General features: G+C 42.7%; 3 protein-coding genes across 10 annotated transcripts in view; 1 reads left to right on the forward strand and 2 right to left on the reverse strand.

The window, feature by feature from the left end:
• The window catches only part of mto1 (mitochondrial tRNA translation optimization 1), a 35326-nt gene extending 18066 nt beyond the window's left edge, over positions 1–17260 (reverse strand). Inside the window, exons 1-4 of one of the 3 annotated variants that reach the window (XM_029713509.1) lie at positions 17241–17260; positions 15985–16198; positions 15657–15856; positions 15178–15295 (exon numbers count right to left, since the gene is read on the reverse strand). In XM_029713509.1, coding sequence (XP_029569369.1) covers positions 15178–15295; positions 15657–15856; positions 15985–16180 — 514 coding nt within the window. In that variant the 5' untranslated portion in view covers positions 16181–16198; positions 17241–17260. Of the gene's footprint in view, positions 1–15177; positions 15296–15656; positions 15857–15984; positions 16199–16701; positions 16887–17157; positions 17176–17240 lie in introns of those variants that run through there. The other 2 variants (XM_029713501.1, XM_029713492.1) reach the window with 2 other exon arrangements.
• Positions 17261–46703: 29443 nt separating this feature from the next.
• On the forward strand, positions 46704–104309 carry LOC115162349 (ataxin-2-like protein). 5 transcript variants are annotated; one of them, XM_029713582.1, is made up of 24 exons: positions 46704–47250; positions 47448–47574; positions 72997–73036; positions 73359–73415; positions 73677–73748; positions 79451–79604; positions 80727–80848; positions 85365–85456; positions 86393–86626; positions 87096–87523; positions 87976–88062; positions 91190–91303; positions 91673–91750; positions 92162–92223; positions 94111–94415; positions 95162–95231; positions 98058–98195; positions 98564–98627; positions 99373–99548; positions 99786–99924; positions 100145–100254; positions 100614–100787; positions 101534–101708; positions 103649–104309. In XM_029713582.1, exons 2-24 carry the CDS (start codon positions 47462–47464, stop codon positions 103696–103698), a joined length of 3054 nt encoding a protein of 1017 aa, XP_029569442.1. In that variant the 5' UTR covers positions 46704–47250; positions 47448–47461; the 3' UTR covers positions 103699–104309. The 5 variants fall into 5 exon arrangements, with proteins under 5 accessions (XP_029569442.1, XP_029569423.1, XP_029569449.1 ...); XM_029713563.1 differs by having other exon boundaries at positions 46704–47066; XM_029713589.1 differs by having other exon boundaries at positions 46704–46982.
• Positions 104310–106490: 2181 nt separating this feature from the next.
• adprh (ADP-ribosylarginine hydrolase) lies at positions 106491–121019 on the reverse strand. 2 transcript variants are annotated; one of them, XM_029713617.1, is made up of 8 exons: positions 120649–121019; positions 116579–116693; positions 116062–116170; positions 115868–115936; positions 113511–113616; positions 112771–113037; positions 112042–112256; positions 106491–107155 (listed from the first exon to the last, which is right to left on the reverse strand). In XM_029713617.1, exons 1-8 carry the CDS (start codon positions 120654–120656, stop codon positions 106983–106985), a joined length of 1062 nt encoding a protein of 353 aa, XP_029569477.1. In that variant the 5' UTR covers positions 120657–121019; the 3' UTR covers positions 106491–106982. The 2 variants fall into 2 exon arrangements, with proteins under 2 accessions (XP_029569477.1, XP_029569469.1); XM_029713609.1 differs by having other exon boundaries at positions 106492–107155; positions 115838–115936.
• Positions 121020–123631: the final 2612 nt, after the last annotated feature.

Here is a 123631-nt window from a genome sequence, read left to right on the forward strand (position 1 = left end):
AGTGACCCCAAACTTTTGAACAGTAGTGTGTATACACACACACACTCTAAAAACATGTAATTAATTAAGTAAATAGGAAAACAAACCCAGTAAAATTCAATATCTGTATAATGTAACCCTCTGTTGAACATCCTAACAAGCCAGAGCCCCCGAAAATTGACTGGCAAACTCTTGGTAATTAATACCCGTCCTGCAGAGCTGCAGTGTTCACTCGGCTATACAACCTGCAAACCCGTGCCATCCGCCACCATGCACCAGGGCGGACCAACCAGTCAAATAGTAAAGAATAATACACATGGTCCTTTGGGAGTATTGATAAAGGAATTTATATGTTCAAAGTAATGACGAAAGGATTCCACCCTGAAATCCTATAATTGTATGAAATGTGTTAGAGTCATAATTCCATAATCTGTGTGACTAGACCATTGTGTTACTATATCGCAATATGAGCTTGTTTGAGTTGAGACATTCAAGGCCAACTGAACTGTCGACTTGTGATAAATCTGAAACCAAATAACAGGAAAGAGGTCTCCCCAACTTAGGTAAGGGGGAGTAACTGTTAGGAATGGCTAGAAGATAATGAGAAATTATGTGTTAGTATCGTGGAAAAATACAGCCCACCTAAAGGGAGGTGGAGTTTCAACTGGTGTGTGTGTGTGTGAGTTATAAAATGACTGTGTTATAATTTTTGACTTCAGAGTACTCTCTGAATAAAGAATGAACCTTTTGTAGAATCTGAGACTTTGCCTAATTATTATTAAACCCAGGGTCTTACAAACCTCGGGGAATTGGTCAAAGCTTAAATGATTGTTTAGTTATCATCATTGGGATTGAAAATTCTCGTGACAAGTATAAACTTGTATGTATTAAACATGCTCACAGTGTGTTAGTAGGGTATCCTATTAAGGCAGGGAAAGAGAGCTCAGTGGCTAGCCTTAGGTAGCGACAAGGCTAATTATTACCGCGCCACCTAGCACCGTGGCTGTACAGCCGCAGCTAGTTGGTAAAAGCTAATTGTGCCATGTACTGTAAATAAAATACTATTCAAACTATATTGTCCTTGTGAGAACATGTCACCCTACACATACCATCCTTGTTCATAACGTTAAGTTACTGGATGAATAATTGTCATTTTTTGGGCAGCAGGGTGGAGGCACGTTTCTAATTAAGATATGAATTCACTACTTGGTCCTTGGTCGCATTAGCACGACTAGTGCAGGGTCACAGTATGAGCCCACAATGGCTAGTTAGTATTATGTCGCCTGTCCTCCTGTGGATGTACAGTGGTTACTCCTTTAAAAGTTGTGTCATACTGTGGCACACCCTGCGTGCTGCTGCAGCATTCTGTTGTACGTCATTTAATTCTCAGCCATTTCTTCTGTTACTGCAAGTTACTGCTAGTTTGACCACCAGAGAGCATCTTTGAGAAGCATTTGATAGTATTCCATATCGGCATTACCAGATAATTTAAAACCTTTTTTGTAATAACATAGTACATGGGATTGATTAAGAAATTTGGCTTAATTAATTTGATTAATAATATTGTGTTTCCATTCAGAGAAAAAAAACTTAGGATGGAATGGAGAATATGGCGCTGTACAACGTGATTGTCGGGAGTAGGCTACGGGATTGGAGGATTCTGCGTTTTTTGCCTTCATTAGACAACTTTGTTCCAATATTTCTGAAAAATCAGTGATATTTATTCCCATAGTAATTTGTTATGGAGCCATAACTAAATCAACATCTGCATTTTGATAGTATTTTTTTTATCATTATTTTGTTAATGATATGTGGTTATTTGTTTATTAGGCTACTGTACTCTGGTACACTCAGACGAGAGTGCTCTGAAATCCATGTAGATAGCAGGCTAGACACATTACATTTTTAACAACGTTCTTTGACTAGTTCATTGTTCAATGTCACAATGCCTGCTTCGCTATTGTTGGCAATGAGACCTGCTCATGTTGTTTTATAGTTAAAATGTAAACAAAAATAATATTGGAACTCCCCATTGTTTTCTATGGGGGAAATATAGGCATGTCTGTCTATTTCGCCAAATATCTCGCAATGTGTATACTTAGATTTTTTTTTTTAAGTCTGACGCCATTTTAATCATGAGACTCTCCTCTTTCTAATTATTTAAGCCTGGGCAGCTAGCTCGTTTGTCATCGATCGCTAGACCAGAAATAGTCAGAAGTTTTGATTTTTTTCCGTACATTTACATTACACAGACATAAGCACAGTTGACACCATCGAGGTGCGGATGTTTACATTCTACACAAGTTTTTTTTCCAATTTCGTCCGACAAACAGATTGTAGTGGTAAAATAAAAAGGGGATACATTTTTTATGGAATTCTATGCATCACTCCAGTCAAAACAGACTCTGTGAACGTTCGAGTCCATTAAATTAGCTATGGGCTCACGCTAGTGTTCCATTTTAGCCAACGTTCTTAAGCCGTATTTCAGCCTTGGGTGAATTTCGACTCGTTCTATTGTCCAGCCTATAGATAGCCAGAGCGAATTTACGACAGCACCCGAATGTCCATTGAGAAAGCATAACGACTATACCATTTAGCTAAGCTAAGAATGAGGAGAATAATCAAGTCAATAAACGTTGGGTAGTTAGATAGCCTATAGTTAATATACTGGCAAGTTTGATGCATAACTACTAACGTTAGGTAGCTAGCTAACATACCGGTACATACTGCTGTAATGATATGCTATGTGGTTCGTAAGGACAGCGTAGCTAACAAATTGTCAGCCAACATAACGTGTAAGATAACTTATTTGAAAAGTCATTACTTTATTACATTGCGTAACAAACTACCCCTTGGTAGTTAGGGCAAATCTGGTCTGTGATGAGGGGTTTTCACACCTAGCTCGGCTATTAAACTATTCTTTAGTAAAGGTTGAATAGTCTATTCTTCAGCTATTAGCCCCCCTCCCCAATTTGCACTCGTCTGCAGGTATGTTTTGATGTGAGAGAGGAAGCCAGTCCCGTCATCGCCACCTCACCCGCTCTTAAGATAATCAAGTTTGGGCCCCCAGTTGGCCCGAAGGTTGGGAGACACCGCAATTGTGATGAACTGAGAGAATATTAGGGTAGCACTGTAATTCATGAATCATATGCTGTCTGCCGCTGTTCTTACCTCTTTACCTTTCTGTCTTCTACACCTCTCTCCCCACCTCGTCTTTCTTCCTCATTTTATAATGCACCATATGTGCATTGAAGTACTGATTGAACTTGTATTTATAATATTACAATCATAATTATAATGCATTTATGTATTTATAACACCACTAACTAGCTAGCCATTTCACACCGGTTACACATAGGCTTCATTAATGCCATTCAGACTTGAAGTTGATACAACAATGATAACTGAGGTTCATACATTGGTATGAATATTAGTTCAGAACCTAAAGTTTTAGGGTCCATACACAGATCAGCTACATACTGTAGCTAGCTACACATCCATAGGCATACAGTTATTTTTATCCTCCACTACACAATAAGTAAGGAAAAAGTTGCTATGTTACTTCAGCTGCATTGCAAGGCAAGCTTACACAATTGTACATTCAATTTGCAGTAAATGCTTTAGCTAGCTAGATTCTTTACATCCACTGTTTCACAAGACGACAGCCCTGTTTGTTTTAGGGACTCCTGAGAACCAGCAAACACGAATTACAAATTCATTCTCCCAACACTAGCTAGCTGGCTAATGTTAGTGTAACCGATGTGAAATGGCTAGTTAGTTAGCGGTGATTCGCGCTAATAGTGTTTCAATCGGTGACGTCACTCGCTCTGAGACCTGAAGTAGGGTTTCCCCTTGCGTTGCAAGGGCCGTGGCTCTTGTGGCGCGATGGGTAACGATGCTTCGGTGGGTGTCAGTTGTTGATGTCTGCAAGGGTCCCTGGTTCGAGCCCGGGTTGGGGCGAAGAGAGGGACGGAACCTGCACTGTTACATTAGCTAGTCAGACAATTGATGAAAATCGCTATTTAGCAAGTTAACTTTATGACAAAAGAAATATGCACAAATGTTTGTCTCTACATTAACTAAAATATTCCCCTCAATTGTACATTTTGTCAGTCATCTTCACCCAGGGACAGGTGGCTTGCTTCAAAATTTCTCATTGGAACCACTTGATATGATTGGTTATATAAAAACCTTGGGACCCAAATGCATAATGAGTGCTCTAACTCCCCCTTGTGGTGGTCTGGAGCAATGAAGCCGTGACGCTGGGTACCTCTAAGTCCCGCGGTGCAAGCTCACAACTTTTAAAGGAGGAACCACTGTTGGTGCGCAACAATGTATTCTTTGGCCTTGGTTGGGTCTAAGAATGTCTTCTACTCGCCGGAGGGAGTAGTGATCTTCAGTACAGCTGGGTAAAGAATGCCAAACTTGGTGTCCAGACAGCGGTGTAGGAGCTCCCTCACCTCATTGAAGGCTGTCCTTTTCTTCATGACTGCCGCCGTGTAGTCCGGGTAAATATGAATATTCTAGCAGTCATGGGTGATGGGAGCCGCTCACGCTGCCTTACGGAAGACATCCTCCTTCTCCTGAAGTTAGTGAAATCGAACTACTATGGGTCTGGGCGGCTCCCCATTCTTTGGTGCGGACTGTATGCCTCTGTGCGCACGGTCAAGGGTTCGGGCGTAATCGAGGCCTAGAAAATGCGACCGTTCCCCCGGCGTTGTCTGTTCTTGAGGTCCTCAACCTTGGAAGTGGGTTTGATGACATCTGATGATAGTCGGGTGACTCGCTCTTCCAGTGTCACCACTTTGTCGGAGTAAATATTTGGGCCGCCTTCCAGGCTATTCAGACGGATGTCATGTCTCGCCAAGTCTTCTTTAACGGAGTTGATCTTTATGTTGACCTCGGTGGCGAGAATAGCTATTTGTGCGGATAGGTCAGTGGATAATGACTCCACCTTAGCCAGCACAGTCTGTTCAGATTGAATGATAGCCACCATTACCATGGCTAGGTTGGGGGGGGGGGGGGGATTAGAGTCTGTGTCAGGTGAGCCCGAGGCTTCAGCAGAGGCCTGCTCCTTTGTGGCCCGCGGCCATTGTCTCGACAATTTACAATTAAAAGGACAACAACAAAAAATCTGAAAAAAAATGCCAGATTAGTATACAGGGTTCGATTCCAAATTAAATATTACAAAATGTACACGGTGGGGGAAGTGTTGGTCAAGTATTAATAGTAAATTGTTCGCCCTGGATCGGAGCACCGAGAAAACACGTCTTCACGTGTTGCTGTTCACCAGCATCCGGACTCTCCATATTTTAACAATGATTGTTTTCAGACTCTCTATTCTGATATAATTCATTATTAGTCAGTTGGCAAAGTTCTGTTAAGTGACATTTTACTGCTGCTCTTTCACTGTATATGTCCATTAATATGTTATTGACATATGTGTCATAAAAATCAAGAACTTCCTCACTACACGCAAATACGAGCGTTTCTGCATCTCACTGGTAGAAAAAGGCCATCTATATCTCCTGGTTGTAACTAAACCACAATATCAACAATTCATTGCGATTTCAGGATGTAGTACGTCCCTGTCGAGGTGCATCCAGTTGAGAATGGGTGTCAACAGATAGCTAATGTTACTCACCGGACCAGCCACTCGTTCATAGAACATCAGCTTGCGAATAAATATTTTATTTTTGTGTTGACAACATCTGTAAAGTTTAGTCATGCTGTGGTGCTCAGTACCTGGATGTACAAACTACACAAATGCACAAGCTGCTGGGTTGCCTGGAAACCAGTCGTTGAATGGCAGTGAATTCTACGTCGGGCAGAAATGTTTGAATCAGGAAAGTTTCCTATCATGACCTTTACAAGCCAGAATTATGAATAAAATGATATTTTAATGCACTTTCCTGGTTGTGCTTCCAGTTGGTCCTTTTGGCTGTAGGAATGTGAGACAGTATAGCCACAGGAAAGAATAATTACACACTTTTCAAAGCACTGGTAGTGCGTTGAGATTATCACCTGAAGCATGCGCAGAACCATGTAAACACGGCAAGTATGCCGAGCCTGTGCACGTGTTTACATGGTACTGCGCATAAAAGTGATAGTGATACACGCATCAGCATACTTCTTTGAAGATACAGTGGCAAGAAAAAGTATGTGAACCCTTTGGAATTACCTGGATTTCTGCATCAAAAGTCACAACAATAGACAAACATAGTGTGCTTAAACGAATAACACACAAATAGTTGTATTCTTGTCTATATTCAATACATCATTTAAACATTCACAGTGTAGGTTGGAAAAAGTATGTGAACCCCAAGGCTAATGACTTCACCAAAAGCTAATTGGAGTCAGGAGTCAGCTAACCTGGAGTCCAATCAATGAGACGAGACTGGAGATGTTGGTTAGAGCTGCCTTGCCCTATAAAAAACACACAATTTGAGTTTGCTATTCACAAGAAGCATTGCCTGATGTGAACCATGCCTCGAACAAAAGAGATCTCCGAAGACCTAAGATTAAGAATTGTTGACTTGCATAAAGCTGGAAAGGGTTACAAAAGTATCTCTAAAAGCCTTGATGTTCATCAGTCCATGGTAAGACAAATTGTCTATAAATGGAGAAAGTTCAGCACTGTTGCTACTCTCCCGAGGAGTGGCCGTCCTGCAAAGATGACTGCAAGAGCACAGCGCAAAATGCTCAATGAGGTTAAGAAGAATCCCAGAGTGTCAGCTAAAGACTTACAGAAATCTCTGGAACATGCTAACATCTCTGTTGACGAGTATACATTACGTAAAACACTAAACAAAAATGGTGTTCATGGGAGGACACCACGGAAGAAGCCACTGCTGTCCAAAAAAAACATTGCTACACGTCTGAAGTTTGCAAAAGTGCACCTGGATATTCTGTGGACAGATGAAACTACAGTTGAGTTGTTTGGAAGGAACACACAACACTATGTGTGGAGAAAAAGTGGCACAGCACACCAACATCAAAAAACCTCATCCCAACAGTAAAGTTTGGTGGAGGGAGCATCATGGTTTGTGGCTGCTTTGCTGTCTCAGGGCCTGGACAGCTTGCTATCAGACTGAAAAATGAATTCCCAAGTTAATCAAGACATTTTGCAGGAGAATGTAAGGCTATCTGTCCTCCAATTGAAGCTCAACAGAAGTTGGGTGATGCAACAGGACAACGACCCAAAACACTGAAGTAAATCAACAACAGAATGGCTTCAACAGAAGAAAATATGCCTTCTGGAGTGGCCCAGTCAGAGTCCTGACCTCAACCCGATTGAGATGCTGTGGCATGACCTCAAGAGAGCAGTTCACACCAGACATCAAGAATATTGCTAAACTGAAACAGTTTTGTAAAGAGGAATGGTCCAAAATTCCTCCTGACCGTTGTGCAGGTCTGATCTGCAACTACAGAAAACATTTGGTTGAGGTTATTGCTGCCAAAGGAGGGTCAACCAGTTATTAAATCCAAGGGTTCACATACTTTTCCCACCCTGCACTGTGAATGTTTACATGGTGTGTTCAATAAAGACGTGAAAACGTATAATTGTTTGTGTTGTATTAGTTTAAGCAGACTGTGTTTGTCTATTGTTGTGACCTAGATGAAGTTCAGATCAAATTTTATGACCAATTTATGCAGAAATCCAGGTATTTCCAAAGGGTTCACATACTTTTTCTTGCCACTGTATAAGTGCTAGATGGAAATAGGAAACTCTGACATGTCTGACTTGCTAACTGGTTTTAGTTATACACGTGCCGCGTTCAATGAATCAGCAAGATGCACATTTGAGTTCCCTAGTTCCAACTAGTATGTGAACACGGCATTAGCTGCTCAGCAATTTCGACGCATGCCTCGGAGCTCCAGTATCAAACGTAACATCACTACTGTTTAGGCCTACTTTGCAAGCTCACCAGCAATGGGGCATCAAGTAACAATTACTCACATAGGCCTACTGGTCTTTTGTCAAAATTGCTTGAAATGTATAATTTACTTACGAAGCTTGCATTTGGAATTTGTTGTTAAAATTATTACTGTGGCGAAGACGCACTTGCGCTCCCCAAACTCCCGCCAGTGGCCAGTTGGGAGCGCTTGTTCTGTTGTTGAAATGTTTGCTGTTGCTTTCACATGTTTAAAATACATATGTGGTAAATCTGTATTCCAACTAATCCTACAATAATTGCTAATGTTAGCGTTTCATCATTCCATCCCCATACCGTTTATTGCAACACTTCAACATTCCTGTTTAATGTTTGATACATTTTTATTCAGCCCATAGCCCATGTCTTACCCTCTGAGTGGGCACAATCTTTATTGTGCACATGAATGTTCACAAGTCTCATGAGGTAGAAGTTCTGTTTATTTAATTCAATGTATGGTTTCCTTTGTTCATATTTCCGGGGTTATGCTGGAGTTCCTTGTGTCTGTGTCCTATGTCTCTGTCATTCTAGTTGTGCATAATAGGAGCGTGCACACTTTGGAGTCAGTACGTTGAATGAGAGAAAATGATTGTTTGTTCCATTTATGTATGGTGATGAATTATCAATAATTCTGATTGTAACAATGGATGTGGAAATAGCCTTTTACATTGCAGAACAGTTTATTGGTTGTAATTGCCAATTAGGTAATTGTTTGGTCCTGGGAGGGGCCAAGTGCTTATATGTACCTGTTTGAGCTCCTGTTAGACATATTCAATTTGGTTTCTCAAGGGGAGGCTGTGCAGTTGGTTGTGTTTATTGTGGTTGCTGGCTGGTTACTAGTCTGTGGTTGGGTTCTGGCTTGTTGCCTATGACTGTGGTGATCCCACAAACTGTGCGATTCAATCTGACAATCACACTATGTGGATTAATTGACTTTTAGCCGATTCCTCGACAACCTATTTTATTTGCAAGGATTTGAACAGAGTTGTTCCAAAATGGCATCTACCACTTTCCGCCATACGGAGAAACAGACTTTTTCCAGATTGGCAGCAACCACCTTCAGAGACTACGGTGAACATTTCATCCCATGTAGGAGCTGCACCTACTTTTCACTGTTCCGGGATAATATTGTCAAGCCAAATTTCCAATGCGGAAACTGTCAGCTTATTGAGGAATATACAGTACCAGTCACACCTACTCATTTAAGGGTTTTTCTTAATGTTTTACTATTTTCCACATTGTAGAATAATAGTGAAGACATCAAAACTATGAAATAACACATATTGAATAATGTAGTAACCAAAAGTGTTAAACAAATCTAAATATATTTTATATCTGAGATTCTTCAAAGTAGCCACCCTTGACAGAATGCCAAGAGTGTGCAAAGCTGTCATCAAGGCAAAGGGTGGCTACTTTGAAGAATCTCAAATATAAAATATATTTTTGTTTAACACTTTTGGTTACTACATTATTCAATATGTGTTATTTCATAGTTTATGTCTTCACTATTATTCTACAATGTACAAAATAGTAAAAATAAAGAAAAACCCTTGAACGAGTAGGTGTGTCCAAACTCGACTGGTACTGTATGTCTGAGCTGGACGTCCAGAGTAAGCAAATTGAGTCATTGCAGCATATCCTGGATAGTTCCCACTCAAAAACCTTTTCCTTTTCCACTCCTCAGCTGGTCGTCGTGCCACTGCCTCGCCTTCACGTTGCCACTCTCTGACTGACTGGCCAGGGCTGCCCTGCAGAGACCCCTCCCGACCTCTCATCCCGGCCCCCCCTCAGAGAATAAAAGAGCAAGGACGCTTTATGAGGAGCTGGTGGATGCCACTGTTATCGGTCCTGCATCCCAGTGGAGGCACGTCACACACTGTAAGCCCAGCGCAAGGCAGCGGTCTTTGGTGAATGGGGCTGAAATGGCTTTGGGGAATCCCATCCTGCTGACCAACAGTTTCGCCCACCTGCTTCTAGAGATTCCTTCATCCTCTACACTGTATCCAGCCCAGGGGGGTCTCTACCACATATACTACAGCCGGCTCTGGTCCATCGGGCCCCACCGCCCTACGGTCCTCAAGGGGTCTTTTAAACCACTCGAGGCGAAAGAACGGCCTGACCTCCCCGGCTGTTTCACAACTTGTCATCATCGGCAGCCCTATGGTGAGAAACATCTCGGTTTAAGTGCAAAAACCCTGTGCTACCCAGGAGCACGAGTACAGGCTGCTTCTGACCATTCTACGACAGATGCCGGGAGCTGACGCTGTCGTAGTCCATGTGGGGGTCAAACGACATCGGGAGGGCTAGCTCGGAACTTCTGAAAATGTATTTTAAAGAACTGATTCTAGCATTGAATGGTTCCAAAAAGCTGTCAATCATTTCAGGTCCGGTACCATCGTTGGGCCACAGGTGTGAAAGATTCAACAGACAACTGGCATTACACATCTGGCTAAAAGATTACTGTAGTGTTGTTGGAATCACTTTTATAAATAACTATGACACCTTCTGGAAACAGAAGATACTCGACAGGAATAACGGAGTCCATCCAAATCATCTTGGCTCCTGGATGCATTTTAAGGCTGCGTTAAGACTTCTCAATGACCCAAGAACAGCTCAGTTAATCCCTACCATTGTGACAATAAGTTGTCATAATGCGGCATCAAATGTACATTATCCCAGGGACGTTGGAAGTCACATTGTAAGTAACTTAATTTGTCCCCCTAACTGCCCTGAATACCTCTGTTGATTCTACAGCTATTGTAAGCAGTAATCATGTGCCTATGAACCAGAGTTACACTTAACACTGAGGCGGTGTGCCCTAGTAGGACGTCCACCGTGTGCAGCTCACCGTGCACCATCAGCTCCAATATAAATAGCATAAGCAAGCTTCCCAGTAAAGCATTCAAAACAATAAAGCAATCCAGAAAAGTGCTAAAAATAGCCCATATTAACATATGTAGTCTAAGAAACAAGGTTCATGAAGTCTAACTTTCTTGAAACATATTACATTCATATACTGACTCTCTCTGAAACGCACTTAGATAATACCTTTGATGATACAGTGTTAGCAATACATGGCTATTACATCTACCAAAAATACAGAAATTCCAACGGGGGTAGTGTTGCGGTCTATATTCAGAACCACATTCCTGTAAAGCTTAGAGAGGATCTCATGTTAAATACTGTTTGGCTACAGGTTCATCTGCCTCACCTAAAGCCCAGTCTTGAGGGAAGCTGCTATAGACCACCAAGACAGTATCTGGATGATACGTGTGAAATGCTTGGTAACGTATGTGATATCAACAAAGAAGTATATTTTCTGGGTGATTTAAATATTGCCTGGCTTTCACCAAGCTGCCCAATCAAGAAAAAATGTCAAACTGTAACCAGTGCCTGCAACCTGGGTCAGGTTGTCAGTCAACCAACCATGGCAGTTACAAATAGCACAGGAATGAAATCATCAATATGTATTGATCACATATTTAATAATGCTGCAGAAATTTGCTTTAAAGTAGTATCTAAATCCATAGGATGTAGTGATCACAATATAGTAGCCATATCTAGGAAAACCAAAGTTCCAAAGCCTGGGCCTAATATAGTGTATAAGAGGTCATACAATAAGTTTTGTAGTGATTATTATGTTGATGATATAAATAATATTTGAAGGTCTGTGGTGTGTAATGAGGAAAACCAGATGCTGCACTTGACACATTTATGAAATTGCTTATTCCAGTTACTAATAAGCACGCACCCACTAAGAAAATTACTGTAAAAATGGTTAAATCCCCTTGGATTGATGAGTAGCTTAAAAAATGGTATGGTTGAGAGGGATGAGGCAAAAGGTATGGCAATAAGTTTGGCAGCCCAATCGAGTGGCAAACGTACTGCAAATTATGAAATCATGTGACTAAATAAAAATAAACTATACTATGAAACAAAAATAAATGATATAAAGAATGATGGTAAAAAGCTTTGGAGCACCTTAAGTGACATTTTGGGAAAAAAGGCTCCAACATTCATTGAATCAAACGGCACATTCATCACAAAACCCTCTGATATTGCCAACTACTTTAATGACTTTTTTTCATTGGCAAGATAACAAAACTTAGGCATGACATGGCAGCAACAAACGCTGACACTACATATCCAAGTATATAAATTGTAGACCTCCACAAGTCTGGTACATCCTTGGGAGCAATTTCCAAACGTCTGAAGGTACCACGTTCATCTGTACAAACAATAGTACGCAAGTATAAACACCATGGGACCACGCAGCCGTCATACCGCTCAAGAAGAAGACGCGTCTCCTAGAGATGAACGTACATTGGTGCAAAAAATGCTAATCAAATCCCAGAACAGCAGCAAAGGACCTTGTGAAGATGCTGGAGGAAACCGGTACAAAAGTATCTATATCCACAGTAAAACATCGACATAACCTGAAAAGCCACTCAGCAAGGAAGAAGCCACTGCTCCAAAACTGCCAGAAAAAAAGGATTAAATGTCAGCAATTGTGAAAAACTGAGTTTAAATGTATTTGGCTGAGGTGTATGTAAACTTCAGACTTCAACTGTATATACACTAGAGGTCGACCGATTAAATCGGAATGGCCGATTAATTAGGGCTGATTTCAAGTTTTCATAACAATCGGTAATCGGTATTTTTGGCCACCGATTTGCCGAGATATATATATATATATATATTTTTTTTTTTTACACCTTTATTTAACTAGGCAAGTCAGATTAAGAACACATTCTTATTTTCAATGACAGCCTAGGAACGGGGGTTAACTGCCTTGTTCAGGGGGATTCGTTTTTGCAACCTTCCGGTTACTAGTCCAACGCTCTAACCACCTGCCTTACATTGCACTCCACTAGGAGCCTGCATGGCAGGCTGACTACCTACATTTTACATTTTAGTCATTTAGCAGACACTCTTATCCAGAGCGACTTACAGTAGTGAATGCATACATTTAATTTCACGTATTTTTTTGTTTTGTTTTTTGTACTGGCCTCCCGTGGGAATCGAACCCACAACCCTGGCGTTGCACACACCATGCTGGCGTTGCAAACACCATGCTCTACCAACTGAGCCACAGGGAAGCCTGTTACGTGAGGGCAGCAGGAAGCCAAGGTAAGTTAACATATCTTAACATAATCACTAGTTAACTACACATGGTTGATGATATTACTAGTTTATCTAACGTGTCCTGCGTTGCATATAATCGATGCAGTGCCTGTTAATTTCTCATCAAATCACAGCCTACTTCGACAAACGGGTGATGATTAAACAAGCGTATTTGCGAAAAAAGCACTGTCGTTGCACCAATGTACCTAACCATAAACATCAATGCCTTTCTTTAAAATCAATACACAAGTATATATTTTTAAACATGCATATTTAGTTAATATTGCCTGCTAACATGAAATTGTGTCACATCTCTAGCGTTCATTGCACGCAGCGTCAGGGTATATGCAACAGTTTGGGCCGCCTGGCTCGTTGCGAACTAATTTGCCAGAATTTTATGTAATTATGACATAACATTGAAGGTTGTGCAATGTAATAGGAATATTTAGACTTAGGGATGCCACCCGTTAGATAAAATACGGACCGGTTCCGAATTTCACTTAAAGAAAAAGTTTTGTTTTCGAGATGATAGTTTCTGGATTCGACCATATTAATGACCTAAGGCTCGTATTTCTGTGTGTTTATTATATTATAATTAAGTCTATGATTTGATAGAGCAGTCTGACTGAGCGGTGGTAGGCACCAGCAGGCTCGTAAGCATTCATTCAAACAGCACTTTCGTGCGTTTTGCCAGCAGCTCTTCATTGCACTGTTTATGACTTCAAGCCTATCAACTCCCAAGATTAGGCTGGTGTAACCGATGTGAAATGGCTAGCTAGTTAGCGGGTGCGCGCTAATAGCGTTTCAAACATCACTCGCTCTGAGACTTGGAGTAGTTGTTCCCCTTGCTCTGCATGGGTAACGCTGCTTCGAGGGTGGCTGTTGTCGATGTGTTCCTGGTTCGAGCCCAGGTAGGAGCGAGGAGAGGGACGGAAGCTATACTGTTACACTGGCAATACTAAAGTGCCTATAAGAACATCCAATAGTCAAAGGTATATGAAATACAAATCGTATAGAGTGAAATAGTCCTATAATTCCTATAATAACTACAACATCTTACCTGGGAATATTGAAGACTCATGTTAAAAGGAACCACCAGCTTTCATATGTTCCAGTGTTCTGAGCAAGGCACTTAAACGTTAGCTTTCTTACATGGCACATATTACACTTTTACTTTCTTCTCCAACACTTTGTTTTTGCATTATTTAAACCAAATTGAACATGTTTCATTATTTATTTGAGGCTAAATTGATTTTATTGATGTATTATATTAAGTTAAAATAAGTGTTCATTCAGTATTGTTGTAATTGTCATTATTACAAATAAAAAATAAATGTAAAAAAGTCTAAATTGGCCGATTAATCGGTATCTTTTTTGAGCCTCCAATAATCGGTATCGGTATTGGCATTGAAAAATCATAATCGGTCGACCTCTAATATACACACTACCACTGTTTGAACCATGTCTGTGTCTTATGCAGCTGTACGACCCAATGGGTGAATAAACTTGGTTTGAGCTTTACTAATTGTCAGTGAGTTTTAATAGGTTCATTAGAACCTAACAGTAAATACAAACTATATTTATCTATTTATTTTCACATTTGTACTTGCACACTATTTGCACATTGTTACAACAATATACATAGCCAGTAATATAACATTTGAAAGATCTCTATTCTTTTGAAACTTTTGTGAGTGTAATATTCTCATGTTCATTTCAGATTGTTTATTATCTATTCCACTTGCTTCCCATGCCAATAAAGCCCTTTGAATTTAATTAAAATCGAGAGAGCGCGAGAGAGGTGTGTTAGAGAGAGAGAGAGAGAAGAGTGTTTGAGAGAGAGGAGTGTGTGTTTAAGAGCGAGAGAGGAGGGTGTGTTAGAGTGTGTGTGTGTGAGAGAGGGAGAAAGAGGCGATGCATACTACTACGGTTCAAATACTTGTACATCATATAAACCTACAATCATCCTACATAAACAGATGACAACATAACGCTATAGGGGAATGGTCAAAGATTCAACAGGAAAACACTAGTACCAGATACTAAGAGAGACATTGCGTAGAGTGTAGTGTGTGAATGTGTAGTGTGTATGTGTGTTTGTGTGAGAGAGTCAGTCTATCAGTCTGTCAGTCTTTCCTACCCAGTCTTATCCCAGTGACTCTGTGGTGTCCAGGCTCCTCTGGGTTGGGTTGTGACACCAGCAACTCATCCACTGAGCCCTCCAACACTGTCAGCCTGGGAGTGGACAGCAATTCTGACTGCAGAGGAGTCAGGAGAGGATTAAAGCATTAATCATTTTCTAGATAGACAGATTTTCTTGAGATAGATGGTCAATTAAAAAGAGTATCACTGCAAAATGGATTTGGAGCCAATATGTGCTCTTTTATCTGCCACATGGTAGAATATTTTATCTAAAGGGACTTACAGTACAGTGAGTGCATACATTTATTTTTATGTGATACATGCAGGAATTAAACCCACAAACTTGGCATTGCTAGAGCCACGCTCTTACCAACTAGGCCGACACAGGACTTTATGTAAACAACTTGTCTGATTCCTGTTTAAACAATTCAATTAAATGAACTTCAACAGATCCTGGCTGTCCTGAGTGGTAGGTACCTGGATGAACTGGCGGTAGCGTTCCCGGTCCAGCTGTGCCCGGGGGCCCCACACAGCGGGCCCTTTGCTGCGGTTTAGGATGGAGAAGTGGACCCCGGCCCAGTCGCCTGCTCGCCCACACAGACCATCCAGAGCATCCACCTCCCTCACCAGCTGGCCCTTCCCCACGCCCCCCAGAGAGGGGTTACAGGAGAGGGCCCCTGAGGTACAACGAGAGGAGAAGGGTGCGAGAGAGGGAGAGTGTGAGCGGGTGGGTGGTTCAGAGAGACACTGCTCTAATCCTACTGATCCCACAAGTAAATAACAGGAGGCTCTTCCTCTCTCTCACCGATAGTCATGATCTTCTGGGTAATGAGGAGGGTTTCTGCTCCCAATCTGGCTGCTGCGGCCGCCGCCTCAGTCCCAGCATGTCCTCCCCCCACCACGATGACATCATACTGGCGCCTGGTGAGGTCACTGCCAGTCCGAGAGGATACAAATGACAGGACGTTGTGTCGGAGCAGGTGCAGTTTCTGTGCCAACATGTCAAAGTTTCATGACAACTATCAAAGTAAGAGAAGGAGAGTTAGGTTGTGCAGATAATCAACATTTGACATGATTTTACTTGTTGAAAATAGATCAGTAAATATGATCAAATGAAACATGTTAGAATCACAATGTGGCACTACCTCCAAGACTATGCTAACAGAATCGACCTCATACCCCTGCACATCGACTTGGTACTGGTACCCCGTGTATATAGCCATGTTATCGTTACTCGTGTAATTATTTCTAAACAAAAAATCCTTTCTACATTGTTGGGAAGGTTCCCGGCCCGCAAGTAAGCGTTTCACTGTTAGTCTAAGCCTGTTGTTTACTAAGCATGTGACGAATAAAATGTGATTTTGATTTGACAAAAAAAACTCAGATGCCTGCGTTTTCGACAAAGCAAGAGCATTTGAATAAGATGTAGTGATCTCAGCGTAGACTTGCTCCATCTCATCCGACCTCAACTACAAAACTCAATTCTGGTTCTGAATAGCTAACGTTAGCCATGTCCACTTACCAACTGCCCTCATATCAGAATTAACAATGTGATCCGTCTTACTGGTCACGAAACAGTTTTTTAATCATACAGGAGTGTTCAATAATGCAGAAGTATCAGAACAATAGGTAAATTGCTGTGAAGAGAGGTATTACAAAACATGAATCTAATCGTTCCCACCGGGGGCCGCCATTGTTTGCTGTCAGTACCCGTAACCGTAATATAGTGTGTATATGCGCACTATGGCACAGTTATGTTTGATGATGATGATGATGTCGGTACTGTAGGCCTAGTTTAGCTCTTGAAAACCCTTCAGCGATGAACCACAACTAGCCATGTGAACTACAATTCTGGTGCTGGTTTTAACGTTTGGAAACGTCAATAAGCATCACTTGCCCAAATGGTTTTCAGAACATATGGCCCTTATCTTTCATATCAACGAATAATAATCTTTCAAATAAAAAAATATACAATTACTGTTGCAAATTTGAACAGATCGATACGTTGTGTATGCCTCCAGTTGACGAACTACACTTTCTCCCTACTTACAGTACGCTTACATGGTGGTGTTCGAAACAATACAATGCCAGATAGCTATCCTGCTATCTGCCAATCACGTGAATGCCTGGAATGTTCTGATGCCGGGCATCCTGGCGATTGGCGGAGTTTCGTGGAGGCGGGTTGGGCAGGGGGATGGAGCATTGGGGAAGTTAAGACCAGGTTTAGCCATTGTTCTTCCTCTTACGTCTGGGCTTCACAAGAGAAGGTCATGGTTGGTTTGTAGGGTATCTTTCATTTTTTTGGCGTGGGTTTACGGCCAAACAGTAGCCTGTGTAAAGTTGGGTTAATAAACCGTCAATTCGTAACCTCAAACCAGTGTCTGGATAATTGTTCCTTTATGATCTAGTCTGGTCATTACAATAATATCTCGTTTAACAACGAAAACTAGTGTCTATTGGACATGAAAGAGAGCGACCCGGCTCTAACAGGCTGACTACGCGACGCGAGCGTTGCTAAATCAATTTAGAAATCCATGTTATTCAATTATTGCATCCACACTGCTCACGAGTGTTTGCGTTGCCAAGGTTTCTGACGCAGATCGTGCTGCAAGTCCTGCCTCTCCCATCTCCTCATTGGTTTATAGAAGCAGGTACCCATGTGCCATCTCCTCATTGGTTATACCCACGTGGGTGATTGAAAGACGAACTGTTTTGCCTGTCGCTGTGGTAATACTATGAAAGTTTAGATGCCAATCACCATATAAATTCAAAGATGAAAAAGCCTGGAAGGAAGGGAGATGACTAGAAACGATTCGGTTGACTGTTGTATGTGTGGATTAACTGGTGGAGTAGAGGACCTTGTGCATTTCAGGTAAAATAACAACTCAATGTTTATATCCCAGGACAAATTAGCTAGCAACAGCAAGCTAGCTAAATAGGACAAATTAGCTAGCAAATGCAAGCTAACTAGCCATAAATGTTTAATGCTTTTCAACCTGTCCCCAAATTAATATAATTGGTTCAGAGTTTGTTTTGATATTTTAACCGTGACCGCGTTTGGTGTGGGGGGACAAAATCAATTTATGCACGATGGCGCATGCGCGCAGCCGGTTTGGGTTCTGTGTAAGTATTTGCTGGCTGTGACCCGATGACACCGCCCGGATTAGAGGGGAGTAAGGCAGTCCAAGAGTTAACACACACACAGGGAACTTTATTCACACACACTGACGAAGATGAACATGGGGATGGAAAGTGGGAAAAGTAGTGGTTCTGTAATGGACAGAAACAGAGGTGTACACACATACTGAGTGAATACCAGGGCGCAAATGCAGAGATACAGAATAAATGACTGTATAGATTGCATATGCAACCTGCAGACTGAGGTGGGACCAAGTCACTACTATTCAACTCACAAGCAAGTCACAAGTTCCGAGTCTCAAGTCAAGTCCCAAGTAGAACGGGTCGAATCTTGAGTCAAGTCCAAGTTGTGCATTATAAGAGCAAGTCCAGTCACAAGTCAAGTAAAAAAAATCTTTACATGCAACGACTTGATCAACTACAAATCTTACAACCAGACAGTCATTTTCATTATTTTGTCTACAACACATTTTGATTATGTAATTGTCGAATAGGGATCTTGTAGCAGTCTTAAGGGCATAAAATCAGCAGAAGGCAAGGCAGGTTGACGTGCTCAGAGTGCAGATTTATTTTGCAGATCTTGGTGATCCAATGGTGAAAGCACAATATCAAAGAAGGCTTAAAGACATGCTCAAGTACATTGGCGACTAGTAAGTCTTTTTTTAAACCTGCTTTGGGCTGGATGTGTCAATGTGTAATTCATACATGTATAATATATGAGCAGAATTACTGTCACCTCAATTAGCCACAAAATCCCTAGTTTGAAAGTATCTGTTTTCTGGAAGCTGTGAATCACCATTTTCCCTACATTTCCCCCCTATTTGGCCGGCCCCTTAGCAATTTCGAGTTCTAGCCAGTGTACTTCAGCCCCTTAACAGTTAGCAAGATGCACACACAGTAGAGCAAGAGAGCAATGACGTGGTGCACATATCTGCACATACAGTATGTGATGTAGTACACAATTTGAAGGGAACACTTTTGGTTTGTGGGTGCTAATTTCAGAACTACTGGCTAAAAAGTAGGCTATACAAAAGTACTGGATAATCCCTTGAACCTGTCCTATCTGAATGGACACAGGTAGAGCGCAAGACTGCACAGCCTCCCCACCAAATCGAATTTGTCTAACAGGAGCTCAAACAGGTACATGCAACCCCCACAGTGCCATACAATTACCCAATTGGCAATTGCAGCCAATAAACTGGTTCTACAATGTAAAAGTCAACCATTGTTACATCTGGCTAAATTAGAATTAATTATATTTCCTCACCATTCATAAATGGATCAAATGAACATTTTCTCTCATTGAATGTACTGACTCCAAAGCATGGTGCGCAGAAACAGAAGTGTCTTAGGGTTGCAATAAATGATACAGAGATGGAATGATGAAACGCTAATGTTAGCAATTATTGTAGGATTAGATGGAATATAGATTTACCACATATGCATTGAAACGTGTGAAAGCAACAGCAAACATTTCAACAACAGAACAAGCACTCTCCACTGGCGGGAGTTTGGAGAGTCTGTCACATCTACTCCCGCTCGATGTTGCCGGTTTACTAACCACTTGTCCTAGCAATCATCATTACGCACACCTAGTACCATCGTTATGCGTACCTGCGCCTCATTATGAGGCACACCTGGACTCCATCACTATACTGATTACCTCCCCGAGATCTGTCACTCCTTTAGTTCCATTCCCCAGGCAGTATTAGTTATGTTTCATGTCCAGATGGTACTTCTGTTTTGTATAGGTCTATGTTTCTTGTATTATTAAACTCACCACCTGCTTCTTGACTCCCAGCGTCTCCGTTACAGAATACTGCCTCGACAAATGGAAGTAGCAGGGAATCAGGACATCTCCCAGATGGTCGACGAACAGGGATACCTACTTCGTCAACACCACGACCAGCTGACGCAACTGGGGACAGCGATGGATGAGGTCCTTCGCGTTCTTCAACATCTCGAAAATACTCGAGAGGCATTGCCTTCAACTAGTGGAGGATACTCTACCGCCAGTCGACCCAGTGAGCGAGCACACCAGTCCATTCAGCAGTCCGCCAAGGTCAGCGATGCCTGTTTGTCCCTCCCGGATAAATATGACGGAACCTCATCTAAATGCTGTGGCTTCCTACTCCAGTGCTCCCTCTATTTTGTGCACAAAATAGCCCCTACCAAATAGTCCCTACCACGAGAGGTCAAAGGTTGCCACGGTTATTTCTCTGCTGACTGGGTGGGAGTTGGAGTGGGCTACGGCCGTCTGGGAGAGAGGAGAGGAGGCGCTGGCTTCATATGAGAGGTTCATGGCTCTGTTCAGAGGTATCTTCGATCATCCACCGGAGGGCAGAGTGGGGGGTGAGCGCCTACTCCCACTACTGCAGGATGACCAGACCGCAGCAGAGTACGCGCTCACCTTCCGGACAGTAGCAGCATCCAGCGGCTGGAATGAGCCAGCGCTCCATACGCTATTCAGAAGAGGACTGCGCGAGGAGGTCCATATGGAACTGGCATGCAGATACGACAACCTCTCCTTGGACGCACTCATCGCGATGGCCATCCATCTGGATAACCTACTTCGGGAGCGTCGGTACCCTCATCGCTTCTCTCGCTTCTCTCCCACTCCAGCAGGGAAACTCCGTCCTGTGCCTCAGCGTCCCTGGTCTCATCTATCCAATGATTTTGTCATTGATCTCCCCTCTGACGTTTTCACCACCATTTTGGTGGCTGTGGATATATTCTCCAAATTCTGTCCCCTCCAGATCGCTGAGGCACTGTTCCAGCATTATGGCCTTCCAGGCTGGTGGTTCCTGGTCCCCTGGCTGACGCTGTCCCCCACAACACACCTCCGCCTACCCTGGATGCCAAGGGAGGTCCTGCCAATGCCGTCAGATGACCTACTGGACAAGCCAACATTGTTGGTGTCGGCTCCAGTACCTGGTGGACTGGGAGGGGTATGGTGTAGAGGAGCGGTGTTGTGTTCCGGTGGAGGACATTCTGGATCCCAACATCATCCGTGATTTCCACCTTCACTGTCCAGACCGGCCCACTCCTCGCTCTCGGGTCCGTCCCCCTGGCCGGCATCCTGCGGCCGAAGCCGCGTGTCGGGGGCTGTCACGTCTACTCCCCCTCTCCGGCGCTTGACATTACTGGTTTACTAGCCACTGGTCTTGGCAATCATCGTTACGCACACCTGGCACCATCGTTACAAGCACCTGCGACAGAGAGGGCACCTGCTTCTCGACTCCCAGTGTCTCCGTTAGAGGCAAGGGCATCTATGGTGCATCTTCGACATAGGAATAATTCAATTGTAACAACAAATTCCAAAATGCTTCATAAATAAATTATAATTTTCAAGCAATTTTGACAAACCAAAAGACCAGTAGGCCTATGCTAGTAATTGTTGCTTGATGCCCCATTGCTGGTGAGCTTGCAAATTAGGCCTAAACAGTAGTGATGTTGAGTTTCATACTGGAGCCCCAAGGCATGTGTCAATCGCTAAGCAGCTAATGCCGCATTCAAATCGTAGTCAGAACTAGGAAATACATTTCCTGCTTCGTTGAATGCGGCACGTGTATAACTACAACCAGTTAGCAATTCAGAAATTTCAGAGTTTCCTAGTTCCGACTAGAACTTGAACGCGGCATATCTTCGAAGCAGTGTCTTCGAAGCTCCATTTGATCATGTGCTTTTTCAAATCATGTGTTGCAAAATGCAAGATCCCACTGATTTCGCCATGGTTCCGGTGCTTTCTTCGATTAAGCTGCTTTCAAACACCGACCTCTACTGGATACCGTACTCATAAATATGAAGAAAAAAAAAAAAATATATATATATATATAGTTAGGATTTTGTACATGTAATTACACCTAGCAGGTAGAGTAGGGAACATTTAGGGACGTGAGGGTGTGATCTCGACTATTGTTGAAGGAACACTATTTTGAAAATAGTTTTACGTGAAACTGCACTGTTCAAATAATTCGTTTTAGAATAGTATACGCTTCTGTCTTAAGCAGCCTAAATAATGCCATAGATTGCTTTTTTGGCAAAAAGGGAAGCATGATGTTAGGTGCGAACTTGCCAATCCAACTGATTGTAGGCTATTAAAGCCAATGATTTACCACTGCGCCATAGGACGGAGTTTTGATGAAATCGGTGGAGAAAAAATTACCTTTATCTGAAAATCCCACGTTGCTATTTATTGCTGACCAGCAGATGTCACTAATGAGCATTGTGATCAGATAATGAAGCTCAGAGTAATTAACTTACTTTCGACACAATTGCCTCGTGTAATGTCTGCTTCCAACTCACACTCTCAAACACGTAGATCCCCTGAAAGCAGCTCACTTTCCAGCCCACTTTCCAGCTTACACTCTTAAACACATAGATCCTCTGAACGCAGCTCACTCTCCAGATCCCAATCACCTGAATTCTGATCACCTGTTCACACACCTGTATGTCATTACCACACACTATTTAGTTCAGTTCTTTCCACCCCATCATTGTGAGGTATTGTTTGTTTTGTTTTCCAAGAGAACTAAACACTTGGACACCTGCCCCAGATCATCATTAGGGAAAAGGGTATAAAGGGCTTTTTCTTGATTCGGAGTTCTGTTTTTCCCGTAATGTAATCCTCCGGTGTATGATAGTTTTGGCCTGCCTCATTAACGGCGCCTTTTGCCTATTCCTTGCCTGTACTTTAGCATATTGGATTTCCTGTTATCAACCTCTAGGATGACATTACTAGCCTTTTCCCTGCCTGTACTGTTGCCTTTTTGGACCCGCTGTGTATGACCTTCTGCCTGCCCCTGGACCCAGCTACCTGCCTCCTCCTGTGGTCCTTTACCCATAAACACTTGCAGCGCCCTGCGCTTGAAAGCAGCTCTGTCTCCCATCATGTTCATTACACCTGGAAAGCCTCAATGCTTCAGGAAGCTAATTTCCTCATCACTACTAAACAATTAACATTGTAGATCACCAAACAATTTTTGGCAATTCTCTCTCCCTACAATTTTGAAGTTTGCGCTGCACCTGAGCCACCCGACCTGTGTTGATTGACAGTTTTCTGTTCCAATCAGAGGGCCGAGTGTGCATTTCGCTCGCCAATATGTTGCATGGATTTTGTTGCAAGGACGATGATGCGGCTACTGTCTCTGGCTGCGTGGAGACTAAGTACGGAGACTATGTGCCACAAAATTTGTGACAAACGTTACAAAACCTGGCCAGGTCATTTCAAATCAAAGTCGAGTCCCAAGTCTTGATGCTCCAAGTCAAGTCTCAAGTTATTTTATTTTCTATCAAGTCGAGTCTCAATTCATCAAATTTGTGACTGAGTCAGACGCAAGTCCAAGTCATGTGACTCGAGTACACAACTCTGCCTGCCATTTTATATTTTAGTCATTTAGCAGACGCTCTTATCCAGAGCGACTTACAGTTAGTGCATTCATCTTAAGATAGCTAGATGGGACAACTACATATCACAGGCATAGAAATTAATGTTTTCCTCAAATGTAGCTATCAGTAGGGTCATAGCTAGAAGGGGGGGTGGGGAGGTCAAGTGCAAGTGCTGATTAAGTGAAGAGGAGGATTGTTTAAGATACTGTTTAAAGATATTTTCAGAAGATGGGCAGGGACTTTGCTGTCCTAGCTGTAAGGTGGCAGACGTAGCAGCTAAGCTTCTAGCTCATAAGCAACTTTGCAGTATTATTTTTTGTGTGTTATTTCTTACATTATTAGCCCAGAAAGTTTTTTTGTGTTATTACATACAGCCGGAAAGATCTTTTGGATATCAGAGTGGTGGTAACTCACTAGCATTACGACCAGAAATACAACTTCCTCAAATTTGATTATTTGTTCGTACTCACCAGGGCAATTTAACTTATCCCAGAGGCTGCTCCAAGACGCCGCCGGCGGAGAAGAGGTATTCGGAGTGGATTTCTAGTCCAACTCGGGATGCGTGCACACCATCCGTGTTTATTACTCGTTAATGTTCAGTCCCTGGACAATAAAGTAGACAAGCTCAGGGCGAGGATCTCCTTCCAGAGAGACATCAGGGACTGTAACATACTCTGTTTCACGGAATCATGGCTCTCTCCGGATATACTGTCCCCATCCATACAGCCATCTAGCCTCTAAGCACATCACGCAGATGGGAATAAAGAACTCTCCGGGAAGAAGAAAGGCGGTGATGTATGTTTCATGATTAACTACTGATGGTGTGATTGTGATAATGTACAGGAACTTAAGTCCTTTTGTTCACCTGACCTAAAATACTTCACAATCAAATGCCGATCGTAATGCCTCCCAAGAGAATTCTCTTCGGTTAAAGTCACAGTTGTGTATATTCCCCCTCAAGCCGATACCACAACGACCCTCAAGGAACTCCACTAGACTTTGTGCAAACTGGAAACCACATATCCTGAGGCTGCATTTATTGTAGCTGGGGTTTTAACAAAACAAATTTGATAGAACTATGGTAGCATTTTCCTCAACACATTGCCTGTAGTACTTGTGCATCCAACACTCTCAACCATTGTTACTCCCCATTCCGGGATGGCTACAAGGTCCTCCCCCTCCCTCCCTTCGGCAAATCAGATCATGACTCCTTCCTGCTCCTCCCTTCCTATAGGCAGAAACTCAAACAGGAAGTACCCGTGCTAAGGTCTATTCAACGTTGGTCTGACCAATCAGAATCCACGCTTCAAGAATGTTTTGTGTTCATGCGGACTGGGATATGTTCCGGCTTGCTTCTGAGAATAACATTGCAGATACATGGAAACTGTGACTGAGTTCATCAGGAAGTGTATAAGGGATGTTGTTCCCACTGTGACAAAAACCTACCCAAACCAAAACAGTGGATAGATAGAACCACCGCATTTAAATACGGCAAGGTGACTGGGAATATGGTTGAATACAAACAGTGTAGTTATTCCCTCTGTAAGGCAATCAAACAGGCAAAACGCCAGTACAGAGAAAAAGCGAAGTCACAATTCAACGGCTCGGACACGAGAAGTATGTGAAAGGGTCTACAGACAATCATGGATTACATAGGGAAAACCAGCCACATCACGGACACCGACGTCTTGCTCCCGGACAAGCTAAACATCTTCTTCGCCAGCTTTGAGGATAACACAGTGCCACCGATGTGGTCCGCTCCCAAGGACTGTGGGCTCTCGTTCTCTGTGGCCGATGTAAGACATTTAAGCGCGTTAACCCTCGCAAGGCTGCCGGGCCCAGGCAGCATCCTTAGCCTCGTCCTCAGAGCATGTGCAGACCAGCTGGCTGGAGTGTTTACGGACATATTCAATCTCTCCCTATCCCAGTCTGCTGTCCCTACTTGCTTCAAGATGTCCACCATTGTTCCTGTACCCAAGAAAGCAAAGGTAACTGAACTAAATGACAATTACCCCGTAGTACTCACTTCTGTCATCATGAAGTGCTTTGAAAGACTAGTTAACCTCTTTGGTATAGGGGGCAGTATTGAGAATTTTGGAAAAAATATGTTCCCATTTTTAACTGCCTCCTACACCAACTCAGAAGCTAGAATATGCATATTATTGTTCAGGTTTGGATAGAAAACACTCTGAATTTTCTAAAACTGTTTGAATGGTGTCTGTGAGTATAACAGAACTCCTATGGCAGGCAAAAACCTGACAAGGCTTCAAGCAGGAAGTACCCTGTCTGACAAGGAGTCGTGCGTCTTACCTCTTTTTATTGAAAAGTAAGGATCTTAGCTGTAACGTGACAATTCCCAGGGCTCCAATAGGCTCTCAGAGCCCGCGAAATAACTGAAGGTTTACGAGGGAACCTCAGGTTGAAATATATTATCGCCTTTTGTAAGTGGATGCTCGGAGGACCTTTCAATGATGCGCGTGCATGAGTCGCTTCTGAGGAGAAATTTTATTCGGCTGTTTAGGCTCAATGCATACTCCCGGTCGGAATATTAACACTTCTCTATGACATAAATGGCATAAAAATTGGTTTTAAACAGCGGTTGACATGCTTCGAAGTACGGTAATGGAATATTTAGACATTTTTGACACGCCAATGCGCCATGCGCGACACCGCGAAGAAGCATTCTAGAACTCACGAACAAAACGTCGCTGTTTGGATATAACGATGGATTATTTGGGACCAAACCAACATTTGTTATTGAAGTAGAAGTCCTGGCAGTGTATTCTGATGAAGAACAAGCAAGGTAAGAACATCTTTCTTATAGGAAATGTGATTTTGGTGGATGCTGACCTGGGTGGGTATCTAAATAGCTAGCCCTGTAATGCCGGGCTATGTACTTAGATTATTGCAAAATGTGCTTCATCCGAAAAGCTATTTTAAAATCGGACATATCGAGTGCATAGAGGGGTAATGTATCTATAATTCTTAAAATAATTGTAATGCTTTTTGTGAACGTTTATCGTGAGTAATTTAGCAAACTGTTAGTAAATTCACCGGAAGTTTGCGGTGGTTATGCTTTTTCTGAACGTCACATGCTAATGTAAAAAGCTGGTTTTTGATATAAATATGAACTTGATTGAACAGACATGCATGTATTGTATAACACAATGTCCTAGGTGTGTCATCTGATGAAGATTATAAAAGGTTAGTGCTGCATTTAGCTGTGGTTTGGGTTTATGTGACATGATATGCTAGCTTGAAAAATGGGTGTCAGATTTTTTCTGGCTGGGCACTCTGCTGACATAATCTAATGTTTTGCTTTTGTTGTAAAGCCTTTTTGAAATCGGACAGTGGGGTTAGATTAACGAGATTCTTGTCTTTAAATAGCTGTGAAATAGTCATATGTTTGAGAAATTGAAGTTATAGCATTTCTAACGATTCAAAAATCGCGCCACTGGATTTCAGTGGCTGTTACGTAGGTGGGACGAGTTCGTCCCACATGTACTAGAGAGGTTAAGGATCATATCACCTCCACCTTTTCACAGGGCGGAGTCTGAACCTCGCCCTGTGCAACTGGGTCTTGGACTTCCTGATGGGCTGCCCCCAGGTGTTGAAGGTAGGACACAACACCTCCACTACTCCTCAACAAAGGGGCCCCACAAGGGTGCGTGTTCAGCCCCCTCCTGTACTCCCTGTTCACCCATGACTGCATGGTCACGCACGCCTCCAACTCAATCATCATGTTTGCAGATGACACAACAGTAGTAGGCCTGATTACTAACAATGACGAGGCAGGCTACAGGGAAGAGGTCAGGGCCCTGGTGGAGTGGTGCCAGGAAAATAACCTCTCCCTCAACGTCAACAAAACGAAGGAGCTGATCATAGACCTCAGGAGACAGCAGAGGGAGGAAGCCCCTATCCACATCGACGGGTCTGCAGTGGAGATTGTGAAGCTTCAAGTTCCTTTTGTGAACACATCACTGACAATCTGAAATGGTATACCCACACAGACAGTGTGGTGAAGAAGGCGCAACAGCGGCTCTTCAACCTCCAGGAGGCTGGAGAAATTTGTCTTGGCCCCTAAGATCATGACATTTTTTTTTTTTTTTACAGATGCACAATTGAAAGCATCCTGTCGGGCTGTATCAACGCCTGGTACGGCAACTGCACCGCCCGTCACCGCATGGCTCTCCTGAGGGTGGTGCGGTCTGCCCAACGAATCTTCGGGGACACCTACAACACCCGTTGTCACAGGAAGGCCAAAAAGAGCATCAAGGACATCAACTTCCCGAGCCACAGCCTGTTCACCCTGCTTTCATCCAGAAGGCGATCTCAGTACAGGTGCATCAAAGCTGGGACCAAAAGACTGATAAACATCTCAAGGCCATTAAATTGCCATCACTAGACGGCTACCACCCGGTTACTCAACCCTGCACATTAGAGACTGCTGCCCTGTGTACATAGACATGGAAGCACTGGTCACTTTAATAATGGAACAATAGTCACTTTAAAAATGGTTACATGTTGCTTTACTAATTTCATATGTATATGCTGTATTTTAGTCAATGCCACTCCGACATTACTCATCCTCATTTTTATATATTTCTTAATTCCATTATTTTCCTTGTAGATTTGTGTGTATTGTTGTGAATTGTTAGATACTACTGCACTGTTGGAGCTAAGAACACAAGCGTTTGACTACACCTGCAATAAAATCTGCTAAATATGTGTATGTGACCAATAAAATTTGATTTGATTTAGCTTCAGGGGGAAGTTGGTTCCACCATCGGGGTGCCAGGAAAGAGAAGAGCTTGGACTAGGCTGAGCGGGAGCTGCCCTCCCGTTGGGGTGGGAGGGCCAAGAGACCCGAGGTGGCAGAAGGGAGTGCTCGGGTTGGGGTGTAGGGTTTGAGCATAGCTTGAAGGTAGGGAGGGGCAGTTCCTCTTGCTGTTCCATAGGTAAGCACCATGGTCTTGTAGGTGATGCGAGCTTCGACTGGAAGCCTGTGGAGTGTGTGGAGGAGTGGGGTGACATGAGAGAACTTGGGAAAGTTGAAAACCAGGTGGGCTGCATTGTTCTGGATAAGTTGCAGGGTTTTTGATAGCACAAGCGAGGAGCCCAGCCAACAGTGAGTTGCTTTAGTCCAGCTGGGAGGGGACAAGTGCCTGGGTTAGGACCTGCGCCGCTTCCTGTGTGAGGTAGGGTCGTACTCTATGGATGTTTTAGGACATGAACCTGCAGGAGCAGGAGGGTAGTGCGGTCTGCACAACGCTCACCGGGGGTAAATTACCTGCTCTCCAGGACATCTACAGCACCTGATGTCACAGGAAGACCAAAAAGATCATCAAGGACAACAACCACACGTGCCACCGCATGTTCACCCCGCTATCATCCAGAAGGCAAGGTCAGTACAGTTTCATCAAAGCTGGGACCGAGAGACTGAAAAACAGCTTCTATCTCAAGGCCATCAGACTGTTAAACAGCCATCACTAACATAGAGAGGCTGCTGCCAACATACAGACTCAAATCTCTGGCCACTTTAATAAATGGACTTAATAAAGGTATCACTAGTCACTTTAAATAACGGCACTTTAATAATGTGTACATATCCTACATTACTCATCTCATATGTATATACTGTATTCTATTCTATACCATCTACTACATCTTGCCTATGCCACACAGCCATTGCTCATCAATATATTTATATGTACATATTCTTATTAATCCCTTTACATTTGTGTGTATAAGGTAGTTGTTGTGAATTTGTTATATTACTTGCTAGATATTACTGCATTGTTGGAACTAGAAGCACAAGCATTTTGCTACACTCGCATTAACACCTGCTAACCATGTGTATGTGGCCAATAACATTTTATTTTATTTGTTGTTTTCAGAGAAAGACAGGGTGTTGCCCAGGGTCACGCCAAGGTTCTTTGCACTCTGGAAGGACGACACTGTGGAGATGTCAACCATGATGGAGAGGTCTTTGAGCAGGCAGGCCTTCCCTGGGAGGAAGAGTAGTTCCGTCTTGTCAAGGTTGAGCTTGAGGCGATGGGCCGACATCCAAGTTGAGATATCTGCCAGGCACGCAGCGATGTATGTTGCCACCTGGGTGTCAGAAGGGGGGGAAGGAGAAAAAGTAGTTGAGTGTCATCCACATAGCAATGATAGGAATGACCATGTGAGGATATTACGGAGCCGAGTGACTTTGTGTTTAGAGAAAAGAGGAGAGGGCTTAGAACAGAGCCCTGGGGGACACCAGTAGTGAGAGTGGTGTAGACACAAATCCTCTCCACGTCACCTGGAACGAGCGGCCTGCCAGGTAGGATGCAATCCAAGATTGTGCATAGTCTGAGATGCCCAGCCCTGAGAGGGTGGAGAGAAGGACTCATCCAGAACGCCGCAGCCCGTCTGGTGTTCAACCTTCCCAAGTTCTCTCACGTCACCCTGCTCCTCCGCACACTCCACTGGCTTTCAGTTGAAGCTCGCATCTGCTACAAGACCATGGTGCTTGCCTACAGAGCTGTGAGGGGAACGGCACCTCCGTACCTTCAGGCTCTGATCAGGCCCTACACCCAAACAAGGGCACTGCGTTCATCCACCTCTGGCCTGCTGGCCCCCCTACCTCTGCGGAAGCACAGTTCCTGCTCAGCCCAGTCAAAACTGTTCGCTGCTCTGGCACCCCAATGGTGGAACAAGCTCCCTCACGATGACAGGACAGCGGAGTCAATCACCACCTTCCGGAGACACCTGAAACCCCACCTCTTTAAGGAATACCTGGGATAGGATAAAGTTATCCTATCAAGTGGTTGATAAAGTCGTCTACAGAGAGGGAGGAGGGAAGGGGTGGAGTTTAAGGACGGAGGTGAAGGTGAAAAAGAGTTTCCTAGGTTTAGATGCAGAAGCTTGACATTGAAAGTAGTAGACTGTGGCTTTAGCAGTGGATACAGAGGAAAATAAGGTAGAGAGGAGGGAGTGAAAGGATGATAGGTCCTCCATAAGTTCAGTCTTCCTCTATTTTCGCTCAGCTGCCTGCAGCCCTGTTCTGTAAGCTCGCAATGAGTCACTCGGCCACGGAGCAGGAGGAGAGGGTCGAGCCTGCTGGGAGAAAGGGGACAGTGTGAGTCATAGGATGCGGAAAGGGAGGAGAGTAGGGTCGAAGAAGCAGAATCAGGAGACAGGAGGGAGAGATGATAGGATAGAAGAGGAGAGAGTAGTGGGAGAGAGAGTGCAAAGATTGTGATGGCTCATGAACATCTGGGTAGGGGCTGAGTGGTTAGGATTGGAGGAAAGGGAGACAAAAGGAAACAATGTAGTGATCAGAGACCTGGAGGAGGGTTGCGGTGAGATTAGTAGGCGAGCAGCCCATAGTAAAGATGAGGTCATGCGTATTGCCTGCCTTGTGAGTTGGAGGGGATTGGGAAAGGGTGAGGTCAAAAGAGGCAAGGAAGGGAAAGAGAGTTGGAAAGAAATGAATCGAAGGCAGATGTCAGGAGGTTGAAGCTTGGTCTCACAGACTAGATGTAACATAGTAAACGCAAACCCGATATTTTACCTTTGGTATGGTTACATAAGACAGCTGGTTACTTGAAAGTGTGGTGGTTGATCAGGGTGGGTGGGTGGGCTATAACGTGAATGGCTACCATCCAAAGGTTGCTGGTTCAAATCTCATGATGGACAACTTTAGCATTTTAGCTAATTAGCAACTTTATACTACTTACTACGTTTTAGCTACTTTGCAACTACATAGCATGTTAGCTAACCCTTCCCCTAAACCCAATTTTAACCCTTTTAGCTAACCCTAACGTTAACCCTTTAACCTAACTCCTAAACTTAACCCTAACCACTAACCCCTAGCCTAGCTAACATTAGCCAGCTAGCTAATGTTAGCCACTGTCGTGGAAATACTAATCAATAATGAGGAGAGACAAGGTCAATCACCAATCAGGATATTACTTTATTCAAATTGTAATAATAACATTAATTATTGCAATAATGAAGCTGGTCGACGAACCACCCCTAGATGATTTGTTGAGAGCCCAACGAGCGGATTTGAGCCACAGCATTTTATAGCAAAGTGCATCCTCCTGAATTTTCATGACAAACAACAGATGTATGGAATGGGTTACAAGGTTAGGATTTGTATGAAAGATACTAATAATTCACAGCACACAGTATCTGCTGTAAAGACTGTTCTCATTCTCAAACCAGGGTCTGGCCCCCAAAACAAGGTTCCTCATAATTATCCATATTTGAGCCATCTCCACCCTGGTACCTCCCAGCACACAAACACCAACTCATGCTATGGAATGTGGTCTTGTTAGGTTTATCACCTAAGGCATCACAAATCTACTGTCAGCATTAAGCCCCAGAGGCCCACTCTCAGTTGACACAGACACAATAGAGTTCTAAGAACCCCCTATTCTGTTGCATAAAGCAACCATTTGATGCAATAACACTATTAGAACATAATCTTGCAATTTTGCTCTCACACCACCTAGCTAGAATTCGTAACATATCATACATTTAGCAAAATCGTAACATATGGTACGTTTTACAAATTTGTAACATATTCTACATTTAGAAAATGTGTAACATATAATACGTATTGTAATTCGTAACATATCATATGAAATGGTTGATGGACACATTAATACATACCATACGAAATGTAACATATAATACTAAATGGGGTGTCTCGGATTTATGTACAGAATAATACGGAATTCATAACAGCCACCTGTAAATATAAGCAGCATATTTACAAAATAAGAAATTCCCGGCCGGAATGTCAGTCTAGAGCCCGCTGGGCCCAAGGCAGGTCCGGCCACCCTGTGTGGCCACCACATCAGAGGCAGGCAAACAGCAGGCAGGGCTCAGAGTGCTGAAGGTGTCCATAAGGATGGCACGTCAGAGTAGGGCCAGTCCACTGTAACAAATAATGTGGCGGGGGGAGGCTCCCCCACAGAGGTGAGTCAGGCCCCCAGGTGGGCCGAGCCAGGCCCCCAGGCGGGCCAGGACAGCCCCTATGACCAGAGCCGGGGAGGAGAGCAGGCCCAGCGGCGGAGGTTGTCCAACTGAGGCAGACCATACCACAGCAGAGAAGAGCAGATGTCCTCCTTGGCAGGGGCAGCAGAGGAGAACAGGCCCAGCGGCGGCTCCCCAACTGAGGCAGACCATACCACAGCAGAGGAGAGCAGATGTGCCCCCTTGGCAGGGGCAGCAGAGGAGAACAGGCCCAGCGGCGGAGGTTGTCCAACTGAGGCGGGCCATGTCCCAGCAGAGGAGAGCAGGTGCGGTGGCGGTGGTTCCCCCACAGAGGCGGTCTGTGGCCCATCAGGGGAGAGCAGGCACAGTGGTGGAGGCTCGCTAACCAAGGCAGGCAAGTCCCCCTGCGCAGGAACCAGAGGTGGACCCAGATCAGGAGGTAATGGTAGTAAGTCCAGTGCGGATGACCGATCAGGCTGAACCTCAAGAGCAGGAACAGGTAGTGTCCCTGGAATGGTGTTTGCCCCAGATGAGGTCTGGTGTGTCCCGCACAGTCATGTCAGCAGGACCATGACTGGAGCTGGGTCAGGTGTTGCACGTTGGGCAGGGGCAGCCTGGACACCTGGAATGGGACCCAGGGCTGTGGCTGGGTCAGGTGAAGTTGTACTGTCAGCAGCTGGTTACAGTGGTGTGTCTGGGTCCCCCGATGGGCCCGGGTCAGGGCTGGACTGGTCCTCGGAGGTAGCAGCAGACAGTTCCGGCTCACCAGGTAGCTTTGGTTGGTGATAATCTAGTGGTGGTGCAGAATAGGGTCTGGTCAGCAACATACAACCACGTAGCGTGAGCCAGGAAGAGGGTTCCCCCCAGACTCCACAGCAGTGGAGGGGGGATTGGGAATGACATCCGGTGTGGGCTCAGACTCTATAGCAGGCAGCTCCTGATGACCATCAGCGGGTGGGGACATGATGTATCCCAGCCCGGTCTCAGTCGCAGCTGTACCAGACCACGTCGCCAAAGCTCACACCCTAGAGTCACAATCGTAAATGGCAATGTTGCTGGGGCTGGAGAGAGGGCATGCTGCTGCCCACTCCATATGACTGTCGCATTCCCTACACTAAAATCTGTTGGTTCTGCAATGTATACCGAATGAATACAACAGGGCACAAATGCACAGATACAGAATCTTACAGAATAAATGGCAAACGCCTATAGATTTCATATGCTACCTGCAGAGTATTACACAACACAGTAAACACAGAGGGGCAATAGTAGTAACTAACTATGAATATAAAAACGTTAAGACAACTGACTTTGCACTGGAAGTAGCGTTCTGCCGGAAAAACACCGTAATGACGCAAATATGAATGGTATGTGTCACGACTTCCGCCGAAGTCGGTTCTTCTCCTTGTTCGGGCGACGTTCGGCGGTCGGCGTCGCCAGTCTTCTAGCCATCATCGATCCACTTTTCATTTTCCATTTGTTTTGTCTTGTCTTCCCACACACCTGGTTTCAATTCCCTCATTACATGTTGTGTATTTAACCCTCTGTTCCCCCCATGTCCTTGTCCGGGAATTGTTTATTGTAAATGCTTGTGCACATTATTCTGGTGTGCGTCGGGTTTTGTACCCATTGATTTATTGTTCTGTTTCCGTTGGTTTTTATTATTAAACTGCGCCGTTGTAACACAGTTTTTGCTCTCCTGCGCCTGACTTCTCTGCCGCCAGTACGCACCCCTTTACGGTATGACACTATATCCTATTAGTATCTGAGGATTTGAAATCACCCCCCTTTATTAGAGTCAACTTCTACAGAATTAACAGAACAGTAGCAAATATATGTATAGTGCTACAATGAAAAAGACGTTTTGGTAACAGTTGACAGTGGGGTTTCCTCTAAATATCTATTGCATGACTTAAATCTTCATGATATCACACCAGGTCCTATTAGCAGAGTGTCTGAGGATTCCAAATCCCCCCCCCCCCTTTATTAGAGACAACTTGTATAATTACAACAGTACAGTAACAAATAGCTGTATAGTGCTGTAAAAGAGGTCTGTATTGAAAATGGCGATTTTCGTCAGCGGTGGCTATAGTTTTATCCCGAAAAAAATACTAATGACGCAAACCTTAGATACAGCTTCTACATAATAAACAGTACAGTAGAAAATAGCTGTATAGTGCTACAATGAAATAACGGTTTTGGTAACAGTCGACAATAGGTTTTCCTCCAAAAAACGATTGCATGACACAAGTCTTCATGATATCACACCAGGTCTTATTAGCAGAGTGTCTGAGGATTCCAAATCATCCCCCTTTATTGGAGACAACTTCTATAGAGTTAACAGTACAGTAACAAATAGGTGTATAGCACTGCCACAGATCTTCATTGAAAGTCACAATTCTCCATCAGCGGTGGCCATGGTTTTCTACCGAAACAAAAGATCATAATGATGCAAACCATGATCTTATAACACTAGATCCTATTAGTACAGTCTTTAATGATTCCAAATCACCCCCTTTATTGTAGAAAACATCTATAGAAGTAACAGTACAGTAGAAAATAGTTGTATAGTACTGTAAAACAGGTCCGTATTGAAAATGACGATTTTAGTCAGTGGTGGCTGTAGTTTTCTGCCGGAAAAATACGCTAATGATGCAAATCTGAATTGTATAACACTGGATCCTATTAGCAGAGTGTCTGAGGATTCCAAATCACCCCCTTTATTAGAGACAACTTCTACAGAATTAACAGTACAGTAGCAAATAGCTCTATAGTGCTATAATGAAAAATGGTATTGGTAACAGTTGACTTTTGATTTTCATCCAAAAAAACTATCGAATGATGCAATCTTCATCGTATGACACCAGATCCTATTAGTACAGTCTCTGAGGATTACAAATCACCCCCTTATATTAGAGATAACTTCTATAGAATTAACAATACAGTACCAAATCGCTGTAAAGTGTCCAACAAAGATTCCCTCTCCAGGGAAGAGGTAGGGAAGAACAATGGCAGACTGAAGACAGCAGAGCAGAATGCCTCATGATAAAAACGTAATTTTCAGTATCTGTAAATTTGACTAAATATCAGCACTTAACTCCACATACTTGAATACTCATGGGCAATAACCTTCAATCTGGATAACAACACGAAACAAATTATAAGGCTTGAGAAATGTATCGACCAATATTACCAACACAGTCAATACCAAAACATGTCGGAGAGTAAGCATGGACAACCAAATCCCAAAAGAAAACGAAACTCCTCAACTAACACAGATGATTTATGCTTTTCACCACCTAGAACGGTAAGTGTAGAAACCGACTTGCTAAAGTCGATAAATTATAAATTGGGCATACTTGAACTATCAGTAAAGATATAAAGGAGTTGAAGATGAGCCTCGAGATGAGTGACAATGGAAAAAGAAACAAACAAGCTAAAAAGTACAGTCATGTAACGCCCTGGCCATAGAGAGGGGTTTTTGTTCTTTATTTTGGTTAGGCCAGGGTGCTACGTTGGGTGGGCGTTCTATGTTCCTTTTTCTATGTTTTTGTATTTCTTTGTTTTGGGCCGTGTGTGGCTCCCAATCAGGCACAGCTGAAGCTCGTTGTTGCTGATTGGGAGTCACACATAAGGAGCATGTTTTTCCTTTGGGTTTTGTGGGTAATTGTTTCTGTTCAGTGTGTTTTCTGTCAGTACTGTTTGGCTGTCGGTTTTCCTGTATTTTTGTATAGTGTTCTCTTTGTTTGAATTAAATGTCAAGATGAACACTAACTCCGCTGCACCTTGGTCTTCTTCCGACGACAGCACTTACAAGTCAATACTATTGAAATGTACGTTAAAGAACTTAAAAAAGAGAACATGTTTCTGAGACAAAGCCTTATTTGAAAGACAGACTAGATCTATGCAAGAAATTATGGTACTTACCGGTATTAAAGAGAATGAGGATGAAGATCCAGAGAGTGTGACGAAAGATTTCCTGATTTAAAGCCCTAGAGATCCCAGGCAATACTGTCGACAAAATCAATCTCGAACATGTAGAGTACATCGTTTCGGACAGGGAGTACAGCGATACGAGCGCCCAATTGTTGCCAAATTTGCATTCTTTAAGGATAAAATAATGGTTAAATACCTGGGAAAAAGAATCGCTGTCACGAAAATAGGCATGAATGATCCGTTCACGAAGGAAATTGCAGAACGGCCAAAGTTCTGTACCCACTCTTCAAAGTTAATAGACTAAAAGGGAAACGTAAAGCTCTCGTAGTTGATAAACTGTACATTGATAACCAACTGTTCCGAGACACCAGAATACCCTGGCTATTCTAAATAATATAAAGTTCCCATAAAGGAGTCGAACAATGGAACACCCAACAACCATGGTCGGGATTGTAATAAAAAACATGAAAACAATCAAATACAACAATTGATAAATAAATCAACTACAAATACACTATACCATTCAAAATAGGGAATGTTGTAAAATAATTAGTATTTGACTCTCTATTTATAGTATTTATAAATAGATAACAGACAGCATTAGAAGAAAGGACAATTATTGAAATAATACATCTTCAAATATAAGGAACTGGAACACAAGTACTCAAAAGCCCGAAATAAGGTAGGAATCAACATGGTAGAGATAAAAACAGAGGATATAGAAGCCACAGTATGTCGGGGGAGTGTGGTTGTAATGGAAGATGGGGTGTGTGCCAGACCCCATGTGTGTTTGCGAGCAGGATTTGTGACAGAGAGCGTTTAAACATTTTGTGCAGATATGGGATATACTTTTAAAAATAAATTACAAATATAGTCTATTTATTTCTTGTCCTATCATGATGGAACGGTCCCCAACCCTATTCTCTAGACACCCACCTGAGCGATCCACACAGTCAGGAGAAGTCCTTATCTGTTGTATAGGCCTAAGGCAAGTAGCCTACACGCAGCCAAGACAGAACGAAAAACACGGTCAGAGACCCAGTAAGCAGCACCGCCCCCTCAAGAGTCTGAGCCTGCCTGGCAGAGTTGGTCCTACAAAGCCAAAGCCCCCGGATGGGTGAGCATAATATACAAGGAATTTCTCAAAGCTGCTAATGAGAACCTTGACGACCTAGTACCTAGCCGGTGGGAATTCCGGTGGAGACCCCCACCCAGGTAGTGGCAGTGCTGGCAACACTAGCTGCAGTTACCCATGGGGATGGGGCAAATCAGAGAGGGGGGCAAATTATTGTGGCCCTGGCGGCACAAAATAATCAAAACATCTGACTGCTCAGAGATGATTGGGGAAAATAGTCGGGGGGACCAGCGTGTGTGTGTTTCAGGGGAAAGGGTTGTATCTGAGCTCCATCAGCTAGGACTTGACATTGGTTAAGCAAATGTATATGCATTTGCACATCAAGTCTTCTCTTGAGTTGGGCTCAGGGATGGAAACAACTGTTGAACATCTGAGCTTGTGGTTGTTTGTGGGGGAAGGGTGGGGAGAGTGTGTGTATGTATCCCACATCTGTTGCTAAAGGGTAATGATGTTAGGGACAGTATAGGATGAATCCCAAGAATTGTTTCCCAAAATAATAATTGTTTGCCCAAAAAATGTATTTTTGTAATGCCAGTCCTGGTTATAGGTAACAATCCTTTGTATGAAGTGCCTACATTATTACGCATATTATCTGTTAATTGTGGAAATAACTTAAGATATGCAAGATTTTTGGATATATATATATATATATATATATATATATATATATATATATATATATATATATGTATGTATATATATATATATATATATATATATATATGTGTATGTGTGTATGTATGCATGCATGTATGCATGTATGCATGTGTTTTTTAAATAACAGTATACAATACAATTGAGGTGAGGGCGTTGCAAATGCTTTTGGCTGTTAATCTGCTTCTGTTCTGATCCTATTCTCTCAAAGGCCCTAGGAGCCAGGTGGACAGAGGTGGTCTGCCAGTCACTGGGACGACAACCCAATTTGGGATGGGGGGAGGTTTTAGCGGGTGGAAACTGTAGAGAAAAATTGGAGGTTTACTCAGTAGCAATGCAAACATCATGGAACAGCAATATGGACACTATCATCATGGTACTTTTTAATGGTAAGTTTACAAACATGTATAATGGTAAATAGAATTGACCCTCATTATGGTAAATGGTGAAATAAGTATAGCTAGTTATAATTGTAATAGCTTAGCAGATAATAAGAAAAAAACGATCAGTATGTACCTGGCTAAAAGTGAAGGAATATAATATCTATCATTTACAACCCATTCAACAATTTTAGATGAAGTTGTGTGGGAAAAGGACTATACAGCGCATTCGGAAAGTACTCGGAATCCTAAACTTTTTCCACATTTTGTTAAGTTAAAGCCTTATTCTAAAATTGATTAATTAAAAAATGTTCCTCATCAATACCCCATAATGACAAAGCGAAAACATATTTTTTTTGCAAATGAATTAGAAATAAAAAAACAGAAACCTTATTTACATACAGTACCAATCAAAAGTTTGGACACACCTACTCATTCAAGAGTTTATTTATTTTGACTATTTTCTACATTGTAGAATAATAGTGAAGACATCAAAACGATGAAAGAACACATGGAATCATGTAGTAACCAAAAAAGTGTTAAACAAATCAAAATGTATTTTATATTTGAGATTATTTGAGATTCTTCAAAGTAGCCACCCTTTGCCTTGATGACAGCTTTGCACACTCTTGGCATTCTCTCAACCAGCTTCATAAGGTAGTCACCTGGAATGCATTTAAATTAACGGTTGTGCCTTGTTAAAAGGTAATTTGTGGAATATCATTCCATCTTAATGTGTTTGAGCCAATCAGTTGTGTTGTGACAAGGTAGGGGTGGTATACAGAAGATAGCCCTATTTGGTAAAAGACCAAGTCCATATTATGACAAGAACAGCTCAAATAAGCAAAGAGAAATGATAGTCCATCATAACTTTAAGACATGAAGGTCAGTCAATACGGAAAATTTCAAGAACTTTGAATGTTTCTTCAAGTGCAGTCGCAAAAACCAACAAGCGCTATGATGAAACTGGATCTCATGAGGACCGCCACAGGAAAGGAAGACCCAGAGTTAACTCTACTGCAGAGGATAAGTTCATTAGTGATAACTGCACCTCAGATTGCACCCCAAATAAACAAATCAAAGTTCATGTAAGAGACACATCTCGACATCAACTGTTCAGAGGAGACTGAGAGAATCAGACCTTCATGGTCGAATTGCTGCAAAGAAACCTCTACTAAAGGACACCAATAATAAGAAGAGACTTGCTTGGGCCATGAAACACGAGCAATGGACATTAGACCTGTGGAAATCTGTCCTTTGGTTTGATGTGTCCAAATTTGCAATTTTTGGTTCCAACTGCTGTGTCTTTGTGAGACACAGAGTAGGTGAACGGATGATCTCCGCATGTGTGGTTCCCACCATGAAGCATGGAAGAGGAGATGGTGTGGGGGTGCTTTGCTGGTGACACTGTCAGTGATTTATTTAGAATTCAAGGCTCACTTAACCAGCATGGCCAGAGCATTCTTCAGTGATACACCATCCCATCTGGTTTGCGGTTAGTGGGACTATCATTTGTTTTTCAACAGGACAATGACCCAACACACCTCCAGGCTGTGTAATGGCTATTTGACCAAGAAGGAGAGTGATGGAGTGCTACATCAGATGACCTGGCCTCCACAATCACCCGACCTCCACCCAATTGAGATGGTTTGGGATGAGCCAGCAAGTGCCAGCAAGTGCTCTCTCAACCAGGTGAAGCTGGTTGAGAGAATGTCAAGTGTGTGCAAAACTGTCATTAAGGTGGCTACTTTGAAGAATCAAAAATGTAAAAATATTTTGATTTGTTTAATACTTTTTTGTATTCTACATGATTCCATATGTGTTATTTCATAGTTTTGATGTCTTCACTATTATTCTACAATGGGGTATTTTTTTATAAAGAAAAACCCTTGAATGAGTAGGTGTGTCCAAACTTTTGAATGGTACTGTAAGTATTCAGACCCTTGGCTATGAGACTCGAAATTGAGCATCCTTTTCCCATTGATCATCCTTGAGATGTTTCTACAACTTGATTAGAGTACACCTGTGGTAAATTCAATTGATTAGACATGATTTGGAAAGACACACACCTGTCTATATAAAGTCCCACAGTTGACAGTGCATGTCAGAGCAAAAACCAAGCCATGAGGTCAAAGGAATTGTCCGTAGAGCTCCGAGACAGGATTGTGTCGGAGCACAAATCTGGGGAAGGGTACCAATAAATGTCTGCATCGTTGAAGGTCCCCAAGAACACAGTGGCCTCCATCATTCTTCAATGGAATAAGTTTGGAACCACCAAGACTCTTCCTAGACCTGGCCACCCGGCCAAACTGAGTAATCGGGGGAGAAGGGCCTTGATCTTGGAGGTGAACAAGAACCTGATGGTCACTCTGACAGAGCTCCAGAGTTCCACTGTGGAGATGGGAGAACATTCCAGAAGGACAACCATATCTGCAGCACTCCACCAATTGGGCCTTTATGGTTGAGTGGCCAGACAGAAGCCACTCCTCAGTATAAGGCACATGACAGCCCGCTTGGAGTTTGCCAAAAGGCATCTAAAGGACTCTCAGACCATGAGAAACAAGATTCTCTGGTCTGATGAAACCAAGGTTGAACTATTTGGCCTCTTTGGTGGCAGCATCATGCTGTGGGGATGTTTTTCAGTGGTAAGGACTGGGAGAATAGTCAGGATCGAGGAAAAGATGAACGGAGCAAAGTAAAGAGAGATCCTCGATGAAAACCTGTTCCAGACCTCAGACTGCGGCAAAGGTTCACCTTACAACAGGGCAATGACCCTAAGCAAACAGGCAAGACAATGCAGGAGTGGCTTCACGACTCTGAATGTCCTTGAGTGGCCCAGCCAGAGGCCAGACTTGAACCCGATTGAACATCTCTGGATAGACCTGAAAATAGCTGTGCAGCGACGCTCCCCATCCAACCTGAAGAGCTTGAGAGGATCTGCAGAGAAGAATGGGAGAAACTCCCAAAATACAGGTGTGTCAAGCTTGAAGCGTCATACCTAAGAAGACTCAATGCTGTAATCGCTGCCAAAAGTGCTTCAACAAAGTACTGAGTAAAGGGTCTGAATACTTATGTAAATGTGATATTTCTGTATTTCTTTTTTTATAAATTTGCAAAAATAACTACAAACCTGTTTTTGCTTTGTCATTATGGGGTATTGTGTGTAGATTGATAAGGAGGAAAAAACAATTTAATACATTTTAGAAAAAGGCTGTAACGTAACAAAATATGGAAAAAGTCAAGGGGTCTGAATACTTTCCGAATGCACCGTACACCTGTCAGCAATGGGTGTGGCTGAAATAGCAAAATCCACAAATTTGAAGGGGTGTTCACATACTTTTGCATATATAGTGTATAAGGCCCAGCTATTCATGTTTTAGGGGAGATCTATGCACAGCAAGTTATTTGTCAATTAGACTATTTTTTTATGTTGTCGCAATTACGTGGCTACTGTTTAATAGAGGGAAATCCCAGCTTTCCAGGAGTGCAGATTTATTTAGGCTCTACAGTGTCAGTGAAAGGCGACAACGAAGTGAATGCTTAGTTAGCTATAGTTAACTAGAGAGAGAACTGCTACAAGTTATGTTTTAATTGGTGATCTAGTTAGTCTGTCTGTCATTATTTTATGCCAGCTGCTGAAATGTCGCACTCCTTAGGTAATGGCCACAAGCAGCACCACAGACATGCACTGAAGGGTCATTCCAATAATAGCTGATGTTTTTTTTAATTGATTTCTCATTTTTAAAAGTGTGCTTTCATAAATTACATTAACAACAATTATGAAACACATTTCCGTGACTTTGAATGACCTTACAAACCTTGACAGTTTGGAACAGCGCATCATACCATTCAGGCTAGCGCATTTTATTTCTGCACAATCTCGTCAGCCTACTGCCACGCACAGATTCACAGACTAGCTGCAAATAAACTTGAACAAAGCGGAATCAGAAAATGATTGCTATTCAATGAAGATCCCGCCTTCATTCTGCTTTCATCAACCTTTTTTGCCTCTGTGTGAATCTGGGCCAGCAATAGGATACTTTGTTTTCATAGAGGTGCTGGAACACAATTCCCCAGGTGCCTGTATGGTGGTCCAGACAGCACAGGCCCAAATCAGCACGGATTTTGACCTGAAGTCACCCTATGCGCTTTATTTACTCCAGGCTCTCCGTATCCATCCAATCACCGCTCTTATGCTGTTGACTAAATACGTGGACTATGTAGGCTGGAATACGCCCCTAGTTGAAAAGTGGGGTGGCTTTGGTTAACCCTACTTTGGGGGGAAAAAGACGCCCTAGCAACAAAATAAGTCCGTGACCTCGGGGATTTCCCTTCAAAGTAAGAGTCCCGCAATGAAGATGGTAAAAAAATAATAAAATGGTCGAAATTCGTCATATTTTATGAGGAAATGTGAGCAGCCTTTTTAAAAAAAATTTTTTTTACAGTATGAAGAAATAAACAAAAATTAATCGCCGTTATAGCAAAATTATATTATAATTATATTATAGCATTGACATTATTGTTACCAGCATTAAAAGTAATTAGATAGTTACTTATTATGGTAGTTAAATAGTTATTATGGTAACAACAGTAATACAAATAACAATATTAATATTATTATATTAATAATAATAATATTATTATAATTATAACAATCAACGTATTCATATTGCACAATGTTTAGTGCATTTTTCAAATTGAACATACTCAGCGGTGACCCGTCATTCAGGGCAGGTTTTGAGCCCCACCTGTTTAGCTAAAATAAAAATAATAATAAATACATATATATTGTTGCCTGTTTTGCATGTTATTATGGCATTAATTTGTGTCGTATCAGTTTACAATGTAAAAACACATTTATTGAGAAAATAAAGCCACATACAAACATTCTATTTTTTGCTTTCTTGAGTAAGGTAGCTCCAAAATACAGGTGTTACAGCCTAGCTCAGTGCTTTCTGTGGTGGAGGGGCAGCCAGTGGAAAATACAGAGCATAGGCGTTGGTAATCTTCTCTAGTTGCGCCGTGATTGGCTCAGTGTTCTGTCACTCATAGGGACACCGCATAATGTACAGGGAGAGCTAGGCAATCCAAGCCCCCTTTGGTGCTGCCATAGATTTACATTAGAAGTGCCCATCCCTCATTGGCCATAAATAAAATGACTTAAAATCACGTTATATCTACCGTAGCTTTGATTGGACTGATCATGTCAGCATCATACTTTCAAAATCTTACCTAGCAAGCAGTCATCATGATGAATCACGTCAACAATCTACTGGCAAATCCTTTTCAATCCTTGTCATATGAAGAGAAATTATAGATAAAACGTATCGTTGCTCATCGGCCATTGGACATAAACATTACACAACAAGTCAGAAAAAGCAAATTCTACAGTGAGTAGTTTGGAAGGAATCAATGGCTAACTGCAAGAGTTGCAAAGCAATCACTATTTTGCTTCCCTTGCCTGCTATTCGGTGAAGAGGGTGTGTGGTCCAAGTCTGGGTTTAAGGATTTAAAATATCTGTCTGAAAGGGTCTCTTTTCCCAGCTTAAAAGTATCAACTTTCACACGCAACCACATGGGCTTGAAAAGGTTGAATACATTAGTCATGCTGTCAATCCAGAATGACTTCTGCCGCATTCAAAACAACTGGAAAATCGGAACTGGGAAATCTCAGACTTTCTGGGAACATACGTTTTTTGAACCGTCATCCAACTCGGAATTCCAAGTTGGGAACTCAGGCCTCTTTCTAGAGCTCCGACCTGAAGATCACTGACTTCATGATTCAAACTGTTTTTTTTTCCAGAGTTCCCAGTTGTCTTGAAAGCACCATAAATCCAGAGAATGCCAGACTTTAATGACAAAGTTTCATGACAAAATTTTCCCACAAGATGGACCGTCGCGCCACCTTCCTGTTCAAGTGAGCACAAAATGTATTGTATGCTGCTGCATAAATTATGTAATATGCCAGAAAGATATATATACTGTAGCTAAGAACGTAATACTAAGTGTATGTTGTGTAGTAAGCTATTAGTAGCCCATGTGCCTTACCCAAATAATTTGGTCCCTCTCCCCCTCAGGATTTATCCTACTGTTCTGCTTGGTGGTGCACATGTAGCCTATAGCCTGTTTTAGAGAAATGTCCTCATTGTATATTGTAAAAGCTCTCTTTGTCTGCTTATATGCCTCCTTTATTTATTCTATGGTTCTGACTTGGTGTACAGGGAGAATACTGTAAGAATGGCCCATGTTCTGAATTATGCCGCTGTACGTTTAAAAAGTATTGAACAAATCGCTATATTGACTAAGTCCATCTTAGCTCGCTCATGAATGTCTTTATCGATATTACAGATTGCCTCTTATTTGCTCATTATTCCCTTATGACATAGTTTGTACATCTCAATTGTTATAGGCCCATTGCTTATATAGGTCTATCTCATTAGTATCTTATTCATAATTTTAGGCAATGTTGGAATGATTTCATTGTTTTGCTTACTTTGTGCATTATAATTAGCTCATGTGCTTTTCTTGACGAGGAGGAGATACTAAATAATGTTCTTGGGTCTGTAACCATGTTTGCCAGTTACAGTCTCTTCCCATTCAAATGTTTGTTTTTAACTAGAAGTTCAGTAATAGACCCATGTAATTCCAGTTGATATTGCAAGGGTTGTTTTGCTATGGTTTTTAAAACGGCAGTAAATGAGGCTGAATGAACTGTTTCGCTGCCAGACAAGGCTCCACTGATAGCCAGGTGTGGCATTGGTAAGGATTCACTTCATGGTGCTGAAAAGAAAGCTCTGCTGTTGGGACAGCTTTATGTAGACCCTAACAGTTTTTGGGCACCATTTGTCACCGTTATAGTGCAATTAATGTATTGTTCAGTATTGTGTAGTGGCTTTGCTGGCATGCAACCCACCAAAAATTTTGAGTTTGCTCCACGAAGATTTACATGCTAAAATTGTCACTGGACATACTACAGTGCCTTCAGAAAGTATTTACACCCCTTGACTTTTTCCACATTTTGTTGTGTTACAGCCTGAATTTAAAATAGATTAAATTGAGATTTTGTGTCACTGGCCTACAAACAATACCCCATAATGTCAAAGTGGAATTATGGTTTTAGACATTTTTTAAAATTAATTAAAAATGAAAAGCTGAAATATCTTGAGTCAATAAGTATTCAACCCATTTGTTATGGCAAGTCTAAATAAGTTGTATGGACTGTTTAACATGATTTTTTTATGACTACCTCATCTCTGTACCTCATTTCAAACACAGATTCAACCACAAAGACCACATTTTTGGTACTCTGTGTCTCAGTGAAAGGGGAGTCCATTCTACTCAGGAGCACTTCTAGTTTCCATGTCCACAGAGTTTACACAAAGAGGAATATCGCTGCTCATTTTGCAGCTCAGCTCCTCTTGATGTAGACTCTGGATTTGGATACTAGAAGCCCTCCTGAGTAGAATGGACCAAACTTTTACTGCAACAGAACATACAGAAAATTGTGTACTGTGCAATATATATGCCCAATATGAGAAAACGATTGGATTTAGGCTGATAGGTCACTCTTTAAGGGCCTTAAAATGAGCAGCCATGCTCCTCTGGATATTAACTCTGTGGATTTAGAAGCTAGAAGTGCTCCTGAGTATAATGGACACCCCTTTTACTGCAACACAAGATACAGAAAAATGTGTAAGTGCAATAAATGATAGGAGTACACACACAAAACACATTGTTGACCATTTTGGCTTGAACAAAAAAAAACGATAACTAGTAGAAAATACATCGATAATTGTGCATCATTTTCAACCTAATTATTACACACGATGGGACTCTTATTCTGAAGGATTCCAAAAATCCCTGACCCGGAACAATTGATTTATTATTGGCTTGTGACGACCACTCAACAGCGCTTTGATCGAGTGAAGCTTACATCGAGAGGTGGTGAGCGACTGCGGGTTTTCATCCCGAAACCTGAAGAAAATACAATTTAAAAACGCTTATGACCAGTATATTAGCATCACAACTGAGATTCTAAGGTTAATACTTCAAGAAGAATACGTCAAGTTCACCTAAAGAAGCAAGTAATCCAGACAGGGAAGCTACCAAGCGAATGTCCAAGAGACTGCCAGCTAGCTAACGTAGCTAGCTTGGATCAGAAGAATCCTAAACCACGATCTGGTGTGAAAACATTGCTATTTTGTATCGACTTATTCTCTGTGTAGCTACAAAGTAGCCAGCCAGGGAATACAATCAGAAACCAAGGTATATTTTAATGTTGGGCCGCCTTACTCTAGCTTTTCAGTGTGCGATGCCAATTACTATTAGCGTTAATTAGCATGGCAGTTCTCAGTCATTGAGGTTAATACAGGCTAAACGAATTATTTGGGACTCCCTAAAAACACTCAACTAAGATACAGCTACGACCGGAAGTGACCATCGGTAGCAGGTTAGGAGAGCATTCCCCTTTTCCTAACATTAACCTAGCTAGTTTATTATACTAACCTTCAACGTTAATTATCCAAACATGCAGCTTGAGTTCTCCTAACCTGCTACGAAAAAGTAACTTCCCGTTGTAGGTGTATCAAATTGTCTCCAATTATTTGCTCGAATAATATTTAGTTTTGTAACTTGATTTTGTGAAAGCTTGCTTCTTGGCCATGTTGAAACAACAGCCCAGCTCCGGTGGGCGAAAAACCTCCAACTGGACTCCGGGCCCTACCAGTATGTCTTCCACGGCCAGTGGGATCAACAACAGAGCACAGGTTGGGAGGTGAGTGAAATTAGAATGTCCAGATAGGAAAGGCTGGGGATTTGATCATGGCTTCAAGGCCTACCGGTCAAAGCATGTGTAGTTTGTTGTGGTGGGAAATGGGATTTCGTTGATGGGCCTGTGAAAATATATTGTGCGTGATTGACAAATACCTATGGAAGCTATTTCAATGCACCAAGAAAATATAATGTCATCTATCAGCAGACAAGAGGTTACTAAATGCCACGCCCACTATGCCACACCCACTATGCTGCTAGCACTGTCTCTGGTCCACACTCCAGCACAGTAGGTGGCGGTAATGTACCAATAACGCTGGATGCCACCCTCCGAAAACCCCACCGAAGGAGGCTGCTAGCTAGCTTAGGGGACACCGGTGCACTATGGGAGACTCTCAATTGCCTACTCCTCGCGCCCTCTGTCCTTTCTCCTTGCTTCTTTCTCAACACCCATTAGATGAGAAAGCCAGAGGTCCCTCCTCCCCTGACCACCTTCAATGGGTTTTGAGAAGGTGAGGAGAGACACAAGGAGTATGAAATTGAGATTCTCAGTGTCTCCCCCCCCCCCCCCCCCCCCCCCCCGCCGAACACCGCTTTCTGTTAACATTACTTAGAGGGAAGTAGCTAGCTAGCAGCCTCAATGGCAGTGGGCGCTGGATGTAGTGACCGCGGTCCGCAGATGGAGTTGTGACATAGTAAGTCGTTATTGTGAGATACGTTTAGGCGATCTGTGTAACATGAATCCAATGTGCACTTTGCATCAGGCCCGCCTCAACTTCCAAGGATAACCTTATGTACAGCCTATAGTCAATCAGTGTGTACGCTTCGGAGTTATTGTTCCAGTTTTGTTGATGTGTGAGTTGGTGCATGTTTAATGACTTCTGGTTGACATCAGATTTAATTCATTAATTCAATTAAATCCATTAAAGGATCAATCTAGTGTTGGTACATCACATTTCTATACAGGATAGCTATTGTTTCTTGAAGTATGGAAGCCTGTTCCTGCCCCCCCCCCCCCCCCCCCCCCCCGAATCTGACTTTTTCAACACCTGTAACTGCCATTTCCTGCAATCTACAGCAAAAAAATATATACTGTGTTAGGGTGTGGTGCCTGGCCTTAAATGGTGACAAATAAAAACAATTGTATTTATGTTTTTACATAGTGGCGCAGCTTGTCCACAAGGTGGTGCAGTGCCCCTCTTAAAGTCTTTGAGGAGAACCCTGCAATAGCTGTATATTAAAGGTCCTGAACAGTGGAAATCATGTTTTCTGTCAAATTGGATGATATTTGGATAAAACCAGTTGAAATTAGGGTGACCTAAGTATGAGCAATGACTGTAGCTGGTACTTTGATTAAGTTACTGGTCCCATCCCCTATGTCAAACACTTGGATTCAGGAGGCAGGCATTACCATCGATTTTAAATGTACACCAATGGTAGCGTGTTATCTTTACTAATGTAAGTATGTACCGCCTTGAAGGAAAATTCAGCCCAAAACCACTCATTCCTATAATTTAGTTTTACATAACACTAATATGTAAAGAACAATATTTTTGTCAACAAGTGTTTCCCGTTGTCGTTATAATAAAGTTTGGAAGCAACGTGAGAATCGTTGTGGAAATCTGTTAAACCCTCTTTTATATTACACATTTCTCGAGGTAGGAATATCACAAAAATATGATCAATGGCTTATTCAAGAGAAGACATCCTCCTGTGTTATGACATAGGCCAGTATTGAAATCTGACATGTATGATAGACGTTTTCGCAATCTAAAAGTCGCATTCCTATTAACTTTCAGCGTAGTGAGAGTGGCTTTTTCGCAATGCGACTTCATACTGGCCAAATTTATGCCTGCTTGAACGGCAATCGCTCAAATACACATGACAACATGAAATGACCCAGGGAATCGAAAAAACATCACTCAGAGATGCACAAAAACAATATAACATCGAAAATGGGTGAATCTTTATTTTTAAACCATCATCACGTGTGCCTACACCTTGCTTTGGCTTTGTTTACAAAGATACTGGTAACCTTTCATCTGTGGTGTGACTGTTAGCTAGCAAGCTACTTGCCGGCAAAAGCACACTGTGCTGTGACTGGATGCCAGAGTGTAAATTTAACGTTACACTATTTTCTGAAGAAATCCAACAGCAGTCTGCTTTTCATTTCGGGTGGACAGGCTGCACCGAAAATTACAGTCGTGTGTGTGTGCAGTGTATATTTAGAGCAAAATTGCTTCATCAATTCGGGAGAACGTTTGATGGGTCTTACCAGGAAGCTAATACGGATGCTGTTATTATTTCACTTTCCAGCTCCTTTTCTCTTTTCACTATCTTAAAGCAGACATTAAAGAACATTCAACATCTACTCTGTCTGCACAGCTTCCCAGGCAACATCCGCAGCAGGAAGGCTGTCATACAAAATCAGATTTCCCAAAGCAACATAGACAGGCTCCTGGATCTCCTCTTCAACCAGGCCACCCTTGATCCAGCGCCATATGTGGGGAAGCTGTGCGAGCTGTCCATCCCAGGACCCCTGTCTGCCCAGTGTGAGGCCTGACAAGTAGGAGGCCATAGCTGGATTTGTCTCCCACTTCAATACCCGCCTGCTTCAAGATGTCTACTATTATCGACTACAGCTCGGCCTTCTATACCATAGTGCCCGATAAGCTCATTAGAAAGCTCATGACCCTGGGTCTGAATTCCTCCCTATGCAACTGGATCCTGGACTTCCTGAAGGGCCTCCCCATGGTGGTGAAGGTAGGCAACATTACCTCCTCGACACTGGTTTTCAACATGGGGGCCCCAACAAGGGTGTGTCCTCAGTCCCCTCCTGTATTCCCTGTATACCCACAACTGCGTATACTCACACAGTTACAACTCCATCGTCAAGTTCGCTGATGAAACAACAGTAGTAGGCTTGATTGCAAAAAATGACGAGACAGCCTACAGGGAGGAGGTAGGCACTCTAAAGGCGCGATGCCAGGTAAACAACCTCTCCCTTAACGGTAGCAAAATAAAGGAGCTGATTGTAGACTTCAGGAGGAACCAGGCTGGACATGCCCCAATCTTTATCAACGGGCTGCTGTGGAGATGGTAAATAACTCTACCACCACGGATCGCAAGGCTCTTCAGAGGGTGATACAGTTTAAGTTGGAAGTTTACATACACCTTAGCCAAATACATTGAAACTCAGTTTTTCACAATTCCTGACATTTAATCCAAGTAAAAATTCCCTGTCTTGGGTCAGTTAGGATCACCACTTTATTTTAAGAATGTGACATTTCTGAATAATAGTGATTTTATATATTTTTTAAAAATTATATATTTTAGCTTTTATTTCTTTCATCACATTCCCAGTGGGTCAGAAGTTTACAAACTCAATTACTATTTGGTAGCATTGCCTTTAAATTGTTTAACTTGGGTCAAATGTTTCAGGTAGCCTTCCACAAGCTTCCCACAACAAGTGGGGTAAATTTTGGCCAATTCCTCCTGACAGTGCTGGTGTAACTGAGTCAGGCTTGTAGGCCTCCTTGCTCGCACACGCTTTTTCAGTTCTTCCCATACATTTTCTATGGGATTGAGGTCAGGGCTTTGTGATGGCCACTCCAATACCTTGACTTTGTTGTCCTTAAGCCATTTTGCCACAACTTTGGAAGTATGCTTGGGGTCATTGTCCATTTGGAAGACCCATTTGCGACCAAGCTTCAACTTCCTGACTGATGTCTTGATGTTGCTTCAATATATCCACATAGTTTTCCTGCCTCATGATGCCATCTATTTTGTGAATTGCACCAGTCCCTCCTGCAGCAAAGCACCCCCACAACATGATGCTGCCACCCCCGTGCTTCACGGTTGGGATGGTGTTCTTTGGCTTGCAAGCCTCCCCCTTTTTCCTCCAAACATAACGATGGTCATTATGACCAAACAGTTCCATTTTTGTTTCATCAGACCAGAGGACATTTCTCCAAGAAGTACGATCTTTGTCCCAATGTGCAGTTGCAAACCATAGTCTGGCTTTTTATGGCAGTTTTGGAGCAGTGGCTCCTTGCTGAGCGGCCTTTCAGGTTATGTCGATATAGGACACGTTTTACTGTGGATATAGATACTTTTGTACCGGTTTCCTCCAGCATCTTCACAAGGTCCTTTGCTGTTCTGGGATTTATTTGCACTTTTTGCACCAAAGTACGTTCATCTCTAGGAGACAGAACACGTCTCCTTCCTGAGCGTTATGACGGCTGCGTGGTCCCATGGTGTTTATAGTTGCGTACTATTGTTTGTACAGATGAACGTGGCACCTTCAGGCATTTGGAAATTGCTCCCAAGGATGAACACGACTTGTGGAGGTCTACAATTTTCTTTCTGAGGTCTTGGCTGATTTCTTTTGATTTTCCCATGATGTCAAGCGAAGAGGCACTGAGTTTGAAGGTAGGCCTTGAAATACATCCACAGGTACACCTCCAATTGACTCAAATTATGTCAATTAGCCTATCAGAAGCTTCTAAAGCCATGACATCATTTTCTGGAATGTTCCAAGCTGTTTAAATGCACAAAACTATAGTTTGTTAACAAGACATTTGTGGAGTGGTTAAAAAACGAGTTATGACTCAAACCTAAGAGTATGTAAACTTCCGACTTCAACTATATGTGCAGCCGAACGCACCATTGCCCTACAGGACACCTACAACACCAGGTGTCGCAGGAAGGCAAAGAAGATCATCAGGGACCCAAGCCACCCCTTGTCTCCCTGCATCAATCTGACGCGGGCAGTACAGGAGCATCATGGCAAAAATGAAGGCTGGCCAATAGTTTATACCATCAGACTGCTGAATAGCCACCGCTGGTCACCTACCACTCCACCCTCCCTGCTGATACACACCCTATGGACATTCACCCTCAACGGTCACTTACCTTACCTGCTTCTCCCCTATGGACATTCTGTCTCCTGCTGCCCCCTATGGCATTTTACTCTGCACCCACCCCAATGACATTCATCACTGTTAGAGTTGTGACGATGTGCATTATTTTTTTATTTTATTTATTTCAGTTGGTCCCCATACCCCCTCTGGTTATGCTGCTCCCCCTAAGATCATTGCCCCCCACCCTCTCAAGTCTTTACTCTGCCTCCACCCCAATGGATATTTTATTTATTCAACACTGCCATAGTTTTGTATGTTGTGCTATTTCTATTGTTTTTATTGCCATATTCATTTTATTCCACTTAGACTTGCATGTTGGAGCTTGAAGCCTAAGATTTTAAATGTACCCTGCAATCACACATGCAACCCTGTACATGTGTCATGGCTCTCTCTCCTTGGTGAGGATCAAAAGGACCCGTCAGCTAGGCCAATGGCTGACAGATAGCCAAACTCTCTCTCTCTCTCCTGGGGGAGTTGACTTAACAACCGGATCGTAAATACCTGGCAGAAACTCTCCCTTTGGCTTTGAAGTATTGAGAATGGAATGTCTGAGTACAACAGAGAGGGACTAAGCCAAAACTTTGAACATTGGGACAATATATTACAATATCAAGATGTTGGGAATTATGATATATGCAAAATTAGTCAATTTTGTGATGTCATTAAACTTATCAGAAATAAGTTACAATGGAAACGTAACTAAGAGCTTTCACAATGTGTATATCAGATTTACATCTAAATGTTGTAGAACTTATATGAATAAATATAGCAATGTGATTTTATCCATCTAAATGAGAATTGTTTTTCTTGTAAAATTTGTGCCAATCAGTAGCCATGCCCAAGTGAGCTCAGAGTTCGTGTCAACATGATTTGAACCGCCTTTCTGGCCAGAGTGCTTTAAAGGGCATGTAACAAAATTTACAGTAGACCAAGCAGGTGTACGGTGTAAGCCGGATGTCATAAAATGGTTAAAATTACAAGACCAGACAATGGTAAGACCTTCAAACTCTCAACGAGTGAAGAAGTTGAAGACTAGACCAAAACATTCCCACTCTGCAGCTGGTATGTAAAGTAGTCTAGGACAATTGACCAAGACGAGAGGGAAGGACAAAACTCTCTCACCATCATAGATACCTCGGAGGTATCTACTCTAACGGACAGGGGGAAGTGCAGATCCCACTGTGCGCCTTTTCACGTATCCATTCTAACGAACACTCCAAGACAGAGGCCTACAACTAAGGACATTGACCTCTGGTGGACAACCAGAGACTTGCATCGAACTACTCGCCATAAACAGATAGTGGTTTCAACAGAGAGACGACAGAGAAAGACATTAAGTGTAAATACATGTTGCACTTCTAATCCGAATGAGTTGTTGTTAGGGTGCTAAATATTTATCGGGTTAGTCCACTAGGGACTTTTCATTTTATGTTAGTAATCGATAACCTATACCGTGTATGTATTTCTGTTTGGCTTAATTATTTATTTACTAACTATTTATGAATAGCTGATCCATCACTCAGGCTAGGTTTCTTGCGGATTAAGATATTTGTGACGTTCAGAATGAGACTGAGGTAATAATTGGCTGTATTGATGTAAGAGATCTATGTATCTTTAGAGTTTAAGTCGAGATGGGGCACCACTGGAAAAGTTGTTTAAAGGGTGACTAAGTTCCTAATGAGTTAATTGTTACATGATTAATTTAATCAAGTAATAATTAAACGGACTAGGTCATTATTTGATAAATAGCAGTCATCATATTAATGGTAGTCATGACACGTGACTTAAGCACTCAATCTGAATCCTGCTTGATTGAAGCGGGGTACGTGGGTCCCCCTCCCCATCAATCTCTAGTTTGTTGTGCTTCCTAAAGCCAAAGTAATTCACATTTACTTGGTTTGATATCACATTTAGTTGCTTTGTATTTTTTTTTAAGCATTTGGGTGGGCGATGAGTGTTATTTATCAGTGGTACCTGCACACTTTAAAGGCCGGGTCCCAATATTAGGCTTATGGCAAAAACATTTTTTTTTATGTCAAATGATGTCTAACCATTATTTCTCATGAGTGTTCATGTTGATCAATATTTCTGCTATTCAGACCTATTGTAAATGATCAAATAAATGTCTGATCAATATATATACAATTCTGAACATATTGTCATATATAATGCGAATGTAGAGGCACCAATACATTGTCCAGTACACTTATTGTATGCTGTTTTCATGTACATTCCCTTATGTCTAATCTTCTAAGATGACCCAGGCTTTACTAATTCTTGTGAAGAAGCTTATCAGTGAACTGTATTCTGTAATTAGTTACAAATCAATGGAAATGCAATTGTGTATTGCTGCTGTTTGTCTGATGTCCAACAGTCCATGATCAGCTCTGTTGACCATGTGAGCATTTTGCAGAGAAGATGGGTTGAGGCCTACTATTTAGGCTGGTAATGACATGTAGCCCATTGTTTACCTTGTTACCTGGCAGTGAACACAAGGGTGTATCAAAGAGCTGTTAGTCAAGGTGAGCTCATGAATTTAAGATCCCTGCCCACTCAGCCTGTTCTTTCAGGCTTCCTGATAGTTAAAGATGGGAGAGGGTACAATTCCTTAAATTCAGAGCATTTTAATAGTGTAAAAAATGGTATGTCTTACCCCATCAGAACCCAAAGCAAGTTTTGTTTTACTCTATTACTTACTCCATCCATGAGATCAAAATAATACAAATGTTAAGCTATACAGTGTTTGTTTACAATTGCATGGTCTACAAACATTGTATAGATTCACTTTTTTATTTATTATTTTGATCTCATGGATGGTCAGTCATTGCCTCCATATGTGAGAGTCCTTACTTCTATGTATTTGAGAGTGGTTACGTTTCTTCTGCCCCATTTCTTAGCCGTTTACCGAATGAAGTGGCGAGGTGTACGCTTTATTTTTGTTTGAATCCCAGATTGACCCATTAATAAGTGGTTGACTTGCAGGACTATTCAATCAATCAAATGTATTTATATAGCCATTTTTACAACAGCAGTTGTCACAAAGTGCTAATACAGAAACCTAGCCTAAAACCCCAGAGCGCAAGGAAAAACTCCCTAGGGAGGAACCAGGCTCTGAGGGGTGGCAAGTCCTCTTCTGACTGAGCCTGGTGGAGATTCTAAGAGTACATGGCCATCAAGGCCAGATCATTCTTCAAGATGTTTAACCATTCATTGAAGACCAGTATGGTCAAATAATAATCAGTAGTTGTAAAGGGTGCAAGAGGTCAGCACCTCAAGAGTTACTGGGAGTTGGCTTTTCATAGCTGAGCATTTAGAGGTCGAGACAGCATGTCCGGGGGGGGTCAGGCTTCCATAGCCGCAGGTAGAACAGCAGAAACTGGATCAGCAGCACAAACAGGTGGACTAGGGATGTGGACAGCCAGGAGTTGTCAGGCAAGGTAGTCCTGAGGCATGGTCTTAGGGCTCAGGTCCTCCAGGAGGGGACAGAGAGATGGGAGATTTAGAGGGAGCATATCTAAGATCACATAGGACACCAGATAAGACAAGAGAATTACACCAGATATAAGACTGACCCTAGCCCCCCGGCACATAGACTATTGCAGCATAGATACAGGAGACTGAGACTTGGAGGGGGGCAGGGACACTGGCCCCTTCCAAAGTTACAACCAGGCAGGATATGACCCCACCCACTTTGGCAAAGCACAGCCCCCACACCACCAAAGGGAAATCAATGGGCCACAAACTTATTACCCAGAGACAAGGCTGAATATCGCCCACAAAGGTCTCCCCACCGCGTGAGTCCAAGGACAGGAAGGATGGAAGGAAGAGCTTGAGCAAGCCAGTGACTCAGCCCAGGTAATATGGTCAGAGGCAGAGAATCCCAGTGAAGCAGACCTGTTAAACAGACCTGTTATTGCTCAATCTCGTGTGGCTGAACGCCACTTGTCCCTCTAAGAAGTTGGACGCCGACCGCTCGGGGCCGCATAACTAGTTAGCATGCCGGAGTCTCGTTCATTGTCGGAATTAACCAGACAAATCGCTCCACCAACTAAGAACGGCCATGCACCTCCACGGCCAGGCAGAGACAACAAGGGTGGTTTGTCACTCCAGTGCCTTGCCGTTCACCTTCGCACCCCTGGGCCAGACTACACTCAATCATAGGACCTACTGAAGAGATGAGTCTTCAGTAAAGACTTAATTGTCGAGACCAAGTCTCCAGCTCTCACATGGATTGGCAGACCATTCAATAAAAATGTAGCTCTATAGGAGAAAGCCCTGGAAGGTTTAGAGGCAATTACTTTTTTTTATTCTTTTTTTTGGCGGTGCAACTGCATCTAGGGTATTACACAAGGTTTAGATCCTCGGTGGTTAACTGATTTTTGCACTCCGACGTCCTTGGGTAGGTGGAGGGAGTCTGGAAGTGCATTGAGGAATTTTTGCGTTGTTCGAGAATTTATAATGCGGTTTTTGATAGTCATGGGTTGGGGTCGAAGCACATTATTTGTTGTGATTGCAAACGTAATAACGTGGTCCGACGATCCAGAATTATGAGGGAAAAACATTTAGATCGACAATATCTATTCCACGGGACAAAACTAGATCCATGGTATGATTGTGGCAATATTTATTTCACCTTTTATTTAACTAGGTAAGGCCAGTTGAGAACAAGTTGTCATTTACAACCGTTACCTGGCCAAGATGAAGCAAAGCAGTGCGACACAAACAACAACACAGAGTTACACATGGAATAAACAAACGTACAGTCAATAACACAATAGAAAAAAGTCTATATACAGTGTGTGCAAATGGCATAAGGAGGTAAGGCAATAAATAGGGCATAGTAGCGAAGTAATTACAATTTAGCAAATCAAAATTGGAGTGATAGATGTGCAGATGATGATGTGCAACTAGAAATACTGGTGTGCAAAACAGTAAATAAAAACAATATGGGGATGAGGTAGGTAGGTTGGATGGGCTATTTACAGATGGGCTGTGTACAGCTGCAGCGATCGGTAAGCTGCTCAGATAGCTGATGCTTAAAGTTAGTGAGGGAGATAAGTCTCCAACTTCAGCGATTTTTTTTTTTGCAATTCGTTCCAGTCATTGGCAGCAGAGAACTGGAAGGAAAGGCGGAAATGGCGGAGGTGTTTGCTTTGGGGATGACCAGTGAGATATACCTGCTGGAGCGCATACTACGGGTGGGTGTTGTTATGGTGACCAGTGAGCTGAGATAAGGCGGCGCTTTACCCAGCAAAGACTTATAGATGACCTGGAGCCAGTGGGTCTGGCGACGAATATGTAGCGAGGGCCAGCCGACGAGAGCATACAGGTCGCAGTTGTGGGTAGTATATGGGGCTTTGGTGACAAAACGGATGGCACTGTGATAGACTGCATCCAATTTGCTGAGTAGAGGGTTGGAGGCTATTTTGTAAATGACATCGCCGAAGTCGAGGATCAGTAGGATAGTTAGTTTTGCGAGGGTATGTTTGGCAGCGTGAGTGAAGGATGCTTTGTTGTGAAATAGGAAGACAATTCTAAATTTAATTTTGGATTGGAGATGTTTAATATGAGTATGGAAGGAGAGTTTACAGTCTAACCAGACACCTAGGTATTTGTAGTTGTCCACATATTCTAAGTCAGAAATGTCCAGAGTAGTGATGCTGGACAGGCAGCGATCGGTTGAAGAGCATGCATTTAGTTTTACTTGCATTTAAGAGCAGTTGGAGGCCACGGAAGGAGTGTTGTATGGCTATCTCTGCAGTAGATTGCAACTCCTCCCCCTTTGGCAGTTCTATCTTGATGGAAAATGTTGTAGTTGGGAATGGAAATCTCAGAATTTTTGGTGGCCTTCCTAAGCCAGGATTCAGACACGACAAGGACATCAGGGTTGGCGGAGTGTGCTAAAGCAGTGAGTAAAACTAACTTAGGGAGGAGGCTTCTGATAACATGCATGAAACTAAGACTTTTACGGTTACAGAAGTCAACAAATGAGAGCGCCTGGGGACACGCAGGGCCTGGGTTAACCTCCACATCACCCGAGGAACAGAGGAGGAGTAGGATGAGGGTACGGCTAAAGGCTATCAAAACTGGTTGTTAGTGCGTTGGGGACAGAGAATAAAAGGAGCAGATTCTGGGCATGGTAGGATAGATTCAGGGCATGATGTACAGACGGGTATGGTAGGGTGCGGGTACAGTGGAGGTAAACCTAGGCATTGAGTGACGATAAGAGAGGTTGCATCTCTGGACGCACTAGTTATGCTGGGTGAGGTCACCGCATGTGTGAGAGGTGGGACAAAAGAGGTATCTGACACATGTTGAGTGGGACTAGGGGCTCCGCAGTGAACTAAAACAATGATAACTATCCTAAACAACAGTATACAAGCATATTGACATTAGAAAGTAACATAAAGCGAGGCATAAAGCAATCACAGGTGTTGATTGGCAGAGCGGAGTCGATGATGGTTCCGAAAGCCTTTTGGAGTGGGTATGAGGACTTCTCCGTGAATATTGAAGTCACCAAAGATTTGAATTATCTGCCATGACTTCAAGATCCGATAGAATTCATTGAACTCAGTGAGGAACGCTGTATATGGCCCAGGAGGCCTGTAAACAGTAGCTATAAAAAGTGATTGGGTAGGCTGCACAGATTTCATGACTAAAGACAAAAAATCTGTTTTTTTTTTAAATATAAATTTGCTGTCACAAATGGTAGCAACACCTCCACTTTTGAGGGATGCGCTGAGGATATGGTCACAAGTGTAACCAGGTGGAGAGGCCTCATTTAACTCATCAGGCTTAAGCCATGTTTCAGTCAGGCCAATCACATGAAGTTTATGATTAGTTCATTGACTATGACTGCCTTGGAAATGAAGGATCTAACATTTACGTAGTCCTATTTTGAGTTGAGGTATTATCAGTCTCTTAAAAAAATTACAGGTATTGAGGAGGACTTTATTCCAGTGAGATTGCTAAGGCGAACACCACATGTTTAGATTTTCCCTACCTAGATCGAGGCACAGACACTGTCTCAATGGGGAACACTAAGCTGACTGTGCTAGTGGCAGACTCCACTAAACTGGCTGGCTGGCTAACAGCCTGCTGCCTGGCCTGCACCCTCTCAATGTGGAGATAGAGGAGTTAGAGCCCTGTCTGTTGACCGGTAACATGAGAGCACCCCTCCAGCTAGGATGGAGTCTGTCATTTCTCAAAAGGCCAGGCTTGGTCCTGTTTGTGGGTGAGTCCCAGAAAGAGGGTCAATTATCTACAAATGTAATATTTTGGGAGGGCAGGCGATTGAGTTGTGCAAGTCAGCTGTAGAGCTCATCACTCCCCCCAAACTGGGAGGGGGCCAGAGACAACTACTCCATGCCGACACATCTTTCTGGCTAATTTACGCGCTGAAGTTATTGCGCTTGGTGACCTATGACTGTTTCATCCTAATGTCACTTGTGCTGACGTGGATAACAATATCCCTATACTCTCTACACTCGCCAGTTTTAGCCTTAGCCAGCACCATCTTCAGATTAGCCTTAACGTCGGTAGCCCTGCCCCCTGGTAAACAGTGTATAATCGCTGGATGATTCTGTTTAAGTCTAATATTGCGGGTAATGGAGTCACCAATGACTTGGGTTTTCAATTTGTCAGAGCTAATGGCGGGGAGGCTTCGGCGGCTCAGACCCAGTAACGGGTGGAGGTGAGACCTGAGAACACTTGGGCTCCGACTCGTTGCTTAGTGGGGAAAAACCGGTTTAAAGTTTCTGTTGGCTGAATGAGCGACACCGGTTGAGAATGCCAACAGCATTTATTTTCAGAAGCCTAGCGAAAATTGTCCGGCTGTGGGGACTATGGGGGTTGATTAATACAACTATCTGTACTTACTGGTGGCACAGATGCTGTTTCGTCCTTTCCTACACTTGAATTGCCCTTGCCTAACGATTGCGTGTGAAGCTGGGCTTGCAACTCGGCTGTCCTCACCACAAGCCAATAGTTCTGCATATTATGAGTACAGTGACTGCTTTGTAAACAATGTCATTGTTCACAGATACTCTAAATTATATTAAAATTAACATTATTAAATCATATTTTATTTGTGGTTTACATGATAACCACCAAAAACAAGCTCATAGAACGGGATCGCCAAGTGCTGAAGCACGTTCACCATGCACAATACCAAGCGTTTGCTAGAGTGGTATTAAGCTCGCTGCCAGTGTACTCTGGAGCAGTGGAAACGCGTTCTCTGGAGTGATGAATCACATTTCACCATCTGGCAGTCATACGGACGAATCTGGGTTTGGTGGATGCCAGGAGAACGCTACCTGCCCGACAGCAATGTGCCAACTGTAAAGTTTGGTGGTGGAGAAATAATGGTCTGGGGCTGTTTTTTATTGTTTGTGCTTGGCCTGTTCGTTCCAGTGAAGAGAGATCTTAACACAACAGCATACAATGGCATTGTAGAAGATTCTATGCTTCCAACTTTGTGGCAACAGTTTGTGGAAGGCCCTTTCCTGTTTCAGCATGACAATGCCCCTGTGCACAAAGCGAGGTCCATACAAAAATGTATTGTCGAGATTGGTGTGGAAGAACTTGACTGGCCTGCACAGAGCTCTGACCTCAACCCCATCGACCACCTTTGGGATGAATTGGAACACTGACTGCGAGCCAGGCCTAATCACCCAACATCAGTGCCTGACCTCACTTGTGGCTGCTGTGGGACTTCCATTCAATGTTCCAACATCTAGTGAAAAGCCTTTCCAGAACATTGTAGGCTGTTATAGCATCAAAGGGCGGGACCAACTCTATATTAATGCCAATGATTTTGTAATGAGATATTCTACGAGCAGTTGTCCATACTTTTGGCTATGTAGTGTATAATTTACGTAAGTATTCACACCCCTAAGTCAATACATTTTAGAATCACCTTTGGCAGCGATTACATCTGAGTTTGCACACCTGGGATTGTACAATATTTGCACATTTCTTTTAAAAATTATTCAAGCTCTGTCAAGTTGTTTGTTGATCATTGCAAGACAGCCATGTTCAAGTCTTGCCATAGATTTTCAAGCCAGCTTAAGTCAAAACTGTAACTAGTAGGGCTGACCCCATTTAGTCGATTGTTTGGTCGATGGGCTGTTGTAGACTGAGATTTCTTTAGTCGAGCAGTTGCGAAACACATTTTTTATGGTGCACTAGACACCCGTCTCATTCGCGCATGTCTCAGTGGACTAATCCATTGCGGAGGCCACGGGGATGGCACAGTCCGTCACTCTAAGACATGTTATACTGAAATTGTATATAGTTATATTATGTAAAAAATAATGGTGCAACACTACTAAATCTACTATTATTTTATAACAAATGCGCTTTCTCCCGCATTGTCCGCGGTTCTGGGACCATATCCAATCTTCTGTGCGCCGTAGAATTGGAGCCTTTTCATATGTTGCTATGTGCATAGTAGCAAAATTAAACAGCATATTGGGATTGAGAACAATGAGGCGGATGCAGTAGAGACGAGCAACAGCCCTGGCTTTAAACCCTATTAGGACGTGATTATTTTTATTGGGGGTGGTCGGGTAATGTAATTATGTGTTCAAGCGCAAAACACATCTGTCATTTTAATCCCGTCCGAATCGGCAATGTCAGTAATTTGTACATGGCAGGAGAGTAACAGTTCAAGCCAGAATAATCAACTTTTTGGGGGCGAACTCCAAAGTCCTCTTATTAATATTAGTCCCGTGCGAATCGACATCCCTGTGTTTTGAGAGTAATATCTGAGTTTGACAGGTGTTGCTCACAGTTTGAGCAAGAAAACAATAACTGATTTGATACATTGAATGAAGTGCTGCGCATAGCCTATATATGAAGGGCCTACATATATCAACATTCACAGTGAATGCTTTTGTTCATATGTTTTGTGCATATGAGTTGAATATTGCCAAATGCATCAGTAAAAAATATTGTGCCTATTTAATCTAACCCTTGCTTTTAATAGATCGCAAAGCAGCGTACAACTGACCTAAACGTTTAGGACGTCTTGCTAAAATATCCTAATGATTATGATCACACTTCCTCTATTCAAATATTACGGAGGCTCTATACCAAAGATGGTTTGCTATAGTTTAGAAACTTGGGAATCAAGCTTGAGTAATCAGTGTAGCCCAGTTATTGCCTGGACTTGTTGAAATATCTTCATGCCGAGAAAAAAACGTAACCTCTTACACTCCTTTTCTCAAAGAATGCCTTCATGGCATTCTGCTATTTCTACTTTAGCTTTTCTACTGTACAGTCATGGACAAAAGTTTTGAGAATGACACAAATATTAATTTTCACAAAGTCTGCTGCCTTTCAGCCCTGCCACAAAAGAACCAGCTGACATCATGTCAGTGATTCTCTCGTTAACACAGGTGTGAGTGTTGACGAGGACAAGGCTGGAGATCACTCTGTCATGCTGATTGAGTTCGAATAACAGACTGGAAGCTTCAAAAGGAGGGTAGTGCTTGGAATCATTGTTCTTCCTCTGTCAACCATGGTTACCTGCAAGGAAACATGTGCCGTCATCATTGCTTTGCACAAAAAGGGCTTCACAGGCAAGGATATTGCTGCCAGTAAGATTGCACCTAAACCAACCATTTATCAGATCATCAAGAACAGCGGTTCAATTGTTGTGAAGAAGGCTTAAGGGCGCCCAAGAAAGTCCAGCAAGCTCCAGGACCGTCTCCTAAAGTTGATTCAGCTGTGGGATCGGGGCACCACCAGTACAGAGCTTGCTCAGGAATGGCAGCAGGCAGGTGTGAGTGAGGGGAAGACGGCGAGGGGAAGACTTTTGGAGGATGGCCTGGTGTCAAGAAGGGCAGCAAAGAAGCCACTTCTCTCCAGTAAAAACATCAGGGACAGACTGATATTCTGCAAAAGGTACAGGGATTGGACTGCTGAGGACTGGGGTAAAGTCATTTTCTCTGATGAATCCCCTTTCCGATTGTTTGGGGCATTCGGAACAAAGCTTGTCCGGAGAAGACAAGGTGAGCGCTACCATCAGTCCTGTGTCATGCCAACCGTAAAGCATCCTGAGACCATTCATGTGTGGGGTTGCTTCTTAGCCAAGGAAGTGGGCTCACTCACAATTTTGCCTAAGAAAACAGCCATGAATAAATAATGATACCAACACATCCTCCCAACCATCCAGGAACAGTTTGGTGACGAACAATACCTTTTCCAGCATGATGGAGCACCTTGTCATAAGGCAAAAGTGATAACTAAGTGGCTCGGGGAACAAAACATCAGTATTTTGGGTCCATGGCCAGGAAACTCCCCAGACCTTAATCCCATTGAGAACTTGTGGTCAATCCTCAAGAGGCGGGTGGACAAACAAAACCCCACAAATTCTGACAAACTCCAAGCAATGATTATGCAAGAATGGGCTGCCATCAGTCAGGATGTGGCCCAGAAGTTAATTGACAGCATGCCAGGGCGGATTGCAGAGGTCTTGGAAAAAGAAGGATCAACACTGCAAATATTGACTCTTTGCATCAACTTCATGTAATTGTCAATAAAAGCCTTTGACACTTATGAAATGCTTGTAATTGTACTTCAGTATTCCATAGTAACATCTATCTAAAGACACTGAAGCAGCAAACTTTGGAAATTAATATTTGTGTCATTCTCAAAACTTTTGTCCACGACTGTAGTTTGTAGCTACTTATCTTCATTTATTTTCCCTCTCCAACACGGCCATCCCATTTGTGCCCCTCTCTATCTCATACTCTCCATCTCTTTCTCATACTCTCTCTGTCTCTCCGATTTTCTTTCTGAATCTCTATCTCTATCTGCTGAGAATTAGAGGAGGCATTTTGGAAAAAACGAATCCCGTCTGAATCGTCCTCTGGAATAACGGATATTCTGGGGTGATAATTACATAACCAACATTTTCTAGTAATACTAGTCTGGTGGGAATAAGGTTTAGCCTAATTGTCTAAGAAAATTGAGGAGAGAGAGAAAATCCCAACGTAATTAGGTCTATAATCAATAGTGTATCTGTTAAATGTGCCTGGCTTTATAAATCATTCGTACACAGTACCAGTCAAAAGTTTGGACACACCTACTCATTCAAGGCTTTTTTCTTTATTTATACTATTTTCTACATTGTAGAATAATAGTGAATACATCAACACTATGAAATGACACATATGGAATCATGTAGTAACCAAAAAAGTGTTTAAAGTCATTAAAATATATTTGAGATTCTTTAAAGTAGCCATCTTTTGCCTTGATGACAGCTTTGCACACTCTTGGCATTCTCTCATCCAGCTTCATGAGGAATGCTTTTCCAACAGTCTTGAAGGAGTTCCCACATATGCAGAGCACTTGTTGGCTGCTTTTCCTTCACTCTGCGGTCCAACTCATCCCAAACCATCTCAATTGGGTTGAGGTTAGGTGATTGTGGAGGCCAGGTCATCTGATGCAGCACTCCATCACTCTCCTTGGTCAAATAGCCCTTGTTTTGGGTCATTGTCCTGTTGAAAAACAAATGATAGTCCCACTAAGCGCAAACCAGATGGGATGGCGTATCGCTGCAAAATGCTGTGGTAGCCATGCTGGTTAAGTATGCCTTGAATTCTAAATAAATCACAGACAGTGTCACCAGAAAAGCACCATCACACCTCCTGCTCCATGGTGGGAACCACATATGCAGAAATCATCCGTTCACCTACTCTGCGTCTCACAAAGACACGGCGGTTGGAACCAAATACCTCATTTGGACTCATCAAACCAAAGGACAGATTTCCACCTGTTTAATGTCCATTGCTCTTATTTCTTGGCCCAAGCAAGTCTCTTCTTATTGGTGTGCTTTAGTAGTGGTTTCTTTGCAGCAATTCGACCATGAAGACCTGATTCACACAGTCTCCTCTGAACAGTTGATGTTGAGATGTGTCTGTTACTTGAACTCTGAAGTATTTATTTGATCTGCAATCTGAGGTGCAGTTATCACTAATGAACTTATCCTCTGCAGCAGAGGTAACTCTGGGTCTTCCTTTCCTGTGGCGGTCCTCATGAGAGCCAGTTTTATCATAGCGCTTGATGGTTTTTGCGACTGCACTTGAAGAAACTTTCAAAGTACTTGACATTTTCAGGATTGACTGACCTTCTTCTTAAAGTAATATTGGACTGTAATTTTATCTTTGCTCATTTAAGCTGTTCTTGCCATAATATGGACTTGGTCTTTTACCAAATAGGGCTATCTTCTGTATACCACCCCTACTTTGTCACAGCACAACTGATTGGCTCAAACGCATTAAGACGGAAAGACATTCCCCAAATTAACAACAAGGCACAACTGTTCATTGAAATGGTGACTACCTCATGAAGCTGGTTGATAGAATGCCAATAGTGTGCAAAGGGTGGCTACTTTGAAGAATCTGAAATATAACATCTATTTTGATTTGTTTGACACTTTTTTTTTTTGGTTACTACATGATTCCTTCTGTGTCATTTCATAGTTTCGATGTCTTCACTATTTTTCTACAATGTAGAAAATAGTGAAAGAAAGAAACCCTTGAATGAGTAGGTGTGTGCAAACTTTTGACTGGTACTGTATCTACAGAAATCAGACAGATCTTGCTTCTGTTCCCTGTTTAATAGCCGACTGATTCCGTGAGTGCCAAGCCTCATCCAACGGCAAAATATCGGATAAAGCAATATCACAGATTTGGCTCTTTTTAATCTTTGCTATGCTGTAATAAAGGCTTTACTATTTTTTATTTTATTTTTATTTTTATTTTTTTTAGAACAGACTGGTATTATTTATTCTGTATTTAGTGTTTACACTGTTCCAAACAGGAAGAAAAATAATTTTGTCATCTAACGACAGCTGTTTCTCACACTTGTGCACTCAGCTCTCGCTCCTATACCCTCCTTTTTCTTGATCGCCTTATTACAATTATTATTATGATGATTATAATAAGTCATGTCGTTATTATTAGCAGGCTTTGTATAGTAGCCTTGTATAACCACTATCGAGACAGCATACAGTGCGTTCAGAAAAATGCCCCTTGACTTTTTCCACATTTTGTTACGTTACAGCCTTATTCTAAAATGGATTAAATTGTTTTTTTTACAAGGTTTAAGGTTTTACAAGGTTTAAGTTTATATACACTAAGTTTACTGTGCCTTTTTAAACAGCTTGGAACGTTCCATAAAATGATGTGATGGCTTTAGAAGCTTCTGATAGGCTAATTGACATCATTTGAGTCAATTGGAGGTGTACCTGTGGATGTATTTCAAGGCCTACATTCAAACTCAGGCCTCTTTGCTTGACATCATGGGAAAATCAAAAGAAGCCAAGACCTCAAAGAAAATTGTAGACCTTCACAAGTCTGGTACATCCTTGGGAGCAATTTCCAAATGCCTGAAGGTACCACGTTCATCTGTTCAAACAATAGTACGCAAGTATAAACACAATGAGATCACGCAGCCGTCATACCGCTCAGGAAGGAGTCGCGTTTTGTCTCCTAGAGATTAACGTATTTTGGTGCGAAAACTGCAAATAAATCCCAGAACAGCAAAGGACTTTGAAGATGCTGGAGGAAACAGGTACAAAAGTATCTATATCCACAGTAAAACAAGTCCTATATCGACGTAACCTGAAAGGCCGCTCAGCAAGGGAGAAGCCACTGCTCCAAACCCGCCATAAAAAAGCCAGACTACGGTTTGCAACTGGGCACAAAGATCATGGGCACAAAGATCATACTTTTTGGAGAAATATCCTCTGGTCTGATGAAACAAAAATGGAACTGTTTGGCCATAATGACCATCGTTATGTTTGGAGGAAAAAGGGGGAGGCTTGCATGCCGAAGAACACCATCCCAACCGTGAAGCATGGGGGTGGCAGCATCATGTTGTGGGGGTGCTTTACTGCAGGAGGGACTGGTGCACTTCACAAAATAGATGGCATCATGAGGATGTGGATATATTGAAGCAATATCTCCAGACATCAGTCAGGAAGTTAAAGCTTGGTCGCAAATGGATCTTCCAAATGGACAATGACCCCAAGCATACTTCCAAAGTTGTGGCAAAATGGCTTAAGGACAACAAAGTCAAGGTATTGGAGTGGCCATCACAAAGCCCTGACCTAAATCCTATAGAACATTTCTGGGGAGAACTGAAAAAGCATGTGCGAGCAAGGAGGCCTACAAACCTGACTCAGTTACACCAGCTCTGTCAGGAGGAATGGGCCAAAATTCACCCAACTTATTGTGGGAAGCTTGTGGAAGGTTACCCGAAATGTTTGAACCAAGTTAAACAATTTTAAAGGCAATGCTACCAAATACTAATTGAGTTTATGTAAACTTCTGACCCACTGGGAATGTGATGAAAGAAATAAAAGCTGAAATAAATCATTCTCTACTATTATTCTGACATTTCACATTCTTAAAATAGTGGTGATCCTAACTGACCTAAAACAGGGAATTTAGGATTAAATGTCAGGAATTGTGAAACTGAGTTTAAATGTATTTGGCTAAGGTGTATGTAAACCTCCGACTTCAACTGTAGGTCTGGCTGCTTTACTTACCTCTCTTGGGTAGCGGAATTACTTCGGCTTCCCGCCAGGCCTGATGACAGACACTTTCCTCTAGACTCAGATTATAGCCACTCCTATCTGTCATATCTTTAGTCAGCCACCATCCTCAGTAGCTTTCCATCTAAGTTGTCAATGCCAGGAGTTTTGTCATATATTGATCAATTACAAAAAAAATTCCACCTCTCCCACATTAACTTTACAAAATTCAAACTTGCAATGCTTTTCTTTCATTATTCCTTTTATTTATGCATAAATATGATGGCTCACTTCGTTGTTGGCATTTCCTACTTAAATTTACCCACTTTGCCAATGAAGTAATCATTAAAATAATTGGCAACATCAAATGGTTTTGTGATGAATAAGATGGAGTTGAATGATGCCTGTATCTTTGTAGTGACTAGGTATATTGATACACCATCCAAAGTGTAATTAACTTCACCATGCTCAAAGGCATATTCAATGTGTGCTTTTTTTAAAATTGTACCAATCTACCAATAGGTGCTCTTCTTTGCGAGGCATTGGAAAGCCTCCCTGGTCTTTGTGGTTGAATCTGTGTTTTCACTGCTCGACTGAGGGACCTTAAAGATAATTGTATATGTGGGGTACAGAGATGATGTAGTCATTCAAAAATCAATGGAACTTATGTAAACTTGTTAAACATTTTTACTCCCATAGTTATTTAGGCTTGCTATAAGAAAGGGGTTGAATACTTGTTGACTCAAGACACTACTACTATAATTTGTAAATTCTAAAAACATAATTCCGCTTTGATATTATGGGGTATTGTGTGTGTGTGTGTGTGTGTGTGTGTGTGTGTGTGTGTGTGTGTGTGTGTGTGTTTAGGCCAGTGACACAACAAACTGGGAAAAAGTCAAAGGGTGAGAATACTTTGAGGCACTCAATATCAATACAATACACTTGTTCAGTTTACCTCCTTAGGTACGAGTTAAAGATGTGTATATCTATGGCAGTGGATAAGAAGTATGCAAAAGTGTTTTTGCTAAACCACCACAAGGGGTGGCTGGCTGAATTAATTTAATTTTGTCTCAAAGTATATCTAAAACTGTTCAAGTTCACAACCTATGCAGTAATGCACAGTTCGTAAGCGTCACATTTGTATTGAGTAGATTCACTAGTGCTTTACAACATTCAAAGGTCATGTATAGAAACACTTTATGGCATTAAGAGCTTCCTATGACAAGCACATGCTAGCTGTTCTTTACTAAAATATTTTCTTTCTGAAAACTGTTATGCACTGTTATACAATAGAAAATGTATTGGCTAGCTATATATTTCAACTGAAAATAGCATGCGCTGATGACTGAAAACATCTGTGCAGGAAAAGGCTTGCAACACTGGTTTTAGTCACGCAGATGTTCTAATTTAGCTAGCTAGCTAGCAAACAATCTTATCATGAATGCAAGCTAGCACTTGGCCTGAATGATAAGACTGTGCCAACTCTCTTGCTTTTTGCAGATTGCATATTTCAGAAAACTAACTATATAAATAAGCCCACTAATATAATAGGCCTAGACAGTAAGTGTTTGTATCAAGGATGATTTCACTTTGGCATCAGTCCAGTGTTCGCACATAAGTAACAGATTGCTAGGCCAACTACCTTGCTGGCTAGATAGAGCTAGCTAGCAAGAAAATGTTAACTACTGTAATTAAATCAAATGTTATTTGTCACGTGCAATGAATACTGTGAAATGCTTACATACAAGCCCTTGACCAACAATGCAGTTAAGAAATATTTACTAAATAAACTAAAGCGAAAAAGAAAAGTAGCACAAAAGTAATCTGGATGGCTATTTGATTAATTGATCAGCAGTCTTATGGCTTGGGGGTAGATGCTGTTAATTAAGGAGCCTTTTGGACCTAGACTTGGCACTCCGGTACTGCTTGTCGTGCGGTAGCAGAGAGAACAGTCTATGACTTGGGTGACTGGAGTCTTTGACAATTTTTGGGGTTTTCCTCTGACACCGCCTAGTATATAGGTCTTGGATGGCAGGAAGCTTGATGTACTGAGCCATACACTACCCTCTGTCGTGCCTTACGTTCGGATGCCGAGCAGTTGCCATAGCAGGCAGTGATGCAACCGGTCAGGCTGCACTCGATGGTGTAGCTGTAGAACTTTTTGAGTATCTGGGGACCCGTGCCAAATCTTTTTTGAGGGAGAAAAGGTGTTGCCGTGCCCTCTTCACAACTTTTCATGGTATGTTTGGACCATGATAGATTGTTGATGTGGACACCAAGGAACTTTACTCTCGACCTGTTCCACTACAGCCCCGTCGATGTGAATGGGGGTGTGTTTGGCCCTCCTTTTCCTGTAGTCCACTCTCATCTCCTTTGTCTTGCTCACGTTGAGGGAGAGGTTGTTATCCTGGCACCACACTGCCAGGTCTCTGACCTCCTCCCTATAGGCTGTCTCACTGTTGTCGGTGATCAGGTCTTCCACCGTTGTCGTCAGCAAACTTAATGATGGTGTTGGAGCCGTGCTTGGCCACACAGTTGTGGGTGAACAGGGAGTACAGGAGGGGACTAAGTATGCACACCTGAGGGGCCCCCGTGTTGAGGATCAGCGTGGCAGATGTGTTGCCTACCTTCCTGACGGGGGTGTCCGTCAGGAAATCCAGGATCCAGTTGCAGAGGGAGGTGTTCAGTCCCAGGGTCCTTAGCTTAGTGATGAGCATTTTGGGCATTAAGGTGTTGAACACTGAGCTGTTGTCAATGAACTGCATTCGAACATGGGCGTTCCTTTTGTCCAGGTGGGAAAGGGCAGTGTGGAGTGCAATTGAGATTGGGTCATCTGTGGATTTGTTGGGGCAGTATGCGAATTGGGGTGGGTCTAGGGTTTCCGGGATAATGGTGTTGATGTAAGCCATGACCAGCCTTTCAAAGCTACTGACGTGAGTGCTATGGGGCGGTAGTCATTTAGGCAGGTAACCTTTGCTTTCATGGGCACAGGGACTATGATGGTCTGCTTGAATAGAGACTCATGTATTACAGACTCGGTCAGGGAGAGGTTAAAAATGTCAGTGAAAACACTTGCCAGTTGGTCGGCGCATGCTCCAAGTACATGTCCTGGTAATCCGTCTGGCTCCGCAACCTTGTGAATGTTGGCCTGTTTTTAAAGGTCTTGCTCACATCAGCTATGGAGAGCATGATCACACAGTCGTCCGGAACAGCTGGTGCTCTCGTGCATGCTTCAGTGTTGCTTGCCTCGAAGCGAGCATAAAAGGCATTTAGCCCATCTGGTGTCAGTGGGCAGCTCGTGGCTGGGTTTCCCTTTGTAGTCTGTAATAGTTTGCAAGCACTGCCACATCCGACGAGTGTCCGAGCCGGTGTAGTAGGATTCAGTCTTAGTACTGTATTGACGCTTTGCCTGTTTGATGGTTTGTCTGACGGCATAGTGGGATTTCTTATGTGTACAGATAAGTGTCCCGCTTCTTGAAAGCGGCAGCTCTAGCCTTTAGCTCGGTGTGGATGTTGCCTGTAATCCATTGCTTCTGTTTGGAATATGTACGTACGGTCACTGTGGGGACGTCATCGATGCACTTATTGATGAAGCCGATGACAGGTGTAATACTCTTCAATGCCATTGGATGAATCCTGGAACATATTCCAGTCTGTGCTAGCAAAACAGTCCTGTACCTTTAGCATCTGCTTCATCTGACAACTTTTTTATTGATCTAGTCACTGGTGCTTCCTGCTTTAATTTTTGCTTGTAAGCAGCAATCAGAAAGAATTATGGTCAGTTTTGCCAAATGGAGGGTGAGGGAGAGCTTTGTACGCGTCTGTGTGTGGAGTAAAGGTAGTCTAGAGGCTTTTTTTTATTAGCTTGTTGAGTGCGGCTTTAGTGCCAGCGTCAGTTTGTTGTGGTAAATAGACGGCTACGAAAAATATATATTAACTTTTGGTAAATAGTGTGGGAGCAACATTATATCCTTTGCATCAGACTCATTAAAGAAAAAATCTTCAGTTTGAGGTGAGTAACCGCTGATCTGATAACCAGAAGCTATTTTCGGTTAAAAGAGACTGTTGCAGCAACACTATGTACAAAATACTTTTGATTATTTACTTATTCAAATACGCTGGCTGTTGCAAGCCACTCACCGTCAAACCACCATGCCCACTCTCTCACATCGGGACTTCCGAGCTATATGATGTTCAATGAGCAGCGCGTAGAGCGCTCTCTTCAGACAATCATGGATTTTTTTTTTTAAATGACCACAAATTAGCATACCATCTCATAATGACTTGCTATCTCACAGCTCCTAGTGAGATTTTATTTTGGTGGTGGCGGGAACGGTCCTCCATACATACTAGCTAATCCAAGTTTTCATATCAAGACTGGCCGTGTTTGGGCAAATAGACGATAATGTAAGGCGGGTAAAAAGTTTGAAAGCTTGGATGAGCAAATAAGGCGGGAGAATATGGGATATTGATCGTTCTGCCAACCGCTCACTGTGTTTCAGAGGAGGACGTTGACTCTAAGCGGGTTTTTTTTTTGTGGCGCGAAATAGAGTTTTTAACTGCTGACTTTTTGCTAACAAAGCAAGAGATTAGTCATAAATTCATTCACAGAGATTGTCAGACGAAAAGGTATACAAAGTTATCTTGCTATTTTCCAATGATGTCATGCTAGGTTTGTAAGGAAATTATTTATCTCATGTTAGCTGATTGGTTTAGTCACCAAACCTCTGCTTTGTATTGTTCTACATCCACAGTTTTGGCAAGTTCATATTACAGCTATCTACACTTTGTAGGAGTACATTTACAAATGTGACTTTCTTAATTTTGTGGTTTGCTATGACATTAGCACACCTACTGCAATCTGTATAGTAGGACCTGCCTTTTATATAATGAAAGGACTATTGCATTTTTGTTCAATGTCAAATCTGTTCTAACCCCATTGTACTCTCCCCCCCAGGAGTCGAACTTCTGTGAAGCCACCTTTCCTGTCCTCTCCTGTGAGTATGACTCCAAAAACAAAAAAACACCATAGAACTACGGAATTATTACCCCCTGGTTTTGTTTTGAAATACATCCCCGTTCAGTACATTTTAATGTTGTTTTCAGTTTTTTTATGTCTTCAACTGTTGTATTATATCAGTTAGGAAATAGACACGCAACTAACATCTCTTCTCCGTTTGAAAGCAGTGTGTATTTTTTGTCGATATTTGAAGATCACATATATTGTCATCGATTTCTGAATCATCGGCCATACTGCACAAAGCTGCAGTCTAATGAATGGAGTTTCCTTTAAGGTGAATGTTCTGGTCCCTTTCCTAGGTGTTTGAGGGCGTTTACAACAATGCCAGAATGATACATTTCCTCACAGCTGTGGTGGTGAGTCATTTTTAACACTGGTCAGTTTTTTTGTTGTTGTCTGTTTTAGTCCTGAGACATGGCTAGAATTCAATGGCGTCTACAGCCATTTCTCAGGGCTATGTCTGCATGGACATTTAGCATCTTGTTATAGCAAACCATGTTGTTGTTGAAATGGCTCATCAGAGTTTGTTAGTATTTTCTTCAATCTCCTGCCCCTTCTCTCATTCTCCTGCCTACATACCTCCCTCCATGCCCCTCTCTTTTTTGCCTCCTTTACAGGGCTCCACCTGTGACGTAAGAGTGAAGAACGGCAACGTGTACGAGGGCATCTTCAAGACCCTCGGCTCACGGGTAAGTACATGAAAGTCTCTAAGATCCAAGCCACACTCTGTAGTTCTTGACCAGGGTTTGTGTTCGCGGCTCTGATGTCTCTACTAGTCCTTATGGTCTAAAGAAGGTCGTCTTCCCTCTAGGGTTGACTCCATTTAGTCGACTGGTCGGTTTGCTGATGTAAACGTTGTGAACAGAGTGCCCCATGGTGGCTGTGGGATTATGGTATGGGAAGGCATAAACTACGGACAACGAACACAATTGCATTTTATCGATGGCAATTTGAATGCATAGAGATAACGTGACGAGATCCCCAGGTCCATTGTCGTGCCATTCATCCGCCGCTATCAGCTCTTTTTTTCATCATGATAATGCATGGCCCCATGACGCAAGGATCTGTCCATAATTCCTAGAAGCTGAAAATGTCCCAGTTCTTCCATTGCCTGCATATACTCACGTGGGATGCTCTGGATCGACGTGTACGAGAGCGTGTTCCAGTTCCCGCCAATATCCAGCAACTTCGCACAGCCATTGAAGAGGATTGGGACAACATTTCACAGACCACAATCAAAAGCCTGATCAACTCTATGCAAAGGAGATGTTGCGCTGCATGAGGCAAATGGTGGTCACTGGTTTTCTGATCCAAGCTCCTACCTTTTTAAAGGTATCTACGACTAACAGCTGCATATCTGTATTCCCAGTCATGTGAAAGCCATAGATTAGGGCCTCATTTATTTTCAATTGACTGATTTCCTTATGAACTGTAAATCAGTAAAATCTTTTAAATTGTTTCATATTGCGATCTGTTATTTCAGCTCATGAAACATGGGATCAACATTATATATATATATATATATATACACATACACACACACACACACACACACACAGTACCAGTCAAAAGTTTGGACACACCTACAGTTGAAGTCGGAAGTTTACATACACTGAGGTTGGAGTCATTAACTCGTTTTTCAACCACTCCACAAATTTCTTGTGAACAAACTATAGTTTTGGCAAGTCGGTTAGGACATCTACTTTGTGAATGACACAAGTCATTTTTCCAACAATTGTTTACAGACAGATTATCTCACTTATTCACTGTATCACAATTCCAGTGGGTCAGAAGTTTACATACACTAAGTTGACTGTGCCTACCTTCAAACTCAGTGCCTCTTTGCTTGACATCATGGGAAAATCAAAAGAAATCAGCCAAGACCTCAGAAAAAAAATTGTAGACCTCTGTAAGTCTGGTTCATCCTTGGGAGCAATTTCCAAACGCCTGAAGGTACCACGTTCATCTGTACAAACAATAGTATGCAGCCGTCATACCGGCATGAACATACTTTGGTGCGAAAGTGCAAATCAATCCCAGAACAACAGCAAAGGACCTTGTGAAGATGCTGGAGGAAACAGATACAAAAGTATCTATACCCACAGTAAAACGAGTCCTATATCGACATAACCTGAAAGGCCGCTCAGCAAGGAAGAAGCCACTGCTCCAAAACTGCCATAAAAAAGCCAGACTACGGTTTGCAACTGCGCATGGGGACAAAGATCATACATTTTGGAGAAATATCCTCTGGTCTGATGAAACAAAAATAGAACTGTTTGGCCATAATGACCATCGTTATGTTTGGAGGAAAAAGGGGGAGGCTTGCAAGCCGAAGAACACCATCCCAACCGTGAAGGACAGGGGTGGCAGCGTCATGTTGTAGGGGTGCTTTACTGCAGGAGGGACTGGTGCACTTCACAAAATAGATGGCATCATGAGGATGGAAAATTATGTGGATATATTGAAGCAACATCTCAAGACATCAGTCAGGAAGTTCAAGCTTGGTGGCAAATGGGTCTTCCAAATGGACAATGACCCCAAGCATACTTCCAAAGTTGTGGCAAAATGGCTTAAGGACAACAAAGTCAAGGTACTGGAGTGACCATCACAAAGCCCTGACCTCAATCCTATAGAACATTTGTAGGCAGAACTGATAAAGTGTGTGTGAGCAAGGAGGCCTACAAACCTGACTCAGTTACACCAGCTCTGTCAGGAGGAATGGGCCAAAATTCACCCCACTTATTGTGGGAAGCATGTGGAAGGCTACCTGAAACATTTGACCCAAGTTAAGCAATTTAAAGGAAATGCTACCAAATACTAATTGAGTGTATGTAAACTTCTGACCCATTGGGAATGTGATGAAAGAAATAAAAGCTGAAATAAATAATTCTCTCTACTATTATTCTGACATTTCACATTCTTAAAATAAAGTGGTGATCCTAACTGACCTAAGACAGGGATTCTTTACTCTGATTAAATGTCAGGAATTGTGAAAAACGGAGTTTAAATGTATTTGGCTAAGGTGTATGTAAACCTCCGACTTTAACTGTACTCATTTCAGGGTTTTTCTTGTCTTTACTATTTTCTACATTGTAGAATAATAGTGAATACATCAACACTATGAATTAACACATGGAATCATGTAGTAATCAAATAAAGTGTTAAACAAATCAAAATATATTTTAGATTCTTCAAAGCAGCCACCCTTGGTGTTGATGACAGCTTTGCACACTCTTGGCATTCTCTCAACCAGCTTCACTTGGAATGCTTTTCCAACAGTCTTGATGGAGTTCCCAGATATGCTGTGCAGTCGTTGGCTGTTTTTCCTTCACTCTGCGGTCCAACCCATCCCAACCCATCCCAAACCATCTCGATTAGGTTGATGTCGGGGGATTGTGGAGGCCAGGTCATCTGATGCAGCACTCCATCACTCTCCTTCTTGGTCAAATAGCCCTTAAACAGCCTTGAGGTATGTGGTGTCATTGTCCTGTTGAAAAACAAATGAAAGTCCCTCGAAGCGCAAAACAGATGGCATGGCGTATCGCTGCAGAATGCTGTATTTGGGATGCAATTTCTGTGGCTGGTAACTCTAACTTATCCTCTGCAGCGGAGGTACTGTAACTCTGGGTCTTCCTTTCCTGTGGCGGTACTCATGAGAGCCAGTTTCATCATAGCGCTTGATGTTTTTTGAGACTGCACTTGAAGAAACTTTCAAAATTCTTGACATTTTCCGCATTGACTGACCTTCATGTCTTAGTTTTGATGGACTGTCGTTTCTCTTTGCTTATTTGAGCTGTTCTTGTCATAATATGGACTTAGCCCTATTTGGTAAAAGACCATCTTCTGTATACCACCCCTACCTTGTCATAACACAACTGATTGGCTCAGACAAATGAACTTTTAACAAGGCACACCTGTTAAGTGAAATGCATTCCTGGTGACTACCTCGTGAAGCTGGTTGAGAGAATGCCAAGAGTGTGCAAAGCTGTCAAGACAAAGGTTGGCTACTTTGAAGAATCTCAAATATAAAATATACTGCTCAAAAAAATAAAGGGAACACTTAACAACACATCCTAGATCTGAATGAAAGAAATAATCTTATTAAATACTTTTTTCTTTACATAGTTGAATGTGCTGACAACAAAATCACACAAAAATAATCAATGGAAATCCAATTTATCAACCCATGGAGGTCTGGATTTGGAGTCACACTCAAAATTAAAGTGGAAAACCACACTACAGGCTGATCCAACTTTGATGTAATGTCCTTAAAACAAGTCAAAATGAGGCTCAGTAGTGTGTGTGGCCTCCACGTGCCTGTATGACCTCCCTACAACGCCTGGGCATGCTCCTGATGAGGTGGCGGATGGTCTCCTGAGGGATCTCCTCCCAGACCTGGACTAAAGCATCCGCCAACTCCTGGACAGTCTGTGGTGCAACGTGGCGTTGGTGGATGGAGCGAGACATGATGTCCCAGATGTGCTCAATTGGATTCAGGTCTGGGGAACGGGCGGGCCAGTCCATAGCATCAATGCCTTCCTCTTGCAGGAACTGCTGACACACTCCAGCCACATGAGGTCTAGCATTGTCTTGCATTAGGAGGAACCCAGGGCTAACCGCACCAGCATATGGTCTCACAAGGGGTCTGAGGATCTCATCTCGGTACCTAATGGCAGTCAGGATTCCTCTGGCGAGCAAATGGAGGGCTGTGCGGCCCCCCAAAGAAATGCCACCCCACACCATGACTGACCCACCGTCAAACCGGTCATGCTGGAGGATGTTGCAGGCAGCAGAACGCTCTCCACGGCGTCTCCAGACTCTGTCACGTCTGTCACATGTGCTTAGTGTGAACCTGCTTTCATCTGTGAAGAGCACAGGGCGCCAGTGGCGAATTTGCCAATCTTGGTGTTCTCTGGCAAATGCCAAACGTACTGCACGGTGTTGGGCTGTAAGCACAACCCCCACCTGTGGACGTCGGGCCCTCATACCACCCTCATGGAGTCTGTTTCTGACCGTTTGAGCAGACACATGCACATTTGTGGCCTGCTGGAGGTCATTTTGCAGGGCTCTGGCAGTGCTTCTCCTGCTCCTCCTTGCACAAAGGCGGAGGTAGCGGTCCTGCTGCTGGGTTGTTGCCCTCCTACGGCCTCGTCCACGTCTCCTGATGTACTGGCCTGTCTCCTGGTAGCGCCTCCATGCTCTGGACACTACGCTGACAGACACAGCAAACCTTCTTGCCACAGCTCGCATTGATGTGCCATCCTGGATGAGCTGCACTACCTGAGCCACTTGTGTGGGTTGTAGACTCCGTGTCATGCTACCACTAGAGTGAAAGCACCGCCAGCATTCAAAAGTGACCAAAACATCAGCCAGGAAGCATAGGAACTGAGAAGTGGTCTGTGGTCCCCACCTGCAGAACCACTCCTTTATTGGGGGTGTCTTGCTAATTGCCTATAATTTCCACCTGTTCTCTATTCCATTTGCACAACAGCATGTGAAATGTATTGTCAATCAGTGTTGCTTCCTAAGTGGACAGTTGGATTTCACAGAAGTGTGATTGACTTGGAGTTACATTGTGTTTGTGTTCCCTTTATTTTTTTGAGCAGTGTATATTTTGATTTGTTTAGCACTGTTTTGGTTACTACATGATTCCATGTGTGTTATTTCATAGTTTTGATGTCTTCACTATTATTCTACAATGTAGAAAATAGTAAAAATAAAGAAAAACCCTTGAATGAGTAAGTGTGTCCAAAAATATGTGGGAACTCATTCAAGACTGTTGGAAAAGTTTCCAGGTGAAGCTGGTTGAGAGAATGCCAAGAGTGTGCAAAGCTGTCATTAAGGCAAAGGGTGGCTACTTTGAAGAACATGATTCCATGTGTGTTATTTCATAGTTTTGATGTCTTCATTATTATTATTTATTATGTAGAAAATACTAAAAATAAAGTAAAACCCTGGAATGAGTAGGTGTCCTAACTTTTTTGATTTGGTGCTGTATATATATTTTTGTGTGTGTGTAGTTGATTTAATTAAACACACAGGGTGTGTCTATATATGGAAAAATACACTTTTCTAAATGTCAACCAATCGATTAGTCGAAAGAACTGACGACGGCTCTTGGTCGATTTAAGGTATTTTTTGTTGGGGTCAGCCCTGTTAACTCGAAATGACACAACGACAAGGTTCCAGTTTAACAAAGTTTACTATACTGTGTTAAAACACTACAAGGTAGCCATTCCACTCAAGGCTAAGTCCATCAATAACTAGACTTCCTGTGCAGGCGCACTCTTGACTGAGTGATAGCACCGTAATAACAGACATATAGGGATACTTAAAACATGAACTTAACAAGCCCTACTTCCCTTTGACTTAAATGTTCTTCTGTCTGCAGTGTGAGCTGGCAGTGGACGCAGTCCACAAGCGCGGCGAAGACGAGAGGCCTGCCCTGCCCCGGAGGGAGGAGATCACCGACACCATGGTCTTCAGCTCTTACGATGTGGTCACCATGACCTGCCGAGACGTGGACCTAAACTACGCCACCAGAGGTACAGATGAGGGTTTTTTTTTCTCAATTGTATAAAATCTGTCATCCCCACACCTCTTTCATCTTCACTAATCTATAAGAACAGACCAGGTGAAAGCCAACCTAATGATGATCTTCCATCATATTGTTTTCACTTTGCAAGTGCAGAGGAAGAAGGACGAACTTTGAAGCAATTGAGACAGCTAGGGAGAAGTGGGATCGGGAGGGTTGGACGGAGGGAGGGATGTGTTATAGGTTAGTGTTTGATCAACGTGTAGATTGTCTGCATTGTCCGGTAAGGGACGAGCGGTTTCATGGATTTGTAGGTCATTGTTGATGGTTACTTTAACCAGGTTTCCATCCAACTATTTCATTTGGATGAATTACCTGACGCATATAAAAAGTCCCGACAGCCCTGATGGAAACAGGAAATGTGTCAGTAAAATGTCCTGATGTCGACGAAACAAAATACAAGAGTGGATACTTTTTTGGCGGTGAAATAGATTATGCGACAATTGCGGTGGACACGCTTTTTATATGCAAATATTTATATAAAAACCATCATGTCGCACTAAACTTGGAGTCACGCAATGATATGTTACGTTGTACTACTACTACCACCTCCTCCACCACGATGTGGAAAAGCATAGTTATGTAGAATAAGATATGATGAACCTCATAACTTATTTCATAACTTCATCACAAAGGATGGTTAAGTGCACGGTGATGATCGCCATGCAAATAAATATCGAGGGTAGGCTATTATTTGAATGATGCAGGTGACATCATGATGATGTGGCAATTTGCTTTTTGAAAGTACTATATCTTGAAAACATGATTGCTGTAATGCGAAACCTTTTGGGACTGTATCAACGATGGACTAATAAAACAAGTAAAGGGGATTTTGAGTGGATTATTCCTTTAAGGCAAAATTCCAAGTTGACATCTGAGGGCTAAACTAATAAGAAGTTAGGGTCATTTGCATGGGGTCATAGTAACGGTGTGTAAGAATGTAATGTGTTGTCTGCTTACGATAAACGCACGTTGTGGGGACAGTTTATGGGTCATATAAAGAGATATACCTCTTCCTCTTCTCACGCATTACTTTTTGGATAATGGTTGTGTTTGTACCCTGTACGTGCAGACACGTTCACAGACGCGTCCATCAGCTCGACCCGTGTCAATGGGGAACACAAAGAGAAGGTGCTGCAGAGGTGGGAGGGAGGAGATGGCAACGGAGAGGCCTTCGATTTGGAGAACGATGCTGTGAGTCTAACACGCTTATGTGTATGCACACATACCAACGCTTATACTCGCTCACTCACTCTGACAATCACACACACCATCACTCTTTTTGACACACAAACACCAGTGGCGGTCTGTGCCTTTTTCAGATGAGGGAGGATGATTACATTTTTGATGGGCCTTATTTCTATTTCAGCATATTGGATGACTAGCATTCATATTCCATTCACCCAACTCAATGTAACATTGATAGGTTTAGGCTACTACATGATACTCAAATTTTCCCGATACCCATCATGAGGTTGCTACAACCTAGCCTTCCTCTCTCGAGAAGAAGAATAAATTTGAGTAAGCAAGGTTACAGTGACACATTCAATACTGCCTTGTAGAGGTCTGCATGGGACTGTTTTCTTCATCCCGCTCCCGGCAACACCCGCAGCTTTTCATACCACACCCCGCCCGCACCTGCTGCCTTTTCAGTCCGACTTCCACCCGCTACCACGAGAACTGGTCCCAAACAGCGATATTATATTAGGCGTATGTGACGCAGCTCACTTGCCCGCCATGGTCCCAGCAATTTTGCGCCCCATAGGCAATATCAAATGCACAAAAATAACTTAAGAAATAGGTTAACATACTAGAGATTCTCACGTGGCCCATTTATATTAGGCTATCTGTATTACATCAGCCAATATGCTAAATGTAGTTTAAGAGAGCATAGTTGGAGAGATTTGCCCTTTCTCTTGAGCTATTTTTAAAGCCTACCTTTTCGTAGTGGGAGGATTTTTAGACAGAGAAATATGGGTGATTTCATATTTATTTCTAGGCAATGTAGTAAACTATAGCCTAATCATATGTAGGAAGTACAGTTGAAGTCGGAAGTTTACATACACCTTAGCCAAATTCATTTAAACTCAGTTTTTCACAATTCCAGACATTTAATCCTAGTCTGGCTTTTTTATGGCGGGTTTGGAGCAGTGGCTTCTTCCTTGCTGAGCGGCCTTTCAGGTTATGTCGATATAGGACTCGTTTTACTGTGGATATAGATACTTTTGTACCTGTTTCCTCCAGCACCTTCACAAGGTCCTTTGCTGTTGTTCTGGGATTGATTTGCACTTTTTGCACCAAATTATGTTCATCTTTAGGAGACAGAACGCGTCTCCTTCCTGAGCGGTATGACGGCTGTGTGGTCCCATTGTGTTTATACATGCGTACTATTTGGAAATTGGAAATTGTTCCCAAGGATGAACCAGACTTGTCGAGGTCTACAATTTTTTTTCTGAGGTCTTGGCTGATATAATTTTCCCATGATGTCAAGCAAAGAGACACTGAGTTTGAAGGTAGGCCTTGAAATACGTCCACACGTACACCTCCAATTGACTCAAATGATGTCAATTAGCCTATCAGAAGCTTCTAAAGCCATGACATCATTTTCTGGAATGTTCCAAGCTGTTTAAAGGCACAGTCAACTTAGTGTATGTAAACTTTTGACCCACTGGAATTGTGATACAGTGAATTAATTATAAGCGAAATAATCTGTCTGTAAACAATTGTTGGAAAGATTACTTGTCGAACACAAAGTAGATGTCCTAACGGACTTGCCAAAACTATAGTTTTGTTAATTAACAAGACATTTGTGGAGTGGTTGAAACAGGAGTTTTAATGACTCCAACCTAAGTGTATGTAAACTTCCGACTTCAACTCTACATTTTATTGTAAAGATATCTGCCCAGTGCTTCTACATCCACACATAGGCTCTAGCCTACTCAATTTAATTAAAACCGCACCGGACCTCTTACGTATGGCTACTGAACTTGAAGTAGGAAGAATGATGCTACATTTTGCTATAGAATATAGGCTACCTTTTAGGAGGCCGATTTGCAGGCAGAGACAAACAAATGGGTAATCAATACTTATTGAAAATGATAAAGTTGCAGTGCTCACTCACCATTATAGCCTGACCTATAGGCACGTTGTGCCTTTTCATTTTCAATTATTATATTTTCTGATTACACCTCGACTCACGTTGGTTGAGCTCCATTTCTTTCCACGATCAGTATTTATTTGCAGACGCTGTAGTAAACTACAGTCTAATTATATTTAAGTCAACTTGATGTGAATTGAACTACCACGTGGTTCTCCACCCATGAACTCGCACGCCCAGCTAGGAGAGAAGAGGTAGGCTACTGAAGGTGAAGCAGTGAATTCTGAGTGTGTGAATAATGCAAAAAAAGATGTGCTTTTAATACAATAGGTAGGCTAAAAGGCTCTGCATGGTCATCCAACATCTGAAGTGGCCGTACAGGGTTTACTGAGGCGCAGCCTCCAGACTTCAGGGCGTTCATAAGTTGGAGTTCGTTTCCTTGTTCCTTGTCAATCATTGGTTCATTGGTGAAATTAGCAGTATGACAATATCTTTAATTAAATCATTCAAAAGCTTTATTAATGCAATTTTAGACAGAAGTTGACAATCAGGAACATAGTACGCATGTTTCCGAGTAAGTTCTGCATCAAAGAAAAGGTCCCATGTTGTTTTATTAAACCCGAAGTTCAGCCCTAGCGATGTCACTGCCTACGTCATTACCTTTTACTCATGTGACCAAAACCAAGCCTACACAGCTATATAAACAAGGCTTTTAGTGTTATCTAAAAACTTACCAGTAAATGTCTAAGTTGATTTATAGTGGAATGTCTGACTAGTCTTACCTCCTACACTCCCCTGCAGAGTTCTGTCTCAGTCACACATTTCTCAGAGGGGTCTCTTTATAAGAGGCAGAGAGACAACTAGAAAACAACTGTGGAACAATATTTAAACCTCATAATGTATATATATTGTTAATCTGTAGACTGGGACCCTATAAATGTAAGGGGGGAAGGATCTTATAATCCCAACCCCATCTGGTAAAAACAATATAAGCATAATCAATTATTCTAATACATCAATCATTTGGTACAGCCCCTATCATGACCCCTAGGTGAACTCTTGACACATACTTCTTGCGCTTAGCGGAGCAGAGCTATTGTGTAGGAAGTTGTCAAGGAAGTGAGTTTGTGCTTATACAGGACGTACCACCTCCACCTACCGTCAATCAATCATGTCAATGCAGAGATATACGGCACCCTCTGCATTGTTTCACAATTTGAGAGGCGCACGGTGATGCGGTACGGAGCTTGAGTTGGCTTCTGCATGCCTCCGGAGGCTCCGAAAATTGCGACCACATTTACGGATCAAGCATACATTTGCTTTAATGCGTACAAAGAAAGATGACAGTTTCCACATAATCTGAGGGACAACAAAAATATTTTTTGCCCAGAGTCGTCTGTCTGCCCGCTCCAGGCCGCAGCATGAAAAATACAGACAGCTCCGCAATGACCTCTGTTGGGGACCCGCCCTCTACCGCCTTGCACACTCTTGCATGCATCTAGCTGATCTAGGGTGTAGTCATTAGTCCAACAGTTGAAAATGAAAGTTTCTGTTGGATAAATTCAGGTATGTTTATCCCCGTTCCGTTTAAGAAACATTTAACACAATCAGCGGAATGAATACACCCCTGATCACCCGCAAACACGGTTCACTTTCATAGCTGCCATATACAAACTGCATGATCACTTTGCTCGTGGTATAATGCCTTCTCGCATCTGTGCGGTCTCCTCTCACCTTTTCCCTTCGCTTGTGAATTTCAAACGCTACACACTGTCTACATCGCTACTATAACTAACGCGTTAGTAAACCCGCTACAATCGTGCAGTACTGCAAGCAGTTTAGCAGTTACACCGGCAGGCCCCGGTGGCAATAAATGTATAAAACCAAAAGCTTACCTTGATTTGGAAGCGTTCCAGTGTTGGATAGCCAGCTAGCTTTCATAGTATCCCTCTCTGTTTGAGCTAGGTGTTTGAGTAGACTAACTAGCTGCCTTCGCTAGCTAAACAAGTGAAAGTAAAAATAAAATAATAAATACAATCAAATATCGCTAGTTCTCTCTCCATTTTTGAATGATTTTGTTCAAAACTTTTCAACTATTGTCTTTCTCTTTTAGTCAACTAACCACCACATTTTATGCTCTACAGTTCTAGCTACCTGTAGCTAATTCATTCAGTACCAGATTCATTCTCGATTACTTTGGTCGGGTAGACAAGATGTCAGTTCATGCTGCAAGAGCTCTGATCGGTTAGAGGACATCCTCTGGAAGTTATCATAATTATTGTGTAAGTTTATGGAAGGGAGTGAGAACCATGAGCCTCCTAAGTTTTGTATTGAAGTCAGTTTGCCCAGAGGAGGACAGAAACTTGTCCTCCAGCTACCCCAGAGAGTTCTGTTGAGGCTACTGCTGACCTTCATTGCAAAACAGTGTGTTATAATTCATTATTTGGCGATGTGAATATATTTAGTATAGTTTCACTATTTAAATTTGTATGAAATTCACTGAGGAGGATGGTCCTCCCTTTCCTCCTCTGAGGAGCCTCCATTGACACACAACCTGGAGAGCTTACCGCCACAGGCTTTGGCAACTTACTCACAAAGTTTTTTCTCCCTCAGTCCAACGGCTGGGATGCCAACGAAATGTTTCGTTACAACAAGGTGAACTTCGGTGTTGAGTCTACCTATGACTCCAGCCTCTCAATGTACACGTAAGTCCACCTCCATGTCAACACAAAAAAAAAACAATAAGTCTTCAAGGCCTAAACAGAGTCTAAGCGAAAGGACAACCTTTTGAAAGAATATGCCCCAGAATCTCCATCAGAGCTGGGTTTGAAATACTTGAAAGATAATTTCAAATACTTAATCTGTTCCTGTTTGAGCATGCCTCTTTTAATAATCCAATAGAGAAGTCCCAAAATGGCAAATCTCGCCCATCTGGCAATCCAAGCAGACTCGCGCAAACACACAGTATTTGAACCCAGATCTGATCGTCATACATGATTGTGATATAGAATTTTGTTATCAATGTTCATAAACTTCAATTAATCTACTCAGTCTGCAACCCAGAGTTTGTAAAGTTCTGGTTTAAATGAAACAGACAGAATTCCCAGTTTACAATAGTCAAATCAATGTTTATTCACGAGGGCACTCTCCAGTTCATATACAAAGACATCCATTTTATACCATGCTCCTTACATACGCACACACATGCACACGAACATTTAGGAGAGTTATCTTCTTCTCCAGAGTTCTCAACACTGTATATCACTACCCAGCCGACAGTTCCCTTCCCCCGAGATTAGGGAAACCTTGACGGGTACTCCCTTCTCCTATCATAAATTCTCAGCGTTCTAGCCAGGTCGGATCAAACACAGTTTAATTGTTCTCGGTGTTTTCTTAGAAACACACATTCCTCTCTTTCCCAGTCCAACCTAGTTAGACTTATGTTTAATATTTTAATTATTCCTTATACATGCTACATAACCTATAATCCCTAATGGTTACGTTTCAGGGTAGAATTATTTAATCATTATCTTTAAACTTATCAATTCTTTTATCAGATTGTTTGTATGCATCTATGCATAGTGTTGATCTTCACCATCTCTCTATCCTTTTCTCTCTCTATCTCCCTCCCTGTCCCTCAGGGTCCATCTGGAGAGGGGCAGCACGGAGGGCTTCCGGCAGCGGGAAGCGCGTGCCGCCCGCATGGCTAGTGAGATCGAGTCCAGCCCCCAGTACCGCCACCGCGTCTCGTTGGAGAACGAGGAGGGCAAGAGCGAGGAGGACAAGTACAGCGCAGTGGTGCGCAGTGGCGAGCGGGGGGGGGAAAGCCCCAGGGAGAGGGAGAAAGGCTGCGACAGCCCCAGCATAGTCTGCAGGTGAGTGCTCCGGTCAGGCTGTATTATTTAGCTATGTCACAATTCTCCACCCTTTTCCAGAAGTGTGCACTTCATGGATTCAACAATGGTGGAAATGAATTCTTTCTAGCCAATGATTTCATGTTTTTAAATGAGTAAAAAAGTCCACACTTGGGGAGAAGGGTGGAATATTGGGATGTAGCCTTTGGCTAGTGTGTGGGGGGTGTCACTATTGGCTAAGTGGTTTGTGTATTTGAGATTGACCACATTTCAGTCGGACTGAGTAGAATGGCTGATCTACAAATCAACTGGCATCCCAATTAACTACTCATTATGTGATCAAGATTAGGGATTCTGCCCCTCACCTTGCTCAAACTGATCCCCTCATCATGCTGAAAGTTTTTGGCAGCAGTGGATGGATTGGGGAAAGCATGATCTACAGTACCCCCCTCATTCTTTCTGTTTATCTCTCTCTCTCTCTCTCTTTCAGGGAAGGCAAATACATTCCGTTACCCCAGCGAGCTAGGGAGATGGGCGTGTCGGGGGGCAGCATGCGAGGAGAACGCGAGCGGGCGGAGCGAGGCCCTGGAGGAGGAAGCGGCGGACCCCAAGGTCACAACCGCATGAGCGCCGGCTACCGCTCAGCCCCTCCCTCCTCTTCCTCCCCCAAACCTCACCTGCCCTTGGCCACTGGTGGCCCCCAGCCCCCTCCCCCCTCCTCGGAGTGCAGCAGCCCCCTCTCTGGCCGAGGTTACTCCCCCCACCACCCCCAGGGCAGCCCTGGCTCTGCCAGCCCCTACGCCCCTACCTCCCCCGGGAGTCCGGCCTCGGCCAACGCTGCCCCCTCTTCAACTAGTCCCCCCACCCCCCATTCCAACTCGCTGTCTCTGTCGGACACTGGTAGGCCCGTCAACGGAGGTGAGTGAAGTTATTAGTGTGTGTGTTTGTGTGTGTTTGGGGAGTTATCTGTGTTGTAATGGGATATATGTGTGTCTACATGGATGTGTTACTCCAGAAAGTGTACATGGCAGTCATTAATTATTTGTTTTTATAGACTGGGTGGTTCGAGCCCTGAATGCTGATTGGCTGTCAACCGTGGTATATTAGACCGTATACCACGGGTATGACAAAACATTTATTTTTACTGCTCTAATTGTGTTGGTAACCAGTTTATAATAGCAATAAGGCACCTCGGGGGTTTGTGATATATGGCCAATATACCACGGTTAAGGGCTGTGTCCTCATCGGGCCTTATTTCTTAAGTTTGCACTGTGTGCAGTCTTGAAAAGTAATAGGTGAAGCTTACAATAATATATTGCCAGTTGATTGTCCGGAAATTGAACCTCCTCTATTCTTTCTCCCTGCCTCAGTGTCTTCCAGGATGTCTCCCAAATTACAGAGACCCGCCCAGTCAAACCGACCGGTCCGGACACCTAACTCACACACCCAGTCCACAGGTTAACATACAACTATGCCTTTCATCTCACACTTTGTCTACACACTTCAAGACGCACTCCAGAACTCAAGACACAGACATTCTGCCTCATAGACTTAAGTCCAATGAATCCAATGAGAATTGCTACTAATGGTAGATGTTGGTTAGTAAACCGACTACTAACTCGCATTTCATATGCATCTGATATGGCACACTATTCCTTATATACAGTTGAAGTCGGAAGTTTACATACTTAGGTTGGAATCATTAAAACTTGTTTTTCAACCACTCCACAAAGTTCTTGTTAACCTCTCTAGGGTATGTGGGACGAAATCGTCCCACCTAGTCAACAGCCAGTGGAATCGAGTGGCGCGATATTCAAATACCTTAGAAATGCTATTACTTCAATTTCTCAAACATATGACTATTTTACACCATTTTAAAGACAAGACTCTCGTTAATCTAACCACATTGTCCGATTTCAAAAAGGCTTTACAACGAAAGCAAAACATTAGATTATGTCAGGAGAGTACCCAGCCAGAAATAATCACACACCCATTTTTCAAGCTAGCATATAATGTCACAAAAACCAAAACCACAGCTAAATGCAGCACTAACCTTTCATGATCTTCATCAGATGACACTCCTAGGACATTATGTTATACAATACATGCATGTTTTGTTCAATCAAGTTCATATTTATATCAAAAAACATATTTTTACATTAGCATGTGATGTTCAGAACTAGCAAACATACCGAAAACCTCCGGTGAATTTGCTAAATTACTCACAATAAACGTTCACAAAAAACATAACAATTATTTTAAGAATTATAGATACAGAACTCCTTTATGCAATCGCGGTGTCAGATTTTAAAATAGCTTTTCGGCAAAAGCACATTTTGCAATATTCTGAGTAGATAGCTTGCCATCACGGGCTAGCTAATTTGACACCCACCAAGTTTGGCGTTCACTAAACTCAGAATTACTATAAGAAAAATTGGATTACCTTTGCTGTTCTTCGTCAGAATGCAAATGTTGTTTTGGTTCAAAATAATCCATAGTTATGTTCAAATATCCTGTTTTGTTCTTGCGTTCAAGACACTATCCGAACGGTGACGCGCGGACGCGTATCGTGACAAAAAATGTCAAAATATTCCATTACCGTACTTCGAAGCATGTCAAACGCTGTTTAAAATCAATTTTGATGCGATTTTTCTCGTAAAATAGCTATAATATTCCGACCGGGAGACGTCTTTTTCGTTCAAAGATTGAAAATGTAAAATGGACTCTTCTCGTGCACGCGCGCACCCGTCTCATTGTTCTCAGATCGACCACTATCCAAATGCGCTACTGTTTTTCAGCCATGGACTGCAAAGTCATCATTCAACGTTCTGGCGCCTTCTGAGAGCCTATGGGAGCCTTAGAAAGTGTCACGTTACAGCAGAGATCCTCTGTTTTCAATAAAGAGGGTGTAGAAGGCCAAGAAATGGTCAGAGAGGACACTTCCTGTACAGAATCCTCTCAGGTTTTGGCCTGCCATATGTTCTGTTATACTCACAGACACCATTCAAACAGTTTTAGAAACTTTAGGGTGTTTTCTATCCAAATCAAACAATTATATGCATATTCTAGTTTCTGGGCAGTAGTAATAACCAGATTAAATCGGGTACGTTTTTTATCCGGATGTGAAAATACTGCCCCCTACCCTAGAGAGGTTTACAAACTAGAGTTTTGGCAAGTCGGTTAGGACATTTACTTTGTGCATGAAACAGAAAATAAATTGTGGACCTCCACAAGTCTGATTCATCCTTGGGAGCAATTTCCAAATTCCTGAAGATACCACGTTCGTCTGTACAAACAATAGTACGCAAGTATAAACACCATCGGACCACGCAGCCATCATACCGCTCAGGAAGGAGACGTGTTCTGTCTCCTAGAGATGAACGTACTTTGGTGCGAGAAGTGCAAATCAATCCCAGAACAACAGCAAAGGACCTTGTGAAGATGCTGGAGGAAACAGATACAAAAGTGTCTATATCCACAGTAAAACAAGTCCTATATCGACAGCCTGAAAGGCCGCTCAGCAAGGAAGAAGCCACTGCTCCAAAACTGCCATAAAAAAGCCAGACTACGGTTTGCAACTGCACATGGGGACAAAGATCGTACTTTTTGGAGACATGTCCTCTGGTCTGATGAAACAAAAATGGAACTGTTTGGCCATAATGACCATCATTATGTTTGGAGGAAAAAGGGGGAGGCTTGCAAACCGAAGAACACCATCCCAACCGTGAAGCACGGGGGTGGCAGCATCATGTTGTGGGGGTGCTTTGCTGCAGGAGGGACTGGTGCCCTTCACAAAATAGATGGCATCATGAGGATGGAAAATTACGTGGATATATTGAAGCAACATCTCATCAGTCAGGAAGTTAAAGCTTGGTTGCAAATGGGTCTTCCAAATGGACAATGACCCCAAGCATACTTCCAAAGTTGTGGCAAAATGGCTTAAGGACAACAAAGTCAAGGTATTGGAGTGGCCATCACAAAGCCCTGACCTCAATCCTATAGAAAAGGTGTGGGCAGAACTGAAAAAGCGTGTGCGAGCAAGGAGGCCTACAAATCTTACTCAGTTACACCAGCTCTGTCAGGAGGAATGGGCCAAAATTCACCCAACTTATTGTGCGAAGCTTGTGGAAGGTTACCTGAAACGTTTGACCCAAGTTAAACAATTTAAAGGCAACGCTACCAAATACTAATTGAGTGTATGTAAACTTCTGACCCACTGGGAATGTGATGAAAGAAATAAAAGCTGAAATAAATAATTCTCTACTATTATTCTGACATTTCACATTCTTAAAATAAAGTTGTGATCCTGACTGACCTAAGACATGGCTTTTTTTACTCGGATTAAATGTCAGGAATTGTGAAACTGAGTTTAAATGTATTTGGCTAAGGTGTATGTAAACTTCTGACTTCAACTGTATATAGTGCAATACTTTTGACCCTATATAGGTAATAGGGTGCCAGGGCAGAAAGTGGTGCACTTTAAAGGGAACAGTGTGCCATTTCAGACACAGACAAAAATGCTAACCATTTATAACGACTCATTGTCTTTCATTCTGACCTCTGTTCTGTCTTGTCCTCCCTCAGCCTCCCGCTCCCCGAAATCTGGCTCGCAGGACTCAGTGCAGTACCTGGACACGTCATCTGTCTCCATGCCCGCCCAGAAAACATCAGGCCTCGCCCTGCTCTTCCCCATTGATGGTTCGAACAATGACAACAATCAACAAACTATATTTATAAACAAGTGGAGACAGTTTGTGGTAGTTCAGTAGTGGTGACGACAATGAAATTGCTCATGATAATAGGTATTTATAAAACAAACTTTCATACATTTGGCTGAAAGCACTACTACATCTTCCACGTCCGGTCTCCATTTGTTTTCATTTTGCTTATTGAGTCTATATTAAGAAATGAAAAGGGCCCCCAACTGTCATCAGGACAGGGTCACCTGTACAAGAACCAGGCAGGTGTTTTGTGGGAATCTGTTCAAGTGGTTGGGGTTTTCCAGGGGATAATTGGTCCCCTGTGTGTTTTTGTCTCTCTCTCTCATTCTGTCTGTCTGTTCTACAGTGAACGAGATTCTCTGTATGGCTGCCAAAGAACGATCAGCAGAGAGTCCAGGCAGCACGGAAGATGGCAAGAGTAAAGGTGTGTGTTTGTGAAACGTGTGTATTAGAGGTCAGACACACCTCGACAACGAACGGTTAAAGCACCTCCTGGGTGTCGATGAACGGTGACTGTTTGCGCTGATTCAACATGTAGACACCTTTGGGAAATGAACAGAAAATGACTGCAGATATTCTGGTCGGTAGGATGGCTAGTGGCCACCCCCTATTTTTAACTGTTTGCCCGTTGCGGTGTCTCACCTCAAAAAGTGTGTGCATGTTAGTGTGTCAATTAGCTGTTGTCGTCGATGAGAAGAGTATTCCTGTAGAAAAGCATTTGTTTGCCATAAGGTGCTGTCTGAAAGAAAAGTGCAGCCAAAAACACACATTCTTTCCTGCATGAGAACTTTTTTGTATCCTTTCTCTCCCCCTTTCTCTCCCCCTTTCCACTCAGCTCCCTCCATTCAGCAAAGGTCGCAAATTGAAGAGCTGCGGAAATTTGGCAAAGAATTCAGGGTAAGATTTCTGTCGCTGCTCCTTAGCCATGTGTGAACGAGAAATCTGCAATTACCTCCGAGTCTAAATTCTCTTGATGAAAATAATTGTTCTGTCAAGTCCTGGGCTGGTGGTATTTTAAGAAGCAGGACCAAGTTGGACAGAAACTCAGCAAAAAAAGAAACGCCCCGTTTTCAGGACCCTGTCTCTCAAAGATAATTCATAAAAATCCAAGTAACTTCACAGATCTTCATTGTAAAGGGTTTAAACACTGTTTCCCATGCCTGTTCAATGAACCATAAACAGTCCATGAACATGCACGTGTGGAACGGTTGTTAAGACACTAACAGCTTACAGACGGTAGGCAATTAAGGTCACAGTTATGAAAACTAGGACACTAAAGAGGCCTTTCTACTGACTCTGAAATACACCAAAAGAAAGATGCCCAGGATGGTCCCTGCTCATCTGCGTGAACGTGCCTTAGGCATGCTACAAGGAGGCATGAGGACTGCAGATGTGGCCAGGGCAATAAATTGCAATGTCTGTACTGTGAGACGCCTAAGACAGCGCTACAGGGAGACAGGACGGACAGCTGATCGTCCACGCAGTGGCAGACCACGTGTAACAACACCTGCACAGGATCGGTACATCCGAATATCACACCTGCAGGACAGGTACAGGATAGCAACAACAACTGCCCGAGTTACACCAGGAACGCGCAATCCCTCGATCAGTGCTCAGACTGTCCGCAATAGGCTGAGAGAGGCTGGACCGAGGGCTTGTAGGCCTGTTGTAAGGCAGGTCCTCACCAGACATCACCGTCAACAACGTCGCCTATGGGCACAAACCCACCGTCGCTGGACCAGACAGGACTGGCAAAAAGTGCTCTTCACTGACGAGTCGCGGTTTTGTCTCACCAGGGGTGATGGTTGGATTCGCGTTTATCGTCGAAGGAATGAGCGTTACACCGAGGCCTGTACTCTGGAGCGGGATAGATTTGGAGGTGGAGGGTCCGTCATGGTCTGGGGCGGTGTGTCACAGCCTCATCGGACTGAGCTTGTTGTCATTGCAGGCAATCTCAACACTGTGCGTTACAGGGAAGACATCCTCCTCCCTCATGTGGTACCCTTCCTGCAGGCTCATCCTGACATGACCCTCCAGCATGACAATGCCACCAGCCATACTGCTCGTTCTGTGCGTGATTTCCTGCAAGACAGGAATGTCAGTGTTCTGCCATGGCCAGCGAAGAGCCCGGATCTCAATCGCATTGAGCACGTCTGGGACCTGTTGGATCGGAGGGTGAGGGCTAGGGCCATTCCCCCCAGAAATGTCCGGGAACTTGCAGGTGCCTTGGTGGAAGAGTGTGTTAACATCTCCCAGCAAGAACTGGCAAATCTGGTGCAGTCCATGAGGAGGAGATGCACTGCAGTACTTAATGCAGCTGGTGGCCACCAGATACTTACTGTTAATTTTGATTTTGACCTCCCCTTTGTTCAGGGACACATTATTTCATTTGTGTTAGTCACATGTCTGTGGAACACATGTCTCAGTTGTTGAATCTTGTTATGTTCATACAAATATGTGAAGTTTGCTGAAAATAAACGCAGTTGACAGTGAGAGTTTACTGAGTTTATTCACTTTTATAAGTAGTCAGAAATTAATTACTTACATTTCTAGTTTATAACCCATTTCTACTGTTAAACCCTTTTAATCATGTGTTTGTAAAATAACTTGGAAATGTGTTTTGAGAAATGCAAGTGGTCTAGCACCCCTTACTAAAGTTTCATACTCCTTGTAATTTTATTTCCCTCTTGTTTCTTTCTTTTTAGCATAGAGTGCATTGAGTTGCACTTGCTTTGTATGAAATGGCTGTATAAATAAATATTGATTTGATGCGATTCTCCTCAGCTTCAGCCCAGCGGATGTGGCTCCAGTGCTCCAGCGGTATCTCCCTCTGACACGGCCAAGCCCTTCCCCTCGTACCCCAGCCCCGCCTCCTCAGACTCCAAACAGACCCCCGCCCCCCAAAGTACTTCCCAGCCCTCCGCTTCCCCCTCAGGGGACCCTGCCAAGGAGCCCAGTTCCAGCGCAGCCGCTACCAACGCCAGCCCCATTTCAGATAGGCAATCGCCAGGACAATCCCAGTCAGCCAGGACCCCAGGAAGTGAGGAGTCCAGACTGGAGAAGGCAGAGCGAGTGGAGGGTGTGATTGAGTGAGTTTTGCTGAAGACTGAAAGGAGATTTCTTTCTGGTAGTGCTGAGCGATTAACCAAAATGTCAGTTATTTTTTTATTTTTTTTAAACAACTAATTGACCAACGTCGGTTCAATTATTAGAATTCCATTTTGTTCGTTTTTTTTCTTCTGTGAGCTCAATATGCAGTTTCTCTAGAGATTAATCAGATCAAGCCCAAACTGTGCAATGTAGTAGGGAGTTCAAAGTTCCCAACAGGCCAAAATTCTACATAGTTTAGCCAATGACCATAATCCATTGCGCGTCTACTTGTCCAGACACTGAAATGGAGAGAAGAGAAAGAAGACTTGCGATCGAGAGGGATAAAGAGCAGTTGCTCCACGAGGTATCTCTACCTGAAAATACACAATCTAAGTGATTGATAGTTGGTATTTAGCAGTCATAAGTATACATAGACAGCAGCTCTATAGAAATTAGAAATATTTTATTGAAGCAGTAATGGGCAGTCACTACCATCATGGGACTTTTAATAATTGTTTCATTCTGTTAAAGCATTCAACTCGCATACTACATGCATTTTATGTTTAAAATGATCTAAATCGAAAACCGAGAATTTCTTTTTTAAATAATCTAAACTGAACCTACCTCAAAAAGCACATCGCCCAGCACTACTTTCTGGTTTATAGATGGATTTGGTTACAGAGCAGTGGATATCATTGTGTATACAGTACTAACAGTGTTCTCTCTCTCTCTCTCTCTCTCTCAGTCAAGTCAGGAAGTCAACTCTGAATCCCAACGCCAAAGAGTTCAACCCAAACAAAATCGCGCTCACTCTGGTAAGCAAGAAGGTGTTATGACATGTCAAGAAGAGCAAAAATAATTAGGATCTAAAATGTAGCTCAGTTGGTAGAGCATGGTGTTTGCAACGCCAGGGTTGTGGGTTCGATTCCCACGGGGGGCCAGCACAGAAAGAAATTGTAGGAAATGTATGCATTCACTACTGTAAGTCGCTCTGGATAAGAGCGTCTGCTAAATGACTAAAATGTAAAATGTAAAAATGTCTTGATGTCTACTAACCAAACAATGACTTTGTCTTGACGTGTGGCTCAGTTGGTAGAGTATGGCGCTTGTACACATCATGACTGTAAGTCGCTTTGGTTAAAGCGTCTGCTATCTATCTACTGTATCTATACTACGAAACACTGTCTAGACACGCCTATGTACCAAACGATGTCTTGACGTCTACGCACCAAACGATGTCTAGAGGTCTACGCACGAAATGGTGTAGGGCAGGGATGGGCAACTTTGATCGGGGGGGGGAGGCCACAAAAACTGATTGAGGGGCCGCAGTGGCTCGCGGGTCGGCGTACCCACACATGCAGTCAGACTTTTTTTTGAGAACCCTAAGTGTTTTGCTTTTTTTGAGTGTCTAACCAGGTTTCTATCTAACCTTTTCATGTGGATGATTTACCTGATGCATGAAAAAAGTCAAGGCCAGGCTGATGGAAAGAGGATATGCCGGTACAATTTGATAAATGCAGACAGACAATTTGTTTGTTCGACCTGGTGGGCTCTTTTTTTGTTTGTGTCAGTAAAATGAATTATGCGAGATTGTGATGGAAATGCCTTTTATGCGCAAATATTGATATAATAACCGCCATATTGAAGTCGACTTGGAGTCACGCAATGATATGTTGTGTGATTCTCCCACTACGACTAGGAAAACCATGCAGTTTATTAGGCTACAGATGAAATAAGTTATGATGAACTTCACAGGGTGGTGAAATTGCATGTGATGAGCTCGATGTTTCTTCCCAATAAAATATCTAGGGTCTTATTTCTGTGACATGATGATCGATGCTTCGCTGCCGTTTGACAAATAAAAAGAATATCACTCTTATCCATAATAATCTCATAATGTACAGTCCTGTGAAAAAGTATTTGCTATTTTCTATCTATTCTATTCTCTATTCTATTTTCTATTTTTGAATATTTTTGAATATTGAATGTTATCAGATCTTCAACCAGAACCTAATATTAGATAAAGGGAACCTGAGTTTACAAATAACAAAAAAATCGATACTTAAATTTATTTATTTAACAAATTTATGCAACATTCAATTCCCCTGTGTGAAAAATGAATTGCACCCTTACACTCATTAACTGGTTGTGCCACCTTTAGCTGCAATGACTGCAACCAAATACTTCCTGTAGTTGTTGATCAGTCTCATATCGCTGTGGAGGAATTTTGGCCCAATATGGCATGCAGAACTGCTTTAACTCGTTGACATTTGTGGGTTTTCAAGCATGAACTGCTCGTTTCAAGTAATGCCACAATATCTCAATTGGGATTAGGTCTGGACTATGACTAGGCCATTCCAAAACTTCAAAGTTGTTGCTTTTTAACCATTTTTATGTAGACTTGATTGTGTGTTTTGGATCATTGTCTTGCTGCATGATCCAGCTGTGCTTCAGCTTCAGCTCACAGACGGATGGCCTGATATTCTCCTGTAGAATTTGCTGATACAGAGAAAACAATCATGGTTCCTTCTATTAAGGCATGTCGTCCAGGTCCTGAGGCAGCAAAGCATCCCCAAACCATCTCACTACCACCACCATGCTTGACTGTTGGTATACGGTTCTTACTGTGGAATGTAGTGTTTGGTTTTCGCCAGGCCTAATGGGACCCATGTCACCCAAAAAGTTATTCTTTTGACCCATCTGTCCATAGAACATTCTTCCAAGAGTCTTGATGATCATCCAGGTGCTTTTGGCAAACTTCAGTCAACTTTTTGGACGAGATGGGTCCATTTTATGTCTGGCGGAAACCTAACACTGCATATCAGGTTCTGGTTGAAGATCTGATATCATTCAGTGTCAAAAATAGAGAAAATCAGAAAGGGGGCAAATACTTTTTCACGGCACTGTATCTGCAAGCTGTTGGCTCGAACGCACGTGCCAAGACCAGAGTGGGCACATTTGCTATATAACGCAACAGTTTTTGTGACAAAACCATCAGAGTTGAAAATGCGATGGAAACCATTTAACTTGTATTTTTCATTCGGTACATGGGGAATTTAATTGCAAACGTTATGTTTATGTGCGCAACGTCATCACGCACATACTTTTATTTGCAATAAGTCAGTTTGATGGAAACACATCTCTCGTGGGAAAATGCGCATATTATTTTATGCAGATTTTAAACTTTGCATGAAAATCTGTTGCAAATTGGATGGAAACCTAGCTGTCTGACATAAGAGATTGCTGTTGCACAAAAATCAACAGAAAAACATTTGCACCGTGTGTATTCTACTATTCTAACTCAACTTTTTTAAATAATAATATTTGCCCATTCCTGTTGTAGGGTAAAGTTGCCCTTGGATACTTATTTTTGTGTCTGTTTTACATTTTCCCCACTAATGATTTAGGATTGGCGTAGGGATGGGCATTTGAAATCATTTCAATATTCAAATAATGTCATTCATTTTGGGGAGATATCGAATATTCAAATAACCGTGCCCATCCCTAGATTGGGGGAGGGGAAGCTGATCTTATCTGTATATCTAGGGGAAAGTTCACCCTGGAGTGTACCAAACACTGCCTAGACATCTACTTACCAAACTGATATAAATGGTTCTTCCCCCTTCCCTCTGTGTCTGCAGACGAAGCCCAACCCTTCACCCACGCCCCCCCGGCCACCCCCTCCCAGCCCTGCGGTGGTGCTGCAGCACCCAGGCAGCCAGGGTCCCATCTACAACGCCCCCTACCTCTCCTACATCTCCCAGATCCACTCTGTACAGGTAACGCACACACAGATCCAAACTGTACAGGTAACCCACACACACAAGACACTTCTGACACTGTGAATGAGTTGACTGCATGCTGTGGAACATTCTGTTTCCCCTTAAGAACAGCCCGTAGCTGTGGTATATTGGCCATATACCACACCACCTTGTGCCTTATTGCTTAGTTATAGTCAATGCTATACTTGAGTTTCACCAGTGGTGATGTGGTGTGTGACTATATACAGTGTTACGCTATTGTTTGAACGCATTTTAGGATTTAGTACGATTTCATGTTAAAATTGCCTAAATCCCCTCATTGAAAAGCCAATGCGGCTTGTAGCTTTGTGTTGACCTCTTGTCTCCTGGCTTCTGTTTCCCTCCAGCCTCCACATATGTACCAGTATACCATGTCGACAGTCTGCCAGGGGAAATACCCCCGAGTCAAAGGTATGCGCGCTCTGCACGCCTCCTCTCCGACGCCCTACCAGTGTGCGTGCATTGTTTACACCTCGACATACTCTAGCCTGGTCCCAGATCTGTTTGTGCTGTCTGGCCAACTACTATGGTCAGTATCAAGCTGAGTTGGCAAGACATTACAAACAGGGGCTCAGCGGTCTAAGGCACTGCATGTCAGTGCTAGGGGCGTCACTGCAGACCCTGGTTTGATCCCGGGCTGTATCACAACCGGACGTGGTCGGGAGTCCCATAGGGTGGTGCACAATTGGCACCGCGTTGTCCGTGTTAGGGGAGGCCAGGGTAGGCCGTCATTGTAAATAGGAATTTGTTCTTAACTGGCTTGCCTAGTTAAATTAAAGTAAAAAAAGAAAAATACATCTGGGACATATATATATATATATATATGTATCTTACTTACCTTACGAATACTTATTATTATTATTACTACTACTACTACTTCTTTGTATTCTAACTTCTTTATCTACTAATGCATGGCAAACTGTTGTAGTTCTATAGTAAAGTTGAATGTCAGGCAAAACTAGTTGTGAATTTATCCTTGTTCCGAAGTTTAAATCGTAAGCATGTGATGTAATTTCCCCCTGGGGATCAAATCAGTTCTTTTAAAGCATGTTCATATCTACTAGTGCGTCATTTTGGGCAGTGGGGTCTATGTGACTGTGAGCGAGTTCTCCTCCCTGTCAACGTTGTTATGCAGCCATGTTTTGGTCTCCCCCAGGCTTAGGGGTGGGGGCCCCCCGCTCGGACCATGGCAACTCGGGCCCGCCGCAGGCCATGCTACAGGCGGCGGCGTCTGCACCCGGAGCCCCCCTGGTGCCGTCGCCCTACCCCCAGCCCTACCTGCAGTACAGCCAGCAGCAGGTCATCCAGGCCATGACGCCTTACCCTGGACAGGTCAGTGGGTGGGTGGGAAGGTGTGTGGAGAAGTGGGTGAGTGTGGGTGGGAAGGTGTGTGTTTGTCCGTGTCTATGGCTGTCAGACCTCAATTTCCTATCCCCAGAGTTTTGAATCGAACCACCTCCCTTTGCCTTAGTGGTTATCCAGTTTTGGTCATCATAACTGTAGCGGTCAGATACTGAAACCAATGTCTCTGTCTTTCTCTATGTATCTCACCCGCTCTCCCTTCCCCAGCCAATGTACTCCATGCTGCAGGGCGGTGCGAGGATGTTGGGCCAGGGAGGGAGTCACCCCCAGGCCATGGGCCCTCCAGGGGGCCCCCAGTTCCCCGGCCAAGGTGAGGGGCCTCTGGTGCCACAGCAGGGTATCTATGGTGAGTCCAAAACTGGTTGGATCCTGGATTTAGACTGGATCATTGTTTTGGGGGTAGCCTAGTCCAAGATCTGTTTGCTGTTTGTGCTGTATAGCCAACCAACGACCATAGGAGTTGTGTATGCAGCACAAACAAATCTTGTACCAGGCTACTGGATCATTGTTTTGGGAAATTTATAATGGAAAGTGTCTTCAGCTCTCTCTTTCTCACCCCTCTCTAGCCCCCCAGTCGTTCTCCCATCACCAGGGTGCAGTGCACCAGCCCCGGCCCTCCAGCACCCCTACGTGTAACCAGCCCCCCCCTCAGCAGCACGCCCCCAGCCCTGGACAGGTAAGACTAACACCCAACACCCATCATCCCAGCTTCAAATCTCATCATCCCTCTCCGGACCGCATACCAGTTCTAGAACATACCCCTTTTTGTCTTGGCCACGTTTTTTATCGACATACAGCGTTGTTGGGCATTTTGAAGGGCCATGTTAAAGGTATACTCGGACAGCGATAGGACAAGTGGGCTGACTTTCAATACAAAGAGCGTGAAGCAAGAGATGGATCTTCTCAACTATTGTCGTCACACAGCTATCTCAATCTGCAATATCTTTGTTTCACACTACTACTCGTGGTCACGTCATATTGCTGAGTCTCTAAGTTTATCCTATGCTAATGATTTCCTTCTCCATCTCTGCCCAGTCGGGACCCCAACCCCAGTCTCTATATCACTCCGGGCCGCTCTCAGCCCCCACTCCCCCTAATATGCCCCCCGGACAAACGTCGTCCCAGGGCTCGTTCCCCCTTCAGGGCTACAGCCTGCATGGCCACCAGGGAATCCCGCACACGTACCCCGGTCTGGGGCAGATAACACAGGTACATTTACACTGCTGGAGTTACTCTGGGTTCTCTTCATTAGGGTACATGTCTTAAAACATTTTGCAACATAAAATGTAAACGTGCCTTTCTTATTGGAAAAGTCCAGGTAGTCCCTCCATGTTTCGGTCATTTTTTTCCTTCATATAACCCTTGTTATGACTAACCAGAGATAATAATGTTGTTGATGTTATCAGGAATTCCTCACTTTTCTGACAGCACCCTTTATTCTTTCATAATTGAAATTGGCTAACCCACAAACAGATATCCTTATTTTTCTGTGTTGCATATCTATTCGAAGCCGTCAAAAATATATTATCTAATACCAGATTTGTAAAGTAAACACCTTTTGGAAGGAGTGAAAAAAAATGACTCTCTTCCATCCAAAATGGGTGGCAGGTAGCCTAGTGGTTAAGAACGTTGGTCCAGTAATCAAAAGGTCACTGGTTCGAATCCCCGAGCCGACTAGGTAAAACGTTTGTCTCTTTGTCCTTGAGCAAGGCACTCAACCCTAATTTCTCCTGTAAATATCTTTGGATTAGTCTGCTAAATGACTAAAATGAAAAAGCAGAACTGTCCATCAATTTCTATGTCTAAGCAATAAGGAATTTAGAGTGATTGTAAGAACACAATGTCCTAATGTTTATATTTAGGCAGATCATGTCTTTTTACCTGTGTTTTATATATTGTGTGACACATTTGATGTATGTTTCTGCATACTGTATGTCCCTGGTTTCTCTCCGTAGGCTCACGTCCAAGGGGCCATGCAGGGACCCCACCACCAGGGCCAACATGGCCACCCGCAGGTAGTGATGCTCCAGGCCCCGCCCCCCCAGCACGGCCTTGGACAAGTCTCTCAGCACCCCCAACACGGCCTCCAGCAAGGGGCCCACCAACACTTCTACATAGGACATCCACAAGGTATGAAGGTTCCCTAAGCTTGTATTAGTGCAGAGAAGGGGACCAGAGTGTTATACTAGGGGGTGCGACATTTCCGTAGTGGAAAAAGACCGGGGTTTGGGAAGTCAATGGTAGAAGTGAAAAATTCATCCTTAGTTGTTAATTTTAATAATCTAAAGGCACAACCTAGATTTGATTCAATGCGTGGGTAAAAGTAAGCCGGTCCGGTACGGCGTCCCTGCAAAATAAATAGTGGGGGTACGCTGTATCAATAAAACGTAAGCCGATCACAATTAAAACAAAATAGCAACAAAACTAGGCTATTACATCATTATTTTACATTACCGCATGTCAGCCGCATGAAATATGAGTGAATGAACTTGAATGAAACCTGGTGGTATACGCTCCAACTTGTCTTGTGGTTCGACGAGAACACTTACATTTTCCCAAGGCGGAGGTGAGTGACCGAGACGTGCGCGGAAAACAGTGGATGCAATTCAATGAAACAATCGCTGAATGTCATTACAATAAGCATACAGTAGCAGTCAAATGTTTTAGAACACCTACTCATTCAAGGGTTTTTCTTTATTTTGACTATTTTCTACATTGTAGAATGATAGTGAAGACATCAAAACTATGAAATACCACATATGGAATCATGTAGTAACCAAAAAAATGTTCAACAAATGAAAATATATATTATATTTGAGATTCTTCAAAGTAACCTCGATGACAGCTTTGCACTCTTGACGAACCTAAGCACACAGCCAAGACAATGCAGGAGTGGTTTTGGGACAAGTCTCTTGAATGTTCTTTAGTGGCCCAGCCAGAGCCTGTACTTGAACCCCATCGAACATCTCTGGAGAGACCTGAAAATAGCTGTGCAGCGACGCTCCTCATCCAACCTGACAGAGCTTGAGAGGATCTGCAGAGAAGAATGGGAGAAACTCCATAAATGCAGATGTGCCAAGCTTGTAGCATCATACCCAAGAAGACACGAGGCTATAATCACTGCCAAAGGTGCTTCAACAAAGTAAAGGGTTTATGTAAATGCAATATTTCCAGCTCTATTTTTGCTTTGTCATTGTTAGGCTGTAACGTAACAAAATGTGGGAGAAGTCAAGGGGTCTGAATACTTTCCGAATGCACTGTATGTACAGTGCAGGATGTATAGTCCCAGGCCTATGTCGTTGTATAGGTAGAGTTATGGGCTAATTTTAATATATTCACTTTTATATATTCCTCTAAGTACACGTGGAACTGCATGAAAATCCTTTTTTATTTTTGTTTCAAAACATTTTTAAATGTTTATCCTAATGTGACACATTGGCCCCATTTTATTTATAGAAAGACCATATATGAAATTAATAGGGATTCGATATGTAATTAAGCGAGCTTGCGGGTCTCGTACCAGTAAGAAATTAAATCTACTTTCACCCCTGATTCAATGTCTTAAGTAGCTGAACATGTCATTACTATAACCTTGTGAAAGTTAAACTGACACGTTTACATTTGTCAAAAACTATAGCGAATAAGTGCCTTTTCATTTGACGGGTTTGCACATGCGCAGTTCAGCGCGACTCCGTTGGACCCTATGATGTGTTTTTGAGCATGAGTTTAGCCACCATGACATCACCTACAAGCGTGATCTGGGATTTCTATTGGAGAAGCAGTATCTGGACTTCTTCGCATATATATTGTCTCGCTGTTGGCCGTTTTATATAGAACTTTCCTAAAAACTGAAGTTATAAATGCTGGTTTCTTATGTGTTTTGTGATGACTGTAGTTGAAAAGTGCTTTTGTAATATTTTGTCTAAAGGTACTATTACATCCTCGATAAATATCAAATAGGTGAATGGTGCCCTTTGAACTGAAACACTACTACTCATCATATATTTTGTCCATAGTAATATTGTGTTAATCGATACTCAATTCTTCCTTCTGTTTTTTCCCCCCCACAGCGATGCAGGTACAGACGCACCCCTCTCCCTTCCACCCTCCTGGAAACTGAGCTCCTCTGTTCTCCCCTCCCAGAAGAACTGTCCCTCGAACGGTCCACCCCCCCTCGCCCTCTGGACATGACCACACCCAACCAAGAAGTGACACAATCACGTGACACAGTGATGGGCTTGCAGGGAGAAGCGGCAAGACCTCATTGGTCAACTACACTTCTCAGCTTCATCGTCGCTAAAGCCTCGGTTATAGCCCAACTGATGATGATGATGATGATGATGATAAGCGGCGCCAACAGAAGCCGCACCCAATCCAAACCTTCGTCTCGGTTCTCTCTTCCAGCTCCTTCCATTTTAAAGACAAAAGACATGACCACGTGAGATCATCATAGTGGAGAGAAAAGACATGGACGCCAAACGAGCGAAGGACACAACGTTTGACAACATCAAATCGCTTTGAGACTGACTCCTTTAGTTTAAGTTCCTTGATATTGGGCGAATGGACAGAAGAAATACAAACACTTGCTCAGAAATCGTTGAGTGTCGCAAAAAGGAGGAATGAACGGAACGGCATAAAAGAGGAGATTGGATTTTTACTTTAACCCGGTAACAACCCACCCTTCCCCTTTCCTCTCTTATTGCGAATTATGAATAATAAAAATATGGAAAATACAAAAAAATACTTTAAACTACAATGACCAAAAAATAAAGTTTTAAACTTAACTACAGAAACATCTTGTTTGTTGAATGTATAACCTTTTTTATTGGAAGAATATGTTAGTTGTCAAGTCTTATCTCATAATAACCACTATGTTACACCAAAGGGAAACCATTTGTAAGACACATTTCAATGTAAAGAAGACACTAACAAATGAATCATGTAATTTAAACAAACAACAGTTCCCACAGTTAAAACCGATTTTTAAGCAGTTCTTACGTCATGGGTATCCATTGTACTTTAGTCACACTTTTACTGGAGTTTTGTTTACCGTTTAACACTTGGCAGCTTAACAATTAACATTCACACATAAACATGTCTACACATTACATGAAGCGTGGTTGCAAAATGACAGTCCAACCCAGAGTTCTTAAATGTTCACAATTTATGTAGTAACGCGTCAAATTTTTTTATAGGGTATCGTGATAGGAAAAAATTCTATTTTATATTGATACTGTGACCGAGTATCGATTTGCTAGGTAGTTAACGTTAGCTAGTGCTAGTCGGCTGTATTTCTCATCATATAGCTTTTTCTCCATCTTTTTAAATGGTGAGACAACATGTTTTGAGCACTTATCTACAAAATTTGCTTTCTCATGGCTCTCTTGTCCCTCTGCAGCAGACATATATAGTGAGCAATATGTTTGGAACATCAAATCGCAATACATATAGAAGAATCGCAATACGTATCGATAGCGAAGTATCGTGGTAATATCGCATAGTGAGGTCCCTGGGAATTCCCAGCCCTAATTTAGCCACTTATCTAGCAACGGTATTGTAAATACAGTGCGTTCTGAAAGTATTCAGACCCCTTGACTTTTTCTAAATTGTATTACATTACAGCATTATTCTAAAATTGATTTAAATAGTTTTATTTCCTCATTCTACACACAATACCCAATAATGACAAGGCAAAAACAGGTTTTTAGAAATGTTTTCAAATGTATTAAAAATAAACAACGGAAATATCACATTTAAGTAAGTATTCAGACACTTTACTCTGTACTTTGTTTTAGCACCTTTGGCAGCGATTACAGCCTCACGTCTTCTGGGATGACGCTACAAGCATGGCACACCTGTATTTGGGGAGTTTTTCCCCATTCTTCTCTGCAGATCCTCTCAAGGCCTGTCAGGTTGGATGGGGAGTGTCGCTGCACAGCTATTTAAGTCTCTCCAGAGATGTTCGATTGGGTTCAAGTCTGGGCCACTCAGGGACATTCAGAGACTTGTCCCGAAGCCACTCCTGCGTTGTCTTGGCTGTGTGCTTAGGGTCATTGTCCTCTTGGAAGATGAACCTTCGCCCCAGTCTGAGGTCCTGACCATTCTGGAGCAGGTTTTCATCAAGGATCTCTCTGTACTTTTCTCCATTCATCTTTCCCTCAATCCTGACTAGTGTTGCAGTCCCTGCCGTTGAAAAACATCCCCACAGCATGATGCTGCCACCACCATGTTTCACCGTAGGGATGGTGCCAGATTTCCTCCAGACTTGATGCTTGGCATTCAGGCCAAAGAGTTCAACCTTGGTTTCATCAGACCAGAGAATCTTGTTTCTCATGGTCTGAGTCCTTTAGGTGGCGTTTTGGCAAATTTCAAGCAGGCTGTCATGTGCCTTTTTACTGAGGAGGGGCTTTCGTCCGGCCAATCTACCATAAAGGCCAGACTTGGTGGAGTGCTGCAGAGAGTTTTCCTTCTGGAAGGTTCTCCTCTTTCCACAGAGGAACTCTGGAGCGACCAGGTCTTGGTGGTTTCAAACTTCTTCCATTTAAGAATGATGGAGGCCACTGTGTTCTTGAGGATCTTTGATGCTGCAGACATTTTTCGACACAATCCTGTCTCGGTGCTCTACGGACAATTCCTTCGACCTCATGGCTTGGTTTTTGCTCTGATATGCACTGTCAACTGTGGGACCTTGTATAGACAGGTGTGTTCCTTCTCCAAATGATGTCCAATCAATTGAATTTACCACAGGTGGATAACAAGTTGTAGAAACATCTCAAGGATGATCAATGGAAACAGGATGCACCTGAGCTCAATTTCAAGTCTCATAGTAAAGGGTCAGAATAAGGTCGTTTTTTTTGCAAACATTTCTTTGTCATTATGGGGTATTGTGTGTAGATTAATGAGGAAAATAATCAATTTCAGAATAAGGCTGTAACGTAACAAAATGTGGAAAAAGTCAAGGGGTCTGAATACTTTCCGAATGCACTGTACTCCCTTAATTTATCATGTATTGTCAATGCTCAATAGAGGGAAGCCTCTTGTATGACTCAATCCTCCACCTCCTCATTGTACTTGGGTGTAGATTTTATATGTGTCCCAAATGGAACCCTATTCCCTACATATAATGCCCTACTTTTGAACAGAGCCCATAGGGAATAGAGTTCTATTTGGGATACAACCTTGCTCTTGGTCAGTGGGACGGAACCATTTTCTCCAGGCATCTACGTTGACATGACAGTTTTTCTATTACACTGTGACAGCGCTACACCGGATCAATTGACTACCTACCAAGCGTAGTTACTTTTGGGCAAGACTGAGTACAGCGACAATGCATGTGGTTAAGACAGTAAAACATTAAAGAATCTCATTCTCACATTTTCTCTCTTCGTCTCCCCCCTCAGTGCTTTATGGATCATACTTGTCACCTCCTGTGTGTGATAGGGCGTAGAGCTTTTCAGCGCTGCTCTCCAGCCGCTCCCTGTACTCCAGGTGGGTGTAGTTGCCAGGCGGGACGCCCTCCGTGCCATGGAGCAGCCCCCAGCAGCAGCAGGCGATCACCGCCGTACTGTCACTGTCACCTGGAATTGGGGGAGGGGGGAGAGGTAGGTGAATGGGGGAGTGAGATGGATGAAGAAGTGAATATAAAATAGATGAGGCGGGAGAGGAATCAAGTAGATGGAGGTGGGTGAATTACTGAGGTGAAGTTATGTAGAAGTGGATTCTAATGCAACCATGTGGCCTGGGGTTGGTCTTGTAGTTTGTGACACCGCTGTCACTGCACACAGTTACAAATATGTCCCACCCCCCTTCTGGCACATATCTTTACTATCTCTTGTTGACTGGCTAGCTGTCCAATAAACACCCAACAATTATTAAGGAATGAAAAGAAATATGGTTTCAAAAATGTAAACCCAATCTGAATCAAACACACCTCTTATTTGGTATTGATCTCACAATTGGATTTGCAGGACCTCCTCCAGACAAAAAAAGAAAGCTAAGTAACATTATGCCTTCTCATTGGAGTCGCTGTACTCTTTATATACAGGAGAACTATTGCCTTGTGGTGAGGATAGCAGAGTTGCAAACTTGGCTTCAGACGCAATCGTTAGGCAAGGGCAATCTAAGTGTAGGAAAGGATGATACAGCGTCTGTGCCACCAGTAAATACTGGTAGTATTGTTAATCCCCCTGCACAGTCTCAGCCAGACAATTTTCTCATGGCTTCTGGAAAGAAATGCTCTCTGCATGCACAACCAGTGTCGCTCATTCGGCAGATTTAGAAACTTTTCAAACGGTTTTCTCCACTAAGCAACAAGTCTGATTCAGAGCCTGCGCCATCTCAGGTCTCTCCTCCACCCTTTACGGGGTCTGAGCCGCCGAAGCCTCCCACCATTAGCTCTGACAAATTGAAAACCCAAGTCATTGGTGACTCCATTACCCGCAATATTAGACTTAAACAGAATCATCCAGCGATTATACATTGTTTACCAGGGGACAGGGCTACCGATGTAAAGGCTAATCTGAAGATGGTGCTGGCTGATGCTAAAACTGGCAAGTGTAGATGGTATAGGGATATTGTTATCCACATCGGTACCAACGATGTTAGGATGAAACAGAGGTCACCAAGCGCAATATAACTCAATCGCTGTTTGAAAACTGTTTTCTGGCCCGCATTCTGGGACCCCCACAAACAGGACCAAGCCTGGCCTGCTGAGGAGTGATGGACTCCATCCAAGCTGGAAGGGCGCTCTCATCCCATCTATCAACATAGACAGGGCTCTATCTCTTCTAGCTCCACAATGAGATAGGGTGCAGGCCAGGCAGCAGGCTGTTAGCCAGCCTGCCAGCTTAGTGGAGTCTGCCACTAGCACAGTCAGTATAGTCAGCTCATTGAGACTTTGTCTGTGCCTCGATCGAGGTCGGGCAAAACTAAACATGGCTGTATACGCCTTTAGATATCTCATAATATTCAAATGTTTGACTTAAATATTCACATGGAAAAGTCCACAGTCCCACTCCAAAAGGCTTTCGGAGCCATCATCGACTCAGTGGGTTGGTCTAACATGTCTCCGGACCAACTCATTGCCACAGTAATAACCTGGATCTAGTTTTGTCCCGTGGAATAAATATTGTGGATCTAAATGTTTTTCCAGACTCCCTCCACCTACCGAAGGATGTTGGAGTACAAACATATGTTAACCGCCTAACCTTGCTTAAAACCCTAGATGCAGTCGCAACTCTAAAAACTTAAAATATTTGTCACAAGTAATTTGCTCCCTGGTATACAGAAAATACCAGAGCCCTGAAGCAAGCTTCCAGAGAACTGGAACAGAAATGGCGCTCCACCAAACTGGAAGTCTTCCGACTAGCTTGCAAAGACAGTACCGTGCAGAGCCCTCACTGCTGCTCGATCAGCCTACTTTTCCAACCTAAATTTGAGGAGAATAAAAACAAACCAAAATAAAAGTTTTATACTGTCACAAAGCTAACTAAAAAGCAGCACTTTCCATGTTTTATACTGTCGCAAAGCTAACTAAAAACCAGCATTCCCCAAGAGAGGATGACCTTCACTTGAGCGGTGATGAATTCATGAACTTCTTCGACTAAAAGATTATGATCATTAGAAAGCAAATTACGGCTCCTCTTTGAATTTGCGTATTACTCCAAAACTCAGTTGTCCTGAATCTGCATAGAACTGCCAGGACCTAGGATCACTGGAGTTTTTTAATCCTGTATCTCTCGATACATTCACGAAAATAGTCATGGCCTCTAAAACTTCCAGCTGCTTTCTGGACCCTATTCCAACTAAACTACTGAAAGAGCTACTTCTTGTGCTTGGCCCTTCTATGTTGAACATAAGTAACAGTTTCCTATCCTCCGGATGTGTACCAAACTCACTAAAAGTGGCAGTAATAAAGCCTCTCCTGAAAAAGCCAAACCTTGACCAAGCCAATATAGAATCTTCCATTCCTCTCAAAATGTTGGGAAAAAGCTGTTGCGCAACAACACACTGCCTTCCTGAAGACAAATAATGTATACAAAACACTCCATTCTGGGTTTAGACCCCATCATAGTACTGAGACTGCACTTGTGAAGGTAGTAAATTACCTTTTAATGGCATCAGACCAAGGCTCTGCACCTGTCCTCGTACTCCTAGACCTTTGTGGTGATCGGTTGGTCTACAAGGACAAGTTCTTGCCTGGTTTAGATCTTATGTCGGAAAGATATCAGTTCGTATCTGGATGGTTTGTCCTCTGACAAATCAATTGTATGTTTCGGTGTTCCTCAAGGTTCTGTTTTAGGACCACTATTGTTCTCACTATATATTCTACTTCTTGGTGATGTCATTCGGAAACACGATGCCAACTTTCACTGCTATGCGGATGACACACAGCTGTACATTTGGATGAAAGATGGTGAAGCCCCAAAATTGCCTACCCTGGGAGCCTGTGTTTCATCCATAAGGAAGTGGATGGCGGAAAATGTTTTACTTTTACACTGACAAAACAGAGATGCTAGTTCTAGATCCTAAGAAACAATGCTATCTGCTGTTTGAGCTGACAATCTTGATGGTTGGTACAGTCTCTATTCAAACTGAAGGACCTTAGTGTTACTCTGGACCCTGATCTCTCTTTTGACGAACATATCAAGAATATTTCAAGGGCAGCTTTTTTCCATCTTCGTAACATTGCAAAAATCAAACGTTTTGTCCAAAAATGATGCAGAAAAACTAATCCATGCTTTTTCTAGATTAGACTACTGCAATGCTCTACTCTCTGGCTACCCAGATAAGGCACTAAATCATCTTCAATCATCTTCAGTCATCTTCAGTTATTGCTAAATACAGCAGCTAGAATCTTGACTAGAACCAAACAATTTCATTATATTACTCCAGTGCTAGCCTCTCTACACTGGATTCATGTTAAGGCTAGGGCTGATTTCAAGGTTTTACTGCTAACCTACAAAGCATTACATGGACTTGCTCTTACCTATCTCTCTGATTTGGTCCTGCCGTACATACCTACACGTTTTGCTATACTCTACTTGACGTGATTTTCCTGTCTGGTCTTGGAGGAGATCTTCATGGGCTATACTCAGCTTTCTCAGGGTAGTACGTTAGTGGTCTGTTGAGATCCCTCTAGTGGTGTGGGGGCTGTGCTTTTGTAAAGTGGATGGGGTAAAAGCCTGCCTGGTTGGCCCTGTCCAGGGGGTTTCGAGTCGTGTCCCCACGTCTCAGCCTCCAGTATCTATGCTGCAAAATCTATTCTCTGTGTGTGTGCGGACCTGAGCCCTAGGACCATGCCTCAGAACTACCTGGCCTGAGATGACTCCTGGCTGTCCCCAGTCCACCTGGTTGTGCAGCTGATCCAGCTCATCTATGAAAAGACAACTGACATTAACTCCTGATGTGCTGACCTGTTACAACCACTGTGATTATTATTTAACCCTACTGATCATCTATGAACATTTGAACATCTTGAAGAACGATCTGGCCTTAATGGCCATGTACTCTTATCTCCACCCGGCCCAGCCAGAAGAGGTCTGGCCACCCCTCAGAGCCCTGGTTCCTTTCTAGGTTTCTTCCTAGGCTCCTGCCTTTCTAGGGAGTTTTTCCTAGCCACTGTGCTTCTACATCTGCATTGCTTCCTTTTTGGGGTTTTAGGCTGAGTTTCTGTATAAGCACTTTGTGACATTATGCTGATGTAAAAAGAGCTTTATAAATACATTTGATCTTAATTGTTTTAGAGAAGAGTAATGTCTGACTTATAATTTAATACAATATCTACAGAAAGTCCTGTGAAGTAAACAATGCATGGAATGCGAGTATAAAAAAAGTGGCCCAAGAGACCACACAAACCTTAATTTAAGCATATAGTTTATGTATTTCCTCAATTCAGAGTGTTGCCAATATTGTCCTTTCTAAGATGGCCATCAAGTCACTCACTACCAAGAAATTGTGACATAAACACACAAGTGTCACATTCCCGGCGGATCACATTGCATCAACCAATGGTTGCATGCCACGTCCTTTACTGCACAGTCGAGCATGAGATTGCTATATCATATGACATGGTTAGCTGAAATTTTAAACAGCTATCCAGATGTTGTAAGATCTGGCATGCGTCAGCAATGTAGTCGGACAGGAATGCGGCCGATCGATAGAACTCATCTTTGTATCTGTGCCATTATAGCGTCTGTGACAGCATGGGCATTGCCATTGAGGCAATCTCCATTTTGAAGTAGGCAATTTTCTTCACGATTGGCTGATATCTCCTGATGACCTAGCTGGACAGGACTCCAACAGGGTCACCAGGAGGGATCAGCCAATGAAGTTGGAAGTCCCACCCAGTTAACTACATTAAAATGGTGGAAGCCCTCAATGGCGCTGCCTATGCTAATAAGGCCTTTTGGCCACTCGAAGCCTCTATCATTTTCTAAGGCAAAACACTGCACTGTGAACTGACCTCCATGGAAGCCCCCGCGGCTCATCAGCTCCTCCCAGTCTGACCCCGCCCCAAGCAGGGCATCCAGGGCGATCATTGGAGCGTCGTGGCCGCTGCGGCCCGCCCAGCCCTTCAGGCTGAAGCTCTTATAGACCTTGTCTCTCTCCGCCGGCCCATAGGACGCCGGCCAAAGCACGGGGCCCGTCCTCTCGGAGAGGCCTCTCAGCTCCAGGTACCTATGGAGGGGAAGGGGGTCATAGAAGGGGATGGAGGTGTGGGGTGAAGTTGCCCCCAGATAATAATCTTGGTTCGGTTTTTGAATTTTACCCACTAATGGTTAAGGTTAGAATTGGGGAAGGGGAAGCTGATCCTAGATACCTCTGGGGAAACGTCACTCCAGAGCAGACATGAATGCTTTTACATTGATTTTGTTTTTTCATTCCTTATTTACTGTACATCAGCATGTAATTAATTCCACCTTTCAGCCAGCTGCCTTGACTTGCTGAGGGTTATGGTTTGAAATCATAAGCTAAGATCTGTATCTATCCACATTATTGAAATTGAATGTTGCCTGTCATTTGATTCTGTATTATACTGTATAAGTGTCATCCAATGTTATTGACCTTAACATGAAAAAAGTGTCTATTGAATTAGCAAATAACGAACTTAAAATTATATGGCAGCTCAACCAAAACACACCCGCCCCCTATTGATTTTCATGTTATCATTGATGTTATTGGTTAGTCTTACCACTCCCACTTCTCAGTGAAGTAGCCCCAGTCTCTCTCAGTCTCCCTGACAGCAAAGCCCTGCGATTGAACAAAGCTCTTGGAGATTGGACAGGCCTCCTTGACCAGGCCCAGCCCCCAGGTTGTGATTGGTCGGCGCTGGACGGCGTATGAGGTGAAGAGCGCCGACGCCACAGCACCGAGGAAACCGGTCGGGTGAGGGTGGGTCATCCTTCCTGTTTCCACAGCAATGGCCACCAGAGTGGACAGCTGCTCTGGCCACGGGTACCTAGAAAGGGAGATACGTGGTGGTGGATCTGAACGTGGTAGGTGCATGTTTGACTACATTGTGACCCAATCCCTTACACCAATTTCTAGAATGCTCCATGTGTATTTTCTGCCATGTTGGTAAGAGTGCATTTACATCTACCAGACGAAGGATGACTAAGTACCGTCTCTTATATGTAAAAAATAAAATAGAATTCAGTGGTGCAACTATAATATTACCTTGGCCCATATTCCTAAAGCGTCATAGAGTAGGAGTGCTGATCTGGGATCTGTCCATATAATCTCATTCATTATTATCTAAAAGGCAAAACTGGATCTAGATCAGCACTCCTACTCTTTATTAGCTTAGGGCCTAATGAATTTATTTCAATTGACTGATTTCCTTCTATGAACTGGCACTCAGTAAAATATTTGAAATTGTTGCATCTTGTGTTTATATTTTTGTTCAGTGTATATAACCACTCTCAACCTCACCTCAGACCGATGCACATAGACCTCATGGCTGCCCCACATCCGGTGCCATCAGGGTTGTAGGGCACTCTGAAGCCCCCTTCAGTTCCCGGCCTCAACTGGGACACTCCTAAGGGTACAAGAGAGTGCAAATGAGGTCTAGAGTGTTTGTCACAGTACAAAAAATAAATGTAGGAACAAAGAAAAACATTTGGAAAGTATTCAGTCCTCTTTACTTTTTCTGCCTTATTCTAAAATGGATGAAAGTGTTTTTTTCCACCTCAATCTACACACAATACCCCATAATGACAAAGCAAAAATAGGTTTTTAGAAATGTATTAAAAACTGAAAAGTCACATTTACATAAGTATTCAGACCCTTTACTCAGTACTTTGTTGAAGCACCTTTGGCAGCGATTTCAGCCGTCTTCTTGGGTATGACGCTACAAGCTTGGCACACCTGCAATTGGGGAGTTTCGCCCATTCTTCTCTGCAGATCCTCTCAAGCTCTGTCAGGTTGGATGGGGAGCGTCGCTGCACAGCTATTTTCAGGTCTCTCCAGAGATGTTCGATCAGGTTCAAGTCCGGGCTATGGCTGGACCACTCAAGGAAATTCAGAGGCTTGTCCCGAAGCCATTCCTTCATTGGCTGTGTGCTTAGGGTTGTTGTTCTGTTGGAAGGTGAACCTTCGCCCCAGTCTGAGGTTCTGAGTGCTCCGGTAGCAGATTTTCATCAAGGATCTCTGTACTTTGCTCAGTTCATCTTTACCTCGATCCTGACTAGTCTCCCAGTCCCTGCCGCTGAACAACCTCCCACAGCATGATGCTGCCACCACCATGCTTCACCGTACAGATGGTGCAAGGTTTCCTCCACATTTACATTTACATTTAAGTCATTTAGCAGACGCTCTTATCCAGAGCGACTTACAAATTGGTGCATTCACCTATAATATCCAGTAGAACAAACACTTTACAATAGTGCATCTAAATCCTTTAAAGGGGGGGGGGGGTTAGAAGGATTACTTTATCCTATCCCAGGTATTCCTTAAAGAGGTGGGGTTTCAGGTGTCTCCGGAAGGTGGTGATTGACTCCGCTGTCCTGGCATCGTGAGGGAGATTGTTCCACCATTGGGGTGCCAGAGCGGCGAACAGTTTTGACTGGGCTGAGCGGGAACTGTGCTTCCTCAGAGGTAGGGAGGCGAGCAGGCCAGAGGTGGATGAACGCAGTGCCCTTGTTTGGGTGTAGGGTCTGATCAGAGCCTGAAGGTACGGAGGTGCCGTTCCCCTCACAGCTCCGTAGGCAAGCACCATGGTCTTGTAGCGGATGCGAGCTTCAACTGGAAGCCAGTGGAGAGAGCGGAGGAGCGGGGTGACGTGAGAGAACTTGGGAAGGTTGAACACCAGACGGGCTGCGGCGTTCTGGATGAGTTGTAGGGGTTTGATGGCACAGGCAGGGAGCCCAGCCAACAGCGAGTTGCAGTAATCCAGACGGTAGATGACAAGACATGGTGCTTGGCATTCAGGCCAGAGAGTTCAATCTTTGTTTCATCAGACCAGATAATCTTGTTTCTCATGGTCTAAGAGTCCTTTAGGTGCCTTTTGGTAAGCTTCAAGCGGGCTGTCATGTGCCTTTTACTGAGGGGTGGCTTCCGTCTGGCCAATCTACAATAAAGGCCTGATTGTTGGAGGGCTGCAGAGATGGTTGTCCTTCTGAAAGGTTCTCCCATCTCCACAGAGGAACTCTGGAGCTCTGTCAGAGTGACCATCAGGTCTTGGTGGTTTGAAACTTCTTCCATTTAAGAATGATGGAGGCCACTGTGTTCGTGGGGATCTTCAATGCTGCAGACATTTTTTGGTACCCTTCCCCAGATCTGTACCTTGACACCATCTGGTCTCAGAGTTCTAGCAACAATTATTTTGACCGCATGGCTCTGATATGCACTGTCAACTGCGGGACCTTATAGAGACAGATGTGTTCCTTTCCAAATCATGTCCAATTAATTGAATTTACCACAGGTGAACTCCAATCAAGTTGTAGAAACATCTCAAGGATGGTCGATCGAAACAGGATGCACCTTAGCTCAATTTCGAGTCTCATAGCAAAGGGTCTGAATACTTATGTAAATAAGGTATTTCTGTGTTTTTATTTTTAATACATTTGCAAAAATGTCTAAACCTGTTTTCACTTTGTCATTATGGGGTATTGTGTGTAGATTGATGAGAGAAAATATATATAATGTAACAAAATGTGGAAAAAGGTAAGGGGTCTGAACGCGCACTGTACACTAAAATATCAGAGGAGATTTACTAGATAAAAAAAATCTAAACATTGTTTGGACAAAATATGTGTTGCCTAAGATGCTTGATGGCCCTGGTTTCCTTCCTTCCATGTCTTTCATGCCCTCGACATAACGAGCTGCCACATCCTGCAGAAGCTCCTCCCCTTCCTTTCCTGTGAGAGAGTCAAACCAAACCTATTCACAGAGGCAACCCATCGAAACACAACCTCAAACCAAACACCTTTAGGTACTTAGACATCTGTAAACAATGAGCAAACAATTTTGATTTTGGCCTCACCGGTGGCGAGCGCTTCTGCAGTGGCCAGGTGCAAGACTGTGTCATCGCTGACTGGCCAATCAGGAAGCTGTGCTGTGATGTTCTTCAGCCCACCAAGCTCTTGCAACTCCTGAGGAAACAAAGATGTGAGTGTTGCCCAATTCTAAATCAACCCTTTCCCCCAACACCTTGGCCTTGGTACTTCATGTAGAACTGAAAGATTGGATAGGTAGGCCTATTAGCAGTGGTATGATAATAGCTCAACCTTTCTCTTTAAAAGGCTAGCTAGGTGGTTACACATTATACCCCTCACTGCTTAAACATTATCCACTCCTTTCAGATTTATACTAGTGCCTGGTGTCTATAGGTCCTAGGGTTCAACTTGGAACCAGTCATATGAATGTGAGTAGTACTGAATGCCATAGAATGATAACCTGAATCCAAACTGTTTCTGTTTGACTTCACGATAAAGTCAAATAGTGCAATGCAGTTGGGATCCAGGCTCCCGTCCTCCTAGGGTCATTTCCAGATTGCCCACCTGGTGAATGGCTGGCCCTGAATCGTTATACTCCCACAGCTGGTTGCGGTAGCCCAGGGCATCGCCAACCCCACTCAGCAGCATGGCAGCTTTGTAGTCCTGGAGGGTGGCAGGCCTGGCAGGGGGAGGCGGGGATGGGTGTATAAGAGGAAATGAGTTAATACCATTGGTTGTGGCTCTGAGAAGGTTTAGTTGACTGGGTTAAATTGTATAACATTTTGTGTAATTTTATTATAAGGGCCATTCCTACTGTCCGATGCCTTTTCTATCCACCTGAAATATCACTTCTTATTTAGTGTTAAATGTGGATTCAAAAAGGCTTTAATGATGAGGCTCCCAAGTGGCTTAGCGGTCTAAGGCACTGCATCTCAGTGCAAGAGGCGACACTACAGTCCCTGGTTCAAATCCAGGCTGAATCACATCCGGCTCTGATTGGGAGTCCCAAAAGGCGGCGCACAATTAGCCCAGCATCATCCGGGTTTGCCCGGGGTAGGCCGTCATTGTAAATAAGAGTTAGTTCTTAACTGACTTGCCTAGTTAAATAAAGGTAAAATTTTAAAGGATACAGCGCCTTCAGAAAGTATTCACACCCTTTGACTTTTTCCACATTGTGTTACAGCCTTCATTTAAAATGGATTCCATTAATAAGGTTGTCACTGGCCTACACACACTACCCCACAATGTCAAAGTGAAATTATGTTTGTAGAAATTTTTACAAATGAAAAACTGAAATGTCTTGAGTCAATAACTATTCAACCCATTTGTTATGGCAAGCCTAAATAAGTTTAGGAGTAAAAATTTGCTTAACAAGTTGCATAATAAATTGCATGGACTATGTGCAATAATAGTGTGTAACATGAGAAATGCTTACCAAGAAAAACTTCCAAAAGGACTAATTCAAGGTAAAAAGGAGTTGGAGCACTTAACAAAAAAAGGTAGTGATTTATTTTTGCTGACTTTAATCCATTGTACAGGTTGCGAACAGTTGACGGACGTTTCGACATCAAGCTGATGTCTTCCTCAGGTGAATCACATGATTTTTCACCTCATCTCTGTACCCTACCCATACAATTATCTGTAAGGTCCCTCAGTCGAGCAGTAAATTTCAAACGGATTCAACTGCCAAGACCAGGGAGATTTTCCAATACCTTGCAAAGAAAGTCACCCATTGGTAGATTGGGAAAAATAAAAAAAAGTGACATTGAATATCCCTTTAAGCATGGTGAAGTAATTAATTACACTTTGGAGTACACTACCGTTCAAAAAGTTGGGGTCACTTAGAAATGTCCTTGTTTTTGAAAGAAAAGCAAATTTTTTGTCCTTTAAAATAACATCAAATCGATCAGAAATACAGTGTAGACATTGTTAATGTTGTAAATGACGATTGTAGCTGGAAATGGCAGATTTTTTTATGTAATGTCTACATAGGCGTACAAAGGCCCATTATCAGCAACCATCACTCCTGTGTTCCAATGGCACGTTGTGTTAGCTAATCCAAGTTTATCATTTTAAAAGGCTAATTGATCATTAGAAAACCCTTTTGCGATTGTTTGCACAGCTGAGAACTGTTGTCCTGATTAAAGAAGCAATAAAACTGGCCTTTAGATTAGTTAAGTATCTGGAGCATCAGCATTTGTGGGTTCGATTACAGGCTCAAAATGGCCAGAAACAAATCTCTTTCTTCTGAAACTCGTCAGTCTATTCTTGCTCTGAGAAATGAAGGCTATTCCATGCGAGAAATTGCCAAGAAACTGAAGATCTTGTACAACGCTGTGTACTACTCCCTTCACAGAACAGCGCAAACTGGCTCTAACCAGAATAGAAAGAGTGGGAGGCCCCGGTGCACAACTGATCAAGAGGACAAGTACATTAGAGTGTGTTGTTTGAACAACAGACGCCTCACAAGTCGACTCCGGGATGCTGGCCCGTTCCTCTGTCCAGAATCTGTGTTCTTTTGCTCATCTTAATCTTTTATTTTTGTTGGCCAGTCTGAGATATAGCTTTTTCTTTGCAGCTCTGCCTAGAAGGCCAGCATATCAGTCGCCTCTTCACTGTTGACGTTGAGACTGGTGTTTTGAGGGTACTATTTAATGAAGCTGCCAGTTGAGGACTGAGGCATCCCCCCAGACTTAAATTAACAGACTTAAATTAGTGTTCAGTTGGCATCTTGAACATTTACAATGGATAATCAATCATGTAAAAGTAAGAGGTGCAAATTATTAAACAATTGCTTACTTAGTTTATATAGGCCTAGATTAACGTGTATATTGCTCGTATTTCAACATAGCATGTCACATGACGTCTACAGGGGCGAAAATCCCAGGGGGGACGGGGGCGACACGACCCCCCCATCCTGGGAAAAATATGATTTGTCCCCCCCAATATATCACTGTAAACATAACTATGTAATTTAAATAATATTAATAATACGCAATGAAAGCAATTGTGCTGATTATAGACACTTAATAGCGCGTTTTTATGTTTCAAAAGATTGTGAACCCCCCACCCTTTGACTCAATGTTTTGATCCACTGCCAGTTCCTTAGTTGGCAAGGTAACAGAGGGTTCGTATCTACTGTCTGAAAGGCACTCAATGCACGTAACTGACATGAGGTTAATCCAGTCAATCGCGCCATAGCAATGTTTTGTTTTATGTTGGCAGGGTTCACACACACACTAGCTGAATTTGCAGAGCTAGCGCACAAATATTAACTATTAAGCTAGCTAGTACCTATTCCATTTATGTGGCGTCGTCAAAGATGGAATCTTTGCTATCGTCAATTTATTCCAGGATCAGCACGCAGATGTAAGTTAGTGCTTCAAAGTCCCAGTGATAAGGTTAGCGATAAACTGAAGTCCAAACTGAACAGAACTACACTCTCTTCTGCCATTGTCTTAAATATATTTAATGGTCTCGTTGCAAAAGCTAAATTGTCGCAAGGGAACTTTTATTTATTTATTTTATTTCACCTTTATTTAACCCGGGTAGCAAAGATTATAGCAAACACCACTGAAACGGAATTGGTGCTCGCTAGCTTTGCAAATTCAGCTATTGTTGGAAGCCAGCCAATATGAAACAAACTATTAAAATTACAAAAGGTTGCAGCATATGTTGTGTAAATGGTGAACTCATACAGCTGTCAACTCTTGTCACTGCAATCCGTTTCACATTTGCTAGCTACCTTTTAGATCGAAGCCCATATAGAATGATAGAAGATAAGATGATAGAAGCCCATCTCCTACTGTAAATAACCTACACACTGTGTGTGTGTGTGTGTGTGTGTGTGTGTGTGTGTGTGTGTGTGTGTGTGTGTGTGTATAGCCAGCCAGGTAGAAAAATGGCAGAAAAAAGACGGACATCAGAGTATTTTTCAGTACACCAAAACGCAAAGTAAGAACCCTAGTAGCCTAATATCGCAGACAAGTTGATAAAATGTTCATAAGAAAGAAGTGAAATGCTAATGGAAATGTTTCACAATGATGTCATTAGGCAGAGCAGGCAACAGATGGCACACAGACAGCAGAGTTGGGGACAGATATGCAGGGACAGACTGGCAGAGACAGGGAGTCTCAGGTAAGTTTGTTGAGTCTTTGTTTGGCAACATTATGAAAGGTTCTCCATTTTTTTGGACTTGTAAAATAGGAACATAATTGGAAAATGCCATGGATACCCCCACTCTCAACTTAAACTGGTAACTGAACTAAGATTTGTCAAAGGCAATGGTATTGCTGTTGTGATTGATTGTGTAGTTTTGGGTACCGGTAGTTAGGAGTAAGGCAAACACCTTATTTCTTTGGTTCCTCAATATAAATGTACCATATTACAACGTAGGCTATGTGTTACAGCACTACTTTTGGTGTCCCCCTCAGGAATTGCTCTTGAGAAAATTTCATGTAATTGTCCCCTCCAAAGTTGATATCAGATTTTCGCCCCTGGACGTCTATACTTTATTTTTTTACAAGACATGCAGTTGTAGTACTACATCTTTCATGGCAATTACCCATGTTTGTAGGAAAATAATATTACAATACGCATGATCTAAAATCCATATTATGAGACACGCCACTCACCGGTCCATTGCGACACGTCTTCCAGAGATCGCGCTTTAGAGGCAGCGACAAACTTAAGTTTAGACCGCGGCTCCAAACTCCCAAATTGTGTGTAAATAATAAATCTATTTATAGATGTAGTCTGTGTCCTACTACCTCAGGTTCTTGTTCACTCCTTCACTGTTTTTAAAGACAGAAATCCTATATTGACAAAATATATTAGACGGGTAGGCCTAGTAGCCGATTTAAATATTGAATGTTATATGTTCTCCGTCTCGGGGACCACTGTCTTTGCAAATGTGTTTACAGATTTTCAGTAAGTGTGCCGGAGAATAAACACGATCAAGGTTGCCAGGTCTAGCAAAAGTTTTTTGTATTCAAAGACCACTGAAAACTAGTCTCCATTTTAATTGTTTATTTTTTTGCAGCAAGAAAAAGTTCTATATTTATTCATTAAATAGATTTATTCATTAAACACGTTTTCCATAACGTTAGCGAGACAATTAACAAACAATATCGACATAAATTGAAACGGCATATAAAGAAAAAAAATCACGTTTCCATCAAAAGAATAGCCGAAATTGTGTGCGCTAATGTGACGTAATAAAGGCATTTCAATCTCTGTGAAATAAACATGTTAAACTATTTTCTGGCAATTGTGCCATTATCATGTGCCAGATATTAAGACTACAAGCCCTTATAATTTGCATATTTGCGAGATTGACTTGTCATTTCAATAGGCATAGGCTAGCGGTCCGTGTATCCTCGGTTCATTGGTTATTCCATTCTAATCAGGAAGTGGGGAAATGGCTCGTGTATTGTTTGGTTTCAGAATTTTACGAATGAAAATCGGATATCAACTCGTTTTCTTATTTATGGTGTCCAAATGGGGCATCGATTAACAGAAAACAAATAAATTCCAAATGTATCCCATTTTTCATTTTGTTCAAACCTGGAAGTACACACCCCATAATAGAATATTTATTGACATAGTAGGTGTTTGTTTACTGTCTGGGTTGAGCTGCAGTGTCGGCAGTTCAGCAAAGCGATTAGACATTTGTGTGACAGGAAGATAACTATCGTAACTAATATTACTATTTTTAACTTATCATGTAGTCAGCATGCCAATAGAACGAACTCAACAACAGCTGAAAAACGTTGGCTTGCACTACCTAGCTACTGGCTATAGTCATGCTAGCTAGAAGTAACTAGTGGAAGTTAGTCCCTCAACCTGCTACAAGATACACCTTTTTATTGGTGTGGGTGTAATTCACAAACCTCCTTTCCTGCTTACTGAAAGGCAGATGTAGAAAAGGCATGTGTGTGGGTACTAAATTAATTGCTAGAACAATTGGCTATTCTGAATGTTTACCTACCACCTTTTAGGGGGGCTGAAAGTCAATGATACAGATTCAGTCTATTATTTGATTACTGATTCACCCACACTCCCTCATTCACAGGACCATTCACACAGTCCAGTCACTCAGCCCTATCCAGAAACTCAAGGTCCTACACTGCTTCCTCCTACAACACCCTGATGAGAAGCAAAAAGCCTGTCCCCATGACTAAGTTTGCATATCTCTCTAACCGTGCTGAGACAATCTGCCTCTAGAACAGTATTACACTAGTTTTAAATGAAAAGCTCAACAGTGATTATTGCTCTCTCGCTCTGCCATCCTCACAGTTCATTCACTCAGATGGTATGTAGGCTGGTTGATGGAACCTACAGGCCTGTTTGAGGCACAACTGGACAGAACATATCGGAATGCTTCCTTCCCAGTTACTGAACGTTTGAAACATCTATTGCCATGCAAGTGTAAAGGGTAGCTTGAAGCATAAAGCCCATTTTCCAGTTGTTTTTTTTTGGCTCTGAGTAAAACAAAGTAAAACACACCAATTCCTGTCCTAATTTCAACAATGTAGTACAGTGTCACCACTATAGGCCATATCAAGATGCATTCTCACAACATTGATATCACTCATAGATATGTGTAGTATGGTGCATTGCCCTTATATGTTATGTCTAATACATACGCTGAGTGTACAAAACATTGCAGTTCTTGACACTCAAACCGATGCGCCTAGCACCTACTACCATAACCCGTTCAAAGGTACTTAAATATTTTGTCTTGTCCAATCACCCTCTGAATGGCACACACATAATACATGTCTCAATTGTCTCATGGCTTAAAAATCATTTTTTAACCAGTCTCTTCATCTAAACTGATTTTGAAGTGGATTTAACAAGTGATATCAATAAGGGATTATAGGTTTCACCTGGTCAGTCTGTCATGGAATGTGCACGTGTTCTTAATGGTTTGTACACTCAGTGTATTTCATAAGTGTTTCCAACGCAGGTTTAGAAATGGACTTCTCTCATATTTGGCAGTCACTTTTTCTACCGATCAATAGTGAGGGTTTTTTGGTTTTGATTTATATTTAAGGGAAGGTCATCCAATTCTGGTGTTATATTTTACATGTATCTTGTAAACTGCTCTGTGTTCACATTTCTTTTTACAAAACAGGAGGATGTGTTGCACTTTAGGGTGAGAGTATAGTAAGCAGAGCACAGCAGGTAAAATGTTTAAAAAATGTGGGTGTGGGTTTAATGACTTCAACCCCAAGTAATGGCACTCAAGCTGCTTGATTTGGATTATAGGCACATTTTGTGTGAATTTATCGCTGTTGGATCTCAAGCCTAAACCTTGTGCACTCTGCTCTCTGCCCCAACTCCTTTGGCATACTCAGTTATTGAAGGTGGATTACTGCCATCTGGATCATAAAAATACTGCTGCTGTAAGTCATTACATTTCCACTCTTACATTCGTGCTGTTGATCACAACCAGTCATATTTAGTATCCATCAAAGCAACATTCACAATGCAAATTAAGGGAATTTAATTAATTTGGAAATTTTTCTCAGTACTCGAAGGGTGTCATTTCCAATGCTACCGAGTTGCCAACACCGATTGGCTGGTGAGTGTTGAGCCAATATTTCTTTCTGT

This window comes from Salmo trutta, chromosome 2 (assembly GCF_901001165.1).
Source record: "Salmo trutta chromosome 2, fSalTru1.1, whole genome shotgun sequence".
NCBI classification, from domain to species: domain Eukaryota; kingdom Metazoa; phylum Chordata; class Actinopteri; order Salmoniformes; family Salmonidae; genus Salmo; species Salmo trutta.

Bases quoted from the DNA above. Each gene is read 5' to 3' on its own strand.
- LOC115162349 (XM_029713572.1), top strand. From the start codon at position 47,462: ATGTTGAAACAACAGCCCAGCTCCGGTGGGCGAAAAACCTCCAACTGG. The intron at 99,549-99,785 runs GTCAGTGGGTGG...TCCCTTCCCCAG, and splicing joins TGACGCCTTACCCTGGACAG to CCAATGTACTCCATGCTGCA. The intron at 99,925-100,144 runs GTGAGTCCAAAA...ACCCCTCTCTAG, and splicing joins GCCACAGCAGGGTATCTATG to CCCCCCAGTCGTTCTCCCAT.
- adprh (XM_029713609.1), bottom strand. The intron at 115,937-116,061 runs GTGAGGCCAAAA...ACTCTCTCACAG, and splicing joins TGCAGAAGCGCTCGCCACCG to GAAAGGAAGGGGAGGAGCTT. The intron at 113,617-115,837 runs GCAACACATATT...TTGTACCCTTAG, and splicing joins AGGGCCATCAAGCATCTTAG to GAGTGTCCCAGTTGAGGCCG.